Raw genomic sequence first — 144,179 nt, 5'->3', positions numbered from 1 at the left:
CCACTAAACTGGCTGGATAGCTCTCTAACAAACATACAGTGCAGATATATTATTGAAATTCATTATTTTACATAATATCGTTCTTATCACAGCACTGGCAAACCATGGTTGACCAACTCCCCGACCAAAATGTCTGACCTTTATCCCATTTTAAGAAGGTTCATGTTCATTCTAGTACTCTAATTCCTAATTCTATGGGTTGACCAACTCCCTTACCAAAATGGCTGACCTTTTTATACTGTCATAAGAAGGGCTGTCCTTTCAAGTATTCTAATTCCTAATTCTATGGGTTGACTGACTCACTCTTATACTTTTGTCATATGTTTCCTGAGACTATCATTGTCATATCATAGCATGTATTTCTTGAGCCAACTCCTGTGTCTATTAGGCTACATGAGAAACAGTAGCCTACAGATGGGCATCAAGTTGGATGGGTAACTGGGTAACATAAGCAATCCCTCTACAGTCAAACCAAAAGGAAACAAACTCAGTGTGTATTTGCAGCTATTATCCTGAGAGATATATTTGTTAGGCAAGGATAGAGTGATGCTCCTTCTACACCTTGGAATGGGCTGAGGTCAGAGGGGTGGGTGTCTACACCTTGGAATGGGCTGAGGTCAGAGGGGTGGGTGTCTACACCTTGGAATGGGCTGAGGTCAGAGGGGTGGGTGTCTACACCTTGGAATGGGCTGAGGTCAGAGGGGTGGGTGTCTACACCTTGGAATGGGCTGAGGTCAGATAGTTTGGTTCTTGAGTTTCACTGTCGTCAGCTTGTCATGACAGCTAATGTCTTCCGGCGAGTGCTTCAGACTTTAGTTCACACGGTGTGGTCTCCAGTAGTGCAGGTGGCAGACTTGGGGTATGTGAGACACTGGCATGTTTTAATGTTAAAAATAGCCCTCCCCCACTCCCCGATCAGACTGGTGGGAGGAGCTATATGAGGACAGGCTCACTGTAATGGCTGGAATGGAATAAATGGAACGTAGTCAAACAGGTGGTTTGATACCATTCCATTTGTTCCATTCCAGCCATTACAATGAGCCTGTCCTCCTATAGCTCCTCCCACCAACCTCCTCTGATTTCAATGTCTAGTTTTGATTTACATTAGGTTAAGTGTTCAACTAACGTGAATTATGTGTGAAATCAACAAAAAATGTCACCATGTCATTGGAATTACACTAAAAGTTGGGTGAAAAAAAGACGAAATTCCCTTAGGTTGATGAGTTTTTGCAAATCCAATCAGTTTTCCACGTTGATTCAAGGTCATCACATTGATGTTTTGTTGTTTTTGAAATGCCATGGAAACAACGTCGATTCAACCAGTTTTAACCAAGTGGGCCATATTTTCTCTTTTGGGGACTGGGGGGAAAGGGGTCATTCGTGTTGCCATGGCTGCTGGTTTCTGAGTAATCTCCCAGATTGCATTGGAAGTTATTAGTTAGATGTTACCTGTGGTACAGGGTCAAATGTTTTCTTCATAGCCCTAATGGTTCAGATTGTTAGAGTCATCTGATCCTAGATCTAGGACTAAGGGCAACCTCTACAATGGTCGATTGCATCACAACAACATCATCACTTCCTGCAGCCCTAGCCTGGGTTCTGTTTTCAGCATATGACATCAGCTATATTGCATGCAGACAAACACACTGTCTAGTCTATCATCTGGCCTGACTATCAATGCAATAGGGGCTCCCGAGTGGTGCAGCGGTCTAAGGCACTGCTTCTCAGTTCTAGAGGCGTCACTACAGACACCCTGGTTTGAATCCAGGCTGTATCACAACCAGCTGTGATTGGGAGTCCTATAGGGTGGCGCACAATTGGCCTAGCGTTGTCCAGGTTTGGCCGGTGTAGGCCGTCATTGTAAATAACAATTGGTTCTTAACTGACTTGCCTAGTTAAATAAAGGTTAAATAAAAAAAATAGATGGAAGGATTTTTATAATACAAAGACAAGATAGATAGATTGATAGACATTGATCAATCAGTAGAGGAACAAGTATACGGGTTCAACGACACAAAAAAACATAACAAAATGGCAACAACACACTCCTTAACATGCAGAACTCACCTCTCAGGCCATTGGACAAGGGCATACATATGACCCCCTGTTTTCACCTCACCGCAGAACAGCTGGCATGAACATGTGACTATTAATGTGGGAAATTGGTTTGTGCACTTATCTTATGTGTGTGCCCCCACTTATAACTGACGATTAAGATATTATAATTTCTCACAAAGTCCCAAAAGATTCTGAAAAAAAGACACATTGTCTTGAATCCCTTACATGATAGTTAGCCTATCTGATAACTACTTTTTGTTTTTTGTTTATAGAAACAAGCAAGCGATTCTTGTTAAATAAGATATAAGATGAATATCAGCGATAATAGAACAGTAGAATAAACCATTATCAAGGCAGTATTGTTATAATGATGCCAGATAGTTGAGTCTATCCTGAATGGTCATTAAGTACAAGCCCACACACAGGCCACGAGGTGGAGCCTAATTGATTCTGTGCTAAGTTCCCTACGCACATTGAAACCGCAAGACTTCCAACAGTGATAAATGTAGGAGCATTGCCATTATACTGTGTACATTATGTAGTACCAGCTATACAGTACAGAGAGGGATCTGAGCTTGAATCATTAATGCAGTGTTTGTGTTTCCACTCATTTGGTTGAGAAATAAACATATTCAGAGATAATAGGGACATTTTATTGATTTAGGTCTGTGGTGGTGCTTTGATAAAAAGTAAAGTTTTATCATTTTGTGGATTTTGTAGTGCCTCAGTCTTTTAATTTGTGAAGAACAGTCCAGGTTTCGGGGCAGTTAGTACATTTAGACTTATGGAGGGGGGGGTTGCCACCTACTGTTCATACAAGGTTAGAATGACAAAGAGAGGAGGAGAGGGAGCTTTTTTGTATGTTTAGGCTGAGTTCTGCTTGGATACTGCAGCACCTCAGTTACCATGGATACAGTTTAACTCTGGCCCTGCCAGCCGAACGGTCCCTGTCCTTGACACCTCCCCTAGTGTTCTTCCATCCCAAACGGGTGCACATGTTTGTCCCAGCCCAGCACTAACACACCTGATGCAACTAATCATGGCCTTGATAACTAGTCCTATGATGAGCAGACGTTTGCTACAGTCCAGCACTGCACCTCATTCAGGTAATGATAATACATTTAGACACAATTGGGCCTGTACACCTGCCAGTAAAACTATATGTCACATTGTTTGTGTGCCTGTGTGGTTCTGCTTATGTGGATGTGTGTGTGCAGGCCTGCTATGTGGCAGTATGACAGCTGGCAGGAGAGAGGGACCTCATGGTGGGGGGTAGGGGGCTGATGATGAGTTGGCAACAGGCTTTGCTAGTGGGGTGGCATTAACAGATCGGCACCCCTTCTGTACCCCGTCCCAAAAAGCAGCGGCCCCCCAGCTGGGACAGGGACATTTAGCTGGCCCACACAACACACTCCTTTATGAGTGGCCTTCATTAGAAATGCTAAGAGCAGTGCCACAGGAGGAAGCGGCTCGCTCTGGATCAAAGGGTCCTTTTGATTCTCTCCCTCTTTGTGTGTGTGTGTGTGTGTGTGTGTGTGTGTGTGTGTGTGTGTGTGTGTGTGTGTGTGTGTGTGTGTGTGTGTGTGCGTGTGTGTGTCTGTGCGTGTGTGTGTGTTCCACAGAAAAACCTTAAACCTCTCCCCCATTCCTTCCCTCTCTCTGTCTCTCTCTCTTTCTCTGCACTCCCCTCTCTGTTATGACAGCTAGAAACAACTGCTATTTGCTCCTTGGTCAGAGAGGACAAGCTGAAAGGTTGATCTAGTTATCACATATGTAAGGGATAAATAACAAGGGGCTATGCGTTCTGTGGAAAATAATGAACGACGTGCTGAATGTGTGTTCCACAACGCATTAGCGGAGGGGAATAGACCTTCCACTGAGTTGTATTATTTTCCGGGGAACGCATAGAGCCCCGAGTCGATTATCCCTTTTATACCAGGGCTATAATTTAACACATTTGCAACTAGAAATGTGTTCATTTGCCAGTAGGAATGAAGTTTACTAGATAGCCACAGTAGTTGCCGTGGTAACCAAACAGACTTGCTAGTTTAGCTAACCAAACCATCAGTCCTAGCTTGCTATTATGAAAATCGAATTCAACAATACCAATACTGTTTTCAATTTGACTTTTGCTTTCAAAAGCAGCTCAAAAAAATAACCATAGGCATTGAATTCTACTGTGTAAAAGTACTGTGTGTTATAGGGAAATAATGCACGTTTTAGAATACCCTTCAAACCAATCAGAAAGGAGTATTCAACAATGCCATGGTATAATTAAGCAATAAGGCTTGTGGTATATGGCCAATATACCACAGCTAAGGGCTGTTCTTAGGCACGATGCAACGCGCCCTTAGCCGTGGTATATTGGCCATATACCACAAACTCCAGAGGTGCCTTATTGATACTATAAACTGGTTACCAACATAATTAGAGAAGTAAAAATAAATATTTTCTCATACACATGGTCTGATGTACCACGGCTGTCAGCCAATCAGCATTCAGGGCTTGAACCAGCCAGTTTATAACTACATTTAAACCTGCTATCAATTACACTAAAAAAAAATGATCTTAGATCTGTGTCCAGGGGAACTTCATTGTCCCATACTGTAGCGAGGCAGAGGGTGGGTGGCTATGCATTGTTGAGCCATGGGGGGTGTTCTCTAGTCTTTGGTCTCAGCACAATCAGTTGCACCATCAGTAGCAGCACTGCACTCTGCTGGCTGAATAGTGTACCTCTGGATATCAACATCTGTCTGGCATCTTCTCTCCTCTCCTCCTCTGTCTCCTCCATCTGCTCTCTCACCTCTTTCCACCCATCGCCATCACCCTTCGCTCATATATTTCCCCTTTACTACCTACCCTCTCTCTGTCCTCTCCCCTTTCACTCATCTCCTTTCCCGCTCAATTTCTCTCTTTCTTTCTGTTCTTCAGATCACAGGAGCGATCCTCTTGGCAGTGGGAGTATGGGGGAAGTTTATGCTGGGCCCGTATATCTCTCTGATAGCTGAGAACACCACCAATGCTCCATACGTCCTCATCGGCACTGGGACTGTCATCATCGTCTTCGGCCTGTTCGGATGCTTCGCCACTTGCAGGGGGAGCCCATGGATGCTCAAACTGGTGAGGGGAGAGGGAGGAGAGGAGCATGCAGACACACACACACACACACACACACACACACACTGGAGCTGGGAATCTGCAGCTGGGGTTGTGAAGCATTGTTTTGATGCTGATTAACCCAGAGCAGTTGGAGAAGCACAATGATAATTATCCACACTACCGTTCAAAAGTTAAGGGTCACTTAGAAATGTACTTGTTTTTGAAAGAATAGCACATTTTTTGTCCATTAAAATAACATCAATTTGATCAGAAATACAGTGTAGACATTGTTAATGTAAATTACTATTTTAGCTGGAAACGGCAGATTTCATTAAATAGTACCCACAAAACACCAGTCTCAACGTCAACAGTGAAGAGGTGACTCCGGGATGCTGACCTTCTAGACAGAGTTCCTCTGTTCAGTGTCTGTTCTATTGGCCAGTCTGAGATATGGCTTTTTCTTTGCAACTCTGCCTAGAAGGCCAGCATCACGGAGTCGCCTCTTCACTGTTGACTTTGAGACTGGTGTTTTGCGGGTACTATTTAATGAAACTGCCAGTTGAGGACTTGTGAGAAGTCTGTTTCTCAAACTAGACACTCTAATGTACTTGTCCTCTTGCTCAGTTGTGCACCGGGGCCTTCCACTCCTCTTTCTATTCTGGTTAGAGACAGTTTGGGCTGTTCTGTAAAGTGAGTAGTACACAGCGTTGTATGAGATCTTCAGTTTCTTGGCAATTACTCGCATGGAATAGCCTTCATTTCTCAGAACAAGAATAGACTGACGAGTTTTAGAAGAAAGTTCTTTGTTTCTGGCCATTTTGAGCCTGTAATCGAACCCACAAATGCTGATTCTCCAGATACTCTAAAGAAGGCCAGTTTTATTGCTTTTTTAATCAGGACAACAGTTTTCAGCTGTGCTAACATAATTGCAAAAGGGTTTTCTAATGATCAATTAGAATTTAAAATGATAAACTTGGATTAGCTAACACAACGTGCCATTGGAACACAGGAGTGATGGTTGCTGTTTCCAGCTACAATAGTCATTTAGTCATTTACAACATTAACAATGTCTACACTGTACACTGTCTACACTGTCTACTCTGTTTCTGATCAATTTGATGTTATTTTAATGAACAAAGTGTTTTCTTTTCTTTAAAAAACAAGGACATTTCTAAGTGACCCCAAACTTTTGAGCGGTAGTGTACATAACACATCGAGTGCTTCACTCACTAGCCTGTCCCCACCACACCCAACCTGTGTGTGTGTGGATTATTTTTATTAAAAAAAATTCTCCCCACTCTCTACCCATCTTTCTCTATCTCTCTACAGTATGCAATGTTCTTGTCCCTGGTGTTCCTAGCTGAGTTGGTGGCTGGGATCTCTGGCTTTGTTTTTCGTCATGAGGTCAGTTTCTCTATTTGGAATACATTACCCACAATTCATCTGGCCCCATCTCAGCCGCTTACCTGCCAATAGAATACGTCACATCACGCGTGTGCGTGTGTGTCCACAGATAAAGGGAACCTTCCTGAGGACGTATACTGACGCGGTGTTGAACTATGATGCTGAGGATGAGAAGAGCCTGGTTGTGGACAACGTCCAAAGCAGCGTGAGTCACAACAACAACAAAACTACTATTCTAGCAACAATACACAATTCAATCACATCTCTGTCTGTGTGTCTCTCTCCAGCTGCGTTGCTGTGGGGTGTACAACTACACCAGCTGGTTGGGCAGTGTGTATTACCCTGCTAACGGCTTTCCCCTGAGCTGCTGCTCCAACTCCTCTGACTGCAGCCCACAGGACCTCCGCAACACCACCATAAACCACACCAAGGTCTACCAGCAGGTAGGTGTCTGTCTGTCTGTCTGTCTGTCTGTCTGTCTGTCTGTCTGTCTGTCTGTCTGTCTGTCTGTAACCCATCCACTGTGTTACACACTAACCCGTCCCCTGTGTTTCAGGGCTGTTATGAACTGGTCACCTCCTTCCTCGAGATCAACATGGCCATCATTGCAGGAGTGACTTTTGGCATCGCCTTCTCACAGGTGAGATAGAGAGAATGCACTTGTGTGTTGATGTGAGTGCTGTTTTTAAGGTCTACTGTAATCTAAAGCTGTGTTTCCCAACTCCAATCCTCCAGTACCCCAACAGTACACATTTTATTGTAGCCCCGGACAATACAAATGTGTACTGCTGGGGGCATTCAATGACTGGAGATGAAAAACAATGATCTAAAGTTCTCTCTCTCTCTTCTTCTCAGTTGATCGGCATGTTGCTGGCATGTTGTCTGTCCAGGATCATTACAGCTAATCAGTATGAGATGGTGTAGCTGGGAGAGCAGGTTAGTGACTATTCTCTCACTCACACACACTCACTCACACACACACATGCACACGCTATACACACACACTATAAACACATCTAAGAGCCTATGTGGTTGTTTGTTTTTAGGGAGATGAAGAGGAGAGGGCGAACAACATCTTGGTAGACTGGGACAGAAGATCCCCACAACACTAGCACATTGCATCACTAAAACTCTCTCTCTCTCCCCTCTCCCTCTCTTCCCCCTCTCACTCTCTCTCTCATTATTATAACTTATTGTAAATAAGCACCATTCCTTAATGCTACTGTGCCATGAGCTTCTCTCAGTACCTTAAACTCCTCCACTGAATGACTCTGCTGGTAAAAGTTGCAAGTAAGCACTGATCTAGGATCAGCTTACCCTCCCCAACACAAGATTGACCTTGGACCAGCATCTAGGGGCAACGTCCTCCTACCCCATATGAGCTTAGCAGTCTCTGACACTGTGGAGAAGTTTCCCTGAGGCACAGGTCTAGGATCAGCTCACCCCACCCTTGATGCTAACTTTAACCATTCGGATAATGAATGAATATCTGACCCTGCATTAGTGCTAAGGGGCAACTTCATCCTTCTCCTTATCAGTCTTTAACCCCTGTGTCTCCCTGTCCTCTCATAGTTCCCCCTTGTGGTCTGGCATGCTCCATATAGGCCCTAGCATCTCCAAAGCGATGCACATATTTGAATAGACATTACATTATTAACCCACATAAAAATATATACAGGAGCCGACATACACTGTATTTTCATGATGTTCCTGATCACCGTAAATACCTAAACTTCAGACATTTAGAGATGTGTTGATATAACGTTGAGAGAGCATTTAGAGCTAACTTTAGCCTTTCATTTGCATCTTTGCTTTTTCGCTGCTACATGGGTGATATCTGACTATTGTGTCCATATCTATGACATTAGATAACAATGAACTGTGCAATTGATTTGGTCTGTGGATGTGTACATGTGGCTTACTTTGGCTGCTGGGAGGAGCTATAGGAGGACTGGCTCATTGTAATGCCTGGAATGGAGTCAAACGGGGTTTTCATGTGTTTGATACCGTTCCATTTATTCCATTTCTATAGCTCCTCCCACTTGCCTCCTGTCTCACGCGCTCCTTGATTATTTATCATTGATTATATTAACACATCATGATGTGTGTGTGCCGACTTTGGTCTGGAACACTGTGCTGTTTGGATTTATTTGTATGTTCTTGTAATATTTGTGTGTTTAGTTTTGTCTGATTCTGATAAATAGTATTATTTATTGATTTGATTGATGTTATGTGTTTTTGTGCCACATGTTGAGATATATAGGCCTATGTTTACTTTTTGCTTAATTTATGTATTGTTGACATTTCATTTTTTGTATGTCTGCCTTTCTGTGTGCACACTTACGATAGTGCATCTTTGTGCACGTTTGTGTGTGAGTGAGAGAGTTGAGGTGGAATCCCGACATGAGTGTACAACCGGGAATAGGGTATCATTTGAGATACAGTCAATGCTCATATAGATGTAAGGCTCAGGTCAATGATATGATTTCAACGCTCCGACTGGGGCCTCTTATGGTGTTGTGTGTGTATGTCCATGTCTCAGAGTCATGACGGAGGCAGCTGGGACCTCTGCTATAGACGGGTTTGCTGACAACGTCATGAAAACAATACGTGTGCTTCAAAGGGGCAGAAGCTGTGTGTTGTTATGGTTCTGGATGGCCAGATAGCTAGCAAAACTGACATGTGGGGAATTGTAAATGGCTCGTTTGCTCTTGTACTTGTCTTGTTTTGAGGTGTTTTGACTTATGCCACGTCACATCTATGCTATTATGGCAAACATTTGCGAGCTAGCTAGCTAACCAACAACTGTAACAATGTATTTGAGTGCCCATTGTGCATCTTTATGTTTTCGGTAAACATTGGAGACGAAATATAGTTTTCCTGTTATCAACAATCCAAGCCAACCCCGTATGTTTTGCCCCATTAGTTGTACATGGTTCGGTTTTGTTGCTAAACAACCAACCCGTCTATCCAAGGGATCTCAGCCCTGGTTCTGGGTCTCTCCCATGTATACTGTTTTCACTAATGACTCAGATTTACAAATCTGGGTTATTAAAATCTCAACTATTTTGCATGAAATCCTTTTATGGAAGGAATTACTGGAATGTAGATAGAAATTGCCTGGTAAAATGGTAATTACACAATAATAACCTATGGATCATTTATTTGTTTCATTGATAGTAAATTGGAGCACCATTCCATATACCAGGTAAACAACCAGTAGCTGAACCTTTAAATAAAATGCTACCAAGAACTCCCAGTGTATTGAAATTCATTTCCTTCCCTAAAATGGAAGGATTATGTGAAATCCCGTGAACACGGTGGGTCCCCGATTTCCCCACCTCCAGCAGAGTAGAAAGACAGTTTACTGTTATTAAGTAGATCACTAAATCGTACCAAACTAACAAAACAAACGTGTCAAAGTGACCAGTCAATAAATATTGCAATCCAAAGTTGCAGCGTTAACGAAAAGCTAAAACATTGTTTTGTAGCCAACCTTTTTAAATAACTCAGCACCAGTTATTATAGCATGCCAACAGAGGCATCATGCATATATTGTTTAAAAAAGATGTATACATTTTTTGGTAAAACATTTTGTTGTTGTTTGTTGTTGGCTTTACCTAGCCCAGATAAATTCCCAATCTCCCAACCTCATAACTAGCTACCAAGAAGTCGGTTCAGGCTATCAATCAAGTTAGAGTAGCTAGCTTGTCTAACTATCTTAGCTGGCATGCCTGCTGAAAAGTCTGGTAGATTTTAGAAAAGCAAGCAATTACTAAATGTACTGAATAAGACTCACATTCCTTTCAATCTTTTACTCAGATTTTAGCAGAGATGCAGAGAAGAAAATGTAGTTCCTTTTAAAAAAAAGACACAAGTCAGGATTATAAAGACAGCTCAAGAGGTATGCTTAGATATGCAGAAAAATACAAATATTTTTGACATAATGATGATGGCTCTAGATTGCAGGAAAAAGCTGTTTCAGGTGGTTGAAAAACGCAAAATGATCCATCTTCCCATCACTCCAGAACACCCCCCAGCCATCCTTATGTAATTTGTGCCCACTCAGATTTTTGGGGTGCATGACACCCCTGCATGCTAATACAGTGTGTTCAGTTGTTGATATTGTAACCATCAGTGATCACTGTATTAATAAATGATCATCATAACTTTACTGCTGAATCGCTGTGTCTCATTCTTTTTGTGTTTGGAGTGATGGGAGGTGCATTCTCTACACTCTCTTCCTTTCTCTTACTCCTTTTGTCCTTCTCTTATTCTATCCTTCCCCTGTTACTTTTCACCTCCATTATTCCCATGTAGCTCTCCCTCTTCCCACCTTTTCCCTCTCTTCTTCCCTATCTCTAACCTAAATATATACAAGGGATGGCAAAAACTCCTCTTGAATAAACCTATACATGGAATTTCACTTCAATCCAATAAACTGATTTGTCGCTAAGAATGCTTATATATTTTTATTAAATTTTAAATGTGTTGTTTTACATTGTTTTTCAAACTACAAAAATAGCATAAATCACATGAACTACATTACTTGACTCTTCAGACTGACCATTAAAAAATATTCAGTGTCACTTGCTTTGTGTGTGCAGGGCTGTCTCTAGCCTTTTGGGGGCCCTTAGCGAGATTTGGTTGGGGGGCCCCCACCTCACAGCAAAACATTTTAGTGGCCCCCCTCTTGACAATGGAGAGAAAATATTAAGTTTTAAAGTGAATTTCCTGCAATTCTACACATGTTGCCATGGGGCATAGAGAAAATGTTAGCAGTTTTAAAGCAAGTTTTCTGCAATTCACACATTTTGCCATAGGCAGAGAGAAAACCTTGCAAATTCTCCAGTGTTAAATCAACACTGACAGTGTTAAATTTAACACTGGTCCAGTGTCTACATGGGCCACACATTTCATTGTTAAATTAACACACTGCTTAGCGTAAAGCATTATTTGCATATTTCCCTGAGTGCCTTGCCTTTCTAGTGAATTGTAGAGTTACCACCCATGACTGTAATTGTTAGTGACAGGGTAAGGGTTGTTGCATTCATACATTTTCAGTCCTGTGGTCTTCACCAAGTCAGATCATAAGTGAATATGTCATCATTAAAAATAAAAATGTATAAACACATATATCAAGTATTTATAAGGCCTTATTTTGAGGGCCTAGATTTACACTAATACAATGGCCTGAAATTCATGGTTTTCAATTCTATCCATTTTGCAAGGTTGTAGAGATAAATGTGTGCAATTTTAAAGCTAATTTCCTGCAATTCTACACATTTTGTAATGACTTATGCCATGTTAATGTGAAATCGGAGTGAGAATGACTAACAAAATCCATGGGGGTCATGGCCCTGGAGGTCATGGCCCTTGGTTATTCAGCCATGATTACTACAAGTTCAGATAGCTGGCTGCCAATCAAAAAAATGGTAGCTGACATGGCTAACAGCACCTGCTGTATGCTGTATTCTACTATTCCTACTCTCAATAGTAAGTTTAGACCCCAACTGAGATCCCCCCCCGGACATAAGTGGTTGCCCACTTATGTAGCTTATGCCTGGAACCAGTCCTGTGTGTGTGCATTTGTGTGTGGGCTATATTCTGTGTGTGTGTGTGTGTGTGTGTGTGTGTGTGTGTGTGTGTGTGTGTGTGTGTGTGTGTGTGTGTGTGTGTGTGTGTGTGTGTGTGTACATGCATCTGTGTGTGAGCTCTATTCTTTCCCCAAACTCAGCAGGAGTGTGTTTGCTGGTGGGGATCAGACAGAAAATTACTGTCATTACATACTCTCCTGTGGTTACCAAGCCCCCCGCTGCACTACAGTGGAGTGGTTACACCGAGAGAGAGAGAGAGAGAGAGAGAGAGAGATGGGGGGTCAGACAAGATAAACACATTTTCATATTTGTGTCCACATTGAAGCAAATATACTTTATTTGAAGTGAAGTATCTTTGAGCACATAGACCACAGAGGGCTCGGACTTCTTTTGCACTTCTTTTTCAACGTCAAAAATTGAAGTAAAATCTATGAGGTGAGACTGCAAAAAAGTATAGTATTTTTTGACTAACCACAGGATGGCGCTTGGGTATCAGTACAAACCGTAACAACTGATACCAAGGAGCTTTGTTGGTTGACTGAGCTGTGTAGATCTTCTGCTACTTGACATTAGGAAGTCTGGATTCTGATGGCTTTTACTGGAATGACCCGGGCCACTGCTCTCTCTCTCTCTCTCTCTCTCTCTCTCTCTCTCTCTCTCTCTCTCTCTCTCTCTCTCTCTCTCTCTCTCTCTCTCTCTCTCTCTCTCTCTCTCTCTCTCTCTCTCTCTCTCTCTCTCTCAATTCAATTCAAGGGCTTTATTGGCATGGGAAACATAACATTGCAAAAGCACATGAAGTAGATAATAAACAAAAGTGAAATAAACAATACAAATTTACTGTAAACATCACACTCACAGAAGTTCCAAAAGAATAAAGACATTTCAAATGTCATATTATGTCTATATACAGTGCTGTAACGATGTGCAAATAGGTAAAGTACAAAAGGGAAAATACATAAACATAAATATGTGTTGAATTTACAATGGTGTTTGTTCTTCACTGGTTACCCTTGTGGCAACAGCTCACAAATACTGCTGCTGTGACGGCACACTGGTATTTTACCTAGAAGATAGTGTATGGGAGTTTATCAAAATTGGGTTTGTTTTCAAGTTCTTTGTGGATCTGTGTAATCTGAGGGAAATGTGTCTCTAATATGCTCATACATTGGGCAGGAGGTTAGGAAGTGCAGCTCTGTTTCCACCTCATTTTGTGGGCAGTGTGCACATGGCTCCGAAGAGAAGACAGGCTATGTCTGTCTACAGCGGCCTTTCTCAATAGCATGGCTATGCTCATTGAGTCTGTACATAGTCAAAGCTTTCCTTAAAGTTGGGTATTAAGTCAGGTATTCTGCCACTGTGTACACTCTGTTTAGGGCCAAATAGCATTCTAGTTTGCTCTGTTTTTTTGTTAATTATTTCCAATGTGTCAAGTAATCATCTTTTTGTTTTCTCATGATTTGGTTGGGTCTAATTGTGTTGCTGTCCTGGGGCTCTGTGGGGTCTGTTTGTGTTTGTGAACATAGCCCCAGGACCAGCTTGCTTAGGGGACTCTTCTCCAGGTTAATCTCTCTGTATGTGTTTGCTTTGTTATGGAAGGTTTGGGAATCGCTTCCTTTTACAGTTGAAGTCGGAAGTTTACAGACGCCTTAGCCAAATACATTTAAACTCAGTTTGTAACAATTCCTGACATTTAATCCTACTAAAAATGCCCTGTCTTCGGTCAGTTAGGATCACCACTTTATTTTAAGAATGTGAAATGTCTGAATAATATTAGATAAAAGCTGAAATAAATAATTATATTTCTTTCATCACATTCCCAGTGGGTCAGAAGTTTACATACACTCAATTAGTATTTGGTAACATTGCCTTTAAAATGTTTAACTTGGGTCAAACGTTTCGGGTAGCCTTCCACAAGCTTCCCACAATAAGTTGGGTGAATTTTGGCCCATTCCTCCTGACAGAGCTGGTGTAACTGAGTCAGGTTTGTAGGCCTCCTTGCTCGCACGCGCTTTTTCAGTATGGGATTGAGGTCAGGGCTTTGTGACGGCCACTCCAATACCTTGACTTTGTTGTCCTAAAGCCATTTTGCCACGACTTTGGAAGTATGCTTGGGGTCATTGTCCATTTGGAAGACCCATTTGCAACCAAGTTTTAACTTCCTGACTGATGTCTTGAGATGTTGCTTCAATATATCCACCTACTTTTCCTCCCTCATGATGCCATCTATTTTGTGAAGTGCACCAGTCCCTCCTGCAGCAAAGCACCCCCACAACATGATGCTGCCACCCCCGTGCTTCACGGTTGGGATGGTGTTCTTCGACTTGCAAGCCTCCCCCTTTTTCCTCCAAACATAACGATGGTCATTATGGCCAAACAGTTCTATTTTTGTTTCATCAGACCAGAGGACATTTGTCCAAAAAGTACGATCTTTGTCCCCATGTGCAGTTGCAAACCGTAGTCTGGCTTTTTTTTATGACGGTTTTGGAGCAGTGGCTTCTTCCTTGCTGAGTGGCCTTTCAGGTTATGTCGATATAGGACTCGTTTTACTATGGATATAGACACTTTTGTACCTGTTTCCTCCAGCATCTTCACAGGGTCCTTTGCTGTTGTTCTGGGATTGATTTGCACTTTTCGCACCAAAGTATGTTCATCTCTAGGTGACAGAATGCATCTCCTTCCTGAGTGGTATGATGGCTGTGTGGTCCCATGGTGTTTATACTTACGTACTCTTGTTTGTACAGATGAACGTGGTACCTTCAGGCGTTTGGAAATTGTGGAGGTCTACAATTTTTTTTCTGAGGTCTTAGCTGATTTCTTTTGATTCTCCCATGATGTCAAGCAAAGAGGCACTGAGTTTGAAGGTAGGCCTTGAAATACATCCACAGGTACACCTCCAATTGACTCAAATGATGTCAATTAGCCTATCAGAAGCTTCTAAAGCCATGACATAATTTTCTGGAATTTTCCAAGCTGTTTAAAGGCACATTCAACTTAGTGTATGTAAACTTCTGACCCACTGGAATTGTGATACAGTGAATTAAAAGTGAAATAATCTGTCTGTAAACAATTGTTGGAAAAATGACTTGTGTCATGCACAAAGTAGATGTCCTAACCGACTTGGCAAAACTATAGTTTGTTAACAAGACATTTGTGGAGTGGTTGAAAAATTAATTTTATTGACTCCAACCTAAGTGTATGTAAACTTCCCACTTCAACTGTAAGTGGTTGTAGAATTGAATGGCTCTTTTCTGGATTTTGATAATTAGCGGGTATCGGCCTAATTCTGCTCTGCATGCATTATTTGGTGTTGTACACAGAGGATATTTTTGCAGAATTGTGCATGCCGAGTCTCAATTTGGTGTTTGGCCCATTTTGTGAATTCTTGGTTGGTGAGCAGACCCAAGACCTCACAACCATAAATGGCAATGGGTTGTATAACTGATTCAAGTATTTTTAGCCAGATCCAAATTGGTATGTCGAATTTTATGTTCCTTTTGATGGCATAAAAGGAAGGCCCTTCTTGCCTTGTCTCTCAGATCGTTCACAGCTTTGTGGAAGTTAACTGTGTTTAGACCGAGGTATGTATAGTTTATTGTGTGCTCTAGGGCAACGGTGTCTAGATGGAATTTGTATTTGTGGTCCTGGCAACTGGACCTTTTTTGGAACACCATTATTTTTGTCTTACTGAGATTTACTGTCAGGGCCCAGGTCTGACAGAATCTGTGCAGAAGATCTAGGTGCTGCTGTAGGCCCTCCTTGGTTGGTAACAGAAGCACCAGATCAGATCATCAGCAAATAGTAGACATTTGACTTCAAATTCTAGTAGGGTGAGGCCGGGTGAAGCAGACTGTTCTAGTTGCCTCGTCAATTTGTTGATATATATGCTAAAGAGGGTGGGGCTTAAGCTGCATCCCTGTCTCTATCTCTCTTTCTCTCTGTGTGCAACTTTGGGTGCCTGTGCAGACTCAAACTACAACAATTTGGAAATGATGTAGTTTTAATGTAGTTAAAATTCTTAAAGGTCCAGTGCAGTCAAAAATGTGATTTCCCTTTGTTTTATATATACACAGTATTTCCACACTATGAGGTTGTAAAAATACTTTGAAATTGTGAAAATTATGATAATGGTGTTTTAGTGCAAGAGCTTTTTGAAAATCAGCCTATTTTCGTGTGATGGAGTTTTCGCCTGCCTGGTGACATCACCTGGCGGTAAATTAGTTAATAGACCAATAAGAAAGAGAGTTCCAAACCTCTCTGACAATAACAGCTAGTTTTCAGTTTTCCCCTTCCTACTCAGACCACTTCCAGATAGTTCTAGCAAAATTCTTGCTTGAGAAATTGCTCTTTGAGAAGAGATAAAAACAGCTGCATTGGACCTTTAATCACGCCATGTCAGATACAGTATGTAGGCTATATGACAAGATCATGCGACAGGACTGCATAAACAACCTGTCAGATAGTAAGGCATGGCATCAGCAACTCCTTGTCAGATCATAGTAGCCTATGTCTGAGTGTTCAATCGATGGCAGATACTGGATTTCCAAATGGCGCTTTCAGAAGCACGATTGATTCTAATCATAGTGGCCGAATAGGCTACTCTACTAGTCCATTAAGATCATACTGTTTAGTCAAATGTATGCAGTAAGTATGTTCTGGACCAATCATAACCCATTCCATCCTCCTACATCAAACACCTTAATTGAAAACACCAATAAAACCATTGCTTTATAGGCTATATAGGCTTTGGGTCAACCTTGAGCTTCAGCTTTGGGTCAGCCGTATGGACGCAGCTGAACACTGTGAGACTCTCCAGCCATGACATCTGTGTGTCTGTCTGTGGTGTGGAGGGGCGGAGTTGGGGACGGGAAATGATGAGGGCGTGGGTGGCCGTTACCCAGGGAGACAGCTAAACGAGAAATTCTCATCTCGTTACGCAAATTACCGGCATATCAGCATGTCAGTGCGTCCCCTAATAGAGGGCATGTGCAGTCAGCTCCCGGCACCATGCCAACCCCCTTCTCCCTTCTCCTCCCCCGCTCTGCGTGACTTAATGGGATGGGGGGAATTACGTGTTCTGTGATTCGTGAACATGGAATGCACCATTACACATTGCACACACACACAGTTTATTTGAGCATAAACTGTAAATGACCTGTTGATTATGATAGACTCATCGCTCTCTACCCCATTTTCCCTCTTATGACGCTCCCTCCCTCTCTTTCTCTCTCTCTTGCTCTCTTGTTCTCTCCTATCTCTATGCTGTCCCTCTATCTCTCTCCCCATCTCCCTCAGCCGGTAGGATGATGACACCAGCTGTAATCAGTGGGAGTCGAATCCCTCACATGCAACTGAGGAATGTCTCCTGTAATCTACATTCATGACTTAAATTCACACATTGACAACCCTCAGCCAGCTAATACAAAGCTTTCCCAGAACATAAAGGAAGGGGACATTTTAATCTAGTTCCTGGTTGTGACTGTGTTTGAATATTATAGGAGAATGTTTTCCAGACATTAATAGGTTGTTGTTACCAAGCGTAATCCAGAAACATTCAGATGTCGAGGACTTGGGTCATATCAAGCCAAACAGTGTGTGTCTGTGTGTACTTTTTCTTCTTCTTCTTCTTCTTCTTATTATTATTATTCTACACGTGTACATACAGTATGTGTGTATGTAGGCTACCCTTAACAAATGGATGTCACTCAAAGGCTTTTTCACCTTAAGTTTATTGACATCTTTGAAGAAAAATATAAAATCCACCTTTCTGACTTGAAATCAGTCCAACCCTGTGGTCACGGCCGCACTGTCCTGGGTGGTGCTGACCTTTATCTTTCCTTATCTGATCTAGGATCAGCCAAGCTGCACTGTAAAAAATTGTAGTTGTTTCATCTAATTAGTATTATTAAGTAACTGGTTCCACAGCCATTTTGAATTTACTCAACATTTCAATCAAAGTGTTACCTGAACTTAACATTTTTAGTTGCCCCAAACTTAGCTCCAACTTTTGAAATTTAGACAAAAATTCTGTCAACATAAAATAATGTGTTTGCTCAAATCTTCATACATTGTGCATGTTATTTTATACAGTAATTATTATATTGGAATTTGAACACACAACTTCTTGGTTCACAGAATACTGATCTTCTTGCCAAGCCACAATGTCTGTGTGAATGATTTTACCTGTACTGCTATACTTTGCAATTGAAAGTAAATCTGAGCTCTGTTAAAAGAACAATGAAGCAAATCAATTATATTTATCATAGTGATTCAGGAGAAACCTAAGTGTATGTAAACTTCCGACTTCAACTGTACATAGTCAATGATAGGCTTCGAGGGGACTCCTACGGTAGGTACACCTATAGCTCATCTCTTTGCAGCAGTACTGTAGACTACTTTATCACTGACCTCAACCCAGAGTCTCTCAGAGTGTTCACAGTCAGCCCACTGACACCCCTATCAGATCACAGCAAAATCACAGTCTACTTGAACAGAGCAATACTCAGTCATGAGGCATCAAAGCCAAAGGAACTGAAAAATATTAAGAAATGCTATAGATGGAAGGGAAGTAGTGTGGAAACCTACCAAAAAACAATTAGGCAAAAACGTAAACATGATCAAATACAAATCTTAGAGTCAACTATTAAAGACACCAGAACTCACCAGATTCTCCAAATACATTGAATGAACTACAGGACAAAATACAAACCCTCCAACCCAAAAAGGCCTGTGGTGTTAATGGTATCCTAAATGAAATGATAAAATATATAGACCACGAATTCCATTTGGCTATACTTAAACTCTTTAACATCATCCTTGGCTCTGACATCTTCCCCAATATTTGGAACCAAGGACTGATCACCCCAATCCACAAAAGTGGAGACAAATTTGATCCCAATAACTACTGTGGGATATGTGTCAACAGCAGCCTTGGGAAAATCCTCTGCATTATCATTAACAGCATACTCGTAAATTTCATATTTGAAAACAATGTACTGAGCAAATGTCAAAATGGCTTTTTACCAAATTACCATATGACAGACCAAGCATTCACCCTGCACACCCTAATGGACAAACAAACAAAACAAAGGCAATGTCTTCTCATGCTTTGTTGATTTCAAGAAAGCTTTTGACTCAATTTGGCATGAGGGTCTGCTATACTAATTGATGGAAAGTTGTGTTGGGGGAAAAACATACGACATTATCAAATCCATTTACACAAACAAGTGTGCGTTTAAAATTGGCATAATACAAACACATTTCTTTCCACAGGACCTGGGCCCTGACAGTAAATCTCAGTAAGACAAAAATAATGCTGTTCCAAAAAAGGTCTAGATGCCAGGACCACAAATAACATTCCATCTAGACACTGTTGCCCTAGAGCAGGGTTTCCCAAACTCTATCCTGGACTTGACCCCTGGGCCCAGGGTGCACGTTTTGGGTTTGCACCACACAGCTGATTCAAGTAACCAGTTCATTATCAAGCTTAGATTTTTTTGAACAAGCTGTGTAGAACAAGGGCAAAAACAAAACGTGCTCCCAAGGTGGGCCCCAGGACCGATTTTGGGAACCCTGTCCTAGAGCACACAATAAACTATACATACCTCGGTCTAAACATCAGCGCCACAGGTAACTTCCACAAAGCTGTGAATGAGCAGAGAGACAAGGCAAGAAGGTCCTTCTATGCCATCAAAAGGACATGCCAATTAGGATCTGGCTAAAAATACTTGAATCAGTTATATAACACATTGCCCTTTATGGTTGTGAGGTCTGGGGTCCGCTCACCAACCAAAAATTAACAAAATGGGCCAAACACCAAATTGAGACTCTGAATGCAGAATTCTGCAAAAATATCCTCTGTGTACAACGTAAAACACTAAATAATGCAGAGCAGAATTAGGCCGATACCCGCTAATTATCAAAATCCAGAAAAGGGCCGTTAAATTCTACATCCACCTAAAAGGAAGCGATTCTGGGGCTCTGTTCACAAACACAAACAGACTCCACAGAGCCCCAGGACAGCGACACAATTAGACCCAACCAAATGAGAAAACAAAAAGATAATTACTTGACACATTGGAAATAATTAACAAAAAAACAGAGCAAACTAGAATGCTATTTGACCCTAAACAGAGAGTACACAATGGCAGAATACCTGACCACTGTGACTGACCCAAACTTAAGGAAAGCTTTGACTATGTACAGACTCAGTGAGCATGGCCTTGCTATTGAGAAAGGCCGCCGTAGGCAGACCTGGCTCTCAAGAGAAGACAGGCTATGTGCACACTGCCCACAAAATGAGGTGGAAACTGAGCTGCACTTCCTAACCTCCTGCCCAATGTATGAGCATATTAGAGACACATATTTCCCTCAGATTACACAGATCCACAAAGAATTTGAAAACAAACCCAATCACATACTCCCTTAAAAGACCTTCTCTTGAAAAACAAAACCTTGCAAAAATGTTTTATTTAAATGCTAATAAGCAACAGAGACTACAAATTCCTGTAGGAAGCTCCTGCACATCATCTCTGGCCGACACTGTCAGCTACCGTTCACCAGCATGATCAGAGATCTGTGCCCAATCCATGATGAATCCATGTGCTGTATTGAAATGAATTAAATAAAGTGTTCAACTTCTTCCGTCCCCTTTCTCTGTCTTAGCTAGCCACCGACTACATTACAGATTGTCTACTAGCCCAGTCTGAAAAGTACTAGCCTACTGTAGACATGTATAACAGGTCATTTGACTAGTCATGTACAACAGATGCACTCATGGAACTAAACTGTTTGTGTTTTGTATGGGGAAAACATTGATCCCACAAGTCCTTTGTGAGATATACAACTTTAGCTAACTAGCCAACCAGGTGCCTAACTACTGTTGCTGGCCCACCGGGCGATATTTAGCTAGCTAGTTAACATGCACTGGCTATGTAAAGTCTACTTGGACACCGGGTCCCCACAATTTCCCACTCTTTCACACCGAATAGCCTGAAGCCACAGGACTCTTCTTGCTGGTTCTAATTCGTTGGGATCATTGCGAACTGTAGGTCGAGAATTTTGACCAGGTTATATGTACATTGAACGACAGCAGTTTTTCAGCAAGTTTTGTGATTTCTGTATGACAAAAACTTGAGGACTAAGTTGGCTCTTTTAGAATGGGGTTCAATAGGAAAGAATGTTTGTTTTCCTCAAATTGTGGGCGTGGTCGATTGAATCCCTTCTTACACAACTCGTAATATGACAACAAACACTTCATTGAAGAATCTCTACTGATGACCAATCACCGACAAACATTTAATTGAAGAATCCCTACTGTTGACCAATCACCAACGAAGGGGAGTAGTCTTAAGAACAGCCAAAAAAAACCTTGCCGAAGACCAAAAAGAACAAAAACGTCACAAAATGTCGCCATGATATATGCACAAACTGTTACGAACTGTTTCAGATGACGCCTTTAAGAGGAGCAGAGGCAAAATTGAGAAGTATAATTATTGGAATGTAAGGAAGGGAGGGAGGGTGCGACCGAGAGAGATCGACTGACTAAGCAGGTGTTGTCATGTACTGTATGTTGACATTCCTCCCATTCTTGCTGAGCAGTTCAGTGTTTAGAACACTGATTCAATCTGTGTAGTTTCTCTCCAGACATTCCAGAACACTCTCTCTACACCCATTATCTCCTACCTGCATCTTTATGTGTGCATTTGTGTATTTGTGAGTGTATGTGTGTGACACACGAGTGCAAACTCATATTTCTATTTCTACTTCTTTCAGGCCCAATCATTACTGCTAAATGGTACTACCTGGAATGAATCATTGCTTGATGTGACTGCTTGGGCAGTACTGACAGATTGTTCTTCTTGATTGATTTCTTCTTCTAATTCATCTAAGAGTGAGGTGCAAAGTCCTCATAAATATAGATATTTCAAAGATTACCATAGGCTAAATAAATATATTTGGTGAGTGCTGTCCTACATCATGTAGAATGACCAGGCTGTAGTCACAATGATTCAGCACCCTGGTTGCAATAAATAATACTTTTGTGGTGACTGAAAGCATGTTGTTTGCTATTTCTGTCATGTGTTGATTGTGCTGGTGGTTAACTGAAAGTGTTAACTTATGACTAGATTTCAGACTGGCTGGGCTAGATCATTTCCGCCCACTTGTTGTGGTCTTTTGCTCACCATGTCAGTGAGTTCGCTCTATGTGGGGCAACCGGTATCTGTTGATTTCCCCTGTTGATGGAAAACTATTGACCTACAGGGGGTGGGGGTAGTATCAGCTGTTCTCATCAGTCTTTCATGGTAAGGGGAATAGGGGTATTAGTTTGGCTCTAACTAATAATTACTGTCAAAGGCAAAGCAGCTGATACTGTATATGAATGGGATGATAACATTGTTATGAATATAATAGAATAGAATAACTTTATTTTTTCTACTGCACTGCATCTCAGTAGGCGTCATTGTAAATAAGAATTTGTTCTTAACTGACTTGCATAGTTAAATAAAGGTTACATTTAAAATACAGTTCAGCCTAGTTTGGAAAAATCGCTGATCCAGGAGATGGATGAATAACTTTACTCTGACAACCTATTAGTGTTGGCCTATGTCCTAACATTACAGACCTTGCGGACTCGTTCCAACAAGAATAAAGTGGAATGTATAGGGTTAATCCTCTGCTTTCCCCATTGACAGGGTTCCAGCGCTTCGCTTCCCTCCTTCACCCACCGATTGGTCAATAGAGAGCTAGTCCCGGCGCCGAGACAGACAGCCGAACATATGATTGGTTTCAATTTGAGGCACGGTTGTGGGCTGATGGCTTTCTTCATGAATATTCATAACCTGGCGTTCCGCTAGGTCAGACCTCGCCCTGAAGGGTTTATCCGGCGAGGTTGCGGGGTTTGATGTAGCATCAGTCATTTTTGCATTGGAATATATGAGAGCAAAATATAGGCCAATGTGAAGGAAGTTTGAATTCGATTGCAATGTAAACTATAATTCGTTTTTATTGTGCTTGGTGTGTGAATGTTTTGAGAAAGCTCACTATAAACCATTGTGTTGCGTTTGAGTGGCTGATGCGCAACACAGGCTGACAATTGCGCGGACATAGAGCCTCCTATCATTTGGTTTGCAGGGACTGGGCACTGGGCAGGGGCCGGATAGTAGGCCTATCGCTACTGGGAAGCCAATCCCCTTCATGCAAACTATGCCAGCATGTTTTTTCTGTCTGTGTGCTAGCTCATTGGAGTCCGGTTACTGTAGAGGAAGAATATTCCTGACAAACAGGTTCTGGGCACGCCCTTAGACACGAACCCACCTGCTCTATAAAGATCCGACCGGGGACCAGTAAGAGTCAGGACAGAAACGAAAAGAAGAAGGAATAGGTAAAAGAAGAAACGAGAACAACTACCAAACTCTCTTCATAGCTCCGTTTAATAATTGAATACAAAAGGACCAGCCGCTTTCCAAAGCCGATTAGAAAGTAGAAGAAGAAACGAACTATCCAGCTCTGGTTGACAGTTATACATTTCATTTCTAAAACAAGTTCAACAATTAACAACAGTCGCCAAGATGATGCAGATCTCAGAATCCCACCTGCAGAAGAACTCCCTGTTCAACTCCATGAACCGCTTCATCGGTGCCGTCAACAACATGGACCAGACGGTGATGGTGCCCAGCCTGCTGCGGGACGTCCCCCTTGAAGAGGAGAGGGAGGTGGCCGCCCTGAAAAGCTCGGGAAACAGCGACATCGAGGACGGCGACATGTACAGCTACTACCAGTTGCTCAAGTCTATCCGTTGCGACATTGAGTGGGGAGTGATGCGCGCCGAGGAAGCCAAGAAGCGAAAGGAGAGCCGGGCTTCCATCTCTCGGATGGATTCAGCGGAGGAAGATTCTGAGGTGTCGTCAGAGGAAGACGAGGATAACCTGCAGAAGCAGTTCCAGTTCCACATGACGGGGCTCCACGGTGTGCTGTCCAAGCTGACGCAACAGGCCAACACCCTGACCAACCGCTACAAGCAGGAGATCGGCATTGGATGCTACTAAAATGCAGCGCAACGATGGTCCCCGATGATCGATTCTCATTCCCTGATGTTCGATTGTGTATTATTTAGCGGAAATGAGGTGAACTGAATTGAATAGTCTATAACTGATGAAATTCCTTTGAATGGACGGAGAGAGAGAAAAAATAAGAGAGACATGTGGTATTATTTTACCTTTGTGGTATATTGTGTTGATCCAAAGTAATGTTGTGGTTGACCTGCTATGTGGTATATCCTGGTTACACTACACCTGTTTGCACTGATTTTTTACGACCATGTCTATGTTTTATGCACGGTGTTCAATGGCGCCCCATGCCTTCAGCTCAAGTGACACAGATAATGCATATGTATACAGTTATTTAATATTGATGTATTTAACTTGTTACCTCGCACTGTATGTTTGAGAGCTGTATATTTCAAGGTTGAAGAAGTGCATGACCTCAGACATTTGGCTATATTTTTTTACTTCCTAGTAAGTGGAAATGAGCATAGGCTTTAGCATGTCTAATATTGCCAGTGTGTCAAATAGTCTGTACAGGTCTTGTATTTTTCTTTATTGTTATGTTTCTTTATTATGTGCTTAGCTAAATGGAGGAGGCTTGATAAATTCTTCCCTATGATCCCATTGCCCCCCTATATGACCAATGAACTGAAATCAACTGATTGTTCTTCTGCATAGAGAATAATGAAGGATTCCAAGAGGTCATGTTAATATGTTGCTGTTGCCATGGTATTTATGGAGAGGTGAAACTCCATAAGCCATTATTTTTGTATGTACTATATTATGTTTTTGTATTGAAGATTCTGCATTTGTACTGAGAATTAAACTTTTGTATAAATGAAATGAAGTTGTTATGCAAGTTCTTTGCCTGTAGCAACACTTCACCTAGAATGTTGTGGAACAGGCAGGGGTGAAAATCTGATATCAACTTTGGAGGGGACAATTACATGACATTTTCTCAAGAGCAATTCCTGAGGGGGACACCAAAAGTAGTGCTGTAACACATAGCCTACATTGTAATATGGTAAATGTATATTGAGGAACCAAAGAAATAAGGTGTTTGCCGTACTCCTAACTACCGGTACCCAAAACTACACAACTAATCACAACAGCAATACCATTGCCTTTAACAAATCTTAGTTCAGTCACCAGTTTAAGTTGAGAGTGGGGGTATCCATGGCATTTTCCAATTATGTTCCTATTTTACAAGTAAAAAAAATTGAGAACCTTTCATAATGTTGCCAAACAAAGACTCAACAAACTTACCTGAGACTCCCTGTCTCTGCCAGTCTGTCCCTGCATATCTGTCCCCAACTCTGCTGTCTGTGTGCCATCTGTTGCCTGCTCTGCCTAATGACATCATTGTGAAACATTTCCATTAGAATTTCATTTCTTTCTTATGAACATTTTATCAACTAGTCTTTGAGATATTAGGCTACTAGGGTTCTTACTATGCGTTTTGGTGTATTGAAAAATACTCTGATGTCCGTCTTTTATTTTTCTGCCATTTTTCTACCTGGCTGGCTGGCTAGCTACACACACACACACAGTGTGTAGGTTATTTACAGTAGGAGATGGGCTTCTATCATCTTATCTTTTATCATTCTATTTGGGCTTCGATCTAAAAGGTAGCTAGCAAATGTGAAACGGATTAAAATGACAAGAGTTGACAGCTGTATGAGTTCACTATTTACACAACATATGCTGCAACCTTTTGTAATTTTAATAGTTTGTTTCATATTGGCTGGCTTCCAACAATAGCTGAATTTGCAAAGCTAGCGAGCACCAATTCCGTTTCAGTGGTGTTTGCTATAATCTTTGCTACCCGGGTTAAATAAAGGTGAAATAAAATAAATAAATAAAAGTTCCCTTGCAACAATTTAGCTTTTGTAACGAGACCATTAAATGTATTTAAGACAATGGTAGAAGAGAGTGTAGTTCTGTTCAGTTTGGACTTCAGTTTATCGCTAACCTTATCACAGGAATTTTGAAGCACTAATTTACATCATCTGCATGCTGATCTTGGAATAAATTGACGATAGCAAAGATTCCATCTTTGACGAGGCCACATAAATGGAATAGGTACTAGCTAGCTTAATAGTTAATATTTGCGCGCTAGCTCTGCATATTCAGCTAGTGTGTGTGCGCGATTGACTGGATTAACCTCACGTCAGTTACGTTCATTGAGTGCCTTTCAGACAGTAGATACGACCCCTCTGTTACCTTGCCAACTAAGGAACTGGCAGTGGATCAAACCATTGTGAGGCAAAGGGGGGGGTCGCAATCTTTTGAAACTTAAAAATGCGCTATTAAGTGTCTATAATCAGCACAATTGCTTTCATTGCGTATTATTAATATTATTTAAATTACATAGTTATGTTTCAGTGATATATTGGGGGGGACAAATCATATTTTCCCCAGGATGGGGGGGTCGTGATTTCCGCCCCTGGGAACAGGATTATAATTGCAACAGCCATCATCCTCCAACTGGCCCCAATACATTTCAACCAGTGTTTGACATTTCCCTAACATTTAATATTTGTCCAGGGATCACTCCATCTTATGTTCATATGTACATGTTTCTATACAATCCCTATTCACCCTATACAAATACTTAAAGGCATACAAAGGCAGAGTGAATCTGAAACATATATCCACTTGTCTAACATAAACTTAAAGCACACAGAAACTCATAGGTTCCACTAAAGATACAAAACAAACATATTTTGATAAACATGCATTAAAATTGCTCATATTGAAGTACAAGTAATCAAGTAAGAAGGAATCATGAAAGTGTGAATCTGTTCTCAGCTACAGTAGCTGCATATGCTGCATCCATCCATCCAGCTCAGATTCAAGGAATTTGCAGGTCATTGAAATAAACCCCTCTGTTCTGTATGCAAGGTCATGAAACATCCACTGACTATTATGACCATGCAAATACAGCTCCCAAGAGTACATTTTTATATTTCTTTTGACATTTTAGTAATTTAGCAGACACTCTTATCTAGAGCGACGTACAGTTAGTGCATTCTTCTTAAGATAGCTTGGTGAGACAACTACATATCACAGCTGTAGGAAGTACATTTTTCCAGAGTAAAGAACTTATCAGCATCTTAGCTTCAGGGGGAAGCTCGTTCCACCATTGGGGTGCCAGGATAGAGAAGAGCTTTGACTGGGCTGAGCGGGAGCTGACCCCCGCTGACGGCCAAGAGACCAGAGGTGGCAGGACGGTGTGCTCAGGTTGGTGTGTAGGGTTTGAGCATAGCCTGAAGGTAGTTTTTCTTAGCTTTTGAGATAGTGAGATGTTTAGTTCACACATCAAATCAAATTGAATCTGTTACATGCTTCGTAAACAACAAGTGTAGGCTAACAGTGAAATGCTTACCTACGGACCCTTCCCAACAATGCATAGAGAAAGAAAATAGATAAATAATAGAACATTAATAAGATGTAATAATGAATACACAATGAGTAATGATAACTTGGCTATATACACAAGGTACCAGTACAGAGTCTATGTACAGTGGTACAAGGTAATTGAAGTAGATACATAAGCACTAAGGCATGAGTGTGTGTGGTATATGGCCAATATACCACAGCTAAGGGCTGTTCTTGTGTACAACGCAAATCGGAGTGCCTGTATACAGCCTTTAGCCGTGGTATATTGGCCGTATAGCACATACCCCTGAGATGCCTTATTGCTATTATAAACTGGTTACCAAGGTAATTAGAGCAGTAAAAATAAAGGTTTGTCATAAATGTGATTATATATGGTCTGATTGTCACGACTTCCGCCGAAGTTGGTCCCTCTCCTTGTTCGGGCGGCGTTCGGCGGTTGACGTCACCGACCTTCTAGCCATCGCCGATCCACTTTTCATTTTCCATTGGTTTTGTCTTGTCTTCCATCACACCTGGTTCCAATTCCATCAATTACATGTTGTGTATTTAACCCTCTGTTCCCCCCATGTCCTTGTCCGTAATTGTTTGTTGTAGTGCTTGTGCATGGTATGCTGGTATTTACCGGGGTTTGTTTCACCCATTTATTGTATTGTTCTGTTGACGGTGGTTTATGGTTATTAAACACAACCGTTGTAAATCCGTTTCCGCTCTCCTGCACCTGACTTCTCTGCCGCCAGTAGCATCGCATTACACTGATATACCACAGATGTCAGCCAATCAGCATTCAGGGCTCGAAACACCCAGTTTACAAGTACATTTGTAAACTGGGTGGTTTGAGCCCTGAGTGCTGATTGGCCGAAAACCGTTGGATATCACGTATACCACGGGTATGACAAAACATTTATTTGTATTGCTCTAATTACGTTGGTAACGTTGGAGGCTGGGGATTGTTACTAGGCAACAATCCAGTTTCTTATTACTGAAAGAGCACCTTTACTTTATCACGAAAGCACTTGGACTTTGAAAACTTGACAGTTGTAAGTTATTTATCAATGGAAGTATTATGAACTATAACTCGGGTTGTCATGGGTGAGATAGCTGGGGGTGTTGTGGTGGTAAAAGACATATAGAGGTACATTGATTGGAGAGCGCATCATGCAGAGAGCTATGTGTGCAGTATACTGTATATGACTCTGGGCTCATGGCATGGCTTTGCATGTATCCAAAACGCATGTTATTTTCCTTCGACATACATGTCCACTTATCTGAAATGATAGTGTTTCAACGTGTCACGGTTGTCGTAGGATGAAGGAGTGGACCAAAGTGCAGCGTGATTATCGTTCCACATATTTTATTGAACTGTGAAACTATGCAATACATACAAAATAAACTGAATGAACAAAAACAAACCGTGACGAAGCGTTAACATAGACTTACTCAAAATCAATCTCCCACAAACCCAGGTGGGAAAAACACTTAAGTATGATCTCCAATTAGAGATAATGATGACCAGCTGCCTCTAATTGGAGATCATCCCAAACAAAACCCAACATAGAAATACAAAACTAGAACATAACAACATAGAAAATCTAAACTAGAAAAAAACCTGTCACGCCCTGACCTACTCTACCATAGAAAATAACAGCTTTCTATGGTCAGGACGTGACACAACGTGGATATAATTTGCTTGGATATGCTATTCAATTTTCCATAGGAAAATGGGAAATGCACTGGATTAACTGAGAACAGTAATGCTGACAGGGAAACACTTCAGGCTCACAAAAACACAAGACTTTCTAATACGTTTTTCTAATATAAAAACAGTATAAAAGAAATGGTCCAGTGTTTGTCTCTACAGTTGTAACGTGGGTCGTCTAATGGGGCCCAAGACGCGGTGTGTGACGTGCTCATATTTACTTTTATTAAACTTTAAATCAACAAAAACAACAAACGACCGTAAACAGTCCCGTCAGGTGCAACATACACAAAACAGGAAACAACCACCCACAAAACACAGGAAGAAAACACCCCTACTAAATAGGACCTTCAATTAGAGGCAACGAGGAACAGCTGCCTCCAATTGAAGGTCAACCCAAGAAACTAAACATAGAAATAGACATACTAGAATAAACATAGAAATATACTAACATAGAACATAAGCCAAAAACCCCGAAACACATAAAACAAACACCCCCTGCCACGCCCTGACCAAACTATAATAACAAATAATCCCCTTTACTGGTCAGGACGTGAAAACAGTGCAGTATTCAGACCCCTTTACTTTTTCCACATTTTGTAATGTTACAGCCTTATTCTAAAAGGGATTCAATAGTTTTTTCCCTTATCAATCTACACACAATACCCCATAATGACAAAGCAAAAAGTGGTTTTCAGATTTTTGGGGGGGGGGAAACAACGACTGAAATATCACATTTACATTTGTATTCAGACCCTTTGCTCAGTACTTTGTTGAAGCACGTTTGGCAGCGATTAGAGCCTCAAGTCTTCTTGGGTATGACGCTACAAGCTTGGCACAAATGTATTTGGGGAGTTTCTCCCATTCTTCTCTGCAGATCCTCTCAAGCTCTGTCAGGTTGGATGGGGAGCGTCGCTGCACATCTATTCTTAGGTCTCTCCAGAGATGTTCGATCGCGTTCAAGTCCGGGCTCTTTCCCTCAATCCTTAATCCCGACTAGTCTCCCAGTCCCTGCTGCTGAAAAACATCTCCACAGCATGATGCTCACACCACCATGCTTCACCGTAGGGATGGTGCCAGGTTTCTTCCAGACATGACGCTTGGGATTCAGGCCAAAGAGTTAATATTAGTTTCATCAGACCAGAGAATCTTGTTTCTCATGGTCTGAGAGTCTTTAGGTGCTGGCTGTCGTGTGCCTTTTACTGAGGAGTGGCTTCCATCTGGCCACTCTACAGTAAAGGCCTGATTGGTGGAGTGCTGCAGAGATGGTTGTCCTTTTGGAAGTTTCTCCAATCTCCACAGAGGAACTCTAGAGTTCTGTCAGAGTGACCATCGGGTTCTTGGTCACCTCCCTGACCAAGGCCCTTCTCCCCTGATTGCTCAGTTTGGCCGGGTGGCCAGCTCTAGGAAGAGTCTTGGTGGTTCCAAACTTCTTCCATTTAAGAATGATGGCGGCCAATGTGTTCTTGGGGACCTTCAATGCTGCAGACATGTTTTGATACCCTTCCCCAGATCTGTTACTCGTCACAATCCTGTATCGGAGCTCTACAGACAATTCCTTCGACCTCATGGCTTAGGTTTTTGATTTGACATGCACTGTCAACTGTGGGACGTTATATAGACAGGTTTGTGACTTTCTAAATAATGTCCAAACAATTGAATTTACCAAAAAATTCTACAATCCTGTTTTCGCTTACTCATTATGGGGTATTGTGTGTAGATTGATGAGGAATAAATGTAATTTAATCAATTTTAGAATAAGGCTGTAACGTAACAAAATGTGGAAAAAGTCAAGGGGTCTGAATACTTTCCGAGCAAACTGATCAATTTGATCATTATGTTTGTAAATGTAAATGTAAATGTTTATTGTCCCACACCTAACATACTTTTATTGCAAATTGCAAATAAACTTCACATTATAACACAGCATTACAGTCATAGGATATTCAATATTGTGTGCTACAAATGTGTTAGGGAGCAGGTGTCACTGAGTGACAGGCGAGGAGGAATGTAGGTGTGTGTGTGTGGTGTCTGTGTAGTGTGTGTGTTTCTTCTGTTTTGTCCCATTGTAACCTCATCTCTAGGGAACTGAGACAGAGGCATGTCAGTGTTGCCTCATCGTTCCCAGGGTGTGACAGTCTCTGAAGCTCTGAAGCCACCATTGGTGATGGGTGCAGCTGGGGCTTAGTGGCAACAATGGGCCTCTCTACACATATTTCACACACACACACGCACGCACACGCACACACGCACACAGACACACACACAGACACACACAGAGACACACACACACACACACACACACACACACACACACACACACACACACACACACACACACACACACACACACACACACACACACACACACACACACACACACACACACACACACACACACACACACACAAACAAAGGGGCACCTATCACAGACAAACACAGACCTTATTACACAATAAAACTAAACTAAATCAATCGTAAACTGACAATATTACCTTGTACTTACCATATATCCATATATCCACATACATACATATTCACATACAAAAGCACACAGAACTGCTGCATATCGAAAGACTGAATCTTCATTACAGGTTTCTGAAAATGTCTTTGGCATGAGGTCAGCACCAACTCTGTTTTCGAGTCCCACCCCTACAGCAGATTCCATTGTGGTGAAGCACAATAGCATTGAACAGAACAGAACCAGTTTAAGTCTAGATACCGAGAGCAACACCTCTTACCCATTGGCAAATACCTAAAGACATGCTGTGCCTTTACAGCTGTCACACCCCACACAGTATTCTTCCTCCTACTATCTCTCTAATTAGTGTTGCAACATGTGGGTTTTGCTCTCCTCTGGGTTCCTCATCATGATGCCACTTCTCTGTCACCTATCCCTTTTCAGGCCAAAGGTATAGCTAAATTGCTCTGTTTGTGTTTGATAATAAAATGTATGTATTTAGTTTTTAAAACATCCTCAGTGATAATGATAACAACTTGTTATTATCGGCTAGCAGCTATCTCACCTCTTCTGTAAAATGTTGCAGTTGTTATAGCACTGGCAGGTCCTAAAAATGCATGGCTTACACCTTGAAGGGTGTTTTGCATTTCAAGGGACAGGGAAGAAATTAATTTCAAGGAAATCATTTCAAGGTTAATTACATGGTAATAACCAGTTGGGTGAATGTGAGGTTAGCCTGAAGTAGAATAGCATGGTACATTTAAGTATACCGTTTTACTGTATTCTAAAATGAGAACGTGTGGAGGAAGTTTGCATAAGAAAACCAGATAAGTTGGTTCAAGATTTACAACCTCAATATTTATAACAAATGAGGGTGACTCTTGATTTTGCCATATGCCTGGCTGGCCACCAGCCTTTACCTCTTGCACATGCATGAAGATAGACATACATCATACTGACAAGTATAATTTCATGTGAAAGGGTTAGCTACAGTCTGCTTAAGAAGAGAGAACCTCATCTCAAGGGTCAATACCAATAAAGTATTGTATATAAGCCCTAGATTGCTGATGTTATGTATTGGTCATTGAGAGGCTTTGAAGCCACCTGTCAGCCATCTTGGCACTCCTCAGTAGGAGTAGTCATCCATAGGAATGAATGGAATTCTACAGTATTTCAATGAAATGTTTCAAAGATAAAATTAAATGTATTTAAGTTCTTCGCATTCATTGCCATGGTTGCCATTAAGTTTGCTGACGACACAACAGTGGTAGGCCTGATCACCGACAACGATGAGACAGCCTATAGGGAGGAGGTCTTTAGAACTGGCAGTGTGCTGCCAGGTCAACAACCTCTCCCTCAACGTGAGCAAGACAAAGGAGCTGATCGTGGACTACAGGAAAAGGCGGGCCAAACAGGCCCCCATTAACATCGACTGGTCTGTAGTGGAGCGGGTTGAGAGTTTCAAGTTCCTTGGTGTCCACATCACCAACGAACTATCATGGTCCAAACACACCAAGACAGTCGTGAAGAGGGCACGACAAAACCTTTTCCCCCTCAGGAGACTGAAAAGATTTGGCATGGGTTCCCAGATCCTCAAAAAGTTCTACAGCTGCACCATCGAGAGCATCCTGACTGGTTGATTCACTGCCTGGTATAGCAACTGCTCGGGATCTGAGCGTAAGGCATTACAGAGGGTAGTGCGTACGGCCCAGTACATCACTGGGGCCAAGCATCCTGCCATCCAGGACCTATATAATAGGCGGTGTCAGAGGAAATCCCATAAAATTGTCAGAGACTCCAGTCACCCAAGTCATAGACTGGTTCTCTGCTACCGCACAGCAAGCGGTACCGGAGCGCTAAGTCTAGGATCAAAAGGCTCCTTAACAGCTTCTATCCCCAGGCCATAAGACTGCTGAACAATTAATCAAATGACCACCAGACTATTTACATTGATCCCCCTCCATTTGTTTTGTACACTGCTCCTACTCGCTGTTATTATCTATGCATAGTCACTTCACCCCTACCTACATGTACAAATTACCTCAACTAACCTGTACCTCGCACACTGACTCGGTACCCCCTGTATATAGCCATGTTATTGTAATTTTATTGTGTTACTTTTTATAATTGTTTTACTTTCGTTTATTTGGTAAATATTTTCTTAACTCTTCTTGAACTGCACTGTTGGTTAATCAGTTAGGGTCAAAGTAGTGGAATGGGGTGGTGAATTTAAGTTTTTATGAAATAGTGGTATATAGGTGTAGGGTTAGTGGTGCAATTGTTTCCTTTTCCCAATTCCTTTTATTTTTGTATAATAAAAATGTCCAAATGTCACGTGTCGACCACGCACTACCGCACAGTAGGTGGCGGCATGAACAAACAAAATGTTCGAACGACATAATACCAAAGAAGAAGATCTCTTTGCGTTTGCAGCGTCCATTCTGTTTGTCCTTAGCCATGTACTGTAGCTAGCTAGGAAGTTGATGTCATCAAGTTTCACATGATGTGTTGCGACGTCCAAACATCAAAACATTGCTAGCAAATTGTAAAAAGAAATGGATAGTAACAATATAATTCCATTAAATAACGACAGTAGACGCTGTATTTTCTTTAATACAGATTCTGACGACTATCGATGTGTAAGTAGCTTCGTACAGTACCTACCTAACAACAATATGCAATGGGCATGGGGAGATAACCAGTTATCTAGCTAGCATGCTAACTGTTGCATTTTTGTTGACAGATCCATCGTTTATTCTAACCGTCTGTGTTTACCAGTAATACACGTGACTAGTGCTGGCAGCTTTAAGCAATTCATTTGTTACTTATCTGGTCGGCTGGTTAGTGACCGACTGGTATTAAAATGGGTGCCATACTATAGGTAGTTGTTTGGTTAGCTAATATCATGCTGGCTAACAACTTGTGTATGCTGGCCAAGTGTGGCATTGGTGTTGTCATTTCCTTTGACTGACTGAGTTATGACAAGTGAGTAGCAAGCTTTGTTTTTTCTTTTGACAGCTGAAAATGTTGGTTAACCATAATTCCTTATCATAATGTGATAGCTGGTGTTCACTGGCTCCCTATGGTGTGTGTGTTTGGTATCTTACTGAGTACATTTACATGCACACTAATAATTCGATATTAAACTGATTATGACAGTCATGTAAACACCATACTCTGCTTATCTTAATCGGCATAAGGTCATAATCGAAGTAAGTATACACCGATTAAAACACCTGGTTTTCTGAACAATCTTATTTGGACATCTTAATTGGCGTTCCAGTGATGCATTTGATCTGCGCATGTGCCAGCCTCGGGTAACGTTAGCGCAAACTTCCCTCTTAAAGCTAATTTATGCTTGATCCGAAAATGTCGGAGATGCCATATGGATGGTGTGACGCAATTGCAGAGCCTCCGTAGTCATGCAGGGGCCAAAATGACCTCCGTATCCGCTCAAATATTGTAACAATAAGGAGGGCTCCGTAAAGCTCCACATTGACATGATTGGTTGGCATAAGTTTCTGTATAAACACAAACTCACTTCCTTGACAACTTCATTCACAACAGTTCTGCGCTGCTCCACGAAGCGCAAGAAGGATGAATACCCTGACTTCTTTAGAGGCCACATCACCGTAAATGTTGCACGGCCAATGCAGACGACAGATTGACCATGCAGCGCCTTTTACCCGCGAGTGAAGTATGCATCTTATAATTCGTTTTCACGTTTGTCAAAAGTCCCATCAGTAGGTTTATTTAATGAAAACAGGATTATTAGGGAAATCTTTCTTGCAAACCATGTATACTTTTTAAACTACCTATTATATTAACCTGACTATCCACAATAATGTCATTGTTGTGTGCGCATGTAACCGTGCTCACTCTCTCTCTCTTATAATTGTGTTCTAATGGTACAGAATATCATCAGCAGTGGTCATTTCCTCAGTATCAGCGCACTGATGCTACACACACTGGGCACACTATGGGCAGTGCTGGAAAGCATTGCAATCAGATCCAAAATTGTATGTGTGTCTTAATGTCTGTCTTTGTATGTAGGCTATTGAAACAGCATCTCACACAAAACACCTGGCTCAAAGTTGTCATCGGGTGTATATAGACAGAAAAAGCAATCACCTAATTTACACATGAACAATAGAGTAATGGCTTTGCAATCTGATCCAATGTTTTATGATTTGTGCGTATGTTTCTATGGTCTGTCTGTGTGTCCATCTTCTTATTGTCTGTATCTAAAGGTATCTCATATGAACCACCCGGCTCGGCTCCAAGTTGTCATCAGGTGTAGACAGACAGACAGTGCAGTGGCCTACTTTACACAGGAATGCTGCAGTAATGTTGTCCAGCCAAGAGCCCACATAAACCACTGTTTGGCAGACATGCAATCGCTCCCAACCGACACCGGAAGCTGTCTTCCTTATCAGCCAACCTTGTTAAAGATGCCCAGTTACTAAATAGGCCTAGATCAAAATCTGTCACAGAATTAACAGATCTTTTGTCAGATGAAAAGTAGGCCTAATAGGCTAACCCATATATAGGGCATTTGATTTTTCAATCATTAAATTTAAATTTCTAATCACTTCCTGAATTTACTGGATCAAAATAGAATCAACCCCAACCCGGATACACATTTTGCACAGATGCAAACATACAGTGGCTTGTGAAAGTATTCACCCCCTTGGCATTTTTCCTATTTTGTTGCCTTACAACCTGGAATTAAAATGGATTTTTGGGGGGTTTGTATCATTTGATTTACACAGCATGCCTACCACTTTGAAGATGCAAAATCTTTTTTCTTGTGAAACAAACAAGAAATAAGACAAAAAAACAGAACTTGAGCGTGTATAACTATTCATCCCCATACTTTGTAGAGCCACCTTTTGCAACAATTACAGCTGCAAGTCTCTTGGGGTATGTCTAGACTCTGGGATTTTTGCCCATTCTTCAAGGCAAAACTGCTCCAGCTCCTTCAAGTTGGATGGGTTCCACTGGTGTACAGCAATCTTTAAGTCATACCACAGATTCTCAATTGGATTGAGTTCTGGTCTTTGACTAGGCCATTTCAAGACATTTAAATGTTTCCCCTTGAACCACTCGAGTGTTGCTTTAGCAGGATGCTTAGGGTCATTGTCCTGCTGGAAGATGAACCTCCATCCCTTTCTCAAATCTCTGGAAGACTGAAACAGGTTTCCCTCAAGAATTTCCCTGTATTTAGCGCCATCCATCATTCCTTCAATTCAGACCAGTTTCTCAGTCCCTACCAATGAAAGACATGCCCACAGCATGATCCTGCCACCACCATGCTTCACTGTGGGGATGGTGTTCTCGGGGTGATGCGAGGTGTTGGGTTTGCGCCAGACATAACGTTTTCCTTGATGGCCAAAAAGCTCAATTTTATTATCATCTGACCAGAGGACCTTCTTCCATATGTTTGGGGCGTCTCCCACATGCCTTTTGGCAAACACAAAATATGTTTACTTATTTTTTTCATTAAGCAATGGCTTTTTTTCTGGCCACTCTTCCGTAAAGCCCAGCTCTGTGGAGTGTATGGCTTAAAGTGGTCCTATGGACAGATACTCCAATCTCTGCTGTAGAGCTTTGCAGCTCCTTCAGGGTTATCTTTGGTCTCTTTGTTGCCTCTGATTAATGCCCTCCTTGTCTGGTCTGTGAGTTTTAGTGGGTGGCCCTCTCTTGGCAGGTTTGTTGTGGTCCCATATTCTTTCCATTTTTGAATAATGGATTTAGTGGTGCTCCGTGGGATGTTCAAAGTTTCGGATATTTTTGATAACCCAACCCTGATCTGTACTTCTCCACAAATTTGTCCCTGAACTGTTTAGCGAGCTCTTTGGTCTTCATGGTGCCGCTTGCTTGGTGGTGCCCCTTGCTTTGTGGTGTTGCAGACTCTGGGGCCCTTCAGAACAGGTGTGTGTATATATACCGTTGAAGTCGGAAGTTTACATACACTTAGGTTGGAGTCATTAAAACTAATTTTTCAACCACTCCACACATTTCTTGTTAACAAACTATAGTTTTGGCAAGTCGGTTAGGACATCTACTTTGTGCATGACACAAGTCATTTTTCCAAAAATTGTTTACAGACAGATTATTTCACTTATAATTCACTGTATCACAATTCCAGTGGGTAAGAAGTTTACATGCACTAAGTTGACTGTGCCTTTAAAAACCTTGGAAAATTCCAGAAAATGATGTCATGGCTTTAGAAGCTTCTGATAGGCTAATTGACATCATTTGAGTCAATTGGAGGTGTACCTGTGGATGTATTTCAAGGCCTACCTTCAAACTCAGTGCCTCTTTGCTTGACATCATGGGAGAATCAAAAGAAATCAGCCAAGACCTCAGAAAAAAAATTGTAGACCTCCACAAGTCTGGTTCATCCTTTGGAGCAATTTCCAAACGCCTGAAGGTACCACGTTCATCTGTACAAACAAGAGTACGCAAGTATAAACACCATGGGACCACACAGCCATCATACCGCTTAGGAAGGAGACGCGTTCTGTCTCCTAGAGATGAATGTACTTTGGTGCGAAAAGTGCAAATCAATCCCAGAACAACAAAGGACCTTGTGAAGATGCTGGAGGAAACAAGTACAAAAGTATCTATATCCACAGTGAAACGAGTCCTATATCGACATAACCTGAAAGGCCGCTCAGCAAGGAAAAAGCCACTGCTCCAAAACCGCCATAAAAAAGCCAGACAATGGTTTGCAACTGCACATGGGGACAAAGATTGTACTTTTTGGAGAATTGTCCGCTGGCCTGATGAAACAAAAATAGAACTGTTTGCCCATAATGACCATTGTTATGTTTGGAGGAAAAAGGGGGACACTTGCAAGCCGAAGAACACCATCCCAACCGTGAAGGATGGGGGTGGCGGCATCATGTTGTGGGGGTGCTTTGCTGCAGCAGGGACTGGTGCACTTCACAAAATAGATGGCATCATGAGGGAGGAAAAGTAGGTGGATATATTGAAGCAACATCTCAAGACATCAGTCAGGAAGTTAAAGCTTGGTCGCAAATCGGTCTTCCAAATAGACAATGACCCCAAGCATACTTCCAAAGTTGTGGCAAAATGGCTTAAGGACAACAAAGTCAAGGTATTGGAGTGGCCATCACAAAATCCTGACCTCAATCCCATAGAAAATTTGTGGGCAATACTGAAAAAGCGTGTGCGAGCAGGGAGGCCTAGAAAACTGACTCAGTTACAGCAGCTCTGTCAGGTGGAATAGGCCAAAATTCACCCAACTTATTGTGGGAAGCTTGTGGAAGGCTACTTGAAACGTTCAACCCAAGTTAAACAATTTAAATTCAATGCTACCAAATACTAATGTATGAGTGTATATAAACTTCTGACCCACTGGGAATGAGATCAAAGAAATAAAAGCTGAAATCAGTCTCTCTACTATTTTTCTGACATTTCACATTCTTAAAATAAAGTGGCGATCCTAACTGACGTAAGACAGGGAATTTTTACTAGGAAAACTGAGTTTAAATGTATTTGGCTAAGGTGTATGTAGACTTTAACTGTATACTGAGATCATGTGACAGATCGTGACGCTTAGATTGCACACAGGTGGACTTTATTTAAGTAATTATCTGACTTCTGGAGGTAATTGGTTGTTTAGGGGCTTATTTAGGGGCTTCATAGCAAAGGAGGTGAATACATATGCACGCACCACTTTTCCCAGTTTTTCTTTTCTGAAACAAGTTTTATTTTTATTTCATTTCACCAATTTGGACTATTTTGTGTATGTCCATTACTTGAAATCCAAATAAAAATCTATTTAAATTACGGGTTGTAATGTAACAAAATGGGAAAAACGCCAAGGGGTTGAATACTTTTGCAAGGCACTGTATTATGTAAATATGGCAATTAGGTGCGCAAATTAATTCATCCCGTGTTAGTTTTTACAGTAGGCCTTTATCCCATGGTCAAACAAAATAATGTGAAACTGAAAAAACTATAGTATTGGTAGGATAAGAAGTGTGTGTGTGTGGTTACTAGTTTGTAAACAAAGCCACAGTGTAAACATTGCAGTGGTGGGTGTGATTGAAATCTAGCGTCCCAGTTTCCCGATAGCGATGGAATTTAGGCTTACGAGTGTTTTAATGATGCATCGTTCCTACAACGGCCGAAGATGTAACACGCCTTTCACAAAACACCAAGCTGGGAGAACGTTTGCTAAGTGCGTCACGACGTGTCGATACTGATAGGATCGAAAGAAAAGCAACGCTGCTCTCAGATCAGCTTTCTCCAATAAAATCTTACCTTAACCTTCAAATTATTCCACAATACTGACGACGGATCAGCTTCTAGAGAGATATCTCCTATGGCTGCAAATATCGAGGCAGCTTTTTCTAATAGTTATAAGCATTGCCCTATAATTGACCTATAAAAATGCACTCAATCAAGATTAGGCACATCATTGCGCACTTCTTGTTACACATCATGAAAGATATTGAGGCAACATTTTCAGACCGTAGCCTACAATTACAAAAATATAACTACATTTAATTATCATAAAATGTATTTCAATGTGATTGAAATGCTATATATACAAAAGTATGTGGATACCCCTATAAATTTGTGGATCTGGCTATTTCAGCCACACCGTTGCTGACAGGTGTATAAAATCGAGCACCAAGCCATGCAATCTCCATAGACAAACATTGGCAGTAGAATGGCCTTACTGAAGAGCTTAGTAACTCAGCCACCTTTCCAACAAATCAGTTTGTCAAATTTCTGCCCTGCTAGAGTTGCCCCGGTCAACTGTAAGTGCTGTTATTGTGAAGTGGAAACGTCTAGGAGGAACAACGGCTCAGCCGCAAAGTGGTAGGCCACACAAGCTCACCGAACGGGACCACTGAGGGCTTGAAGAGCGTATTGTGTAAAAATCATCTGTCCTCGGTTGCAACACCCCCCACTAAGTTCCGAACTGCCTCTGGAAGCAACGTTAGTACAATAACTGTTAGTCGGGAGTTTTATGAAATGGGTTTCCGGGGCTGAGCAGTCGCACACAAGCCTAAGATCCCCATGCACCATGCCAAGCGTCGGCTGGAGTGGTGTAAAGCTCGCTGCCATTGGACTCTGGAGCAGTGGAAGTGATGAATCACGCTTCGCCATCTGTCAGTCCGACTGATGAATCTGGGTTTGGCGGATGCCAGGAGAACGCTACCTTCCCCAATGTATAGTGCCAACTGTAAAGTTTGGTGGAGGAGAAAGAATGGTCTGGGGCTGTTTTTCATGGTTCGGGCTAGGCTCCTTAGTTCCAATGAAGGGAAATGCTAATGCTACAGCATACAATGACATTCTAGACTATTCTGTGCTTCCAACTTTGTGGCAACAGTTTGTGGAAGGCCCTATCCTGTTTCAGCATGACAATGACTGTGCACAAAACGAGGTCCATACAGACATTTTGTCAAGATTGGTGTGGAAGAACTTGACTGGCCTGCACAGAACCCTGACCTCAACCCCATCGAACACCTTTGGGATGAATTGGAACGCCAACTGCGAGCCAGGTCTAATCGCCCAACATCAGTGCCCGACATCCCAAATGCTCTTGTGGCTGAATGGAAGCAAATCCCAGCAGCAATGTTCCAACATCTAGTGGAAAGCTTTCCTAGAAGAGTGGAGGCTGTTTAAGCAGCAAAGGGGGGACCAACTCCATATTAATGGCAATAATTTTGGAATGAGATGTTTGACGAGCAGTTGTACTTTTGGTCATGTAGTATACATGACCAAAAGTACAACTGCTCGTCAAACATCTCATTCCAAAATTATTGCCATTAATATGGAGTTGGTCCCCCCTTTGCTGCTAGATGCATGTATAAAAGGATGTAGCCTATACTGTATTTTTCTTTTAATGCAGTCATCTCAATTTTCATTTGAAGCATATTTTTATCCAGGGTTTGTAACAATTGCAAAGACATTGGTTACTTTGTATTTGAAGTGAACTTGGTTCTGGTGTTCTCGGCAGTCACAGGAAGACAAAACAACTTCTTGATTCTGTGTATAAAGTAATGCACAAAGCATCTAACTTAGCTGTTCTACGATTGGTCTGAGGTAGATAACAAGGGTCTTTACGTGCAACTTTAGTAACGATTGTTTTTGGAGACGGCTCTGATATAACGGTGAACTTAGGCTTAAAATGCTTTTGGGAAAACAGGCTCTGGTCTTCATTATTAATCAGGTTGAAAGCTCCCTGTGCATATCTCTCCCATGGGCAACACTGTCACTGTGGAAGGTCACTCACATCAGCCCTGTTCTGCCGACTGCAGTGCAGACGTGTGTGTGTGTGTGTGTGTGTGTGTGTGTGTGTGTGTGTGTCTTTGTCGTGTTTGTTCTATGATTCTCTCAGCCCCGAATGGAGGGCCCCTCAAGACGCTCGAGGGTGCTATTTCGCTGTTATGCATGCTTCACATTCTCAACTCTCTCTTTGTATCTGTCTCTCTCTCTTTCCCGCTCTCTCTGTCTCGGTTTGTCCCCTTCTCTGTTTTTGTGCATGTCTGTCTCTCTCTTTCTCTCTCTTCTTTCTCTTTCTCTCTCATGTTTATAGTTTGGATGCAAGCCAAAGAACATAGTCCTACAAAGGCCCTAGGTTATAAAAAAAAATGGATGCCATTGAAAAAAGGGCTCCCACAGTGACAGGTACATGCATCCTAATGTAAAACAGGTTTCCTCTAGGTTGATCCTTATCTCTCTGTTGTTTGTGTGCGTATGTCTACACTTTAGCAATGATTCTAATACTAACCTTCTGGTAGAGATGGAAAGGTTTCCCTAAAAACCTTCTCAGTTAAATGTTAACTACAAAGTAGCCTATGCCTTATGATTATTTGCGTCAATTCAGTAGCCATTTGTTTTGCAAACTCTGCAATCACATGAGCGCTACAGAAATATTGCTAACCAAACAACGGTCTCTGGCTGGTGCACACTTGAATTACTGTAAAGAATAACTACACCCAAAAATAGACATTCCTTAGATTATTCCCAGACCTCAAAAGTGGTCTGATGTGGTTTAAGCATTGTTGTGGACTAAGAACATCCAGGTTTTTTTGGGGGGGGGGGTTTAAGTGTGATTTTAGGAGCTCAAATTGGATCTCCAGCTGTCCCATAGTAATGAATGTGTCGTATCGGGACGAGACAGACAGGCAGGCAGCTGTTCTCAGCCAGTCGAAATCATGAATCAGCTGGCATCATTTTTATGGATATACAGTGCATTCGGAAAGTATTCAGACCCCTTTTCCACATTTTGTTTCGTTGCAGACTTTTTCTAAAATTGATGAAATGGTATATTTAATCCATCTACACACAATACCCCATACTCACAAAGCAAAAACAGGTTTTTAGAATTTTTTGCAAATGTGTTAAAAATAAAAAACAGATACCTTATTTACATAATTATTCAGACCCTTTGCTATGAGTCTCGAAATTGAGCTCAGGTGCATCCTGTTTCCATTGATCATACTTGAGATGTTTCTACAACTTGATTGGAGTCCACCTGTGGTAAATTCAATTGATTGGAAATGATTTGGAAAGGCACACACCTGTCTATATAAGGTCCCACAGTTGACAGTGCATGTCAGAGAAAAAACCAAGCCATGAGGTCTACGTAATTATCCGTAGAGCTCCAAGACAGGATTGTGTTGAGGCACAGATCTGGAGAAGGGTACCAAAACATTTCTGCAGCATTGAAGGTCCCCAAGAACACAGTGGCATCCATCATTCTTAGATTGAAGAAGTTTGGAACCACCAAGACTCTTCCTAGAGATGGCCACCCGGCCAAACTGAGTAATCAGGCGAGAAGGGTCTTGGTCAGGGAGGGTGACCAAGAACTCGATGGTCACTCTGACAGAGCTCCAGAGTTCCTCTGTGGAGATGGTTGACCTTCTGGAAGGTTCTCCCATCTCTGCAGCACTCCATCACTCAGGATTCTATGGTAGAGTGGCCAGATGAAAGCCACTCCTCAGTAAAAGGCACCTGACAGCCCGCTTGGAGTTTGCCAAAAGGCACCTAAAGGATGCCGCTGAAAAACATCCCCAAGCATGATGCTGCCACCACCATGCTTCACCGTAGGGATGGTGCCAGGTTTCCGCCAGACATGGCGTTTGGCATTCTGGCCAAAGAGCTCAATCTTTGGTTTCATCAGACCAGAGAATCTTGTGAATCCTGGGACCGGGAGACTAGTCAGGATCGAGGGAAAGATAAATGGAGCAACAGTACAGAGAAATCCTTGAGGGAAACCTGCTCCAGAGCGATCAGAACCTCAGACTGGGGCGAAGGTTGACCTTCCAACAGGGGAACGACCCTAAGCACACAGCCAAGGCAACGCAGGAGTGGCTTCGGGGCAAGTCTCTGAATGTCCTTGAGTGGCCCAGCCAGAGCCCAGAATTGAACGCGATCAAACATCTCTGGAGAGACCTGAAAATAGCTGTGCAGCGACACTCCCCATCCAACCTGACAGAGCTTGAGAGGATCTGCAGAGAAGAATGGGAGAAACTCCACAAATACACATGTGCCAAGCTTGTAGCATTATACCCAAGAAGACTCAAGGCTGTAATCGTTGTCAAAGGTGCTTCAACAAAGTACTGAGTAAAGGGTCTGAATACTTATGTAAATGCGATATTTCAGTTATTATTAAAAAGAAAGGGATTCGCATGAGCACCACAATGGCTATTCCACCAACACTCTACCAAGAATTTCCAGCACACAGCTTTGACCTACTACAGTAGCTATGTTGGTATTGTACTTCAAACTATGTGTAGGCAGGTTGCTTAGCAATCAAAACCTTTTCAAACAGCTTCATTCATACTCTTAGAGGAGGTGTTTCCAAAATAATGTGATTTGTACTGTATACAAGGTAAATTATTGGATTCTTCACACACCACAGTAAGACATTATCCCATTACGCAACCTTCTCATGCTTTTTTTAATTAAATGAAAGCAAGCTTTGCTTTTATACTTACAAGTCCATCAGGCTTGGTTGAGTTGTTTTGTCTTGTGGTAATGTGGTGCATGCATGTATTTCCTTAAACCTTTATTTTAGCAATACATGTCATTGAAAAATAATAATCATAATATCATTGTTTTTTGGTCAGTAGGTACCCAGCAAAACAACAGAACACAGTAGCTGTTGGACACAGTAGCTTAGATAGATAGAGCCTGTCTTCATTCCTGATTTCTGTAACTGTTAGCTCACCTGTTTAATATTGACATAAGCTCAGAACCACTTGTGTTTCGAACATGGTTCTGTTTTATCAATTGCTGTGCTGATCAGTGGACAGTTAATTACCAAAATGTATCTTAAAGTTGCAATATGTCACTTTTTGGGCGACCCGACCAAATTCACATGTGTGTTATAGATCGGTCAATCTCATTGAAAGCAAGTCTTAAGAAGCAGTAGATCTGTTCTATGTCCGCTATTTCTATGCTTCCCTTAAGTTACATTTTTTGTGTCTTTTACTTTCAGTTTTGTACACCAGCTTCAAACAGCTGAAAATACAATATTTTTGGTTATGGAAAATATATTTGTCACAGCTGTCGTTGAAGAGAGAATGGGACCAAGGCGCAGCGGGTTGCGTGCTCAACATATTTATTATACATAAATGTGAACACCACGGAAAAACAATAAACAAACTACCGACAGGAACAGAGAAGCAGGCTCAACAGAAGCAGTGCTCTCAAACAAATACCCACAAGTCAACAAACAAAACACACACCTATTTATAGGACTCCCAATCAGAGGCAACTAGAAACACCTGCCTCCAATTGAGAGTCCAGCACTCAACCTACACATAGAAAAACTAACCTAGAACATACCCATAGAAAACACACATAAACCAGTGACCAAAAAACCCCCGAAATACATAAATACACTACCCTCTGCCTCGTCCTGACCAAACTACAATAACAAAATATCCTCTATACTGGTCAGGACGTGACAATATTTCACAGGGATTTAGATTATTCTCTACACCAGGTATTCCCAAACTGGGGTATGCATATGGCAATGCCGTCGAGGGTACGCTAAATAAAAATATGATTCACATTGAAAAACTATATATTTATTTGTATTTTTTTTCTTCACATTTTCAAACAGTCATTCACATTTATATTTTCCAACGGGGCTATACATTTGGGTGAGGTTTCTTTCTCACCTGAGTAGCCTCGTTTCACAGCCAAAAATGTAATTAAACCATCTAGTGTTAAGAGAAATAATAACACAATGTCAAATACAGGTAGCCTAGTCAAATAATTAACATCCAATCACATTAACCGTTAATCTCTCGCGGGAATTCCATTAACGGTCCGTATGTAGCCAAACGTAGCTGCTGCTCGTTCCGTTTGCTCGAAAATGGATAAATGGATAAATGGTTAAAAAAAGTAAGGCCTGCGTCCATCAAGACACATACCAGTTCTACTGATAGTACTGCTACTACCAGCAGTACTACACCTGCACTTGTTGACGACACGAGTTGTTCTGCTTCCACGAGCACATCCTGTGCTAGCATCAGTAATTCTACATTTGTTAGCCCAGCTAGCACAGACTCGAACAGTTGTGAATCTGATGCAGCCAAAGAGCTACTGCCCCCTTACCCGGGAAAGCACCGAACAACAGACAGGAACTACAAGCCACGGGAGTTTTTTGAGCGAGAATTAAGACGACTTTCGAGTAGTAAGACATGTATAAAAGCAACAGGGTCTAGAAGCGTCTTATATGTTGAGCTACCGAGTGGCTAGGACAGGCAAGCTCCATACTATTGTGGAGGATTTAATTCTTCCTGCTGCCGTGGATATGACTGGGACAATGCTGGGGGAAAAGGGCCCAATAAACTATACAGACAATGTCTTCATCGAACAACACTGTTTCACAACGCATCAGTGACATGGCAGGAGATGTTTTGAAACAATTACTGCTTCGCATACAAGCCAGTGAATTATATGCGTTACAGCTGGATGAGTCAACAGACGTGGTGGGCATGGCACAGCTCCTGGTATATGTCCGTTACGTTTATGGGGGGTCAATTAAGGAAGACATCCTCTTCTGCAAACCACTGGAAACCAGGACAACTGGAGAGAATATTTTTTAAAGTACTGGACAGCTTTGTGACATCAAATGGACTTTGGTGGTCAAGATGTGTTGGTATCTGTACTGATGGTGCAAAAGCCATGACAGGAAGACATAGTGGAGTGGTAACGCACGTGTAAGCAGTTGTTCCCGACGCCACTTGGGTACACTGCAGCATCCACCGAGAGGCTCTTGCTGCCAAGGGAATGCCTGACAGCTTGAAAGACGTTTTGGACATTAGAGTGAAAATGGTTAACTTTGTTTAAGCAAGGCCCCTGAACTCTCGTGTATTTTCTGCACTATGCAATGATATGGGCAGCAACCATGTAACGCTTTTACAACAATCAGAAGTGCACTGGTTATCAAGGGGCAAAGTATCGACATGCTTTTTTAATTGAGAGAACTTTAAGCTTAAAGTTTTCTTTACTGACCATCATTTTCACTTGTCTGACCTCTTGCATGATGACGAGTTTCTCACACGACTGGCCTATCTGGGTGATGTTTTTTCTCGCCTGAATGATCTGAATCTAGGATTACAGGGACTATCCGCAACTATACTCAATGTGTGGGACAAAATTGAGGCTATGATTAAGAAGTTGGAGCTCTTCTCTGTCTGTATTAACAAGGACAACACACAGGTCTTTCCCTCATTATGATTGTTTTGTGTGCAAATGAACTCAAGCTTACAGACAATGTCAAATGTGATATAGCAAAGCTCCTGAGTGAGTTGGGTGCGCAATTACGCAGGTACTCTCCCTAAACTGATGACACAAACAACTGGATTCGTTATCCCTTTCATTCCCTGCCTCCAATCCACTTACCAATATCTGAACAAGAGAGCCTCATTGAAATTGCAACAAGCGGTTCTGTGAAAATGGAATTTAATCAGAAGCCACTGCCAGATTTCTGGATAGGGCTACGCTCAGAGTATTCTGTCTTGGCAAATTGTGCTGTTAGGACACTGATGCCTTTTGCAACCACGTACCTATGTGAGTGTTGATTCTCAGCCCTCACTAGCATGTAAACTAAATACAGACACAGACTGTGTATGGAAAAAGGTTTAAGACTGAGACTCTCTCCAATAACCCCCAACATTGCAGAGTTGTATGTTTCCTTTCAAGCACATCTTTCTCATTAACCTATGGTGAGTTATTCACCATTTTTTTATGAACAAATAAAGTTTACATGTAAGATGGCTAAATAAAGAGCAAAATTGTTGATTTATTATTTGTGCCCTTGTCCTATAAGAGCTCTTTGTCACTTCCAACGAGCCGGGTTGTGACAAAATCTGACACTCATTCTTATGTTTAATAAATGTATTGTATAGTGTGTGTTTGGCAGGCTTACAATGATGTCAAAAAACAATTTAGAGTGCGCTGAACCTGGTGCTAGAGGGGGTACGCAGTTGGAGGTTGAATGTTTGAAGGGGTACAGGACTATAAAAAGTTTGGGAACCACTGCTTTACACTACTTAATTGTTTGTCACATAAACTGAAATTTGGCAAACTTTGAATTTTAGCAACCAGGAAAAGGCGGAGCGATGTATGCATAGTGTATCTTTTAAAGTTATGTTTGTACTTGTACTTCTTTTTGCAATAAAGATGGTGACGCGACAATAATAGGCCTATATCTAAAAAATAATACAGCCAAATGATATACATATTTTTAATCGAAGTCCATTATCCCACCGAAGAGTATGAATTAGGCTGTTTGAAAAGGTTTTGATTGCTAAGCAACCTGCCTACACATAGTTTGAAGTACAATACCAACATAGCTATTATATTAGGTCAAAGCTGTGTGCTGGAAATTCTTGGTAGAGCATTGGTGGAATAGGCATTGTGGTGCTCATGTGAATTTGCTTTATTTTTCGATTTCAGACCAATGCCTACTTCTCACTTAAAACATTGTTTTTAGTTTTTAATTTCCATGGTTTTTACACTAGAATTTAAAGTTCTGTTAGAGGAACTGCACCCACTGATTTGTCTTAGTTTATTTACTTCCTATTAACACATAGGCTAGTTGTAGTAAATTCCAGTTAAAAAAAATACCACCTGAAACAGGATCGTAAAATAAAGCCATACCAAATGTTGTGTTCCCCTCCACAGGTGGTGATTCTCACAGTGAAGCGAGCCACAGGCACCTTCTCACTGATAGGATGGTGAGTATTACTTCAACCACCTTTTACATTATTACCCAATTAATCAAATAGCTATTCTTTATAAAGAGATTTAATTAAGATAATAAACCGATTGACATCTCTTGGCTTTGTTTCAAAGTAGCGTTCTTCAATCCTGGGGGACCTGCATTGTTTGTAGGCCTCAGTTCATCCCAGTACTCACTAGGCTTGGGCGATATACAGTTTATACCATATACCAGGGTATTTCAAAATACCAATGGTGTGTTTTCAGTAGAGGTCGACCGATTTTATGATTTTTCAACGCCGATACCGGTTATTGGAAGACCAAAAAAGCCGATGCCGATTTTAAAATATAAAAAAATTAATACAATTGATTTATTTGTAATAATGACAATTGCAACAATACTGAATGAACAGTTATTTTAACTTAATATAATACATCAATAAAATCAATTTAGCCTCAAATAAACAATGAAACATGTTCAATTTGGTTTAAATAATGCAAAAACAAAGTGTTGGAGAAGAAAGTAAAAGTGCAATATGTGCCATGTAAAAAGCTAACATTTAAGTTCCTTGCTCAGAACATGAGAACATATGAAAGCTGGTGGTTCCTTTTAACATGAGTCTTCAATATTCCCAGGTAAGAAGTTTTAGGTTGTAGTTATTATAGGACTATTTCTCTATACAATTTGTATTTCATATACCTTTGACTATGGGATGTTCTTATAGGCACTTTAGTATTGCCAGTGTAACAGTATAGCTTCCGTCCCTCTCCTCGCTCCTACCTTGGCTCGAACCAGGAACACATCGACAACAACCACCCTCGAAGCAGCATTACCCATGCAGAGCAAGGGGAACAACTACTCCAAGTCTCAGAGCGAGTGACATTTGAAACGCTATTAGCGCGCACCCTGCTAACTAGCTAGCCATTTCACATCGGTTACACCAGCCTAATCTCGGGAGTTGATAGGCTTGAAGTCATAAACAGCACAATGCTTGAAGCATTGCGAAGAGCTGCTGGCAAATGCACAAAAGTGCTGTTTGAATGAATGCTTACGAGCCTGCTGGTGCCTACCATTGCTCAGTCAGACTGCTCTATCAAATCATAGCATAATAGCACACAGAAATACGAGCCTTTGGTCATTAAAATGGTTGAATCCGGAAACTATCATTTCGAAAACGAAACGTTTATTCTTTCAGTGAAATACGGAACCGTTCTGTATTTTATCTAATGGATGGCATCCCTAAGTCTAAATATTGCTGTTACATTGCACAACCTTCAATGTTATGTTATAATTATGTACAATTCTGGCAAATTAATGGACTTCACACAGTTCGCAATGAGCCATGTGACCCAAACTGCTGCATATACCCTGACTCCTTGCACGGAACGCAAGAGAAGTGACACAGTTTCCCTAGTTATAAGAAATTCATGTTAGCAGGCAATATTAACTAAATATGCAGGTTTAAAAATATATACTTGTGTATTGATTTTAAAGAAAGGTGTTTATGGTTAGGTACATTGGTGCAACGACTTTTTTCGCAAATGCGCTTTTAACCTCTTGGGGCTAGGTGGGACGCTAGCGTGCCACCCGTGGTGCACTCCATCAACAGCAGGTGCATTTCAAGAGCGGCAAATTTGAATCCAAATAAATGTCAAAATTCAAATTTTTCAAAAATACAACTATGTTACACCATTTGAAAGATAAACATCTCCTTAATCTAACCACGTTTTACGATTTCAAAAAGGTTTTACGGCGAAAGCATAAATTTAGAGTATGTTAGGACAGTACATTTACAAGAGTTGTGTGTAATGTTTTGTCAAGTCAAAGACAGGGTCACCAAAACCATAAAACCAGCTAAAATGATGCACTAACCTTTTACAATCTCCATCAGATGACACTCCTAGGACATTATGTTAGACAATGCATGCATTTTTAGTTCTATCAAGTTCATATTTATATACAAAAACAGCGTTTTACTATGGCATTGATGTTGAGGAAATCGTTTCCCTCCAATAACCGGCAGTCAAGTCAGCGTCAGAAATTAAATAATTAAAATTAGAAAACATTGGTAAAATATTATATTGTCATTTAAAGAATTATAGATTTACATCTCTTGAACGCAATCAACTTGCCAGATTTAAAAATAACCTTACTGGGAAATCACACTTTGCAATAATCTGAGCACTGCGCCCAGAAAAATACGCGTTGCGATACAGACTAGACGTCATGTTGGGGAGATCTAAAATCGAAAATACTATGTAAATAATCCATTACCTTTGATTCTCTTCATCAGATGTCACTTCCAGGTATCACAGGTCCATAACGAATGTAGTTTTGTTCAAAAAAGCTCATCATTTATGTCCAAAAATCTCCGTCTCGTTAGCACATGATGTAAGCCAGCCGGACTTCTCGTCATGAACGAGGGGAAAAAAATATTTCCGTTCGTTCAAACATGTCAAACGTTGTATAGCATAAATCATTAGGGCCTTTTTTAACCAGAACATGAATAATATTCAAGGTGGACGAATGCATACTCTTTTATAACGTATTGGAACGAGGGTACCCAACATGAACTAGCGCGCCAGGTGTCTAATGGGACATCACCGTTCCATGGCTCTTGTTCGGTCAGATCTCCCTCCAGAAGACTCAAAACACTTTGTAAAGGCTGGTGACATCTAGTGGAAGCAATAGGAAGTGCCAAAATATTCCTAAACCCCTGTGTTTTTCAATGGGATAGGTTTAAAGTCAATACAACACATCAGGTATCCACTTCCTGTCAGAAAATGTCTCAGGGTTTTGCCTGCCAAATGAGTTCTGTTATACTCACAGACACCATTCAAACAGTTTTGGAAACTTTAGAGTGTTTTCTATCCATATATAATAAGTATATGCATATTCTAGTTACTGGGTAGGATTAGTAACCAGATTAAATCGGGTACATTTTTTTTATCCAGACGTGCAAATGCTGCCCCCTAGACCCAACAGGTTAAATCATCACCCGTTTGTCGAAGTAGGCTGTGATTCGATGATAAATTAACAGGCACCGCATCGATTATATGTAACGCAGGACACGCTTGATAAACTAGTAATATCATCAACCATGTGTAGTTAACTAGTGATTATGTTAAGATTGATTGAAAAGTTTAATGCTAGCTAGCAACTTACCTTGGCTTCTTGCTGCCCTCGCGTAACAGGTAGTCAGCCTGCCACGCAGGCTCCTCGTGGAGTGCAATGTAAGGCAGGTGGATAGAGCTTTGGACTCCTAACCGGAAGGTTGCAAAAATGAATCCCCGAGCTGACAAGGTAAAAATCTGTCGTTCTGCCCCTGAACAAGGCAGTTAACCCACCGTTCCTAGGCCGTCATTGAAAATAAGAATGTGTTCTTAACTGACTTGCCTAGTTAAATAAATAAAAATCGGTGTCCAAAAATACCGATTACCGATTGTTATGAAAACTTGAAATCGGCCCTAATTAAACGGCCATTCCGATTAATCGGTCGACCTCTAGTTTTCAGTACCGGTGGGGTTGTGGGCACTCCCGCTACGCCACTGCTTATAACTAACATACTAAGTTAAGTATAACTATAACACATCTAAGAGGTGTCAAATATATTATATCCAGATCAGGGCTCCAGCTATGCATTTGGTTCGATATCTTGCTAGCTAAGTGGCTAGATGTTAAGATCAAGCTTCTTGCTTACAACAGAGACATTCAATCCCCTCCTGGAACAAGATTCCTATTGTGTGTTTTTAAAAAAATTATAATTTGAAATAGTGCCCCTTGTGTGCACTTCCAGTAATACCGTATGGTACAGAAACGGTATTTAGATCTGGATACCGCCCAACCCTTGTACTCACACACCTGATTCAATTAAATCATTGTCATATCTTCAAGCCTTTGATTAGCGGAATTAGGTGTGTTAGTGCTGGGTTAAAGCAAAAGCCTGGACACCCTGTGGTTTTTCAGGACCAGGATTAAAGAACCCTTTGTTAAAGGATTTGTCTTGCCTTAATTCTGCTATTCACTGATGACGTGATGATGCAGGGAAGAGTGGAATCTTTAGTTGGTGGCTGGGTTAGGGTCAAGGGTAGCGAAATATTGCACTGGAAAATAATCCATGTAGATCAAGAATGTGTATAAACCTTGGATTACGGATGCTATGTATTGGCCATTGAGAGGCTTTGAAGATACCTGTCAGCCATATTGGCTGGAGCAGTCCTCCATAGGAATGAATGGAATTCTACAGTATTTCAATTAAATGTTTCAAGGACAAAATGACATGTATTTAATAATTTTTTTGTAGTGAGGACAGTAACATTAGTACTGTCTTAAAGTACTTCAATAAGGAAAATGTTTTATTTTATTTTAAAGTTTAGCTCAGATAATATACTTTAAAAGTACGCATCAAGATGTCTGGAATATAATAAATGTGGCAAAAACAAATGTAGCCATTAATAAATGCGTTTCTATAGCTTCCAAAATCTTTTACAATGGACAAGGAGTACCAAAATGGCTTCGCAATGGCTTTAATACAGTGGCCCCTGTCAGTCATCTAGGGTTTATATACTGAACAAAAATATAAACGCAACATGCAACAATTTCAAAGATTTTACTGAGTTACAGTTCATATAAGGATATCAGTCAATTGAAATAAAGTCATTAGGCCTTAATCTATGGATTTCATATGACTGGGAATACAGATATGCATCTGTTGGTCACAGATAAAAGGTAGGGGCGTGGATCAGAAAACCAGTCTGTATCTGGTGGGACCACCATTTGCTTCATGCAGCACGACACATTTCCTTCGCATAGAGTTGATCAGGCTGTTGATTGTGGCCTGTGGAATGTTGTCCCACTGGAACACGCTGTGGTACGCGTAGATCAAGAGCATCCAGAACATGCTCAGTGGGTGACATGTCTGAGTGAGTATTCAGGCCATGGAAGAACTGGGACATTTTCAGCTTCCAGGAATTATGTACAGATGCTTGCGACATGGGGCCGTGCATTATCATGCTGAAATATGAGGTGATGGCGGCGGATAAATGGCACTACAATGGGGCTCAGGATCTCGTCACTGTATCAATAAAATGCAATTGTGTTCTTTGTCCGTACCTTATCCATGCCCATAGCATAACCGCAAACCGCTCACCCACACGACACCATACACACTGTCTGCCATCTGCCCGGTACAGTTGAAACCGTTGATTCATCCGCGAAGAGCACACTTTTCCAGCGTACCAGTGGCCATCAAAGGTGAGCATTTGCCCACTGAAGTCGGTTACGACGCAGAACTGCAGTCAGGTCAAGCCCCTGGTGAGGACGACACACAGATGAGCTTCCCTGAGACGGTTTCTGACAGTTTATGCAGAAATTCTTCAGTTGTGCAAACCCACAGTTTCATCAGCTGTCCAGGTGGCTGGTCTAAGGCGATCCCACAGATGAAGAAGCCGGATGTGGAGGTCCTGGGCTGGCGTGGTTAGACGTGGTCTGCGGTTGTAAGGCCGTTTGAGCGTACTGCCAAATTCTCAAAAAAAATGTTGGAGGCGGCTTATGGAAGAGAAATTCTCTGGCAACAGCTTTGGTGGACACTCCTGCAGTCAGCATGCTAATTGCATGCTGCCTCAAAACTTGAGACATCTGTGGCGTTGTTACAAAACTGCACATTTTAGAGTGGCCTTTTACTGTCCCCAGCACAAGGTGCACTTGTGTAATGATCATGCTGTTTAATGTGCTTCTTGATATGCCACACCTGTCAGGTGGATTGATTATTTTAACAAAAGGAGAAATGCACACTAACAGGGATGTAAACAAATTTGTGCACAAAATTTGAGAGCTATAAGCTTTTTGTGCGTATGGAAACGTTCTGGGATCTTTTATGTCAGCTCATGAAACATGAGACCAACACTTTATACTTTTGTTCCGTAGACATCATTGATGTAAATCAGCAGGAAGTGCACTGCTCTTTCATTTCAATATATATCATAGGTAAAGCTATACCCAGCCTTACTGAGTTATATAGGAAGGTAAGCCAAAACTATGCAGGAATATTGAAAGAGTGCAGAGCTATGCAGGAATGTGTCATATGAACAATTGTCTCGTTACTCTCTCCTCAGCTTTTTCATGCTGTTTGTAATCTGGCTTCTGCGCCGGTATCACTCCTTGGCCCAGGTAATTTGTCTGTGTGTGTTTCTGTCTGTGTGTGCTTTGAAGTGCATCAGAATGCTTACTTCTGTGCCATAGCAAGTCTGTTTGATTAGGCTACTCATGACAAATTACAGCGTAATTGAAATGTACAAATTTACAGTTATGGCTCATGATCTGTATCTGATAATGATTGAATGCTTGTGTTTTCCCCTGTCCAATTAAAGTAGTCTTTCTACACTGGTGAATCTGCAGCTAATAGTTTTAAGACTTCTACTGTACTCATCAATCCAACTACAGCCAACACAACTGTGGATGGAAGGTTGTTCTAAGAATCTTCCTGGTGTGTAGTCTCAGTTGTTGCCGCTGGACATATTTACGCATAGTTGGTCCCAATTCAACATGAAGAATGGGCCACTGACAGTTAGTCTGAGTTTTGAAAAATCAACTCAACTCATCGATATTTATGTGGCTGTAGTTGAGTAGATGTGTAGATGCCTTAAGGCCACATTTAGGCAATGTTTAAACTAACATTACCTTGCTCTCTTTAAATTTCAAGAGATAATGTCGTTTGTATGCATATCTGTTTTGTGAGTGTGGGGGTCTTGGTGTGTATTTGTGCACGTGCGGGCATACAGTGCATTCGGAAAGTATTCAGACCTCTTGACTTTAACACATTTTTGTTACGTATTCTAAAATTACTCTATTCTAATACTGATGAGGAAATGGTCTATTTAATCCATCTACACACAATACCCCATAATCACAAAGCGAAAACAGGTTTTTAGACATTTTTGCAAATGTATTAAAAATTCAAAACAGTTGCCTTTATTTAAATAAATATTCAATCCTTTGCTATGAGACTCAAATTGAGCTTGGGTGCATCCTGTTTCTGTTGATCATACTTGATGTTTCTGCAACTTGATTTGGAGTCCACCTGTTGTAAATGCAATTGATTGGACAGGATCTGGATAGGCACACACCTGTCTATATAAGGTCCCACAGTTGACAGTGCATGCAACGGTCGAGAGCCATGCGTCCTCAGAAACACGACTCCGCCAAGTTGCGCTGCTTCTTCACACTGCTCACTTAACCTGGAAGCCAGCCGCACCAATGTGTCGGAGGAAACACTGTACAATTGGTGACCGAAGTCAGTGTGCATTCGCCTGGACACCACAAGGAGTCGCTTGAGCGCGATGGGACAAGGACATCCCTCAAACTGAGCAATCGGGGGAGAAGGGCCTTTGTCTGGGAGGTGACTAAGAACCCAATGGTCACTCTGACAGAGCTCTGGAGTTTCTCTGTGGAAATGAGAGAACCTTCCAGAAGGACAACCACTTCTGCAGCACTCCCCCAATCAGGCCTTCATTGTAGAGTGGCCAGACGGAAGCCACTCCTCAGTAAAAGGCACATGACACCCCGCTTGGTGTTTGCCAAAAGGCACCTAAAGGACTCTGACCATGAGAAACAAGATTCTCTTGTTTGATGAAACCAAGATTGAACTCTTGGACCTGAATGCCAAGTGTCACGTCTGGATCCTGCTCCAGAGCACTCAGGACCTCAGACTGGGGCGAAGGTTCACCTTCCAACAGGACAACGACCCTAAGCACACAGCCAATACAACGCAGGAGTGGCTTCAGGACAAGTCTCTGTAGCCCAGCCAGAGCTCGGACTTGAACCAGATCGAACATCTCTGGAGAGACCAAAATAGCTGCAAAGAAAAATTAGAAAAACTCCCCAAATACAGGTCTGCCAAGCTTGTAGCGTCATTCCCAAGAAGACTCGAGTCTGTAAACGCTGCCAAAGGTGCTTCAACAAAGTACTGAGTAAAGGGTCTGAATACTTATGTAAATGTGATATTTCCGGGGGGCTTTTTTTGTACATTTGCAAAAAAAATAAACGGTTTTGCTTTGTCATTATGGGATATTATGTGTGTGTGTGTGTGTGTGTGTGTGTGTGTGTGTGTGTGTGTGTGTGTGTGTGTGTGTGTGTGTGTGTGTGTGTGTGTGTGTGTGTGTGTGTGTGTGTGTGTGTGTGTGTGTGTGTGTGTGTGTGTGTGTGTGTGTGTGTGTGTATTCATGTTTGTGATGACTGTGGAGCAGGTTTAGCTGCATTCTGTTCTGTTATCCTCCTAATCTGGTGTAAATGACAGCTTTGTCTATGTCTACCCTTGGACCTGTACCTCCCCCCTCTACCCCACTTCCTCTCTCTCTCGCACATCAGAACAGAAAGTTGTTTTTACACTTTGTCATTTTGTCAAGTCTCTCAGAGTTTATTAAAGGAACCAGTCAGACTGTGAGAGGCTATGAGCAGTGGGTGTATGTGTAGGGCTGTGGCGGTCACAACATTTTTGTCAGCCGGTGATTGTCAAGCAAATAACTGTCGGTCTCACGGTAATTGACCGTTAATTAACATAAACACATTTGGCATCTCCTGGCTTCCACACACAGCCTACAAGCCAAGTCTAATAGGTCCATGTCATATAGGCTACACCTTTCACAATAAATCCATGATTTATTTTAGACAGGTCTAAAGAAGCATGATATGAAGAAAATGTAGTCTAATTCAGAACAGACTAACATACTGAGTTGTCCTTATGTTAGGTCCTGATCTGGCTATGCCAAATGGCTGTGGGCTACACTAGGTCATTTAGCAGACAAGATTTGCTTATAATTCCGTGGCATTATTTTATATTATTTTATAGTATGAAGAATACAATTAAACAAAGCTGAATAAAATATAATATTTTCTCCAAATTATTTGATGGAGTGGTTAAAGAAACTGGTGCTCCTATATGCCTAATTTAAAGTTATTAATGTAACTTTAGTTGTTCTACAATCGTTGGCCTATATGTTTTGATTTTTAATACATTGTAAGGCTGCAAAAAAGTCACTCGGAAGGCATGAGCTCTGCTTTGTTTTTTTGCGCAGGCTGTACACGCTCCAATAGTCTCTCATTCACAATTTGACAAGCACTTGATAATGCCTTGAATTTCACGGCAGCATTCCCTTTGTGGCCGTAATGCACCCTAAAAAAAGTCCATGCATTTTGTGGCCCGAAGTGCTGCATTGTGCCCTTCTGCCTGAGTGTGCTGCGCAATCCGAAGCGTCTCTCACGTGATCAGGTTTTTCTCACAGGCTACAAGTTAAGATAGACGCGTCGGGGACGCAACTGCGTGCGTCCTTATCCAATTCCGACGTGCATATTGATGATATTGGATGAACTGTCCACATTTACTTTTCGTCAGCCAACAAGATGAGTAGGCCTAACAAACAGCAAAAGCACTAGCCTATGTCAATACATTATCCCCCATAGTACAAAAGTTGATCTATTCTGTGCGAGAAATAAATATTCCAAACATAGTTTGGGACAGTGGTGGGATGCAATAGATCCCAAATTAATACAACCACTAGCATCAAAAAAACTTTTTTACACAATGAAGCTGACGCAACAGATCAGAACATTTAGCTTAAAATGTTGATAAACTATTCAGTTATTTCTATACATTATAAGCGCAGCAATGCGCACATGGTAGTAGGCAATAAGCGCAAATGTTCCATTAGCGGAAAACACCTTTATCAAAAGTGACCGCAAATGCAATTATGCATGTAATGCTTTTATTATAAAGGTGCATTTTTATGGTGAAAATGATCTTACCCAAACTTGAAACTCACCCGCTGATTATGTATGCCAGTTAGGCTCTACAGTATTTTAAGAAGCTATTTGGCCACTTTAGTTGTGATACAAACCTTACGAAAACATATTGGCTTATGGGCTAGGCTACATGAGGTGTGCGACTATGATTCGAACAAGTTGCAAAAAAGGCATTGTTTCTTATGCTGGGCTTCATTCATAGGTGATAATATAGAATTCACAAGTAATAGGCTAATATTGTCACCCATCAGACTATTCTTGAATAAATCTTGTCTTTACATATACTAAATAATATATGTGTGACATTTATGATTTAGAATGGACCATTATCATGCACCTGTATTGAAGCAGAGGCAGCGGGAAAAAATACTATGCACTTAAATAGCGAATACCGGACGTTTTTCCCCGTGGTTTATTTTCATGACTGCCAGGTAGGCTATACTCCTGTTGTGAATATAAGCAATGTGCTTAATATTAGGAAAGTTGAGAAATAAATATAGTAGGCCTAGCCTATAGAAAGCTGATGGGATCCTCCACTTTTTATTAGCGGCCATCAATCTGTTTTCTCACGCAATTACATAGCATATAGAAATGTTATGCAACATGAGCTCATGGGCTCTCATGAAGTGTTTGGTTAGATTTTCGATTACATTTGCATTGATGTTAGAGTGACAATAGAGTGCTGAGTACCAGGCAGGCAAGTTTGGTAGGCCACTAATTGTCACGTGTGCTCCCTCTCCGGCCTCTAGGTCACCAGGCTGCTCATTATGGCGCACACCTGTCACCATTACAAGCACCTGTGCGTCATCAGTCTCACCTGGACTCCATCACTTCCCCGATTACCTTCCCTATACAGTTGAAGTCGGAAGTTTACATACACTTAGGTTGGAGTCATTAAAAATCGTTGTTCAACCACTCCACCCATTTCTTGTTAACAAACTATAGTTTTGGCAAGTCTGTTGTGTCATGCACAAAGTAGATGTCCTAAGTAATTTTCCCAACAATTGTTTACAGACAGATTATTTCACTAATAATTCACTGTATCACAATTCCAGTGGGTCAGAAGTTTACATACACTAAGTTGACTGTGCCTTTAAACAGATTGGAAAATTCCAGAAAATTATGTCATGGCTTTAGAAGCTTCTGATAGGCTAATTGACATCATTTGAGTCAATTGGAGGTGTAACTGTGGATGTATTTCAAGGCCTACCTTCAAACTCAGTGCCTCTTTGCTTGACATCATGGGAAAATCAAAAAAAATCAGCCAAGACCTCAGAAAAAATTGTAGACCTCCACAGGTCTGGTTCATCCTTGGGAGCAATTTCCAAATGCCTGATCGTACCACGTTCATCTGTACAAACAATAGTACGCAAGTATAAACACCATGAGACCACGCAGCCGTCATACCGCTCAGGAAGGAGATGCGTTTTGTCTCCTAGAGATGAACGTACTTTGGTGTGAAAAGTGCAAATCAATCCCAGAACAACAGCAAAGGACCTTCTGAAGATGCTGGAGGAAACAGGTACAAAAGTATCTATATCCACAGTAAAACGAGTCCTATATCGACATAACCTGAAAGCCCGCTCAGCAAGGAAGAAGCCACTGCTCCAAAACCGCCATTAAAAAGCCAGACTACCAACAAAAGCCAACTTATTGTGGGAAGCTTGTGGAAGGCTACCTGAAACGTTTGACCCAAGTTAAACAATTTAAAGGCAATGCTACCAAATACTAATTGAGTGTATGTAAACTTCTGACCCACTGGGAATGTGATGAAAGAAATAAAAGCTGAAATAAATCATTCTCTCTGCTGTTATTCTGACATTTCACATTCTTAAAATAAAGTGGTGATCCTAACTGACCTAAGACAGGTAATTTTTACTAGGATTAAATGTCAGGAATTGTGAAAAACTGAGTTTAAATGTATTTAGCTAAGGTGTATGTAAACTTCTGACTTCAAATGTAAATGTCACTCCCTTTGGTTCCTCCCCCAGTTGTTATTGTTTCAGTTTTATGTCTGTGCGTTGTTCGTGTTTCTTGTTTTGTATTATGTTGCGTTTATTTATTAAAACAACTACTTCCTGATCTTGCTTCCCAACTCTCAGCGCACATCGTTACACTAATGACCAGCAGCAGCATCAGAGCTTGGAGAAGCATAATTACCGTGACTAAGCGGTCATGTGGAACTTGACTGCCTTCATGACTCGTGACGGCCGGTGTGGCGGTAATACGGTCACCGCAACAGCCCTATGTATGTGTCAGGGTTTCTGTTAACCAGTAATAGCCAGCTTTTGGCCTATAAAAAAAATTTGAAAAGCTGATAAATAAAATTTACACCGGCCACTTGTTTGGGAGAAGTAGAAAAGAATCCCATTGCGAATAATGTTTTTTAGCCTATTCATTGATGGAAATACCTGTAGATGTAAATACATTTGACTGGTCATAATTATCGCTCTACAGATTCATTTGCATAATTTAGTGGAATTAAATTGGCGTGTGTAGGCTACAGTATATTTGCTGTGTATCTTATTTATCACACGAATACAGCGTACAGATACAGAGCCTTTGAGCGGAAAATCTGTCAGACAGCATGAGAGCTGCTGTGTCAGCATCTCAAATGGCAACGGAAGGCAAGCTTCATCAGCGCTTCACACACCACCTTGCAGTGAGCTATGCATTTTGGAAACATATACTTCATTGTTTGAAACCTGAACATTTTAATAGATATTATTAAGCATGTCTTACCTTGCTTCAAAGTAGCCTGTTAGATCTCCTCTCTTTCTACATTTCTAACGGATATTTTCATCTCTGTCACATGAAACAACTCTCATGTACGGTGCTCTTTAGACAACAGTGTTTTCCAGCTAATTGCATTATGGAATGAACATTCGCACGTAGCCTACTGCCTTGTGCACATCGCTTATAATGTGAAGAAATAATAGTTTATCAACATTTTAAGCTAAACATTCTGATCTGTTGCATTAGGCTCAATGCTTTTGAAAGTTTGTTTAATGTAGCCTAGGCCTAATGGTTGTATGAATTTGGGATCGATCTTCCCACAACTGTCCCAGAGTCAGTTTGACAAGCTGACCAATAGAATATGTAAACCTTTCTACTCTGGGGATAGTAGATTGACCGGCTGGCGATGTTGCTGTTGGTTACTGGTCTTGTTGTTTGAGGAAAAGTAAATGTGGACAGTTATTCTAACATCCTCAAAGTGCACATCAGAATTCAGTAAGAAGGACCGCGTATCGTTGTATCCTCAACTTGCATGTTCTGTTAATATGAATAACTATAATCTAAATGGGATTTCTGTCATCCTGAGCGCTGTGGGTGGACACCCTAATCAGGTTATGCACCTCATGCATATGGGTTAGATGTCTCAAATGTCCAACACCACATTGACCTAACAGAAACCCTGGTGTGTGTGTGTATAAATGTTTGTGTAGATGTATGTGGTTGTGTCTGTGCAGCGTGCGTGCGGTGAGGAGGGGCTCTCAGCCCTATTGTGAGTAATGAGATTAGCGTGGGTCGGCCTGGACCTGGGGATCGATCCCCAAGTCAACCCCAGACCACAGGATAAGTGGGCCATCTGGCCTCTCTCAACCTGTTATCTCTCTCTCTCCCTCTCTCCATGTATCTCTCTTTGTACTATCTCCATATCTCTCTGTCTCTCTACAGAAGATGATTTGCAGTCTGACAGTAGCGGCCTTCTTTGACAGTGTAGCGTATGTCATGGTGAGTCACTGTCACCACACACACACACACACACACACACACACACACACACACACACACACACACACACACACGTTCCCACAAGCACATTCACACCGAGAGCTACAGAGTGACCTCTCCGCTATTTTCTTGTCTCCCCTGTCTCCTCTCTCCTTCCTCAGGGTGATACCCATCCAGAGGGGAGTCTGTGTAACTTCCAGGCCTGGTGGCTCACTTATTTTGGTAAGATTCCCCGTGACCCCTCACATACACTACCCCTCACATGTCCATACATATCCCTTACAAATGCCTTCCCTACAGCTCACATCACCTTCTGACTCACGTTGACTGACCTCCTAATATACTGCTTCTTACCCAAGCTTTCTTTACCATCAATTTCTGACTCTCTCAACCTAGTCCTAAATTACTAATCATGTCTAACTTACTGATGACCTTCTAAGATACTGGAGCTGGTTTCACCATGTGGTTGAAAAAAAGTTGGCCTTAAATGCTAGGTCGGGCATAGCTACGTCTGACTTCCGGATCAGAATTTACACCTGGTCCACCAACCTAAAATAAGACTAGTCGTAGCTACGTCTGACTTCTGGATCAGAATTTACACCTGGTCCACCAACCTAAAATAAGACTAGTCGTAGCTAAGTCCGGCGTAAGCAATGCGCGTTCATGAGATTTGATGCTTCATAATGATGGTTGCTAGGCAGCGCCCGTTAGTAGGCTGTTACCATACTCGTGGCAGTTCTAAACTTTGCGAGGCATGTCACTTCGCAAAGACCACCACTAAGCATGCACAGTTTCTTAACCACAGCTGAATGGATCAATAAATAATTACTGTGGAAAATTCACTGAATGACAAAAATATTGAAATAAAGAGTAGGCTAATGCCATTAAAGGCATGTATCAAATTGTTGCTTTCTGAAACTCCCAAAGTCATCCAACCGTTTGAAATCATTTCAAGCAGTAGAGGTGTCTGGTCAGCTATAATTTCAGCACCTCGCTGCTTCGAGACAAGCGTGGTGTATCGTCTTGATAAATCAATGGCAGATTTTGTTTTTCTTCACTGAAACTCTGTTTGGATATTTGGTTACAGTTAGGCTGGGAAATGTTAACTATATTGAGTGTTCATGATGATAATCTTTAGTCTAGGTAGTTTTCTCATCTATTAGCACTGATCAGAACATGTTATGTAGCCTAGAATAACAAGTGGATTATGTGGTGTCCATCTTGCTCTTCACTCGCATAGTAGCCTATATCCCAACCAAAAGCCTCAGGCTTGTCTGATAATCACTCAATGTGATTTTGTTTCACTGAATCTCCGTCTGTATATTTGGTTATTTGATCTCTTCGTTTTGCGAATCTATCACTAATCGGACACATTTAGTTAAGTGATAATGCCCTCAAAACCGGTGTTTGCCCGGCAATATTACTTTTATACAAACGGTATAAAAATGATTGACAAATGTTCATTGAAAACGTTGCTACCCAAGCCGGCCGGCCGGCCGTTCGTTCTATCGGTTCGGTTGCCAGAGACGCAACCCAGTCGTTCTGTATCTATGGACGTGACCCAGTCGTTCTGTATCTATGGACGTGACCCAGTCGTTCATTCTAAATGTTCCATTGCCATACTGGCTGGCAACGTTCTTATCCCTTGCTTGCTAGCCAACTACAGCTAACTTATAGTCATGTCAAAAAGTGCAGCCAGAATAACAACAAAGTAGCTGCATTTGCATTTGTTTAAGCTGTTTTCTAGTGACATTTATTTGGTACATCCATAACAATGAGCTAATGATGTGTGATTTCACCTGGCATAGAAGATGTGCTCTCTCGTCAGGACACTGTTGTTCAGAGGAGCTAGCTAACAACACAGCTAACACAATCACTTCAAACTGAAGCTGGAAAGACTGCAAACTAGCTGCACTTTGTCACGTTTGACGTGTTTTCTATTGATAGTGCTTTGTATATATCAATGAAGTAGATGCTGATTCATGATTCCGACTGGCTGAGAAAAGCTGCCTGCCTGTCTGTCTCGTCCCGACACGTTGTTTACTATCGGACAACTGGAGATCAAATTTGAATATTGAAAGAATGTTGCAAATGTCAGAGAGACAGACAGCAAGGTTTATACAAATCTCTGCTGTTGAAAACTAAATGTTAGTCTAAAAGAAATGTGAGCTAATGTCCAGATGCTTTTTATAGTGAAGATCAAGTTTATAAATTGGTTGGCTGGGCTGATGAGACACGGGATTGCGCAGTCAGATGGAACAGAGTAAATAGGCATTTTAACGTCATAGATTTACCCGGTGGTAACTTGTGGAATAGACACCGTCTGGAATGCGGTTTTAACCAATTAGCATTCAGGACTAGACCCACCCGTTGTATAACATGATATAATGTAGCCTAAATCAAGTGTTATTTTGCTATTGACTCGCGCGTAGGCAACTCAAAAAGCCTGCGAAGGTTGTGAAATATGAACACGAGACTCACATCCTTTTGAAAATATAGATTGCTATTATTTTCTGCGCGTATCATGATGAAGATAGTCCCAATTTAAAGTACACACCGGTTCTCTACAATTTAAAACCCTACGCTTGCTCTCAACCCTACGCCTGCCCTTTGCTACATAGCTATAGAAGAGCTTTCGCCCAGGTGGTGCAACAGGTATTTTTAGATCCAGTGTAGATCACATTTTACGTCGGACATAGTTACGACCCACTTACGTCCAACTGGTGTCACTGGCCAACGATGAACATCTAAAGTATTCCTGACCTGCTAAGGTCCTTTTTAAACTAACAAAATATGTGAAGTAAGATCTATCTGCCTTTCCGATGACCTTCTAAGTCACTGAAAACCTTCTCCTGATTTAGGCTAAACCTGCCCCTACTCTGGACCTCAAGACTTATGTCACTCAGGTGTCACCCCTGAAACACAGCAGACTGTTCAGTGCACTAACCACTGGTCCTCTCTGGCCTATCAGCTACAGAGCCTGCAGGGCTGGGACACACACACACACATTCGTGTAAACCCATGCACACACGTACAAGTGTAAACACATGCACACACACGTGTAAACACACACGCAGCCTACAGGGCTGGGACACACACACACACACACGTGTAAACACATGCACACACACACACACACACACGTGTAAACACATGCACACACACATGCGTGTAAACGCATGCAGCCTACAGGGCTGACTAGGAGAAGGGCAGTGAACTACAGCGGCGGGGTCAGTGGCTCTATGTCAGTTCTGTTCATCATGAAGGGAGAGAGAGGAAGGAAGGGAGAGGAGGGATGGAGGCCAGTGATAGAGAGGGATTGAAGTGGAGGATATGGGGAGCGTGCAAAACGGCAGAAGAGAGTGAAGTAAACATGAAGTGAGCTATGCCAACAGTCAGTGGGAGGGAGAGAGAGAGAGAGAGAGAGAGAGAGAGAGAGAGAGAGAGAGAGAGAGAGAGAGAGAGAGAGAGAGAGAGAGAGAGAGAGAGAGAGAGAGAGAGAGAGAGAGAGAGAGAGAGAGAGAGAGAGAGAGAGAGAGAGAGAGAGAGAGAGAGAGAGAGAGAGAGAGAGAGAGAGAGAGAGAGAGAGAGAGAGAGAGAGATCCCCCCTCTCTCTCAGCAGCAGGTATTAATGCCCTCTATTCCTATAGAGAGAGTGTTCCCCCTCTCTCTCAGCAGCAGGTATTAATGCCCTCTATTCCTATAGAGAGAGTGTTCCCCCTCTCTCTCAGCAGCAGGTATTAATGCCCTCTATTCCTATAGAGTGTGTGTTCCCCCTTTCTCTCAGCAGCAGGTATTAATGCCCTCTATTCCTATAGAGAGTGTGTTCCCCCTCTCTCTCAGCAGCAGGTATTAATGCCCTCTATTCCTATAGAGAGTGTGTGTTCCCCCTCTCTCTCAGCAGCAGGTATTAATGCCCTCTATTCCTATAGAGAGAGTGTGTTCCCCCTCTCTCTCAGCAGCAGGTATTAATGCCCTCTATTCCTATAGAGAGTGTGTTCCCCCTCTCTCTCAGCAGCAGGTATTAATGCCCTCTATTCCTATAGAGAGTGTGTTCCCCCTCTCTCTCAGCAGCAGGTATTAATGCCCTCTATTCCTATAGAGAGTGTGTGTTCCCCCTCTCTCTCAGCAGCAGGTATTAATACCCTCTATTCCTATAGAGAGAGTGTTCCCCCTCTCTCTCAGCAGCAGCAGGTATTAATGCCCTCTATTCCTATAGAGAGAGTGTGTTCCCCCTCTCTCTCAGCAGCAGCAGGTATTAATGCCCTCTATTCCTATAGAGAGAGTGTGTTCCCCCTCTCTCTCAGCAGCAGGTATTAATGCCCTCTATTCCTATAGAGAGAGAGTGTTCCCCCTCTCTCTCAGCAGCAGGTATTAATGCCCTCTATTCCTATAGAGAGTGTGTTCCCCCTCTCTCTCAGCAGCAGGTATTAATGCCCTCTATTCCTATAGAGAGTGTGTTCCCCCTCTCTCTCAGCAGCAGGTATTAATGCCCTCTATTCCTATAGAGAGTGTGTGTTCCCCCTCTCTCTCAGCAGCAGGTATTAATACCCTCTATTCCTATAGAGAGTGTGTTCCCCCTCTCTCTCAGCAGCAGGTATTAATGCCCTCTATTCCTATAGAGAGTGTGTTCCCCCTCTCTCTCAGCAGCAGGTATTAATGCCCTCTATTCCTATAGAGAGAGTGTGTTCCCCCTCTCTCTCTCTCTCTCTCTCTCTCAGCAGCAGGTATTAATGCCCTCTATTCCTATAGAGAGAGTGTGTTCCCCCTCTCTCTCAGCAGCAGGTATTAATGCCCTCTATTCCTATAGAGAGAGTGTGTTCCCCCTCTCTCTCAGCAGCAGCAGGTATTAATGCCCTCTATTCCTATAGAGAGTGTGTTCCCCCTCTCTCTCAGCAGCAGGTATTAATGCCCTCTATTCCTATAGAGAGAGTGTTCCCCCTCTCTCTCAGCAGCAGGTATTAATGCCCTCTATTCCTATAGAGAGTGTGTTCCCCCTCTCTCTCAGCAGCAGGTATTAATGCCCTCTATTCCTATAGAGAGAGTGTTCCCCCTCTCTCTCAGCAGCAGGTATTAATGCCCTCTATTCCTATAGAGAGAGTGTGTTCCCCCTCTCTCTCAGCAGCAGGTATTAATGCCCTCTATTCAATTATAGAGAGTGTGTGTTCCCCCTCTCTCTCAGCAGCAGGTATTAATACCCTCTATTCCTATAGAGAGTGTGTGTTCCCCCTCTCTCTCAGCAGCAGGTATTAATACCCTCTATTCCTATAGAGAGAGTGTGTTCCCCCTCTCTCTCAGCAGCAGGTATTAATGCCCTCTATTCCTATAGAGAGAGTGTGTTCCCCCTCTCTCTCTCTCTCTCTCTCAGCAGCAGGTATTAATGCCCTCTATTCCTATAGAGAGAGTGTGTTCCCCCTCTCTCTCAGCAGCAGGTATTAATGCCCTCTATTCCTATAGAGAGAGTGTGTTCTCTCTCTCTCTCAGCAGCAGGTATTAATACCCTCTATTCCTATAGAGAGAGTGTGTTCCCCCTCTCTCTCAGCAGCAGGTATTAATGCCCTCTATTCCTATAGAGAGAGTGTGTTCCCCCTCTCTCTCAGCAGCAGGTATTAATGCCCTCTATTCCTATAGAGAGTGTGTCCCCCCTCTCTCTCAGCAGCAGGTATTAATGCCCTCTATTCTTATAGAGAGAGTGTGTTCCCCCTCTCTCTCAGCAGCAGTTATTAATGCCCTCTATTCCTATAGAGAGAGTGTGTTCCCCCTCTCTCTCAGCAGCAGGTATTAATGCCCTCTATTCCTATAGAGAGAGTGTGTTCCCCCTCTCTCTCAGCAGCAGCAGGTATTAATGCCCTCTATTCCTATAGAGAGTGTGTGTTCCCCCTCTCTCTCAGCAGCAGGTATTAATGCCCTCTATTCCTATAGAGAGAGTGTGTTCCCCCTCTCTCTCAGCAGCAGGTATTAATGCCCTCTATTCCTATAGAGAGTGTGTGTTCTCCCTCTCTCTCAGCAGCAGGTATTAATGCCCTCTATTCCTATAGAGAGAGTGTGTTCCCCCTCTCTCTCAGCAGCAGGTATTAATGCCCTCTATTCCTATAGAGTGTGTGTTCCCCCTCTCTCTCAGCAGCAGGTATTAATGCCCTCTATTCCTATAGAGAGTGTGTATTCCCCCTCTCTCAGCAGCAGCAGGTATTAATGCCCTCTATTCCTATAGAGAGTGTGTGTTCCCCCTCTCAGCAGCAGCAGGTATTAATGCCCTCTATTCCTATAGAGAGTGTGTTCCCCCTCTCTCTCAGCAGCAGGTATTAATGCCCTCTATTCCTATAGAGAGAGTGTTCTCCCTCTCTCTCTCTCTCTCTCAGCAGCAGGTATTAATGCCCTCTATTCCTATAGAGAGAGTGTGTTCCCCCTCTCTCTCTCTCTCTCTCAGCAGCAGGTATTAATGCCCTCTATTCCTATAGAGAGAGTGTGTTCCCCCTCTCTCTCAGCAGCAGGTATTAATGCCCTGTATTCCTATAGAGAGTGTGTGTTCCCCCTCTCTCTCAGCAGCAGGTATTAATGCCCTCTATTCCTATAGAGAGAGTGTTCCCCCTCTCTCTCAGCAGCAGGTATTAATGCCCTCTATTCCTATAGAGAGAGTGTGTTCTCCCTCTCTCTCAGCAGCAGGTATTAATGCCCTCTATTCCTATAGAGAGAGTGTGTTCCCCCTCTCTCTCAGCAGCAGGTATTAATGCCCTCTATTCCTATAGAGAGAGTGTGTTCCCCCTCTCTCTCAGCAGCAGGTATTAATGCCCTCTATTCCTATAGAGAGAGTGTTCCCCCTCTCTCTCAGCAGCAGGTATTAATACTCTCTATTCCTATAGAGAGAGTGTGTTCCCCCTCTCTCTCAGCAGCAGGTATTAATGCCCTCTATTCCTATAGAGAGTGTGTTCCCCCTCTCTCTCAGCAGCAGGTATTAATGCCCTCTATTCCTATAGAGAGAGTGTGTTCCCCCTCTCTCTCAGCAGCAGGTATTAATGCCCTCTATTCCTATAGAGAGAGTGTGTTCCCCCTCTCTCTCAGCAGCAGGTATTAATGCCCTCTATTCCTATAGAGAGAGTGTGTTCCCCCTCTCTCTCAGCAGCAGGTATTAATGCCCTCTATTCCTATAGAGAGAGTGTGTTCCCCCTCTCTCTCAGCAGCAGGTATTAATGCCCTCTATTCCTATAGAGAGAGTGTGTTCCCCCTCTCTCTCAGCAGCAGGTATTAATGCCCTCTATTCCTATAGAGAGGGTGTCGCAGTGGGAAGATTAATGATAGAAGGATGTTCCTCAATGACACACCAACACGGTATTGTTGATGTACAGGGCCAAGGTGTGTGTGATTATGTAAGGTGTACTGTATATGCTGCCAGAGCTGGAGTGTCTGTCTGTCTGTCTGTCTGTCTGTCTGTCTGTCTGTCTGTCTGTCTGTCTGTCTGTCTGTCTGTCATCATAAATGGGAGAGATTATAAAACAGAATCTTCTGCACACCATCACTCATCACTGAACACATGCACACATACACTCAACATGCATTTAGACAAAATTACAACAATCCAAGTGTGTGTGGGGGGGACTGAAACTGGGAATCCATCAACCTGACAGTTGGCCCAGCCTGTTCTGTCAAACTCTGTACGCACGCACGCACGCACACACACACACACACACACACACACACACACACACACACACACACACACACACAGCCCCTCTCCATGTTATAGATTATGCAATAGGACCTTGTTTCTTCTTCCCTCTCTCCATTCCTTCGTCCAGACTGGAGTGCCCTGGCCTGGGTGTGCCTGATCACAGTGAACCTCTACCTTAACCTGGTCAAAGAGATGAGCACCAGCCACTACCAGCTGTGAGTGGACCACCAACATCCACCAGCTAAAGAGAGTTTGTGTGTGTGTGTGTGTGTGTGTGTGTGTGTGTGTGTGTGTGTGTGTGTGTGTGTGTGTGTGTGTGTGTGTGCAGGAGAGATGGACAACCAACATCCATGTGAAAAGGTTTGTTGACGTGTTGGGGGGTTGTGGCTCCCTCTGGAGGACAGACATTCCTCTTCCCTCTCTCCTCCAGGCACTAATTGAAAAAGGAGCTGTAAATCAATGCTGTGTGTGTTGGTGTGTGTGCATATTAATGTGTTTTCTCTTGTTTCTGTTACTCATACTCCCTTGAGGTTGAGTGCATCCGAAATGCATATGTGGGTGCTTGTCTGTGTGTATGCTTGTGTGTGTGTGTGTGTGGGGGGGGGGGGCAGTAAAGCACGGAGGTGTTTCTCATATTGATCAACTGTAACCCTGGCCATATAATGATGACTTAACTCAAGAGGGGACAGTTTAATCTGTGTGTGTGTGTGTGTGTGTGTGTGTGTGTGTGTGTGATGAGACAGCTTTATGACTGCTGGGTTTAGGAGCAGTGAATTCACTCACCCCTGACTTTAACATCCGGACAACCACCATACCCCTAATTGGTGTGTGTGTGACCTTGAGACAGAGAAAGGAAAACATGAAATAGAGAATAGATAGATGAAAGTCTATGCTCGTAGTAGTAGTGGGAGAGATGGCTTAAACAAGGGGGCACTAAAAATACAGGACAGAGAGAGAGACACCAAATGAGACAAAAGAGAGGCAGGGAAATGGAGAGAGTTGAAAAGAGATTGATCCTCCAGAGAATATGTGAGAGAGAGAGAGAGAGATAAGTAAGTGTGTGATAAGTAAGCGTGTGTGCGTTTGTGTGTGCATTTTAGCCGGAGTGTACCAGTCCTGCTGTGCCTCATTAAGTCCATGTTTGCTGCGGACCTAGTCACCTCCCTCTTCGAGCGCTGCTAGTGTGTGTGTGTGTGTGTGTGTGTGTGTGTGTGTGTGTGTGTGTGTGTCGATTTCCTTTGACAAGCCCCCCTCCACATCCAGATACTGTGTTGAGTGGCAGAACTGATTTCACTATTTGTGTCCTCTCCCACCATCTCACTCCCTTCATCTCTCTTTCTCTCTCTCTAGATCTACTCTAAATATCCATTCTCTCCCTTTCACTATTTCTCCTTCTTTCCCTTTACCCATCTCTCGATTTCTTTCTTTCTTTCTTTCTTTCTTTCTTTCTTTCTTTCTTTCTTTCTTTCTTTCTTTCTTTCTTTCTTTCTTTCTTTCTTTCTTTCTTTCTTTCTTTCTTTCTTTCTTTCCCTTTACAGCCAGTGACCACCCACCAATCTGTCTCTGTTAAGCTTCCTCTACAACCTGTCATTCTCTCCCTCCCTCCCTTTCCTCGATCGCTCTTTATCTTCCTTCCTGTCTTTCTCTCACTCATACACTCTCTCTCTCTTTCACTTTTCATCCAAAGAGAGGGGAGGAGGTGATAGAGGGCTGTAAAATCAAATATGAGAGAGAGGGAGAGGGAGAGGGGGAGGGAGAGAGAGAGAGAGAGAGGGAGGGAAGAGAGAGGGAGGGAGAGAGAGAGAGAGAGAGAGAGAGAGAGAGAGATATATATATATAGAAACGTAGCGAGTGAGATCACCTATTTCCTGGGATTTCAGACGTCCATGTAACCTGAATGAGAGCTGTCACATTCAGTGGACCAGAGCCGTATTGACCGTGTATCGAGTGTTGCAGTAGGACTGACCACTTATTGACCGTGTCATAGTAGTCCTGACGACATATCGACCGTGTAACTGTACGGTCCATAAAGTATCGACAACACTCACTCCTTCAGCCACTGTGTCTGGACCGCAATCTGCCAGGGAGGCTCACTGAGTCGTGACCACCTGAGGACCACCAGCAGACCGTGTGAGCATGCCTAGGAGACGGGCGGAGAGAGATGCTTACCTCCCCTGTCCCGAGACACGCTGGTCTGTCTTCATCAGTGTTCAGTGAAGCACATGGTAAAGAATGAGGGAGAATAAGAAGAAAGGTGGTTGTGGGTGTATGGGGTTGTGGGTGTATGGGGTTGTGGGTGTGCGTGTGTGATCAGCAACTCTTGTATCCTCTCTCTCCACAGAGCGTTCTATCCCTTCATTTGTGGCACGGCATGGAGACCATCTGGGCTGTGGGTTTGTGGTCTTTCCCGTTGGTATGTAACCACTGCTCTTTCTTGTCTCCCAGACTGTACCACCTGATGGCCTGGGGGGTGCCCCTGGTGATGTCCTCCCTGCCCCTGTTCAGTGGATACTACGGCCCAGCAGGAGCCTGGTGGTGAGTTTTGTCTATTTGTTGTCATGCTAACAATGCATTTTGAATGTAGATTTCTGTTCATATGTTTAATGCCCTTTCCATTGCCTTGCGTTTTGTTCTACATCCTCTATATTCATCTATAGTTTATCGTCATCTCTTCCTTTTTGACCTGAGGTTCAGCATGAAACCGGATGGGTTTAAGCAAAAATGTCCCAACTAGCCTTTGATTTCTCTTATCCATTATTGTTAGATTGATTGTCTTGAAGGAACAGAGGTAAGAAGGTACGGGGACAGAACCAGTCTCCGAGCTCCTGTCTAGTCTGAGATTATTAATAGCAACAGCTATGCTCCTTTCCCACCAAAGTCACAGAATTCTCTGTCTTTTTCTCTCGTCCTCTCTCTCTCCCTTTGTAATCACCCTCACTCTCTTCCTGCCCCTCCCTCTTGCTCTCCTCCCTCTCTCTCTCTCTCCAGCTGGATCACAGACGACCACGTAGCTTGGAGATTTGGGATGTAAGTGAAAACCTCTCAGCCATCAAAGCCAGTGCATAGAGGGAAGACTGGAGGGAAAGAGGAGGGGGGTGGTCCCTACAGAGAGAGGGGAAGGGGTTTATATGTTGGGAGGCCAGAGGTTTTTCGGTGTGTGTGTGTGTGTGTGTGTGTGTGTGTGTGTTCCTTCCTGTACATGTCTGTGTTTCTTCAGAATGTTATGAAGGATTACATCTCTCCAAGCCTGGATATGACCTGCCAATCACTTAGCGTAGCCAGACATTCACTTATCAAGCCAGGCAATCATGCTAGCGCTCGCAGCATCAGTGAGGAATCAATCTCTCTAACCACACGCACGCACACATACACAACACACACATACACAACACACACACACACACACACACCATATACACACACACTCTTCTCTATCAATGCAGACAGCAGTGCTAGCACTCCGTCTCTCTGTCTTTTATCAGCCCCCCTCCTCCCCCTCCTAGTTTCCATAGCGCCGTGGGTCGCCTGGGGGACGGGCTGCTTAGAGGATCTGGGAATCTTCATTAAGTCTAATTACATCAAACGAGACGAGAGATTAGAGGCCCGGACGAAGCACGTCAGACAAACACACAACACTGGCACACACACACACACACACACACACCCATACATACGCACGTACGTCTGATGCTTCGCGCGAGAGAGATGGGGAGAGAGTGTGGGTGAAGGGGGGTGGCGGTGAGAGAGGGATTAAGGGGTCAGGTAAAAATGAGAGACTAGAAGGGAGGTTGAGAGGAAAAAGAGAGAGGTTTCATCTATTGTTCCAAGACTCAGACATCAGTGTTCAGTCAAGAGAATATGAAAGATTAAAGAAAGACGGAGAGAGAGAACGAGAGAGGTGATGGGGTGCACTGCAGGTCTTGTATCCTCACTCTCCCTCTCTACCCCTGAAAATAGAGGCAGACAGAAAGGAATATCAGAACTGTTGATTGAACTCAAACATCAGCGCTTAAGAATTGCTTCATGTGCCTTTTACTCCAGTGTTTCAGACTGACAAACAATCCGCTGGACCCCTCTCCTGAGTTTGTGAAAGGGTGTGTGTGTGTGTGTGTGTGTGTGTGTGTGTGTGCCTGCATGCGTGTGTGAGAGAGATACTCTACCTATTTTATCCTTCCCCGCTGCCCTCCCTCTCTCTCTGCTCTCTGGCCCATCCCTCCCTTCATGTCTTTCTCCTCTGGCCTGAGATGGTATCTTCCAGGTCAGACGTGAAACTAGCATGTCTGTAGCTGAGGTGTTGCCGGTGTGTCTTTTTCTCTCAAGTGTCTAATTAATGGCGCGTTCATCAGTTGTCCTCTGTCACTTCAGAGCAGGGCTAGAGAGCTTCTAGAGCTGCAGGGTGGTGTGTGGGTGTACATGTTTGTGAGTGGCTTCAACTAGTGTTCTTTTTAGTTTCTCCCTCCTTCCTTTCTTTTTGTACCTTGATTTTTCTTCTGTCCATGTTGCTTGCCTTTCTGTGTTCTCCGTCCTTACCTCTCCCCCCTTTCTCACCCCTCTCCCTCCCCTTTTCTCTCTCCATCCCACCCTCCCTCCATCCTTCCTCTCTCTCCATCTCTCCATCTCTCTCGGGTGGGTGATGTTCAGCTGTAGAGCTCCAGCAGACTCTAATGGCAGATCATTATCATGCTGATTAGAGCACTTTGTAGCTGCCGCTCATTACTCCTCCTCCCTCGTCTCCCCCCTCTCCCCCACCTCTCTCGTCTTCTCCCCCCTCCCTCGTTAAAAGGCCACTCTTCCTCCTCCCCCATCGTTAACGGGAGGCTGTGTGTAATTGGACGCCATTTATTCCGGAGAGCGGGTTATTAAATCACACAGGGGTGAGGTGAGCACGTTTTCACTCCATCCTCTCGCTCTGTCTTTCTCTCTGGATGAAACGCCTCTCCTCTTATCTTGTGCACGCACGCACGCACACACATACACTCACACACATATATATACACACACACACACACACCCTCAGACTACATGTCCAGACAGCGCCACACTCCCACTTCCCCAGTGTTCAGGCAGTATTTACTGAGGATAGTTATGCACTTAGTCGAAACTGCTCTGGATAAGAGTGTCTAGTAAGTGATTGTAATGTGAATGTAGTTGTTGCTAAATGAACAGAAGTGTAATGTTAATGTTACGTAAAGCTACTGTGAATGTCATTTTGGATTTAGGGCAGATATCAAAGGACACTGAAAGAGCCCTGAGATGTTCCAGATCCTATGACTATGACACAGAGTATTTCCTGGTCAGGTCACGTGGTCAGGATGAACTCCGGGCGGATCATGTGTCTGGCCTGGGGGAATGAGGAATTAGAGTGGATCTGAAAAACAGTGCGGACTGTCTCGCTCTGATGAAACTCAGTCTATTGAAAGATTGCTAAATGTTGCATTGCTGAACACACGTCCCGCTGTCTATCTGTGCATGTACAGTAGCAGGGACAGCCTTAGAATGGTCTGTCTGTTATGATGGGTTCCATTCTGATGAGCAGAAGTGCTTTGATGAGTTAAGGTACTGTTGAGGCCCTGAGAGTAGGGTAGTGGTTAGAGTCCTGGCATTCTGAGGCCCTTTCACAAACAGGCCTGTTGTCTGTGGTCATTTTCTGAGAGGGTGACACTCCTCTCAAGCTGTAAACCCTGTTCTTTCTCTCTCTCGTTCTCTGTCACACATCTTAACAGAAATACCATGCATTTCTCTGAAGTTGTGTCTCTTTGTCATCCTTTCTTGACCTCCATCGCTCAAGAATGCCATACATTACCCGCTATTCTCTCACTTTCTCCACCTCTCTCTTTCTCCTGTTTTGATAACTTCCTCTCACAGTGCCCTTGACAGAAACCCTAGTACTTACCTATTGTGCTATGGTTTTACTTCTCTACACAAGTGCTGAATCAGAGGTGGCAGAAGGATATCTAACTAAACAAATATCTATGCAAAATAAATTGAGTTAAATGTTTTAGATGATTGTCCTTTACTGGCTTTGCGGAGTTCACTGCCCCTTGGTGTATTATGATTATACTAGGGCCAGGAGTTTATCTTGACTACATGATTTGACCAGGGAAAACTCCTGGCCCTAGGCTCCTCAGGCCTGAGAGCTCATGACTATCCCACCTGTCAGTCTTCCTCTTTAGTTAGTGTATGTTCTTGAAGTAACTCTTGTGTTCAAGTCAATGGGAGAATCACATTTAAATGTGTGTTGATTTCATGTAAAGACATGGCCCTCTTGTGTGTAATGCATTTTCCTCTGTCCCCCCACCCTGCAGATGGTACGTCCCACTCTTCACCCTCATCTTCCTCATGATCTGCTGCTACGCCAGAATAATCTACGTAGCCAATGAGAGGGTGAGCCCACCTTCCCATGTGTCATGTTCGGCCAGTCGGCATGAGTTCACACGGTCATAATCCTGTGTGGCCAATGGTGGTGCACTCAGTTCATCTTGACGTGGATGTCTCTGTGATATTCACCTCAGTGTGCAGTGTTTCCCGCTGTGTTTCCCACTGCTGCTTAAAACAATCCCAGGGGAAAAATTGGTGTGTGTGTGTGTGTGTGTGTGTGTGTGTGTGTGTGTGTGTGTGGGGTGGGTGTGTGTGTGTGTGTGTGTGTGTGTGTGTGTGTGTGTGTGTGTGCGTGCGCATGCGCGCGAGAAAGTGTGGGTGTGTTTGCCTGTCAGAGAACCAGTGACTACAAGCCACCAGTGGGGTTGAAACTCAGTTTATCCCTCCCTCCCTCCCTCCCTCCCTCCCTCTCCTGTTGGGAGTGTTTTTGTGTTGATGGGCAGCCTGGAGGCAACATACCAGCATGCTCCACATAGCTGCCATCCCCCTGATTCTGGCCTGAGTGACGACACAACACACGGACACAGCCTGGGGCAGCAGTAGTCTGACCTGCCAGAGTAGGCAGGGTAAACCATAACATGTACTAGCTACATGTACATGTGCAGCAATAGTATTTTTCTTTAAACAAGCAACTTAGAAACTACACACATCTACACACAAGGCAAAGGGTGGCTACTTTGAAGAATCTAAAATCTAAAATATATTTTGATTTGTTTAACACTTTTGATTACTACACGATGTGTTATTTCATAGTTTTGATGTCTTCACTATTATTCTACAATGTAGAAAATAGTACAAATAAAGAAAACCCTTGAATGAGTAGGTGTGTCCAAACTTTTGACTGGCACTGTACATAAATTCGACTTCCCTGGTCAGTGTGTGTGTGTGTTAGTGTTAGAGGCAGGAAGACTGAATGACTGACTGACTTCTCTTCCCTTTATCACAATAAATGAATTGGTGTGCACCCTGCATCTCATCACATTCTGCTTTCTCTCTCATTGTCTCTCTATTTCTCTCTCTCACTGTCTCTCTCTCTCTCACTGCCTCTCAATTTCTCTCACTCTATTTCTCTCTCTCACTGTCTCTCTCTCTCACTGCCTCTCAATTTCTCTCACTCTTTCTCTCTCTCACTGTCTCTCTCTTTCTCTCTCTCCTTCTATTTCTCTCTCTTTCGATCATATTTATGAAGAGCTCAAGTCTTATCTCCTCACAGCTGCAGACGGTCTCACTTGAAATGATTTCTAAAACTTTGAGGCGGCGAAGGAATATAGAGAGGGGATAAGAAAGTCAGGCGGCCCAGAGAAGGAAAAGAAAGCGAGGGAGGAAGAGAGATAAAAAGAGAGAGATGGAGAGATTAGGAAAATCAACTAGGAGTTGCTCAAACTATTAATAATCCAGATGTTTATGAAAGCAGGATAGAACATATCCAGAATCATTTGATCAGAAACCATATTTCCATCCAACCTTATTATGCAAGTAAAGGATAAAAATGTCACGACAGGCTTGATGGAAAAAGCAAATTTGTCTGTAAACTTTCCAAATGTCCACAAAACAAAATACGCTAGACAAGGTGGGATCTTTTTGTGTCTGTAAAATGAATGATGTGAGATATGGTGGTGGAAACACTTTTGTACGCCTACCCATCCACCCCGACCAACCACCTTACATTAATTTTTGCCTTAACTAACCTGTCTTATGTAACCATACCAAACGTAATATATTATACTCATTTTAATATCCTGGATTTACATTGACTATGTTACGTCTAGTCTATGAGACCAAGCTGGTTTATTAGGCTACAGATGAAATAAGTTATGATGAACTTCACAGGGTGGTGAAAGTGCAAGGTGATGAGCTTGACGCTCCTTTCCAATAAATATCGAGGGTCTTATTCTGGTGACATGATGATCGGTGCTTGGCTGCTGTTTGACAAATTACACTGAACAAAAATTTAAACAATGCAACAATTTCAAAGATTTTACTTAGTTATAGTAAGATTTTACTGAGTTACAGTTCATACAAGTAAATCAGTCAAATGAAGTAAATTCATTAGGCTCTAATCTATGGATTTCACATGACTGGGAATACAGATATATTGGTCACAAATGCATTAAAGAAAAAAGTAGGGGCGTGGATCAGAAAACCAGTCAGTATCTGCTGTGATCACCATTTACCTCATGCAGTGTGACACATTTCCTTCACATAGAGTTGATCAGGCTGTTGATTGTGGCCTGTGGAATGTTGTCCCACTCCTCTTCGTCTTCTGTGCGAAGTTGCTGGATATTGGTGTGGACTGGAACATGCTGTCATACATGTCGATCCAGAGCATCCCAAACATGCTCAATGGGTGACATGTCTGGTGAGTATGCAGGCCATGGAAGAACTGGGACATTTTCAGCTTCCAGGAATTGTGTACAGATCCTTGTGACATGGGGGCGTGCGTTATCATGCTGAAACATGAGGTTATGGTGGTGGATGAATGGCTTGACAATGGGCCTCAGGATCTCGTCACGGTATCTCTGTGCATTGATTGCCATCGATAAAATGCAATTGTGTTCATTGTCCATAGCTTATGCCTGCCCATACTATAACCCGACCACCACCATGGGGCACTCTGTTCACAATGTTGATCAGCAAACCGCTCGCCCACACGACACCATACACGCTGTCTGCCATCTGCCCGGTACAGTTGAAACCGTGATTCGTCCGCAAAGAGCACACTTCTCCAGAGTGCCAGTGGCCATCGAAGGTGAGCATTTGCCGACTGAAGTCGGTTACGACGCCAAACTGCAGTCAGGTCAAGACCCTGTTGAGGACGACGAGCACACAGATGAGCTTCCCTGAGACGGTTTCTGACAGTTTATGCAGAAATTCTTTGGTTGTGCAAACCCACAGTTTCATCAGCTGTCCGGGTGGCTGGTCTCAGACGATCCCGGATGTGGAGGTCCTGGGCTGGCATTGTTACACACAGTCTGCGGTTCTGAGGCCAGTTGGAACTACTGCCAAATTCTCTGAAATGACGTTGGAGGTGGCTTATGGAAGAGAAATGAACATTCAATTCTCTGGCAACAGCTCTGGTGGACATTCTTGCAGTCAGCATATCAATTGCACTGTCCCTCAAAACTTGAGACATCTGTGGCATTGTGTTGTCTCCAGCACAAGGTGCACCTCTGTAATCATCATGCTGTTTAATCAGCTTCTTGATATACCAAATCTTTCATGTGGATGGATTATCTTGGCAAAGGAGAAATACTCACTAACAGGGATGTGAACAAGTTTGTGCACAAGATTTGAGAGAAATAAGCTTTGTGTGTATATGGAACATTTCTGGGATCTTTTATTTCAGCTCGTAAAACATGAAACCAACACTTTACATGTTGCGTTTTATATTTTTGTTCAATTTAAATAATCTTGGTCTTTTGTCCATAATAATCTCATCATGTAGGCTATATCTGCGAGCTGTTAGCTAGAGCGTACGTGCCAATACCAGAGTGGGCACATTCGAAAATTTGCCTATTTTATTTGTGACTTTTTGAATATTCACATAAAAATCTGTCGTCAATTGGATGGAAACCTAGCTCTTTTAAGGAATTCTTTGTGTGCAGGAGGGGATCCTCTAGCTCTCATGAGGAGGATTCGTCAACAAAATTTGAGATTCTCACACATGCTTCTGTACAAGGGTAGATGACAGACAACATCATTGTCGTACACACACAAGCAACCTTTGTCTAAGGTGGTTAGATAGGCGGCCATTGTCTATCATTCTTTCATGCTATCTGATTCTCTCTCTCTCGCGTAAATAAACACTCATCCTCTCTCTAACCTCCTAGCATGCGAACACACACACACACACACACACACACACACACACACACACACACACACACAGGTAGAAATTACACAAACACACGACTACACACATACACAAACATCCAATGACGAGAGCTATAGTGCAGACAGAGAAACCATGGCAACACTGAGTTGCTAAATAGTTGAACAGAATGAATGTGTGCCGAGCTCTCTCTCTCTCTGTCGCTTTCTTTCTCTCTCGGTCGCTCTCTCTCTCTGTCTCTCTCTGTCGCTTTCTTTCTCTCTCTGTCGCTCTCTCTGTCTCTGTCTGTCTGTGTGTGTGTGTGTGTGTGTGTCCATGGCTGACAGAGGCTCTTCACAGACTCTCCTCTGTTTAGATTGCTCTTGATTGTGTAAACCACACACTGTGTGTGTGTCTTGAGGAGCATCTGATTCCCGATTGAGCTTTTTATTGTTGCTGGAATTCCCCCGAGATGAAAGAGAGAAATGGAGGGAGAGAAAGAGAGAATGAACAATCTAGTCTCCTCTCTTGAGATGTCTGGGCTGGTCACCCGTGTCTGTCTCTTCTTTTTTATCCATATCTATCCAACGCTCTCTCTTTTTGATTCTGTATCTCTTTCTCTCATTTCCCTCTCTCTATCCCCCCCTCCCTTCAGTGGTAGACTCAGCTGTGATCAGTAATGCTCTTTGGAGAGGTGGGAGCTGTACATGTTTTGTTTTGTTTTGGTTGTTAAAGCATTCCGTGTCTACCTCAGCTTTGAGTGTGTGTGTGTGTGTGTGTGTGTGTGTGTGTGTGTGTGTGTGTGTGTGTGCGTGTGCGTGCGTGCGTTCGTTCCCTCCCTGGATGCGTTTCAGCCTTGACTGACAGTGGATTAAATGAGGCTTATTTACCTCTCCTCCAGTCTCAGGTGAAGTACTTGTGTGTGTCTACCAATGGGACTCAGACAGTGTGTTCTTTGTGCTCCTTCCTCAGATGCAGTCGTGGTTTGGCACCTTCAACCCAGAGAGGGAGAGGAGAAAGGTAAATACCCATCATTTTCATTACTCAAGTCAATCATTGATTGGTTTTTAAAATGAGGGGGAGTTCCCTCATCTACTGAAATGTTCCTAGAATCTTTGACATGCGCACACACAGACACACACACACACACACACGCGCACGCGCGCACACACACACACGGGCGTTTTGGGGATTAGAGTGTATGTTTTATTAGCTGAGGTCCTGTTGGGTAGATTCCTACTTGCCAGGGAGCAGTTTGACCCTGTCACACCCCCTCTCGGTCGGGGTGCTTTGAGTGTATGTTATATTTTTTTATAGCCTGGTTTGCTAACTACCTCTCTCAAAGAGTACAGTGTACAAAGTAAGAACATCTGCTCTCTCAGCCACTGCCTGTCACCAAGGGTGTACCCCAAGGCTCGATCCTAGGCCCCACGCTCTTTTCAATTTACATCAACAACATTGCTCAGGCTGTAGGAAGCTCTCTCATCCATTTATATGCAGATGATAGTCTTCTACTCAGCTGGCCCCTCCCTGTATTTTGTATTAAATGCTGTAAAACAAAGCTTTCTTAGTGTCCAACAAGCTTTCTCTGCCCTTAACTTCTATGGGCTGTCCCACCTACTCAACAGCCAGTGTAATCCCGTGGTGCGATATTCAATTACCTCAAAAATGCAAAAACTTCAATTTTTCAAACATATGACTATTTTACACCATTTTAAAGACAAGACTCTCGTTAATCTAACCACACTGTCCGATTTCAAAAAGGCTTTACAACGAAAGCAAAACATTAGATTATGTCAGCAGAGTACCCAGCCAGAAATAATCAGACACCCATTTTTCAAGCTAGCATATAATGTCACATAAACCCAAACCACAGCTAAATGCAGCACTAACCTTTGATGATCTTCATCAGATGACAACCCTAGGACATTGTTATACAATACATGCATGTTTTGTTCAATCAAGTTCATATTTATATCAAAAACCAGCTTTTTACATTAGCATGTGACTAGCATGTGACTAGCATTCCCACCGAACACTGCCGGTGAATTTACTAAATTACTCACGATAAACGTTCACAAAAACATAATTATTTTAAGAATTATAGATACAGAACTCCTCTATGCACTCGATATGTCCGATTTTAAAATAGCTTTTCGGTGAAAGAACATTTTGCAATATTCTCAGTAGATAGCCCGGCATCACAGGCTGGCTATTTAGACACCCAGCAAGTTTAGCACTCACCAAAGTCAGATTTACTATAAGAAAAATGTTATTACCTTTGGTGTTCTTCGTCAGAATGCACTCCCAGGACTTCTACTTCAATAACAAATGTTGGTTTGGTCCCAAATAATCCATTGTTATATCCAAATAGCGGCGTTTTGTTCGTGCGTTCAAGACACTATCCGAAAGGGTAAATAAGGGTGACGAGCGTGGCGCATTTCGTGACCAAAAATGTGTAAATATTCCATTACCGTACTTCGAAGCATGTCAACCGCTGTTTAAAATCTATTTTTATGCCTTTTTTCTCGTAAAAAAAGCGATAATATTCCGAAAGAGGACAGCCTGTATACGTAAAAAGAGAGAGAAAATAAATACATCTCGTGCCCTCGTGCACGAGCGTGAGTCTCAGAGTACTCTGACCAGCCACTATCCAAACGCGATAATGTGTTTCAGCCAGAGGCTGCCTCGATATCATTCAGCTTTTTCCCGGGTTCTGAGAGCCTATGGGAGCCGTAGGAAGTGTCACGTTACGGCAAAGATCCTCAGTCTTCAATAAAAAGAGCCAAGATGAACAACAACTTCTCAGAGAGGGCGCTTCCTGTTTGGAATCTTCTCAGGTTTTTGCCTGCCATATGAGTTCTGTTATACTCACAGACACCATTCAAACAGTTTTAGAAACTTTAGGGTGTTTTCTATCCAAAGCCAATAATTATATGCATATTCTAGTTACTGGGCAGGAGTAGTAACCAGATTAAATCGGGTACGTTTTTTATCCGGCTGTGTCAATACTGCCCCCTAGCCCTAACAGGTTAACCCACCTCCAAATCAAAGGTCATGTGGTTTGGTAAGAAGAATGCCCCTCTCCCCACAGGTGTGATTATTACCTCTGAGTGTTTAGAGCTTGAAGTAGTAACCTAATACAAGTACTTGGGAGTATGGCTAGACGGTACACTGTCCTTCTCTCAGCACATATCAAAGCTGCAGGCTAAAGTTACATCTAGACTTGGTTTCCTATATCGTATATCGTAGTCGCAGCTAGCGACTGGAACGAGCTGCAACAAACACTCAAACTGGACAGTTTTATCTCAATCTCTTAATTCACAGACTCAATCATGGACACTCTTACTGACAGTTGTGGCTGCTTTATGTGATGTATTGTTGTCTCTACCTTCTTGCCCTTTGTGCTGTTGTCTGTGCCCAATAATATTTGTACCATGTTTTGTGCTCCTACCATGTTGTGCTGCTGCCATATTGTGCTTCTGCCATGTTGTGTTGCTACCATGTTGTTGTCGTCTTAGGTCTCTCTTTATGTAGTGTTGTCTCTCTTGTCGTGATGTGTGTTTTGTCCTATATTTTTATTTAATAAATTTTTTAATCCCAACCCCCGTCCCCGCAGGAGGCCTTTTGCCTTTTGGTAGACCGTCATTGTAAATAAGAATTTGTTCTTAACTGACTTACCTAGTTAAATAGAGATACATAAATAAAGGTTCAATAAGTTAAAAAAAATATAGGATTATATTAGGTTTATCAAAACACTAATAGGGTTATTTTAAGGGAAGGAATCGTAATTGTAAAGTGTTTATTTAACAAAACAAGTGCACCTGCATTACCAGCCCTGTCCTGTGCACTCTGAAGTAGGTTTTCATCAAGGATCTCTGTGTACTTTTCTCCGTTCATCTTTCCCTCAATCCTGACTAGTTTCCCAGTCCCTGCCGCTGAAAAGCATCCTCACAGCACGATGCTGCCACCACCATGCTTCACCGTAGGGATGGCGCCAGGTTTCCTCCAGATGTGACGCTTGGCATTCAGGCTAAAGAGTTCAATCTTGGTTTCATCAGACCAGAAAATATTGTTTCTCATGGTCTGAGAGTCCTTTAGGTGTCTTTTGGCAAACTCCAGGCGGGCTGTCATGTGCATTTTACTGAGGAGTTGCTTCCTTCTGGCCACTACCGTAAAGGCCTGATTGGTGGAGTGCTGCAGAGATGGTTGTCCTTTTGGAATGTTCTTCCATTTCCACAGAGGAACTCTGGTACTCTATCAGAGTGACCATTGGGTTCTTAGACACCAAAGCCCTTCTCCCCTGATTGCTCAGTTTGGCCGGGCGGCCAGCTCTAGGAAGAGTCTTGGTGGTTCCAAACTTCTTACATTTCAGAATGATGGAGGCCACTGTGTTCTTGGGGACCTTCAATGCTCCAGAAATGTTTTGGTACATTTTCCCAGATCTGTGCCTCGAGACAATTCTGTCTCGGAGCTCTTCGGACAATTCCTTCACCCTCTTGGCTTGGTTTTTGCTCTGACATGCACTGTCAACTATGGGACCTTATATAGACAGGTGTGTGCCTTCCCAAATCATGTCCAATCAATTTAATTTACCACAGGTGGAGTCCAATCAATTTTTAGAAACATCTCAAAGATGATCAATGGAAACAGGATGCACCTGGGCTCAATTTCGAGTCCCGTAGCAGAAAGTCTGAATACTTAGTTATTTCAGTTTTGGGGATTTTTTTCTCCAAAATTTCTAAAAACCTGTTTTCTCTTTGTCATTATGGGGTATTTGTGTGTAGATTTATGAGGGGGAAAAAACCTTTTATTCATTTTAGAATAAGGCTGTAACGTAACAAAAATGTGGAAGAAGTCAAGGGGTCTAAATACTTTCCAAATGCACTGTATATAGTTTAACAAGTGGATTATTTTGCACTTAAGCCTAGGCGTACTCTTGACCAAAAGCCTGTGATTTGTCTTAATCAATGTGATTTTATTTGACTGAATTCATCGTTGGTTATCTGGCTGGGAAAATAAGTGCAGGTGGTGTAGCTCATCTATCAGTGATGAGAAATATTTATCATGCAATAATGGAGCCTAAATCAAGTGTCGGCCTATTATTTTCTGGATCCCGTAGGCCTTTAGGCAACTCCAAAAGCCAGCGGAGGTTGTGAAATATAACACCAGACTATTATTTTCTGTCGATATCATGATGAAGATGCTTTCAATGTAAGACCCTACGCCTGCTCCCTAACAAAGTGGAGTGAGGGTAGGATAGAGATGAAATGTGGATCGAAAAAGCATGGGGTTGCCTTGGGCTCTTTCAAAATATCACCTCTTTTTTAATATGTCAGGTTGCCATGATGCAAGTTGTGTGGGAAAAATATTATTTGTATTTCATTTTTTTATATTTCTTTATATTCTTAGCCCACTGTAAAATAAATGTGTGTTGACTGTGATCAGGGTCGCCTAAGAGTTGTCTTGTCTGTTTAATTAACATAATAACTATTGATTTCATGTGCATGGATCAGCCATGTAGCATATAGGCTGCACAGACCAGTTACATCATTAAACTGAAAATATGCCATTCTATTCATTTGAAAATACATTTTTATTAGTCTTATGTTTCTTAGGACCTGCCTAAAACAAATTAATTATGGATTGTGATTGTGTATATTCAATGGATTTATTAAAATAGATGTCCACCCACAACGGCTCACTCCTAAATTTGCCGGCGTGTGTACGGGAGATATAAGAAGCTTATCCCGGCAAGAATATGGTCAAATGGGGCTGTATGAATTGTGCTCCAAAAAAAGATCGCCTGTGTTTTTTGTTTTTTCTTACCCTTTACAATGGTATGGTGCCTTGTATCTGGGTAACTCAACGCATGAATTAATCATCAGCTCTCACTCTCCCTCTATCTCTGTCTCACAACACACACACACACACACACACACACACACACACACACACACACACACACACACTCACTCAGATTGAGCGTATGAATAAAGCAGCAGGCCAGGTTCATGGACATTAATATTTATGAGTGTTTATGCACGCGCTGTGTGATGTTCTAAAACAACACTCCCACCCCTCTCTTGCTTCTACCTAGCCACTGCTTTCTACTGTGTGTGCATGTCTGTGTGTGTACGTGTGTGTGTCAGCAGGTGTAAACCAGAGTCCCTGCTGTGTGTCTCAAACTGCTGCCTGTGGCCATTTCCCTCACTCTACTCTAGCCACCCTCAACTCTCTCTCTTTTCCTCTCTCTCTCTCTCTCTCTCTCTCTGTCTCTGTCTCTTTCTCTGTCTCTGTCTCTCTTTCTGTCTCTGTCTCTCTTTCTGTCTCTGTCTCTCTTTCTGTCTCTGTCTCTGTCTCTCTTTCTCTCTCTGTCTCTCCCTCTCTCTTTTCCGCTCTCTTGCTCTATTTTCTTTCTTTTTTGCTCGGTCTCCCTCCTCACTCTCTCGTTTCTCGTCTCTCACACACTTGTGTGTGTTATTTCTCTCTTGCTCTATTTTTTCTCTTACTCACTCCATATGTCTCTCCTCCTCCCCCTCTCCCTTGTGTCTTTCTCTCTGGCTCTGTTTTGCTCTCTCTTTCACTCTCTCTCCCTCTCACTCTCCCTCTCGTGGCAACATTCATACTTGGCTAATACAGTGGTTATCAGAGACTTGAATCGCAGTGCTGTGTCTGGGGGACACACACACTTAGACGCAAGGTCTACAACAAACGTGGGCTACACCCCACACACAGACAAGTGAGACGGAGGGCATTTGAAAGAGCGGACAAACGCACATGCATACACACACACACACACACACACAGTGCTCTCAGAAAGAAAACATTGGGAGCTTGTTCTTTATCTTTAATGGGTGTTTCTTTACTGTTCAGCAGTAGCTCTGCCTACAGTCACGAACACAGCTGCTGTGTGTGTTTATGCGTATATTTGTTTGTGATGGAGCCGTAGAAGAAGGCAGACGTTTTACGTGTCCCTGAACGATTGTGTTTTTTTTGTTTGTTTATTTGCAACTTATTTTTTACTTATTTTGTACATAATGTTGGTGCTACTGTCTTTTATGACCGAAAATAACTTCTGGACATCAGGACTGCGATTACTCACCACGGACTGGCAGAATCCTTTTTTTCCTTTAACGAGTCTGACAAGCCCGACGCGAACGATATACTGCTTTCTCGGGTACAGGCCCAGATCCCGTGATTTGCGTGAAGAGGAGGTGGAGAAAAAGGGGACAGAGGACGGGCTGCCTTCTGAATTCATAGGCGATCGAATAAACCTCCACTTCCTTCCATTCTGCTAGTAAACATGCAATCTTTGGAGAATAAAATAGATGGCCTACGCAGAAGATTAAACTACCAACGGGACATTCAAAACTAGAATATCTTATACTTCACGGAGTCGTGGCTGAACGACGACACTATCAACATACAGCTCGCTGGTTATACACTGTACCGGCAGGACAGAACAGCGGCGTCTGGTAAGACAAGGGGCGGCAGACTATGTATTTTTGTAAATAACAGCTGGTGCACGATATCTAAGGAAGTCTAGAGCTATTGCTCGCCTGAGGTAGAGTACCTCATGATAAGCTGTAGACCACACTATCAACCTAGAAAGTTTTCATCTGTATTTTTTGTAGCTGTTTAAATACCACCACAGTCAGAGGCTGGCACTAAGACAGCATTGAATGAGCTGTATTCGCTATAAGCAAACCAGAAAACGTTCACCCAGATGCGGTGCTCCTAGTAGCCAGGGACTTTAATGCAGGGAAACTTAAATCCGTTTTACCAAATTTCTATCAGCATGTTAAATATGCAACCAGAGGGAAAAAAAACTCTGGACCACCTTTACTCCACACACAGACGCATAAAAATGCTCTCCCTCGCTCTCCATTTGGCAAATCTGACCATAATTCTATCCTCCTGATTCCTGCTTACAAGCAAAAATTAAAGCAGGAAGCACCAGTGACTAGATCAATAAAAAAGTGGTCAGATGAAGCAGGTGCTAAACTACAGGACTGTTTTGCAAGCACAGACTGGAATATGTCCCTGGGATTCCTCCGATGGCATTGAGGAGTACACCATATCCGTCATTGGCTTCATCAATAAGTGCATTGATGATGTCATCCCCACAGTAACCATACGTACATACCCCAACCAGAAGCCATGGATTACAGGCAGCATCCTCACTGTGCTAAAGGCTAGAGCTGCCGCTTTCAAGGAGCGGGACTCTAACCCGGAAGCTTATAATGAATCCCGCTATGCCCTCGGACGAACCATCAAACAGGCAAAGTGTCAATACAGGACTAAGATCGAATCATACTACAAACTATTACAGACTACAAAGGGAAGCACAGCCGAGAGCTGCCCAGTGACACAAGCCTACCAGACGAGCTAAACTACTTCTAAGATCGCTTCGAGGCAAATAACACTGAAACATGCATGAGAGCATCAGCTGTTCCGGAAGACTGTGTGATCACGCTCTCCGCAGCCGATGTGATTAAGACCTTTTAAACAGGTCAACATTCACAAGGCCATAGTGCCAGACGGATTACCAGGACGTGTACTGCGAGCAAACCCTAGACCCACTCCAATTTGCATAACGCACCAACCACCAACAGATCCACAGATGATCTCTATTGCACTCCACACTGCCCTTTCCCTATTGGACAAAAGGAACACCTATGTGAGAATGCTATTCGTTGACTACAGTTTAGCGTTCAACACCATAGTTCCCTCAAAGCTCATCAATAAGCTAAGGACCCTGGGACCAAACACCTCCCTCTGCAACTGGATTCTGGACTTCCTGACGGGCCGCCCCCAGGTGGTAAGGGTAGGTAACGCCACGGTGATCCTCAACACGGGGGCCCCTCTGGGGTGCGTGCTCAGTCCCCTCCTGTGCTCCCTGTTCAATCATGACTGCACGGCCAGGCAAGACTCCAACACCTTCATTAAGTTTGCCGATGACACAACATTGGTAGGCCTGATCACCGACAATGACAAGACAGCCTATAGGGAGGAGTTCAGAGACCTGGCCGTGTGGTGCCAGGACAACAACCTTTCCTTCAACGTGATCAAGACAAAGATGATTGTGGACTACAGGAAAAAGATGACCGAGCACGCCCCCATTCTCATCGACGGGGCTGCAGTGAAGCAGGTAGAGAGCTTCAAGTTCCTTGCTGTCTACATCACCAACAAACTAACATGGTCCAAGCACACCAAGACAGTCGTGAAGAGGGCACGACAAAACCTATTCCCCCTCAGGGGACTGAAAAGATTTGGCATGGGTCCTCAGATCCTCAAAAGGTTCTACAGCTGCCCCATCGAGATTATCCTGACTGGTTGCATCACTGCCTGGTATGGCAACTGCTCGGCCTCCGACCGCAAGGCACTACAGAGGGTAGTGCAAACTGCCCAGTTCTTCTTCTGTGCGTCTTTACATTGGCTCTCTGTGCTCCATGTGTGGTAGAGCGAGATAATCTCTTATTAGGGTCAATCTATTTGAATTCAATCACTTTTTGACAGCATCCCTTTTTGATTTAAACAAAACTTTACATACATGTTTGCCTATGGAAGAAGTGGTCAGAAAGTGACTTTTTGGACCTGAATGACAAAACCTTCAGGAGATAGAGGTGGTCAAAGTTGATCCATTTTGCATTCCCCATCCTACCATGAGACAGCCATGTCTTCATCACTGGAAAAGATAAATGGTTGAATTTGATATCATTTTGAAGCTGACACACAGGTGGTCAAAATATTGTATAATTTCTCTACAAAGAATGTTAATACAAGTTATGACATTGTTTTACCTTTAATGTCAATTATTTAACAACGCGTATTTGCATATGTTGTAGCTTAGACCATCATTTACATAATCGTTTGTGTTGTGGCCACCATCGGTTGAGACACAATATGCTCTTGAGTCTTGGTGGGTGTCATGTTTTGGCTTATAAATGTACTAAAAAGGGAATACAATTCAAATTTGACTTTCAAATGGTATTATATCAATCTCTACCGTTTATATTTTCCTGTGATGAATACATGGAGGTTTTATGGTATGGTGGGGTATGCAAAATGGGTCAACTTTGAGCACTTTTATCTCTAATGTTTTGTCATTCAGGTCCAAAAAGCCACTTTCTGATCACTTCTGCAATGGGCAAATATGTATGGAAGGTTTCGTTCAAATCAAAAGGGGTGCTATCAAAAAGTGATTGAATTCAAATGGATTTACCCATTACTGTGGCTAATGTGCGTCATTAACGGAGGGCCATCAGACTCTCAGCCATGCGCATAATTACTGTTTCATTATCCTCCGCTCCCGAGGAGCACCAGGCTTCTGACACGCGAGAGCTGTGATTAAAAACACCACACACACGGAAGATCTTTTAACACAAACATTGTGCAGTGTTCTACTTAGTCATGGTGTTTGATTTAAAAACCTAGGTGGTGTTGTGGTTGATGGAGTATCACGTCCTTCGTCTTTCTCATGGTAATGTGTGTGTGCTCCAGCACAACAAGACCTCAGGGTTTAGGATTAGTTGGCCATGCCTGAGACAGTGTCAGGTAGAGTGGAGAGTAGAGACATAGAGATGCCTAGCCCCATATGTTAAGGTCGGTCACCAAGCTCAGCGCACATTTTTCACATAGAAGTTGCCTGTTTTCAATCAGATCAAGCGTTACCCGGTGATAACAGACACCCGCATAGCGGATGTTTTGGCGTGTCGGAGGTGGAACTGCGTTGGAGCAGTCAAATCGGTGTGTAGCTGCGCTTGCAATTATTTTCACGAAGCCACACCCGCCCACTCCTGCTCGAAGTGCGGAAGGAGAAAGTGTAGGCTGTATAGATATAATTATGCCCAATGTAAAAATTATTCAACTAAATAATAAGGGGTTTTATCATCCTAACGGAGGTGTAGATGACATCTGTCACCCTGACGGAGGTGTAGATGACATCTGTCACCCTGACGGAGGTGTAGATTACATCTGTCACCCTGACGGAGGTGTAGATGACATCTGTCACCCTGACGGAGGTGTAGATGACATCTGTCACCCTGACGTAGGTGTAGATGACATCTGTCATCCTGACGGAGGTGTAGATCTGTCATCCTGACGGAGGTGTAGATCTGTCACCCTGACGGAGGTGTAGATTACATCCGTCACCCTGACGGAGGTGTAGATTACATCCGTCACCCTGACGGAGGTGTAGATTACATCCGTCACCCTGACGGAGGTGTAGATTACATCCGTCACCCTGACGGAGGTGTAGATGACATCCGTCACCCTGACGGAGGTGTAGATGACATCCGTCACCCTGACGGAGGTGTAGATGACATCCGTCACCCTGACGGAGGTGTAGATTACATCTGTCACCCTGACGGAGGTGTAGATGACATCCGTCACCCTGACGGAGGTGTAGATGACATCCGTCACCCTGACGGAGGTGTAGATTACATCCGTCACCCTGACGGAGGTGTAGATTACATCTGTCATTTTAACGGAGGTGTAGATTACATCTGTCACCCTGACGGAGGTGTAGATTACATCTGTCATTTTAACGGAGGTGTAGATTACATCTGTCATTTTAACGGAGGTGTAGATTACATCTGTCACCCTAACGGAGGTGTAGATTACATCTGTCACCCTGACGGAGGTGTAGATTACATCTGTCATTCTAACGGAGGTGTAGATTACATCTGTCATTCTAACGGAGGTGTAGATTACATCTGTCACCCTGACGGAGGTGTAGATTACATCTGTCACCCTGACGGAGGTGTAGATTACATCTGTCACCCTGACGGAGGTGTAGATTACATCTGTCACCCTAACGGAGGTGTAGATTACATCTGTCATTCCAGTGTTCCAACTTGTTAACAAGGCTGCATGGGATTTCTGTTAATGCGACTCCATGCAGCCATTGGCAATGTCCGCTTTATGTATAATGCCAGGAGCCACTTGTGGATTTGACGGCTCTAACGCAGTTCCGACACCGTCTAAACAACCGCTATGCGGATGTTGGCTAAAGCGGATCTGATTGAGTAGATCCCTAAACAGCTAAACCCCCATTCCATTTATTTATGCAGAAAATGTACCGCAATGCTGTGGCAGCTTAGAAGCTTTTTCTCCAAAATCCCCCACCAACGAGATCTCACACACAGGCGAGATCAAATACCACCGGGGGGCTCTCGTGATTTTCATTTGAATTGTTTAAAAGGCGTGCGTTAGCGCGAGCACGCCTCGGGGTCTATCTAGTGAGTAATTCATTTTTTGCCTGGTTGGAGGAGTCTGGAGGCTCGTGGGTCTGCCTCGTGTGTGTGTGTGTGTGTGTGTGTGTGTGTGTGTGTGTGTGTGTGTGTGTGTGTGTGTGTGTGTGTGTGTGTGTGTGTGTGTGTGTGTGTGTGTGTGTGTGAGAGAGTCAATCTGTGTGTGTGTTCTTGTAGATGGAGAGAGAGAAATAGAGAGAGGAGGGGTGCTGGCCAGACTCCCCGCGTACTTAGGAGGAAAAAAAGCAATTCAGCAGCAAATCGATTCTGGGCCCTGTCTACTTCCGGCAGCTACAGTCCTCACTACAGTCTACCGGGAATTGAATAACGGACTGTCAAAGCTTTCCACCAGGGAACTTCCAAACCGTTACCATTTATAGCAAAGTTTAGAATTCATTAAATCATTTTTTTTTTAATATATATTCTTATTAATTGCCTTTATTTGATTTTATAGGCTGTGTAATTAAAAATTCCTTGTCCGATCTGGTCAGAAGTGGCTCTACTTCTTTGTATTTAGTTCATCTGGAAACACTGATTTTTCATTAAAGGAACAATTTGCACACATATACAACTATACACACATTTTCTCCCGTGTGTGTGTGTGTGTGTGTGTGTGTGTGCGTGTGTATGTGAAACACCAGGTGGTGCTGACACGAGACAGAACCTCTTGTGTTGGCACTTTTGATGTTGGGCAGGGAGATGGTGCTCTCTCTATTTTTATATCTTTCTCTCTCCTTTCTCTCCTCTCTCACTTTCCCATAAGAAATGGCCAACTGTCAGTCTCCTGTGTATCCAAAATCTAGACTTTCGCTGCTCTGAAATAGTGTGTCAAAGCTTTCCACCACAGGACTTCCATTTATATCAAAGTTTACAATTCATGAAATCATTATTTTGTTTGTTTTAATCATGTTAATTTCATTTATCTGATTTTATTGGCAGTGTCATTTAAAATTCCTTGTCCGATGTGGCTCTACTTCTCTACATTTAGTTCACGTGGAAACATAGATTTTTCATTAAATGAATTAATTGGCACACATATACAGCTAAACTAAGTATAAACAAACATAGATTCTGTTTGTTTTTGTCTTCCCTACACATTTTCACACACCTTTTCTCCCTGTCTGATCTCTCACAGAGGAACGCAACAGTGCGTGTGTAGTGTTTTTGTTTGTTTAACTATCCTTGTGGGTACCAGAAGTCCTCACAAATAAAATTGGGACAAGTAGGGACATTTTGCCTGTTCCCCATGAGGGAAAATGCTATTTTAGGCTTAGGGTTTAGGGTCAGGGTTGCAATTAGGGTTATAATTAAGTTTAGGGTTAGGTATGGGTTAGGTTAGGTTATGGTTAGGTTAGGGTTAGATTTAGGGTTAGGAGTTACAGAAAATAGGTTTTTGGATGGGAATCAATTATTTGGTCCCCACAAGTATAGCGATACAATACTGTGTGTGTGTGTGTGTGTGTGTGTGTGTGTGTGTGTGTGTGTGTGTGTGTGTGTGTGTGTGTGTGTGTGTGTGTGTGTGTGTATGTGAAACACCAGGTGGTGCTGACACGAGACAGAACCTCTTGTGTTGGCACTTTTGATGTTGCCAGGGAGATGGCTCTCTCTTTCTCTTTCCCATAGGAAATGGCCAACTGTCAGTCTCCTCTTGATATAAAATCTAGACTTTATCTATCACTCCTCTGAAATAGTGTGTGTGAAGTATTTATTTAAACTCTCTGTCTCTCCAGGTGTCTTTGGCTGAGGAGATAAAGCCGTTGAAGTGGTATCCATCCGTTTATCTCCTGGTGTCTCTGTTCCCCCTCATCAACAGGTAAGACACACACAGACCAACCAGAGGTTGTCATTGTCGAGACAGTGTGTGTCTTCTTCAGCATTTTAAGCCTGTCTGGTTCCATCCCTATTTTATGTCCAGTCACATTTTTGGGCTTCCACTCCTATCCTCCTTTTTTTTTTTTACATTGATAAGAGTTTAAGGAGATTCTCCAGAGGTATTGAAAAAATCGTGAGTGCAGGATGCAGTTTTAATGTAATGTAAACATGCACACTTTTCACATCTCGACCGTTACCTCCGGAGGTCGCCCACAACACTTGCCTGACAGTTGCCCCCTCCAAGCAGGGCAGTGTAAACGGGAATTGTCTCATTGAGCCCATCACTCCTACAGAATAAATAACAGAGCAATGTTTTTGAAACAGCTGAAATGTATAGGCATTTCTTAATATTAGTGACTTGTTTTATTGAGTTTTGGTCAGAAATTGCAGTAAAAGACCATGTCTCAGAAATTGATGCTGTAACTTTAAGGGAATCTCAGAACACCGTAATTTATTTCAATGCAAAAGCAAGCATTAACTGCCTGGTGAATTAACCTTTTCAGTCGCAATTTGCTTATTTTCATGTATTTGATTAAATGAGGCATGGTTTGTTCTATGGTAGGCCGAAAAGCAATCTAGCTATGATTCAGCTAACTAGCTGTCTAACTTAGCGAGTAAGTTTGTTTGTGAGGAGGATGCAAACATTTTGTTTAGCTTGCTACCTACAGTACCAGTCAACAGTTTGGACACACCTACTCATTCCAGGGTTTTTCTTTATTTTTTACTATTTTCTACATTGTAGAATAATAGGTAAGACATCACCACTATGAAATAACACATATGGAATCAAGTAGTAAACAAAAAAGTGTTAAACAAGTAAATATGAAAATATATATAGCCACCCTTTGTCTTTATGACAGCTTTGCACACTCTTGGCATTTTCTCAACCAGCTTCATGAGGTAGCCATCTGGAATGCATTTCAATTAACAGGTGTGCCTTGTTAATTTGTGGAATTTCTTTCATTCTTAATGTGTTTGAGCCAATCAGTTGTGTTGTGACATGGTAGGGGTGATATACAGAAGATAGCTCTATTTGGTAAAAGACCATGTCCATATTATGGCAAGACATCTCAAGTAAGCAAAGAGAAATGACAGTCCATCATTACTTTAAGACAAGTTCATTTAATCTGGAAAATCTCAAGAACTTTGAAAGTTAAGTGCAGTCGCAAAAACCATCAAGTGCTATGGTGAAACTGGCTGTCATGAGGACCGCCACAGGAAAGGCAGACCCAGAGTTACCTCTGCTGCAGAGGACAAGTTCATTAGAGTTACCAGCCTCAGAAATTGCAGCCCAAATAAATGCTTCACAGAGATCAAGTAACAGACACACCTCAACATCAACTGTTCAGAGGAGGCTGCATCAATCAGGCCATGATGGTAAAATTGCTGCAAAGACACCTCTACTAAAGGACACCAATAAGAAGAAGAGACTTGCTTGGGCCAAGAAACCCAAGTAATGGACATTAGACCGGTGGAAATCTGTCCTTTGGTCTGATGAGTCCAAATTTTAGATTTTTGGTTCCAACCACCGTGTCTTTGTGAGACGTGGAGTAGGTGAACGGATGATCTCCGCATGTGTAGTTCCCACAGTGAAGCATGGAGGAGGAGGTGTGATGGTGTGGGGGTGCTTTGCTGGTGACACTGTCTGTGATTTATTTCGAATTCAAGGCACACTTAACCAGCATGGCTACCACAACATTCTGCAGTGATACGCCATCCCATCTGGTTTGCGCTTAGTGGGACTATCTATTGTTTTTCAACAGGACAATGACCCAACACACCTCGAGGCTGTGTAAGGGCTCTTTGACCAAGAAGGAGAGTGATGGAGTGCTGCATCAGATGACCTGGCCTCCACAATCACCCGACCTCAACCTAATTGAGATGGTTTGGGATGAGTTGGACCGCAGAGTGAAGGAAAAGCAGCCAACAAGTCCTCAGCATATGAGGGAACTCCTTCAAGACTGTTGGAAAAGCATTCCAGGTGAAGCTGGTTGAGAGAATGCCAAGAGTGTGCAAATCTGTCATCAAGGCAAATGGTGACTGTTTTGAAGAATCTGAAATATAAAATATATTTTGATTTGTTTAACACTTTTTTGGTTACTACATGATTTCATAGTTTGATGTCTTCACTATTATTCTACAATGTAGTAAAAGTAAAGCAAAATCCTTGAATGAGTAGGTGTGTCCAAACTTTTGACTGGTTCTGTAGCTCTGTATCATATGTATGTATGATAATGTTACTGTTCTTGATATTCATATGAGAGGGTTACAATTTTCATTTTTGCTATGCTGGAAGTTACTTGATGAAGCAAGTCTTGTTAGCTAACGTTAGCTAGCTACCAGCTGTGCCACTTTGGCTGTGTTATTGTCTTGTAGTTAAATTAGTGCATGGATGAGAAAATAAACCTTTTAAATGTCTGCACATGCTTGTGAATTGTTGCAATTTTCAAGATTGTTTTATGGTTTTGTTGCATTAATCAAGACTGTAATATAGGAGATGCATGAAAAGTTGCTTGCATAGCTAGCTATTTGAATAGTTTGCGTACCTCCACTTCAGTTACACTACACGTGTCGCGTTGCCATTAGTCATTTTCTACCTGCTACACAGAGCATGCTGTTTGAGAGCAGAGGGGAAGAGCGTCTTTAATATATTTCATCGACTGCATAAGTACAGTAGCTTTAGTCCAGTTTTCACAAAGCTACTCATTGAATTGTTGCTAGTGGTTGTGCTAAATTATCCTTTAAGTTGTTTTTGTTTACATTGTGAACATAGTCAATGTAGCTAGCTAGCTAGAGTTTCTGCTAGCTAGTAGCTTCTTGACTTCATAAATGTTAGTAAAATAACCAGTGGTGTGTAGTCGAGGCCATATGCATATTCACTAGATAGAATGCTAGAGTAAACGCACGTGTCAGCCATCAAGAATTGAACAAAAGCGATCCTTGTGCTTGGACGCTGCAATTGGACGCGATGCAACACGAGCGTAACATGGGCACTATAGCAGCTTTTATTCATTTCAAAGGAAGCATATCCTCAATGGCTGAAGGCAATGCCGGACGCCTGATGGCTGTAGTGTAGCAGGGCCATTAGCCTACTGGCGAGTGTCTACCTGTGACATTTACGGTACATTTGAGCTTCGAAGCAAGAACATCACTCAAACCCTCTCTCAGCTCCTGACATTCCCGTTGCTAATGTAAATTGAAAAGTGGATGTACATATTATATAAATTGAATCTCATCCCGATACCTCTACTTCAACTTTATCTCTCTGTCCCTCTATCTTTTCTTCTTTCCATTGCCCTCAAACACCCCTCTCCCTTTCTCTGCCTTTATAAATAGGCTGCTGAAAGATTCAGATTCTAAAGAGCACAGAGCTTTGTGCCTTAGGCAAACTGTGTGTGTTTGTGTTTGAACACTTAAATGAGTAAATTAGTTTTACTCTCCCAACTGATTTTTAGTTCCTGGAGGAGTGTATTTGTTTGTGTGTTTGTGATTGCAAATACTACTAACGCCCATCAGTGCCATTCATTTACAGAGCGCAGTTGCCGTGACTCAATGGTCACGTGGAATTTGAATGCGGTCATGACTAATGACCGCTGGTGTGGCGGCAATACGGTCACTGTAACAGCCCTGCTGGTAAAAGTTCCACCTCTCCCTCCCTTTCTCCCTCCTCCTCTCCCTCCCTTTCTCCCTCCTCCTCTCCCTCCCTTTCTCCCTCCTCCTCTCCCTCCCTTTCTCCCTCCTTCTCTACCTCCATTCTTTCTCCCTCCTTCTCCACCTCCATTCTTTCTCCCTCCTTCTCCACCTCCATTCTTTCTTCCCTACTTCTCTCCCTCCCTCTGTCCCTCCGTCTTTTTTGTTTAACTTTGTGACTGGTTAGATAATGACTTTTTAAAATTAAAAGTCTCTCCCCCCTTCCCCCCTCCCCTCCTCCCAGGGGGATGGTGTGATTGACAGGTCAGGGTTACTAAGTGATTATCTGCGGCGGCTCCGCGTGTTGTCGCGGCGATGTAGGCAGAGACGCGGGTCAATTACAGGGGCAACATTTCTCAAAGGCTCTGAGCCGCCCCTCCCCCTTCTCCTCCCCCCATTCATCCCTCCATCCCCCATTCCTTCCCTCCCTCTGCGCCCGCTGTCAGCTGAGGAAGATGACAAACTGCATCCTGCGCTAACCCCCAGACCGCTATCCGTTCAGCCTCCGCTCTCCTCTCTTCTTTCACTCTCTCCCTCCTTTCCTCCTTCTTCCTCTCTGTCCTTCTCCCACTACTTTCGCCCTCACATCTCTTTGTTCTTCTTTCTCTCATCCTCTCCTGCATTTCCCTTCCCTCTCTATTTATCTCTCGTTCCTCCACTCCTTCACTCTCCCTCTCTTTGCCTTCCTAGAGAACAGAGAGAATGAGATAAATAAATCCCTCTCGTCTTCTAACTCCCTCCTTACCTGCTCCTATTCCTTCATTAGCTCCTTCTCTCTCTCTGCTCCACTGCACCCCCACCCTTCACCCCACTTCTTCCCTTTGGCTCATATTCTTTCTCTCCTCCCTCCCTCCCTCCCTCCTCTGTGAAGCGATAGAGTGTGCAAAGTGTTTGTCACGGTGCTGTGGTGATGTCGCTATGCTCTACTGTAGGGGAGCTACACCGATCAGACAGCCAAAGTGTGGGTGTGTGTTTGTCACGGTGCTGTGGTGATGTCGCTATGCTCTACTGTAGGGGAGCTACACCGATCAGACAGCCAAAGTGTGGGTGTGTGTTTGTCACGGTGCTGTGGTGATGTCGCTATGCTCTACTGTAGGGGAGCTACACCGATCAGACAGCCAAAGTGTGGGTGTGTGTTTGTCACGGTGCTGTGGTGATGTCGCTATGCTCTACTGTAGGGGAGCTACACCGATCAGACAGCCAAAGTGTGGGTGTGTGTTTGTCACGGTGCTGTGGTGATGTCGCTATGCTCTACTGTAGGGGAGCTACACCGATCAGACAGCCAAAGTGTGGGTGTGTGTTTGTCACGGTGCTGTGGTGATGTCGCTATGCTCTACTGTAGGGGAGCTACACCGATCAGACAGCCAAAGTGTGGGTGTGTGTTTGTGTATGTTTCGTGGCTGTGTTTCTAGTCTCTCTCTCTCTCACACACTTTGTGTATATAGGGTCTGTTTGTGTGTTTAGACTCTGCGTGTGTGCACATCTTGGCTTTCCGTGGTTTATCTAGGCTTGTGTGTGTGTGTGTCTGAGCTCTGTTTGTGTGTGACTCGGACTCGGCTGTGTGTGTTTGAGTGGGGGATTATTTCTCTCTGAGCTCCAAAGCCTCCTAAACAGGGCTTAGAGAGAGGGCCCAGGGCAGCAGCCAAAGCATCTCTCTCTCTCTCTCTCTCTCTCTCTCTCTCTCTCTCTCTGTCTCTCTCTCCTTTTCTCAATATCTTGCTGTCCCTTTCTCTTGTACATGCTTTCACACTCTGTTTTTCTTTTTTTCTCTGTCATCTATATCACTTTCTTCCCGACTGCCTATCTCTCTTTCTTTTTCCGTTCCCGCTCATTCTCCCCCCCCCATTCTCTTTGCCATGATCCATTGCTATTATGCACATGGACTCCCACACAAAACATACTGTTCACTTGATTTGTGCCTTCACCCTCTTTCTCCATTTCACACACACACACACACACACACATTTTTCATCTGTTCCAAACACAGGCTGTTAAATGTGTTAATTCGGCACCAGCTGTGGTAAATGGAAGTAGGGATTGGGAAGCACTTCTAGTTATTCATAGTGTTATACCTCTAGCCTCCCCTGCTTTCTTGTGGCTCACTATCATAACACACAGACATCCACCATCTCCCTAAGTGGGGGAATGACACTGAAATCATATCACAGTATCAACCTGCAACCTCTGTCTCCTTCTTTCTCTCTGTCTTTCTCCTGCCCCCTTTGTGTTTGGGGGGGAGGAGTGTGTGTGTGTGTGTGTCTTAGTCCCAAATGACTCCCGCAGCTCAATATTTCACTTTCTGCTTCTCACTTGTCCTCAGAGTGTTCATGTTGGAAACATGTCTGTCTGTGCATGCTTCAGATGTGGGTCTTTAACAACCCTCTCCATAGAGATCTGATTTATATGCTTCAGGCTAGCAGACTGTGTGTGTGTCTGTGTGTGTCTATGTGTGTGTGTGTGTCAGTGCACACCCTGGCCAGGCAGAAATTCCCACCTCCTTTCTTTGCTTTGAAAAACGAGGGAGGAGATCTTTGAGCTGCAGTTATAATTCCTCCCTCGGAGAGAGAGGAGGAAAGAGGGGGGTATTCATTCTTATCTCTGTACTGTTTCTACCCCTGTACCCTCGCTCTCTCATACTTTCTTTCTCTCTTCCTCTATCTCTCCCTTCTTCCCCTTGTCACCTCTTGTGTATATAGTGTGTGACTGTACAGTATATAGTGTGTGACTGTACAGTATATAGTGTGTGACTGTACAGTATATAGTGTGTGACTGTAGTATAGTGTGTGACTGTACAGTGTATAGTGTGTGACTGTACAGTGTATAGTGTGTGACTGTACAGTGTATAGTGTGTGACTGTACAGTGTATAGTGTGTGACTGTACAGTGTATAGTGTGTGACTGTACAGTGTATAGTGTGTGACTGTGCAGTGTATAGTGTGTGACTGTACAGTGTATAGTGTGTGACTGTATAGTGTGTGACTGTACAGTGTATAGTGTGTGACTGTACAGTGTATAGTGTGTGACTGTATAGTGTGTGACTGTGCAGTGTATAGTGTGTGACTGTACAGTGTATAGTGTGTGACTGTACAGTGTATAGTGTGTGACTGTGGTTTGTTAGTTCTTTAAGACAATCTCATTTCCTGGTGTGTACTTACCTCGCTGAACTCCTTCCCTGTGGCTCAGTTGGTAGAGCATGGTGTTTGCAACGCCAGGGTTGTGGGTTTCGATTCCCACGGGGGGACAGTACGAAAAAAAAAAAAAAGTATGAAATGTATGAATTCACTACTGTAAGTCGCTCTGGATAAGAGCGTCTGCTAAATGACTAAAATGTAAATGTAACTCTCGTTGGCCCCCCTTAACAGCGGACTCTGCCAGGTGTGTGTGTGTGTGTGTGTGTGTGTGTGTGTGTGTGTGTGTGTGTGTGTGTGTGTGTGTGTGTGTGTGTGTGTGTGTGTGTGTGTGTGTGTGTAATAGGACAGTGACCATCAGCCTGACAGTGTGTCTCTCCTCTATTAATCTCCTATATACACCACACACACACATACCACAAAGGATGGACCTACACTCTCCCACACAAACCGACATAGGAAAACACTCTCTCTCTCACAGACACACAGATAGGTATCGATTCTCTCCTTACACACACACACTGTTCCCCCCTCACTCCCTGACGCTTCTTTAAATATTCATCACTCTGGCTGTGCTGAGAGAGCCTTAAACGCTGCCTCACACTCCAGAGAATCACTAGAGCTTACTGTATCATCCACACACACACACACACACACACACACACACTGTGCAGATGACACACAGCGCAGAGGACACATAAGCACACACAAAAACACACACACACCAGCAGTGCAGAAACATGCACATAGAGAGGCAGCATAGCACTTACACACACACACAAAATAGGCACACACGGGGCAAACATGAACAGATAATCACCACAAACTCATTCAGTGTGGGTCTGAGAGTGTGTGTTTGTGTGTGTTGTGCTGTTGGCTCAGATGGCTTAATAGTGTTGTGTTCCAGGAAACAGGATGTCTCTTTGTTTGTGTTTTATTCCATTGCTGAACGCTCGCTACACTAATCCTGTGTGTGTGTGCCTGTGCGTCTGCTGTGTGTGTTTGTCTGCGCGTGCATGCCTGTGTGTTTGTGTTACAGAGAATCAGCTATACTCATGTCAGATTGAATACAATAATTCACATTTCCCCTCTTCCTAGCTATATAAGAGGTTAAGGGGTGTGCGTGCGTGCCCCACTCAATAATAAAATATAATAAAAAAAACTATATGATATATTGGAATCAACCAGGATTCCGTGCGTGCGTGTGTGTTTTTTGACCCAATCATGAACCTTGATCAAAGAAGATTATGTGTGAGAGTGCAACATGAGGGAGAGGTCAGCATGACTTTCTGTTGCTGTGAATGTCCTTGCCTCCCTTTTAGTGGATGAGTGGAGATGTGATTCTTCCTGAATAATCAGTCATGCTGGCAAGATGGCGCCAAAAGACGTGGTCGCCCTGTTTTTAGCTCCTAGCCAACTTTACAGTATTACATTTTTTCAAATGTTATTTCTTACATTATTTGCTCGGAACGTTTCTTGCGTTATTAACTATAGCCGGATATAACTTTGGGATATTAGATCGATGGTCAGACTTTGTTTGAACTTGGAATTGCCTCGGGAAACACATGATGGCATGCGCCTTGGCAGCAGCTATTGGGCGTCCATAATAAATACAAGTACATTCATCCCAGGGGCTGCTCCAAGACCCCGTCGCCGGAGAAGAGGAATAAGAAGCAGGCTTTTAGTCAGACTCAGGAGGCGCGCACACCATCCGCCGCTTCCAAGTATATTACTCGCTAACGTTCAGTCCCTAGACTTTAAAGTTGACGAGCTCAGGGTGAGGATCTCCTTCCAGAGAGGCATCAGAGACTGTAACATACTCTTTTTCACAGAATCATGGCTCTCTCCGGATACACTGTCCCTGTCCACCGCGCACAGGTGATTGTGGTAACGTACAGGAATTCAAGTCCTTTTGTTCTCCCGATCTGGAATACCTCAACTTCAAATGCCGACCGCATTACCTCCTGAGAGAATTCTCTTCGGTCATCGTAGGGCTGGGCGGTATACCATATTTTACTATATACCGGTATGTATGCATGGAAGGGTTTGGGTTTTTACTTTACCTTCTATTATGGTATTTGAATGTTTGTCTGTTAAATGTGATATGCCGTGTGTAACGTCCATTTTTATAGTTTCCTACGCTACCTGAGTCATCTCTCTCTCCGCTCTCTCTCTCTGTCTCTCTCCATGCCGCTTTCCACACAGACGTAGCCCCGTCCCGTCACTCAAGGACCGCATGTTGTTGTTGCTTGAACACGAGACACTTGCGTTCAGTCTACATGGTCAATGCAGCACAAGCAACAATGTTGATGACTACGTTGCTGTTTCCACTTCGCTTCTTAATATAAATCCACAAGCGTTCTATAATTACACTATTAGTTAGTGTTTCTCACATCTGCAAACAGCTAGTTTAGCAAATTGTGGCTAAGCTAGCTAGCTAATAAATGTACTGAGTCAGAGCAAACATAGCTAGCTATACAGACTGATACTAGTGAAGGTGTAGGCCTAAATCAGCATGTTGTTTGTGCAACAGTATCTTCTAAATCAAAGAGGAATAGGCTATGCTTGAATATGTCAGCTACATAAAGTAGCTAAGAGAAAACATTTAATGTAGCCAAAGATTATAGAGTCCCCTAGGAAACACTGACCAACACTTTGGTTCCTACCCTGTCACAATAACTTCTCCCTGGCATTTTCATTCGTTGTCATGTCAAACAACATTGTATTCAAAGTGCCCACTATTATCTTCTAACTATAGAATTAGAATAATCATTATTTTTCTATGATTCCAACACTTCACCTAAGTGTTTAAATCAAAATCAGAAGAAAATCGCAATTGCAATATTTGGTTAAAAATAAGGCCTAGATATTTTTCCCATATCATGCAGCCCTACGTGGCAGTGTGGAAATGAAGTTGAATTGAACAGTGTAAAACAATCAGAATGGAAAGAGACCCATTGAAATCACTTAGAATGTAACGGGAACTAACTCACTTTTGTACATCGCGCTGGTCCGTACAATTGACCTTATTTTAGTGCCTAAAAAAGTAATACTTCCAGATCAACTGTAATATCAATACCATTGTAAAGCACAATTTCTCCCCTTTCCAACAAAATCAATGACGAGACATTCATAATGCCCATCTCTGCTTGATTCATGAAGGCAATGAGCTCCGTCGGGTCTTTTTAAAAATGGCGGGTGGGGAAGCTAAACATATTGCATGATAGTGAGAAGGAGAGATGTTGTGTGGGGAAGGCTTTTTTCACTCGATTTGTCCAACTTATCACCTTATCGCCTCTAAAATGTAAATAAAATACTATAAATAATTTATATAATGTGTCATTACATACCTATTTGAAGGTTTGTGTCGAATTTGAATCGGGTTTTTAGGGCGGTGCTAAAGTGATCTTCAGAAGTAAACAGTGGCTTTTGAGAGTCATGATGGCTTGCAGTGTTGACGCAAAAAATGAGTAGGTATCCGCGAGTCACTGCCGCCCCTCATGATGAATTCAGAATATTTTATGGCCCCCACCCCCATCAAAGTTACCCATCCCTGGTGTAGAGTGAGTGACAGGCATACCCAGCCAGGGATAGTGCTGCTCATTCCCCCCCCCCCACCCACCCTTTCTTGTTTTTAAACGGTGAGAGAAGTGCTACACCTGGTGGAGAAAGGCTGTAATACAGAATTTGTTGCTTTATGCGTGCTGTACGTTACGCCATGACACTTCACGATGTAACGTACAGCGTCGCAAATACTATAGAGCCATTACCATGTCAATCAACGCTTGAATAGAAACGTAGTTCACACCCCAGATTCTGATGTCAACACAGTCGCTACAGTCCCATTAGTCTCCTTTGCAGCCTCGTTTGAATGTCGCGGTTGTGCACATTGGTACGGAATGGGGTTAGCGTACATTGTGTTTGCCACCCTAGGGTCACACACTACTCATAAAGCAAATTTAGAACTTGTATTATTCGAAAACATAAAATACTGTTATACCGTCAAAAATGTAAAAAATCCTGTGATATGATTTTTGGGCCATATCACCCAGTCCAAGGTCATCGTCACGGCCATGTATATTCCACCCCAAGCCGGCACTCAAGGAACTACACTGGCCTTTGAGCAAACTGGAAAGCGCATATCCTGTGGCCGCATTTATTATAGTTGGGGACTTCTGAGGAAAACTACCAAAGTTTTATCAACCCATCTCCTATGCTACTTGCTCATCGATCACAGAGGATGGCTACAAGGCCGTCCTGTGCCCTCTCTTCTGCAAATCAGATCACGCCTCCAATTTGCTCCTCCCCTCCTATAGTTGTTCCTGTACCCAAGAAAGCGAAAGACTGCATGGCCACTCACGTCTCCAACTCAATCATCAAGTTTGCAGACAACACAACAGTGGTATGCCTGATTACCAAAAATGACGAGACAGCCTACAGGGAGGAGGTGAGAGCCCTGGCAGAGTGGTGCCAGGAAGATAACCACTCCCGCAATAAAACTAAAGAGCTGATCGTGGACTTCAGGAGACGGCAGAGTGAGCACGACCCCATCCACATCGACGGGGCCGCAGTGAAGAGGGTGAAAAGTTTCAAGTTCCTCAGCATGCACATCACTGACAACCTGAAATGTTCCATCCACATGCAACAACGCCTCTTCAACCTCAGAAAGCTGAAGAAATTATGCTTGGCCACTAAGACCCTCACAAACTTCTACAGGTGCATCCTGTTGGGCTGCCTCAGTTGGCGGCGGAATGGAGTCTACAAGGTGTGGAAAGAGTTCCACAGGGATGCTGGCCCATGATTCCAATGCTTCCCACAGTTGTTCAAGTTGGCTGGATGTCCTTTGGGTGGTGGACCATTCTTGATACACATAGGAAACTGTTGATCTGGAAAAAAACAGTAGCGTTGCGGTTCTTAACACAAATCAGTGCGCTGGGCACGTACTACCGTACCCCGTTCAAAGGCTCTTAAATGTTTTGTCTTGCCCATTCACCCCTGAATGGCACACATACACAATCCATGCCTCAAGGCTTAAAAATCCTTCTTTAACCTGTCTCCTCCTCTTCATCTACACTGATTGAAGTGAATTTAACAAGTGACATCAACAAGGGATAATTTACCTGATCAGTCTATGTCATGGAAAGAGCAGATGTCCTTAATGTTTTGTACACTCAGTATAATTAGAATCTTGACTACATTTTTTATTTTAACAGTGCCAGATTTAGATCAACAGCACATTTTTGTGAGGAAGGGAAAAATGGAGATAAAGAAATGGTGAGAGAGAGATGGAAAGAGTGTGTGATTGAGAGGGAAAGGAGAAAATTGGTAAAGAGTGCAAAGAGGAAGATGGAAGGTGTGAGTGACGGGTAGGAGAGAGCGAGAGAGAGAACGATGGAGGGAAGGACATAGAAAGAGAGAGGGATGGATAGCGTTGTGTGTGCTGATGATCGACGACCGGCTCACAGATGGTGAGAGAGACAGGTGGTGACCTACTGCTGCAAACACACACACAAACACATTTTGTGTTGATTTGTATGCGTTTGTATGTGTAAAATATCCAATATCACTCCTGCTGTCCAACATCAGCAGGCCAAGTGGCTTCACACACCAGTCATCCTTTGCCCGCAGCTAGTATCTCATGCCTAGCTGCTAGGCTCTCTCCTGCTCTCATTTATTTTTCATTAGCCGCCCTAACATAGGAGAAACATGTTCTGCCTTCCCTCTCACTTTCTCTCTCTCAATGTGTGCACCTCTCTCTCTCTCACTTCACGCCTCAACCTCTTGATCTCTATCCCTCTCTCACTGACACCTATTTCCTCTCCATCTCTTTACTCTTCATAATCATCCCTGCCTCCCTTTCTGTGAAAACCCTCTGTGCTCATCCCCTGTAGCCTCTCTCACACACATTCTCACCTCTCTTTTTCCCTCTCTTTCCTCCTCACTCGCTTTCTCTCTTTTTCTGACCCAAATTTCTATGGTGCAATATCAGTGCCAACAGAGATTGTATTTTAATTCCATAATTTTGACTTTCTGTTAAGATATTGCATTTGAATTTAATATTTTTGAAGGTGTAATGCACAAATTGAATCATTTTATGAATTCATAAATTGAACTTGTATTTCATGATTTGAAACTGAATTTAGTGAATATTGCACTCAGTTTTAAAATTCTGTTTCAGTTTAATGTAATATTCAAATTCGATAATGATATATTCAGTTTCAATTTGGTAGATATTGCATTCATTGTCTGTGTATCAAGTTTATAAACTATGATTTCAAGTTTATCAAAGTTGAATGTATTAAACATTTCAGATTCAGTTCTCTAAATTCTGATTCAAAACCAGAGACAACATCCTGGCACATTGCCAGCCAGGAAAAGTAGAGGAGAACACAAAGAATGAAGCTCTCACTTAACTTTCTGATGGTTTTTGAAGCCAATGTGGCGTGTTTTTAATTTCTTTTCTTCCTATGAATTTGCCTCTAGCTTTTGAACTGTTTCGGATATTAACTATTATGACCACATTCCTGAAAGCTAAGACTCTCTGGAATATGGATAATCACAGGCCGTGTTAGAAGGGAGTGAAACAAAACCACAATTTGTCCCACATAACAGTACAGTTGAATAGCCCTGTCATTGCCCTTCTAAGGATAGCCTTTCCCCTCCTTATTTAATCTTGCTCTTGTGACTGACTGGGTACGAACTTGTTCTCCTGCATGTCACAAGACTGTGTTAGCCCACTTAGCTAAATCCCATATGGATGAGATCAGGAAGCTATCACAAGTCTTCAAGTCTCCTGTAAGGTTACTCATCAAAAAAGAGAGGTTCATCGAACCACCTCAGTTACATTTCTCCCCCCTTTGACCTCATACTCAGAGGTCACGGTGCCAATGAAACTGTCTGACGGCCTCCCGAGTGGCGCAGTGGTCTAAGGCTGCATGTGGTCTAAGGCTGTGCCACTAGAGATTCTGGGTTCGAGTCCAGGCTATGTCGCAGCCGCCCGCGACCAGGAGACCCATGGGGCGGCGCACAATTGGCCCAGCGTCGTCCGGGTTAGGGGAGGGTTTGGCCGGCAGGAATGGCCTTGTCCTACCGCGCACTAGCAACTCCTGTGGTGGCCGGGCGCAGTGCACGCTGACACGGTCGCCAGGTGTACGGTGTTTCCCCCGACACATTGGTGTGGCTGGCTTCCGGTAAGTGGCCATTGTGTCAAGAAGCAGTGTGGCTTGGTTGGGTTGTGCTTCGGAGGACGCACGGCTCTCGACCTTCGCCTCTCCCGGGTCCGTACAGGAGTTGCAGCGATGAGACAAGACTGTAACTACCAATTGGATACCACAAAATTGGGTAGAAAAAGGGGTAAAAAAAGAAATGTATGTATGTATATATATATATATATATATATATAACTGCCTGGGTTCAGAATCAGATCTACTGTACAAACACAACGCTTTCTGTGGCAAACAGAAGCAGAAGGATCTGTGCACCCCATTTAATGAGTGCAACAGAGGTGGTTTGGTGATCCATGCATGTGATGAGCAACCTTGCCTGACCTGAAGACGTATTCGTTTGACTGATGGGGTTCTAACCCAGGTCTCCTGTGTGCCAGACAATGCAACTGTTCAGGTCTTAGACAAGTTATTCATCACACAGTTATGGTCACCGAACCACCTGTGTTACACTTCACCACCCTTTGACCTCCTCCTTGAAGAGACCTATCCAAGTCACAGGACCAATGCCTAGGCTTTAGCTCAACAGGCTAACACAGTATTAACCCAGTCACATGTTAACCTTATAATGACTACCATTGCCAGAGACTTGAAAGTAATATGTCTAACACAAACTAAGACATGTCAAACTAACATGTCTTCAGGTCTCAGGCAAGGTTCTCATCACATAACCATGGATCACCAAACCACACTCTTTTAACGAGTAACCATGCTGGATCTTGAAGAATTGCATTAGTGGAGCACAGGGTTTCCCAAACTCAGTCCTCGGGACCCCAAGGGGTGCACGTTTTAGTTTTTGTCCTAGCACTACAACACTAATTCAAATAATCAGCGAATCATCTTGCTTTGATAACTTTAGTCAGCTGTGTAGTGTTAGGGCAAAAACCGAAATGTGTACCCCTTGGGGTCCCGAGGACCGAGTTTGTGAAACGCTGGTGGAGCAGATGGGGATCTATGAAACTCACTCCTCAGCCTGAAGTATTGCCCCTTGCACAATCAAATAAGGCCTTTTTCATAGCTTGATGGGTTGGAATGCTTCAGGAGGGCGGTCATGTGTGTTTTCAAGGCAGAAGTCCTGATTTCGAGTCTCCATATGAGCTGAATCAGGGGGAAGCAGTACTCGTTAAGTAGGCAGCGTGATGTCCTTTATAATGGTGCCACTGGACTCAGATCTACAGTTGTGCAGGGTCAACCACTGGGGTCGCTGTGGAGTGAGTTTAGGGGGTGAATGAAGCAGATGAGGATCTGTGAAACTCACTTATCAACCTGAAATGTCACCTCTTATGCAATTGAAGGCCTTTTTCAATAGCACATGGGTTGGAACACTTCCAGACGGCGGTTACGTGTGTTTACGAGGCAGAGATCTTTAGTTCGAGTCTTGGTGTGAGCTGAGTTGGGAGGAAGTGGTACTCGTTTAGCAAGAAACGTGTCATCCTTTACATGAACTTTAGCTTTAGCTAGGTGGGCTCACACAGTCCTGTGACATGCAGAAGACCTGGTTCTAACCTAGTCAGTCACAAGAGCAAGATTAAATATCAGAGATTCTCCAAAATGATAATAGTCCAGGTATTTATATATACTGAACAAAAATATTAAGGCAACATGCAACAATTTCAATGATTTCACTGAGGTACTGTTCATATAAAGAAATCAGTGAATTGAAATAAATAAATGAATCTATGGATTTCACATGACTGGGCAGGTGCAGCCATGGTTTGGCCTTGGAGGGCGTAGGCCCACCCACTGGGGAGCCAGGCCCAGCCAATCTGATTGAGTTTTTCCCCACAAAAGGGCTTTATTACAGACAGAAATACTCCTTATAGTATCCAGGGATTTTTTTTTTCAGCTCATGACACATGGGACCAACACTTGTTAGGCTTAGATTTTTGTTCAGTGTATAAATTCCAGTCGTACTTTATCGAAGGCCTTTTCAAAGTCAGCCTTGAATACCACGCCTGGTGTCTTATATTATATTATCTCCAATGTATCGTCGATATTAAAAGCCTGGCTGATTACGATGAATAATATCCGACAATAACTTTTTAATTCTATGCGCTATGCATTTTGAAGTTTAATTAAAAGGGGTCTCCAGTTTTTTAGGTGGACTGGATCTTTATATTTACCACATGGGTTCTGTTTCAGTAATAATAAAATCAGACCTTCTTGCTAAGAATCCAATAGTCTACTATTTTTGAAGGATTGGTTAAAACATGTTAATAACGGATCTTTGAGTACATAGAAACATATTTGATATACACTACCGGTCCAAAGTTTGAGAACACCTACTCATTCAAGGGTTTTTCTTTATTTTTACTATTTTCTACATTGTAGAATAATAGTGAAGACATCAAAACTATGAAATAACACATATGGAAACATGTAGTAACCAGAAAAGTGTTAAACAAATCAAATTATATTTTATATTTGAGATTCTTCAAATAGCCACCCTTTGCCTTGATGACAGCTTTGCACTCTCTTGGCATTCTCTCAACCAGCTTCACCTGGAATGCTTTTCCAACAGTCTTAAAGGAGTACCCACATATGCTGAGCACTTGTTGGCTGCTTTTCTTTCACTTTGCAGTCCGACTCATCCCAAACCATCTAAATTTGGTTGAGGTCTGGGGATAGTGGAGGCCAGATAATCTGATGCAGCACTCTATCACTCTCCTTGGTAAACTAGCCCTTACACAGCCTGGAGTTGTGTTGGGTCATTATCCTGTTGAAAAACGAATGATAGTCCCGCTAAACCCAAACCAGATGGGATGGCGTATCGCTGCAGAATGCTGTGGTAGCCATGCTGGTTAAGTGTGCATTGAATTCTAAATAAATCACAGACAGTGTCACCAGCAAAGCTTCCCACACCATAACACCTTTTCCTCCATGCTTTACAGTGGGAAATGCACATGCAGAGATCATCCGTTCACCCACACCGCGTCTCACAAAGACACGGCAGTTGGAACCAAAAATCTCCAATTTGGACTCATCAGATCAAAGGACAGATTTCCACCGGTCTAATGTCCATTGCTCGTGTTTCTTGGCCCAAACAAGTCTCTTCTTCTTACTGCTGTCCTTTAGTAGTGGTTTCTTTGCAGCAATTTGACCATGAAGGCCTGATTCCCAGTCTCCTCTGAACAGTTGATGCTGAGATGTGTCTGTTACTTGAACTCTGTGAAGCATTTACTTGGGCTGCAATTTCTGAGGCTGGTAACTCTAATGAACTTATCCCCTACAGCAGAGGTAACTCTGGGTCTTCCTTTCCTGTGGCGGTCCTCATGACAGCCAGTTTCATCATAGCGCTTGATGGTTTTTGACTGCACTGAAACTTTCAAAGTTCTTGAAATTGTCCTCATCGACTAACCTTCATGTCTAAAAGTAATGATGGACTGTTGTTTCTCTTTGCTTTTTGAACTGTTCTTGCCATAATATGGACTTTTACCATATGGGAATATCTTCTGTATACCCACCCCCAGCTTGTCACAACACAACTGATTGGGCCAAACGCATTAAGAAGGAAAGAAATTCCACCTCTTAATTGAAATGCATTCCAGGTGACTACCTCATTAAGCTGGTTGAAAGAATGCCAAGAGTGTGCAAAGCTGTCATCAAGGCAAATTAAGGTCACAGTTATGAAAACTTAGGACCCTAAAGAGGCCTTTCTACTGACTCTGAAAAACCCCAAAAGAAAGATGCCCAGGGTCCCTGCTCATCTGCGTGAACGTGCTTTAGGCATGCTGCAAGGAGGCATGAGAACTGCAGATGTGGCCAGGGCAATAAATTGCAATGTCCGTACTGTGAGATGCCTAAGATGGCACTACAGGGAGACAGGACAGACAGCTGATTGTCCTTGCAGTGGCAGACCACGTGTAACAACACCTGCACAGGATCGGTACATCCGAACATAACACCTGCGGGACAGGTACAGGATGGCAACAACAACTGCCCGAGTTACACCAGGAATGCACAATCCCTACATCAGTGCTCAGACTGTCCGCAGTAGGCTGAGAGAGGCTGGACTGAGGGCTTGTAGGTCTGTTGTAAGGCAGGTCTTCACCAGACATCACCGGCAACAACGTTGCCTATGGGCACAAACCCACCGTCGCTGGACCAGACAGGACTGACAAAAAGTGCTGTTCTCTGACGAGTCACGGTTTTGTCTCACCAGGGGTGATGTTCAGGTTCGCGTTTATCGTCGAAGGAATGAGCGTTACACCGAGGCCTGTACTCTGGAGCGGGATCGATTTGGAGGTGGAGGGTACGTCATGGTCTGGGGCGGTATGTCACAGCATCATCGGACTGAGCTTGTTGTCATTGCGGGCAATCTCAATGCTGTGCGTTACAGGGAAGACATCCTCCTCCCTAATGTGGTACCCTTCCTGCAGGCTCATCCTGACATGACCCTCCAGCATGACAATGCCACCAGACATACTGCTCATTCTGTGCATGATTTCCTGCAACACAGGAATGTCAGTGTTCTGCCGTGGCCAGCGAAGAACCCGGATCTCAATCCTGTTGAGCACGTCTGGGACCTGTTGGATCGGAGGGTGAGGGCTAGGGCCATTCCTTCCAGAAATGTCCGGGAACATGCAGGTGCCTTGGTGGAAGAGTGGGGTAACATCTCACAGCAAGAACTTGCAAATCTGGTGCAGTCCATGAGGAGGAGATGCACTGCAGTACTTAATGCAGCTGGTGGCCACACTAGATACTGACTGTTACTTTTGATTTTGACCCCCCCTTTGTTCAGGGACACATTCCATTTCTATTAGTCACATGTCTGTGGAACTTGTTCAGTTTATGTCCCAATTGTTGAATCTTGTTATGTTCATACAAATATTTACACATGTTAAGTTTGCTGAAAATGAACGCAGTTGACAGTTAGAGGACGTTTCTTTTAATTGTTTATATTAATTGTTGTATTTATTACAATCCCTACCAAAAATAGAGTTGGATGTGACATTTTATTTAGAATAGCCATTGAGTGGTCTTGGTGTCTCGGAACAGTTGGTTATCAATGTATAGCTTGTCGACAACGAGAGCTACACGTCTCCCTTTTAGTCTTTTGTCTTTGAAGAGGGGATACCATTCTTTGCGTCGTTCTGCTATTTCCTTTGGGATCTGATTGATCATGCCTATTTTAAAGGTGGCAAGTCTTTTTCCCAGGGTTTTAACCATTAGTTGATCTTTATTGGATGCAAATTTGGCAACGGTTGGGTGCTCGTATCGCTGTCCTCTGTCTGAAACGATGTACGCGTTCGAGTTTAATTTGGTCAACAGTGTTGCCTGCGATCTGCAGCACTTTTAGCATGAATTTTTTCACTTTTCATTGCACTCTCTGGATCTTCACCTTCATCCTCTTTAATTCTGGTAAGCACCAGATTTAAGTGCATCTAGTCTGTATTTCAAGCAGGGGTTCTCTGAAAAACTTGTTCTCTCTTTTAAGTTCATTAACATCAGCTTTGTTAACATTGACTGCACCCTTCAGTTTTTTCCAGTGTTGCGGCTTTCTCATCACTCATTTCAAGGCTCGAACTCAAGCACGCCTAATTTATCTTTTATAGATTTTAGCAGTTCGGTTTCCACTCTTACCGTACAGGGTGGAGAAAATAAGTCATCCGTGTCAGTCGAAGAGTCTTAGTTTTCTTTTAGAGTTTGGTTCTCCATTCTTTCCATGTTTACTCTCCATCAAGTTTTTGTTTTGACAGCGTTGGTAGTGTTTGTCTATAAAATTATCTAGCCTTACAAGTTGTTTTAAGCTATTATACAGTTTGGATGTTGTTGCCCACGAGTGAGCAGATCAGCGTAAATGTCCTATTTGGGCAGTTTTAGGGACATTAATTTCTAATGTTTTTCACGAGGCATTTTGCACCACCATCTTCAGCCCACCATCTTTTTCGTATGTCTGTTCGACTAATGATAACATCCTTAATAGATTGCTTTTTATAAATAGCTGGAGAAGTTCCAACCAACTCAATGCACCAAGTACACATGTTGATCAGGAGCTCCACCCGGGGCAGTCCCGTTAGATCCTCATATACAGGTTACAGACACAGTTACATAGGCATAGTTCATAGGGTTGGTTCTGGCATGTGTCTGGCACCGTCTCCTATCTTAACTTATAGAACATGTTCTGGACGTTCTGACAGATGGTCCTAAGGAGGGAGTCATGTCACCCCCCCATATCTTTTCCAAGCACAGGCAGGAACCAAGGATTATTTATGACACTAAGACAAGATGAACATTTTCAAGGCTGTCTCTTCACATGATAAAAATTTCCATCACAAATGTTTTGTTACATTTAACTGCCGAAAATGATGTTATTGAGGTAATTTCCTCAGTAGTTGATGTCAAGAGGACAGCATGTGGGAAAAGTCGGAGCTCAGGGATGATGGACGTGTTTCCCACTGGTAATTACCGATTGGAGGGCCGTTCAAGTGGATTTTTTCCAGTCATATGTGGTAAATTCCCACTTTGTTATGAACTCGGCATTAGGTACAATCATTACTGCACTTTGAAATATAGGTGGGGTCAATGTGCTGGCGGGGATCATTAGCATATTTGGGGGTATGGTCTAAAATATGTTGTATTTGTGCCAACTGTCAGTGAAAATGTTGGACCAGTTTAATTGGTTTTATTATGTTGATGGCTGAGCATCTTTTGACAGTGTCAGTTCTGCAATCTTGTGACAATCTTGAAACAATCAAAAGCTCCACTGTTACTGTGCATTTTCCAGTAGCTTATTGGCAGCTGGTTCACAGGAAGTTTGTTTAATTTTCAACAGCTTACTGTCAAATACTTACAAGTGGGTTATTGTACAATTCACAGTAAATTACTCTAGCTAGTCCATCACACTCACATACCTGATTGTCCGGTAGGAAAGTGAGGATTACAAATACATGGTAACTAGCTTATATATATATATAGATATATAGATATAGATATATAGATATATAGATATATAGATATATATGTATATATATATAGATGTGTGTGTGTGTATATATATATATATATATATAGATATAGATATATATGTATATATATATGTATATATGTATATATATATATGTGTATATGTATATATATATATATATATATATATATACACACACACATCTATATATATATACATATATATCTATATATCTATATATGTGTATGTATATATATGTATGTGTATATATATGTATGTATATATATATATATATATATGTATATATGTATGTATATATATATATATATATGTATGTATGTATGTATATATATATATATATGTGTGTGTATATATATATATATGTGTGTGTGTATATATATATATATGTGTGTGTATATATATATATATATGTTTATATATATATATATATATATATATATATATATATATATATATATATATATATATATATATATATATATATATATATATATATATATATATATGTATATGTGTATGTCATATGGTTCTTTGGTATCACATGCACTTATGTCAGCCTTTAACAAGGCTGCAGAACTGACAGTGTACAAGCTTAATGTTTATGAACAGAGAACATTAACTGGGATGATATTCACTCTTATGGGAGACCAAAAAGAGCTAGCTGAAAGCCATGCCTTGAATAAGCCATACCTGCAATCTTCTGATAGGCTACCACAGTTACAGTAGGCTGCCAATCAGCAAGTGATGTGCATGTTGTCAACAGAAGAGTCAGTGAAGGAACTGTAGGTTACTGGAAAGATTGCTAGTGGCATTAAGTGTCCTGTAGGTTGCTGGCAACATTTTGCCAGTAAGTTATTGTGAGTTTTACAATTACTTACTGACAAGTAGCTTCCAGTTAAGAAATTACAAATTCACCGCACCTTCTGGCAACAAGTTGCCATTCATTTACTGGAAAATGCACAATTAACACTTAACAGTACAGTTCATTACTGAGACATTCTCTTACAACATTTGCAGAACAGACAGTGTCAAAGGAGGAGCTCTATGTACACTGGCATAACCATCAAACACTTCAACTGCTACAACAATTACACATATATTTGACCACGTCCCCAAATATGTTAATGATCACACCAGTACATTGCCCCCACCTATCAAAGCGCAGTGATGATCGAACTTTATATTCAAAATATTGGGTAGAAAAATGTCCCATTATACCTACAAGGTACCAAACTGTACCATGTGAGTTCATATGTGTACCTGTGAAGTGTACCTTTTACCTTTTTGTACCCCACGTAACAACACTATAGTGTTTCCTACCCATACCCTTATTTTTTGAGTGTTCAAAGCAATTAGTATGAACCTGGTGTCACTGCAGAAACATCGATACAGTCCCAACCAAGCGGTTGCAAGTTCAGATACCCAAAGGAATAATGTATAATCTACGTCAAGTGTCCTTAAGCACTGCTAGTTTTATGTTGACATTACGTTGGTGGTGATAATAGGACAATTATTTACTTAATTCTGGGCAGCTTTTAGCAAAGTGCCAATTGTGGTCAGAGTACAAGATTTTACTGTAATTGAAATCAGAATACAACAGCATACTGTAATTTTATAGAAATAATACCTTCAAGTTGGTGTATGTATTTACTTTATTTTTACTGCAACTTTTGGCGAAGTGCAGAAATGGATTCTTGCCAATCTCCATTACATCCACGGACCTGGTGGCGTGGCAGGAAGTGCGTAAAGCCCTGAAAGAAATTGATGGGGAAAAAATCCCCTGGCCCTGATGAGCTAGACGCCCGCTTCCTATACCTAGCTGCAGACATCATTGCTCCCCTTAACATGTATTTTTAACCTCATGCTTGATGTTAAGGAAATCCCCGAGTTATGGAAATCTGCTTCTATACTGAAAGGTGGAGATCCTTCCCTGCTTGACAACTATCGACCCATATCAAAATTGTCTGTACTGTCAAAGGTACTGGAGTCCTTAGTTAGTCGGCAGCTAAAGGCCTACTTCCAAGAAAACAACATCTTAAATGGAATGCAATCAGGTTTTAGGTCTGGCCACAGCTCTGTTTCAGCAACATTGCATTTTTTTAATGACATCCACTGTGCTCTTGACAAGAAGTTACATTGTGTGTCTGTCTTTATTGATTTGTCGAAGGCATTTGACACCGTGGACCATGCTGTGTTAGCGCAAAGGTTAAAATGTTGTGGAATTACTGGTCATGCTCTAGATTGGTTTATAAATTACCTATCAAATCATACACAATGTGTAATGGCGGATGGTTATAAATCTAAGTCCATAGAGGTATGCTCAGGTGTTCCGCAAGGTTCTATTTTGGGCCCACTGTTGTTCATTTTGTATATCAACAACATTGGGGATCTTATTGCAACAGCGGATGTTCATTTTTATGCAGATGATGCTGTTCTTTATTCAAGTGGTAGTAGTTTATCTTTAGCTTTTGAAAATGCCCAACGAGCATTTAACATCATACAGCTGAATCTGTATGATTTAAAGCTGGTTCTAAATTTGGGTAAAACAAAATGCATGGTATTTTCAAATGTTACTAATCATGCTACATTGGCTGGACATACTATAGAGCAAGTCAAAGTGTACAAATATTTGGGTGTGTGAGTTGATGATAAGCTGAGCTTCACTGTGCATGTAGAGAACTTGATAAGGAAGCTCAAGCTGAGAATAGGTTTTAATTACCGGCATAAAGCTTGTTTTTCTTTGGAGGCCAGGAAGGAGCTGGTACGATGTACATTACTGGCGCTTTTAGATTTGAGTGATGTTATATACAGCTGAAGTCAAAGTTTACATACACTTATGTTGGAGTCATTAAAACTCATTTTTCAACCACTCCACAAATGTCTTGTTAACAAACTATAGTTTTCGCAAGTCGGTTAGGACATCTACTTTGTGCATGACACAAGTCATTTTTCCAACAATTGTTTATAGGCAGATTATTTAACTTATAATTAACTGTATCACAGTTCCAGTGGGTCAGAAGTTAACATACACTAAGTTGACTGTGCCTTTAAACATCTTGGAAAATTCTAGAAAATGATGTCATGGCTTTAGAAGCTTCTGATAGGCAAATTGACATCATTTGAGTCAATTGGAGGTGTACCTGTGGATGTATTTCAAGGCGTACCTTCAAGCTCAGTGCCACTTTGCTTGACATCATGGGAAAATCCAAAGAAATCAGCCAAGACCTCAGAAAAATAATTGTAGACCTCCACAAGTTTGGTTCATCCTTGGGAGCAATTTCCAAAGGCCTGAAGGTACCACGTTCATCTGTACAACAATAGTACGCAAGTATGAACACCATGGGACCACGCAGCCATCATACCGCTCAGGAAGGAGATGTGTTCTGTCTCTTAGAAATTAACGTACTTTGGTGCGAAAAGTGCAAATCAATCCTAGAACAACAGCAAAGGACCTTGTGAAGATGCTGGAGGAAACAGGTACAAAAGTATCTATCTCCACAGTTTAACAAGTCCTACATTGACATAACCTGAAAGGCCACACAGCAAGGAAGAAGCCACTGCTCCATAACCGCCATAAAAAAGCCAGACTACGGTTTGCAACTCAGGAAGTTAAAGCTTGGTCGCAAATGGGTCTTCAAAATGGACCCCAAGCATACTTCCAAAGTTGTGGCAAAATGGCTTAAGGACAACAAAGTCAGGGTATTGGAGTGGCCATCACAAAGCCCTGACCTCCATCCTTTTGAAAATCTGTGGGCAGAGCTGAAAAAGCGTGTTCGAGCAAGGAGGCCTACAAACCTGCCTCAGTTACACCAGCTCTGTCAGGAGGAATGGGCCAAAATTCACCCAACTTATTGTGGGAAGCTTGTGGAAGTCTACCCGAAACGTTTGACCCAAGTTAAACAATTTAAAGGCAATGCTACCAAATACTAATTGAGTGTATGTAAACTTCTGACCTACTGGGAATATGATGAAAGAAATAAAAGCTGAAATAAATCATTCTCTCTACTATTATTCTGACATTTCACATTCTTAAAATAAAGTGGTGATCCTAACTGACCTAAGACAGGGCATTTTTACTAGGATTAAATGTCAGGAATTGTGAAAAACTGAGTTTAAATGTCTTTGGCTAAGGTGTATGTAAACTTCTGACTTCAACTGTATATGCAGGCCTCAACCGCTACCCTGAGAGCACTTGATTCAGTGTATCATGCAGCCCTCAACTTCATTACACATCAAAAACATTTAACACATCATTGTGATCTCTACAGTGCTGTTGGCTGGTCATTCGTGACCTTGCGTAGGCTTACACACTGATTTATAAGGCCGTATTGGGTAAAATGTTATCTCTGTTCTTTTTTAGTCAGGTCGGTAAATAAATATCAATTACGGTCCCATTCTCATTTGCTTCTAACAGTACCAAAATTTACAACAGGTCATGGTAGAAATAGTTTTAGTCATTTAGCTCCATGGTCCTGGAATTCTCTCCTGAACATTTTACAATGTGATGATCTAGTTTTGTTGGTGGAGTTTAAACACTTGATCGATGTATATGTTATAGAAGATTGTCTTTAGGACAGCTGTTTTTAGTCAAGACTTTCGTGTTTTTAACGTAATATGTAATTGTTGTGCTGTATGTGTTTTTATAGTTTTGTTTAATTTTGTGTTAGTGTATGTAAGTTGTTTTGTCTGAAACATTGTTCCACCTGCTGCTATTGGACCAGGTCTCTCTTGGAAAAGAGATGTTATCTCAATGAGAAAAACCTGTATAAATAAAGGTTAAATTAAAAAATACAAATACAACACAAAACCAAGAGGTTATGACTTACAATCCCAAGTGAGGTTGAGTCCCAAGTAATCAGCATACTGTCCCTTAATATTAACACCTGAATTTAGCTGTAAAAATACAGTAACTAGTGGTAGATTGACCATATTTTCTCCAGGGGACCGTGACTGTTTAAATGGAATTAACAGACAGTGTCAAAGGAGGGGCTCTATTTGCGTTGGCATAGCCGTCAAACACTTAAAATATTCAAAATGACATTTGTCACCTGTGTTTTCACGTACTCAAATGTTGTCACATGTATAGTCCCATGTTATCACATGTATTTCACATTCATTTCACATGAAATCACATGCCCCCCCTCTCTCTCTCATGCTGAAGGGAATGGCTCTTTTCCTCTAATTGCGGATGCTCTGTTGCCATGGCGCATGTTGCTCAGTATTGCAAGGTTCAGTGTGTGTATGTGTGGCAGGCAGATGATTGCAGGCTGCCAGCTCTCGTTTCCTGGGTGCCGATCGCGTTTCTGGGTGGTGGCGGGGGAAAATGAGACTCCAGAAATAGCCCCCCACTACACACACATTTACACACATACACACGCACCATGTCACCGTATCTTCTCTTTCTGTGTCTCGTTCGACCACTGAGGCCACCCTTCTCTGATTTACAGATGACCTGAACGAGGCCCCCTCTGCTACACACACACACACACACACACACACACACACACACCGAGAGACACACATTGCTCCTTTTGCCCTCTTTACCCCTAAGTAAGTGTGTGTGTGTGTGTGTGTGTGTGTGTGTGTGTGTGTGTGTGTGTGTGTGTGTGTGTGTGTGTGTGTGTGTGTGTGTGTGTGTGTGTGTGTGTGTGTGTGTGTGTGTGTGCGCACGCCAAACCGTGTCTCGGGGGTTGTAGAATAATTCATATTAATTGTGTGTGGACTCCTGATTAATTTCACCTCTAATGGGAAGTGAAGCTAAATGTGAGCAGCAGCTGGTCCTCAGAGATACAGAGCTAACCTCTAATACAGAATTTACGGCTAATCTGGACAACAGAGAGCAAAACGGCTAATACAGAGAATCCGAGATGATAACCTAATCTGAAAACATCTAGCCAATGCTAACACTGAGCTAACAGAGTAAACATATTTGAACTCTGAAGTAGATCAATGAAACATATTGGCGGTCCGCTAACCCCCGTCAACACAGGGTTAAAGGGGAATGGAAACATTAGGATTTAGAACGCCAGCTAACTGTAATTGTAAATCGGCATATTGGCATTGTCGCATCACTGGCAGGAGAGAACATGTTGGAACTCCCAAAAATAGCTGAATTTACAGATTAGCTCCGAGTCTGAGCATTTGTTTATTACAGAGAATGAAATAATGTTAGTTACTGAGGCAATAAACCTACTGAAGCCGATCATGTTTGAGCCGATCGTTGCCCCAGATCGAAGAGTTCGTTCTCGTAGCAGTAACAACACAGACATGCCGCCTGAAACGCCTCAGCTACAGGGTCGGTGTAGCCAAACAAACTGGTGTGAGTGGGGATGCTGCCAGATAATGGCTAGAGGATGAGTGTGTGTGTTGTAGAGAGATGGTGGCTGTATTACATCCAGTCAGAAGTTCCTGTCAGTCTGGATGGCGATATAGTTATTGGACGTCACTAATCCTTACAAAGGAATTCCTGGCAGAAGAGGTTACTCGACCAGTCAGCAGCCCATATGCCAGTTAAATAATTGGTTAAATTTTGCTTGATTATAAATTGTTTAAGGTTAATATCAGTAGTGGGTAGGTGCTGAATATATATAATCAGTATCCTATAACGATGTTTATCACCAGCGCTGCTTGGCGCGTTGGTAACACATTAACCTTTAGATTAGACAACCGGAGTTGGAATCGCAGACAGTGTCATGATTCATGAAATCTCATTCTAACCAATAATGGGGCGTGCTCATTATAAATACATTGTGATTTAGTTTCGGTATCAGACAAACTTTTCTTATGATTTTGTTTGCAGCGCATACAGGCTGGCAGTTTATCGGCAGTTCACCCTATGGGCACAAGGTGAGGTGTATGGTGTCTCATCCCTGCGTGTGTCGTTTCTTCCATAAAGCGCGCATACCCAGAAGCAAATACATTTACATAGGGTTTGAGTTTGAATAAAACCAGTTAATTTAGTAAATCTACCCTCTTGCCATTTTTTTCAAGACATAGACCTAATGCCATTGGGCAGCCAATGGTAGCTTACTGAGGGATTTCTTTGGAGCCAATTCCTACAGCCTTGCTCTATACAGTTCATGTTTGAATTACAACTTGTTGGTGCTGTCTTTGTTGTCCGCACCTAACCTCACTCTCTGCGCGAAAACTCAATACCACAGACAATTTGATGATTCCTGCCAGTGATGCACTGGCGTCAGTCGTTACTATGGCAATTTAAAATGGCGCTGACCATAGCTCAAATACACCGACGATCAAAATACTTAATATAGAGATGATTATATGTTAAATACACGTGTTTAGTATTAGTGGATTGAATACATCTCTTTGTTTAAATGTACTTCCTAAAGTGTTTCCGTTCCCCTTTAACCGTTAAGGAGCATGCAGCTGGCTAAACATGTGCCCAGAGAAAATACTGACTGAGAAGAGGACTTGTCGAGCTCCTAGCCTGGCTGCAGGCCCTGTGCTACATGCTACATGCTATATGGTACAGGGGGTAAAAAGACAGGGAGAGATGGCAAGATACGAAGCAAAAATTAGGGAAGGACAGGTCTAGGGCTGACCCCATTTACTCGACTTGTCGATTGTTTGGTCGATAGGCTGTTGGTCGACCAGAATTTTTTTAGTCGAGCAGCGGCAAATATAGAAGACATTTTTATGACACACAGGACACCTGTTTGATTCACGTTTGTCTTAGTGGATTAATCCATTGCGGAGGCCGCAGAGTTTGCACACCAGTATCACCAGTAGTACATTTACCGTTAATGACCATAATTAATGTTTGGTTACGGTAATTTATGTTAATGCATTCAATATATTATTACAGTCTCACCGTTATCATTGTAGGAGTGGACACGTTGTTTGCAGAGCGCACAACCAGGGCAACACTTGTGAGGAAAAGGTTTTGGTACATTTCATTCCATTTTTCATTCCAAGTTGTCAATTTATTCATTGTCTTTTGTTTAGAGCGCTCCTATCAATCTTGAGTAAGGACACACACCTGATTATGTAAACTAGACCTAGGCCTCTTTTTCGTGATGGCGCCGACAGAGATGGTCGCCTTGCTTCGCGTTCTTAGGAAACTATGTGGTATTTCGTTTTTTATGTATTATTTCTTACACTGTTACCCCAGGAAATCTTAAGTCTTATTACATATAGCCGGGAAGAACTATTGGATATAAAAGCAACATCAACATTACGACCAGGTTTACGACTTTCCTGAAGCGGATCCTCTGTTTGGACCACCACCCAGGACAATGGATCGGATCCCAGTAGGCGACCCAAAACATCGGTGCCGCAGAAGGGGCAGACGGAGCGGTCTTCTGGTCAGGCTCCGTAGACGGGCACATCGCTCACCGCTCCTGAGTATACTACTCGCCAATGTCCAGTCTCTTGACAACAAGGTAGACGAAATTCAAGCAAGGTTTGCCTTCCAGAGAGACATCGGAGATTGTAATATTCTCTGTTTCACGGAAATATGGCTTATTCGGGATATGTTATTGGAGTCTACAGCCACCTGGTTTCTTCACGCATCGCGCGACAGAAACAAACATCTCTCTGGTAAGAAGGGCGGGGGTGTATGCCTTATGATTAACGAGTCGTGGTGTGATCATAACAACATACAGGAACTCAAGTCCTTTTGTTCACCTGACCTAGAATTCCTTACAATCAAATGCCGACTGCATTATCTACCAAGAGAATTCTCTTCGATTGTAATGACAGCCATGTATAGCCCCCCCCCCCCCAAGCAGACACCTCGACGGCCCTGAAAGAACTTCATTGGACTCTATGTAAACTGGAAACCACATCCTGAGGCTGCATTTATTGTAGCTGGGGATTTTAACAAGGCTAATCTGAAAACAAGGCTCCCTAAATTTTATCAGCATATCGAATGCGCAACCCGGGCTGGCAAAATTCTGGATCATTGCTACTCTAACTTCCTCGATGCACACAAAGCCCTCCCTCGCCCTCCTTTCGGCAAATCTGACCACGACTCCATTTTGTTGCTCCCAGCCTGTAGATAGAAACTAAAACAGGAAACACCCGTGCTCAGGTCTATTCAACGCTGGTCCGACCAATTTGATTCCACGCTTCAAGATTGCTTCGATCACATGGACTGGGATATGTTCTGGATAGCCTCAGACAACAACATTGATGTATACGCTGATTCGGTGAGCGAGTTTATTAGCAAGTGCATCGGTGATGTTGTACCCACGGTGACTATTAAAACCTTGCCAAACCAGAAACAGTGGATTGATGGCAGCATTCGCGCAAAACTGAAAGTGAGAACCACTGCTTTTAATCATGGCAAGGCAACCAGAAACATGACCGAATACAAACAGTGTAGCTATTCCCTCCGCAAGGCAATCAAACAAGCTAAGCATCAGTATAGGGACAAAGTAGAGTCACAATTCAACGGCTCAGACACGAGACTTATGTGGCAGTCTACAGTCAATCACAGATTGCAAAAAGAAAACCAGCCCTGTTGCAGACACCGATGTCTTGCTCCCAGACAAACTAAACAACTTCTTTGCTCGCTTTGAGGACAATACAGTGCCACTGACACGGCCCGCTACCAAAACCTGCGGGCTCTCCTTCACCGTAGCCAACGTGAGTAAAACATTTAAACGTGTTAACCCTCGCAAGGCTGCCGGCCCAGACGGCATCCCTAGCCGCATCCTCAGAGCATGCGCAGACCAGCTGGCTGGTGTGTTTACGGACATATTCAATCAATCCCTGTCCCAGTCTGCTGTTCCCACATGCTTCAAGGGCCTGAGCTAAACAACTGTCGCTCCGTAGCACTCACTTCCGTCATCATGAAGTGCTTTGAGAGACTAATCAAGGACCATGTCACCTCCACCTTACCTGACACCCTTGACCCACTCCAATTTGCTTACCGCCCCAATAGGTCCACAGACGACGCAATCGCACCGCACACTGCCCTAACCCATCTGGACAAGAGGAATACCTATGTAAGAATGCTGTTCATCGATTACAGCTCAGCATTTAACACCATAGTACCCTCCAAACACGTCATTAAGCTCGAGACCCTGGGTCTCGACCCCGCCCTGTGCAACTGGGTCCTGGACATTCTGACGGGCCGCCCCCAGGTGGTGAGGGTAGGAAACAACATCTCCACCCCACTGATCCTCAACACTGGGGCCCCACAAGGGTGCATTCTCAGCCCTCTCCTGTACTCCCTGTTCACCCATAACTGCGTGGCCATGCACGCCTCCAACTCAATCATCAAGTTTGCAGACGACACTACAGTGGTAGGCTTGATTACCAACAACGACAAGACGGCCTACAGGGAGGAGGTGAGGGTCCTCGGAGTGGGGTGTCAGGAAAATAACCTTTCACTCAACGTCAACAAAACAAAGGAGATGATCGTGGGCTTCAGGAAACAGCAGAGGGAGCACCCCTCCATCCACATCGACGTGACAGTAGTGGAGAAGGTGGAAAGTTTTAAGTTCCTTGGCGTACACATCACAGACAAACTGAAATGATCCACCCACACAGACAGTGTGGTGAAGAAGGCTGAAGAAATTTGGCTTGTCACCAAAAACACTCACAAACTTTTACAGATGCACAATCGAGAGCATCCTGTCGGGCTGTATCACCGCCTGGTACGGCAATTGCTCTACCCACAACCGTAAGGCTCTCCAGAGGTTAGTGAGGTCTGCACAACGCATCACCGGGGGCAAGCTACCTGCCCTCCAGGACACCTACACCACCCGATGTCACAGGAAGGCCAAAAAGATAATCAAGGACAACAACCACCCGAGCCACTGCCTGTTCACACCGCTATCATCCAGAAGGCGAGGTCAGTACAGGTGCATCAAAGCGGGGACCGAGAGAATGAAAAACAGATTCTATCTCAAGGCCATCAGACTGTTAAACAGCCATCACTAACATTGAGTGGCTGCTGCCAACATACTGACTCAAATCTCTAACCACTTTAATAATTAAAAAATGGATGTAATAAATGTATCACTAGTCACTTTAAACAATGCCACTTGATATAATGTTTACATACCCTACATTATTCATCTCATATGTATATACTGTACTCTATACCATCTACTCTATATCATCTACTTGCCTATGCCGTTCGGCCATCGCTCATCCATATATTTATATGTACATATTCTTATGCATTCCTTTGCACTTGTGTGTATAAGGTAGTTGTTGTGAAATTGTTACATTTCTTGTTAGATATTACTGCACTGTCGGAACTAGAAGCACAAGCATTTCGCTACACTCACATTAGCATCTGCTAACCATGTGTATGTGACCAACAAAATTTGATTTGATTTGAGAAATGTGCCCATTTGTGGATCTGATAGTATTTCTGATTGTCTTAACTCACCATCACCGTGGAGCTTCTCAAAGTATTTTTGTCTTCGCCTTAAAAAGCAAGTAAAAGACTGTTTTTACATCCATTGAGAATGACATTAGTTCCTCAATGTAGCCTATTTGAACAATCTTTCCAGCTCTCTCCCTTTCGATAACCACTCAGCATGAAAGAGGAAAAAATGTCTTGCTCTGATCCGGTGGAATAAAAAAGGCCTACCTGATTACTTCCTATCCCTTGCACAAAATAGCTTACAGCTTTGTCTGTCTGTCCAGAGCTCACTGGCATGGGAAACTGAGGCCCAGAATATTTTATACAATGTTGCAAGTTTGTTAGCTTGAGCTTCAGGCTGGACACATTAATAGTTGATACAATGTTTCAAGTTCCTTGCAGACAGGCCATGCTTAGCCAATGTGATTTATAGGATATTTATTTTTATCCAGATATTTTCCACCTGCGGCCTACAATGCTTTTATTTGTTGGCTTTATGTAGGCTATTTTTACATATTGGCATTAGAAGTTACTTTTAGATTTGTATCATTTTCATTTAGATAGAATTTTAATTAACCACATGACATTGATTTTGAGATATGAAGACTTTATAAATTAAATGAAACTGTTCCACGAGCACATGAACATCATAACTGGCACACAGATCATTAGAAAGAAATGGTAGAATAACTTGGCACTCCAAATGGAAAAGGTTTCCACCCGCTGGTGTAGCCTATTACCAGCAACTTCAGGAGCATAACAGCAGAATCTGTGAAGGCCAGCAGCAGTGGGAGGAGGAGAGTATGTTTGGAAACAGGTTTTATTCTTCTGGTTAGGCTATATTGATCTCTGGCTCCCTCTTTAGTAATTTGTGTGTCTTAGTTATTAATTCAGTGCTTAAAGCATCAGGCGAAGTACCCTACATAGAGTTGATTTTATTCAAACATAGGGTTTGTCTATATATGGAAAAAGAACAATCGATTGATCGAAACAACAGACAACATTTTTAGTCGGGGACAGCCCTAGACAGGTCCTATACTGCAGGATTACATTAGATTAGAGAAGGGCTGATATAGGGAGATGGAGGTGAAGAGGACGAACTGTGAGGGAGAGATGGAGCGTATTTGAAAACAGACAGAGAGAGATAGTGGGGCAAAAATAGAAAGACTTATAAGAGAGGGAAAGAGGAAATAAGGGAAGCAGGATGAATGGAAATACAGTTACAGAGAGAGGTGGAGATGGATGGGAAGAGTGTGGAGGGAGAGAGGGATAGATAAATATGAAAGGAGGGAAGCAGACCCTCTACACCCTCTCTTCTTACTGAGTGGGAGTAAAAGGAAATAGGATGGAAAGAGAGGGAGAGGAAGATGAAGAGATAGGGAGGAAAGCTGAAGAGGGCTGGCATGGACAGAGAATGAGGATGGAAACAAACAAATTGAGATCGATACAGAAAGAAGGTAGAGCCGAGAGGAAGAGCATATGGACGAGTGTGTCAGGAAAAAAGAAGCCGAAAGAGCGAGAGGGTGGAGAGAGATGTGGAGAGAGATGTGAAGAAACTTAAGGATGCAGAGAGAGATGTGTGTAGAAAGGGATGGAAAGAGAGGAAGTTGAGCACTGTTCTTGTAAAGTGCTGCGTGCTGTCAGGGCTGCGGCCAAGAATGTGTAAGCCTGCCATCTCCCACTGCCTAATGGGCTCTTAAACGCTGATATAAAGCACCCTCTCTCTCTGTTTCGTCTCTCTCGCTCCCTATGTGTCGTCCCTCTCTCTCTGTCTGTTGTCCCCCTTGCTGTCTATCAATTCAAAGGGCTTTATTGGCATTGGAAATGTATGTTTACATTGCCAAAGCAAGTGAAATAGATAATGAACAAAAGTGAACAGTAAACATTAAACTCACAACATTTTCAAAGGAATAGAGACATTTCATATGTCATATTATGGCTATGTACAGTGTTGTTTACAACGATGTGTTAATTAAAGGACAAAAGGGAAAATACATCAACATAAATATGGGTTGTATTTACAACGGTGTTTGTTCTTAACTGGTTGCCCTTTTCTTGTGGCAACAGGTCACACATCTTGCTGCTTTGATGACGCACTGTGGTATTTCACCTAATTGATATGGACGTTTATCAAAATTGGATTTGTGGGTCTGTAATCTGAGGGAAATACATTGCATTCTAAAATGGATTTCATAAATGTTTTTCCTCATCAATTTACACACAAAACCCCATAATGACAAAGCGAAAACAGATTTTCTGAAATATTTTATCAGAAATACCTTATTTACATAATTATTCAGACCCTTTGCTATGAGACTCGAATTGAGCTCAGGTGCATCCTGTTTCCATTGATCAGGCTTGAGATGTTTCTACAATTGATTGAAGTCCACCTGTGGTAAATTCAATTGATTGGACGTGATTTGGAAAGGTACACACCTGTCTATATAAGGTCCCACAGTTTACAGTGTATGTCAGACTGGGAGGCTAGTCAGTATCGAAGGAAAGATGAACGGGGCAAAGTACAGAGGTCCTTGAGTGAAAAATCTATTCCCCCTCAGGAGACTGAAAAGATTTGGCATGGGTCCTCAGATCCTCAAAAGGTTCTACAGCTGCACCATCGAGAGCATCCTGACGGGTTGCATCACTGCCTGCTATGGCAACTGCTCGGCCTCCGACCGCAAGGCACTACAGAGGGTAGTGTGTACGGCCCAGTACATCACTGGGGCCAAGCTTCCTGCCATCCAGGACCTCTATACCAGGCCGTGTCAGAGGAAGGCCCTAAAAATTGTCAAAGACTCCAGCAACCCTAGTCATAGACTGTTCTCTCTGCTAGCAGTACCGGATCGCCAAGTCAAGGTCCAAGAGGCTTCTAAACAGCTTCTACCCCCAAGCCATAAGACTACTGAACATCTAATCAAATGGCTACCCAGACTATTTGCATTGTCCCCCCACCCATTTTACACTGCTGCTACTATCGGTTTATTATCTAATGCATAGTCACTTTAATAACTCTTTAGTAACTCTATGTACATATTACCTCGACTAACCAACTAACCGGTGCCCCCACACATTGACCCCACCCTCTGTACCGGTACCTCGCTATTGTTATTTTACTGTTGCTCTTTAATTATTTGTTACTTTGTTACTTTTATTGATTTTTCGTGGGTATTCTTTCTTAAAACTGCATTGTTGGTTAAGGGCTTGTAAGTAGGCATTTCACTGTTGTATTCGGCGCATGTGACAAATACAATTTGATTTGATGAAAACCTGCTCCAGAGTGCTCAGGACCTCAAACTGGGTCGGAGGTTCAACTTCCAACAGGACAACGACCCTAAGCACACAGCCAAGACAACGCAGGTGTGGATTTGTGGACAAGTCTCTGAATGTCCTTGAGTGGCCCAGCCAGAGCCCGGAATTGAACACGATCGAACATCTCTGGAGAGACCTGAAAATAGCTTTGCAACGATGCTCCCCATCCAACCTGACAGAGTGTGAGAGGATCTGCAGAGAAGAATGGGAGAAATCTCCAAATACAGGCTTGTAGCATCATACCCAAGAAGACTCAATGGTGTAATGGCTGCCAAAGGTGCATCAACAAAGTACTGAGTAAAGGGTCTGAATACTTATGTAAATGTGATATTTCAGTTGATATATATATATTTTTTAATTGTACCTATTCTTGCTTTGTCATTACGGGGTATTGTGTGTAGATTGATGAGGGGGAAAAATGATCTCAACCATTTTAGAATAAGGCTGTAACGTAACAAAATGTGGAAAAGGTCTAGGGGTCTGAATATTTTCCAAATGCACTGAATGTGACTCTAATATGCTCATACATTTGGCAGAACTGCAGCTCAGTTTCCACCTCATTTTGTGGGCAGTGTGCACATAGCCTGTCTTCTCTTGAGAGCCAGGTCTGCCTACGGCGGCCTCTCTCAATAGCAAGGCTATGCTCACTGAGTCTGTACATAGTCAAAGCTTTCCTTCATTTTGGATCAGTCACAGTGGTCAGGTATTCTGCCACTGTATACCCTCTGTTTCGGGCCAAATACCATTCCAGTTTACTACATTTTTTTGTTAATTATTTCCAATGTGTCAAGTAATTATCTTTTTGTTTTCTCATGATTTGGTTGGGTCTAATTGTGCTATCTTTCTGTGTTGTATCTCTCGCTCTCTTTTCCTCTCCTGTCTCTGCCTCTCTGAACTCTCTCCCCTGTGTCTCTGCCTCTCTCCCCTGTGTCTCTGCCTCTCTCCCCTGTGTCTCTGCCTCCCTCCCCTGTGTCTCTGCCTCTCTCCCCTGTGTCTCTGCCTCTCTCCCCTGTGTCTCTGCCTCCCTCCCCTGTGTCTCTGCCTCTCTCCCCTGTGTCTCTGCCTCCTTCCCCTGTGTCTCTGCCTCTCTCCCCTTTGTCTCTGCCTCCCTCCCCTGTGTCGCTGCCTCCCTCCCCTGTGTCTCTGCCTCTCTCCCCTGTGTCTCTGCCTCTCTCCCCTGTGTCTCTGCCTCCCTCCCCTGTGTCTCTGCCTCCCTCCCCTGTGTCTCTGCCTCTCTCCCCTGTGTCTCTGCCTCCCTCCCCTGTGTCTCTGCCTCTCTCCCCTGTGTCTCTGCCTCTCTCCCCTGTGTCTCTGCCTCCCTCCCCTGTGTCTCTGCCTCTCTCCCCTGTGTCTCTGCCTCTCTCCCCTGTGTCTCTGCCTCTCTCCCCTGTGTCTCTGCCTCTCTCCCCTGTGTCTCTGCCTCCCTCCCCTGTGTCTCTGCCTCTCTCCCCTGTGTCTCTGCCTCTCTCCCCTTTGTCTCTGCCTCTCTCCCCTGTGTCTCTGCCTCTCTCCCCTGTGTCTCTGCCTCTCTCCCCTGTGTCTCTGCCTCTCTCCCCTGTGTCTCTGCCTCCCTCCCCTGTGTCTCTGCCTCTCTCCCCTGTGTCTCTGCCTCCAATCTCCTTTACTGTGAAGTATTGAGCTGTGGACGTTTTTGTTGTTGGTGTTCTGTGTTTGGGTGTGCGCGCGCATGTGTGTAGCTGGTTTGTTTGTTTCCATACATCTTCCCTCGCTCTCCTCCATGCGCATCGTCTCTATAATGTAAATTAACGTTTTTTTCCTTTCTCTCTCTCTCTCCCTCCCTCCCTCATTCTCCCCTCTCCAGGCTCCATAATGCGTTCTACCCCCAGGATCCAGTGTTCTCTCTTACTTTGCTCCATGTCCTTTCAGCCCCTCTCCATGGCTTGGCCAACGCATTCGTCTTTGGCCTGGACAGAGACACCTGGAGCCAGCTCAGTCCTACAGGCATACAGGTACAACCCTCACCTAAACACTTCTGTAATCTCCCTCCCATCTCGTGGTCTAATCATATGCTTTCCTGGCCCCCTAAACACCTCTATTCTCTTGTTCAGAGAAATGGTCTGAGTAAATACTTCCTTCCAAATGTCTTTGAAAGTAATGAAATAGTATTTTAACCCAGGTCTGGTGCTGTGCGACTCCACACACTGCTGAGTGGCTGTATTTCAAATCAAACTTTATTTGTCACATGCGCCGAATACAACAGGTGCAGGTAGACCTTACAGTGAAATGCTGAATACAACAGGTGCAGGTAGACCTTACAGTGAAATGCTGAATACAACAGGTGTAGGTAGACCTTACAGTGAAATGCTGAATACAACAGGTGCAGGTAGACCTTACAGTGAAATGCTGAATACAACAGGTGCAGGTAGACCTTACAGTGAAATGCTGAATACAACAGGTGTAGGTAGACCTTACAGTGAAATGCTGAATACAACAGGTGTAGGTGGACCTTACAGTGAAATGCTGAATACAACAGCTGTTGACCTTACAGTGAAATGCTGAATAGAACAGGTGTAGGTAGACCTTACAGTGAAATGCTGAATACAACAGGTGTAGGTAGACCTTACAGTGAAATGCTTACTTACAGGCCCTAACCAACAGTGCAATTTTTAAGTAAAGAATAGGTATTAGGTGAACAATAGATAAGTAAAGAAATGAAAAACAGTAAGAAGACAGTGAAAAATAACAGTAGCGAGGCTACAATTTACTCAGCCCATTTCGCTGAACAAGAGAGTAGAGGTGTTTAAGGGGCCAGGAAAGCATATGATTAGACCACGAGATGGGAGGGAGATTACAGACACATACACACACCCTGCTGTTGTTCTTAATGGAGAGTGAGCACACTCAGAGAGAGAGGAGTCAGATGTGACCTTCAACCTAAATGTCAGCGAAGATGTGTGTATCCGCGGAGTGTGTTTGTGAGAGAGTGAGACACAGACAGAGAGAGGGGAACAGCGATATAGACCTGATTGTGTCTATGTTTGAGCAACGGGGAGTGTGTGTGTGTGTGTGTGTGTGTGTGTGTGTGTGTGTGTGTGTGTGTGTGTGTGTGTGTGTGTGTGAGAGAGAGAGAAACAGAGAAATAGACATATGAGTGTGTCTGTGTTTGAGCAACTGGGAGTTATGTGTTTGTGTGTGTGTGTGTGTGTGTGCTCTTTCATGACTAACAGGCAGTTGGTATTCATCATGGCATGCGACTCCCACACACATCAGGTGTGAGATTGGTGGGGGGGGGCGTAGCCGTAACAGCATCAAAACATTATTCCCCTCCGCAGCAAGTCCACACTTTCACGCCCTCTCGCTCTCAGCCTCCCACTATTTGTCCTGTCGTCTTTCTCCCTCTGTCTCTCTCCCTCTTTCTGTCTCTCGCCCTCTCCCTGTTGCTGTCTCTCTCCCTCTGTTTCTATTATGCTATCTCATCCTCTGTCGTTCACATCTCTCCCTCTGTTTCTATTATGCTATCTCATCCTCTGTCGTTCACATCTCTCCCTCTGTTTCTATTATGCTATCTCATCCTCTGTCGTTCACATCTCTCCCTCTGTTTCTATTATGCTATCTCATCCTCTGTCGTTCACATCTCTCCCTCTGTTTCTATTATGCTATCTCATCCTCTGTCGTTCACATCTCTCCCTCTGTTTCTATTATGCTATCTCATCCTCTGTCGTTCACATCTCTCCCTCTGTTTCTATTATGCTATCTCATCCTCTGTCGTTCACATCTCTCCCTCTGTTTCTATTATGCTATCTCATCCTCTGTCGTTCACATCTCTCCCTCTGTTTCTATTATGCTATCTCATCCTCTGTCGTTCACATCTCTCCCTCTGTTTCTATTATGCTATCTCATCCTCTGTCGTTCACATCTCTCCCTCTGTTTCTATTATGCTATCTCATCCTCTGTCGTTCACATCTCTCCCTCTGTTTCTATTATGCTATCTCATCCTCTGTCGTTCACATCTCTCCCTCTGTTTCTATTATGCTATCTCATCCTCTGTCGTTCACATCTCTCCCTCTGTTTCTATTATGCTATCTCATCCTCTGTCGTTCACATCTCTCCCTCTGTTTCTATTATGCTATCTCATCCTCTGTCGTTCACATCTCTCCCTCTGTTTCTATTATGCTATCTCATCCTCTGTCGTTCACATCTCTCCCTCTGTTTCTATTATGCTATCTCATCCTCTGTCGTTCACATCTCTCCCTCTGTTTCTATTATGCTATCTCATCCTCTGTCGTTCACATCTCTCCCTCTGTTTCTATTATGCTATCTCATCCTCTGTCGTTCACATCTCTCCCTCTGTTTCTATTATGCTATCTCATCCTCTGTCGTTCACATCTCTCCCTCTGTTTCTATTATGCTATCTCATCCTCTGTCGTTCACATCTCTCCCTCTGTTTCTATTATGCTATCTCATCCTCTGTCGTTCACATCTCTCCCTCTGTTTCTATTATGCTATCTCATCCTCTGTCGTTCACATCTCTCCCTCTGTTTCTTGTTCTTTTTCTCTCTCTGTCTGTCTAATTCTCTATCTGTCGTTCACATCTCTCCCTCTGTTTCTTGTTCTTTTTCTCTCTCTGTCTGTCTAATTCTCTATCTGTCGTTCACATCTCTCTCCTTTGTTACGCTTTCTCTCTCATCCTCCCCCTCTGTGGCTTGCACTCTCTCTCTGTCCCCCCCCCCCCCCTTCCCCCTCTCCCTCTCTGTGATATTGATCAGTTTTCTAACCATGCGGCTCAACTGCCTGTGGCACTACAATCAGCACACATCTCGGCTCTGCCAAATGTGTGCGTGTCTGTCTCTTTGTGTGTGTGTGTGTGTGTGTGTGTGTGTGTGTGTGTGTGTGGTGTGTGTGTGTGTGTGACTCTGTTAACTCTGTGAATATGTGTTTCTGTGTGTGATCCTAGTTGGCGCTGCAGTCTCGGCTGTGTGACAGGACGCGTATCAGGGAGTACCATGCTGGGGCGGTGCACTACACGCAGGCTGAGCTGGGAGACTTCAGTGACGAGGATGATGATGACACCAACGTCCTTTTCTACTCCCCTGACATGACCCTGAAAGACAGAGGACCCTAAGAGAGAGGCAGACAGACAGAGCAAGCGAGAGATTCATTCTGAGGGGGGATACGTAGGGAGGAAGAGAGAAAGGGAGCGAAGGAGGGATAGTGAGGGGTTTCTGTGTTAGGTCTGTCAGGATCCATTATTAATCCACATCCTTTACTATTTAATAACCTCCAACTACACACACACACACACACACACACACTATCCTGCTTTGCTATCTGACTTACACAGCATCGTAACAAAACCAGCAAAGCAGCTATAGTGCTTTAAACAGCCTTCAACCCTAATGCTACACACTAGCCTGGGTGCCAGTCTGACTCTGCTTCAGTCCTAGTCAACTGCAGAGCTGGCTAAGGAAAGAACAGACTGTCCTGGTACCCAGGCTAGCATATCACTAGTCCCAAGGGGCTTCCTCTCCTCACCTCCTTTCCTTCATCTGCACTGATCTGAAAAGACAGGATAGGTGAAAGCAAAATGTGTGTTTAATGTTCAAAGGAGAGGAAAACCGTTAAGACTATTGTCATGTACCCAGGAACTGCACAGTCACTTGCTCACTGAGCTCTCCATGTTATTTTTACATTTACATTTTTTTGTCATTTGGCAGACGCTCTTATCCAGAACGATTTACAGGAGACATTAGGGTTAAGTGCCTTGCTCAAGGACACATCGACAGATTTTTCACCAAGTCGGCTCGTGGATTTGCACCAGCGACCTTTCGGTTACTGGCCCAACACTCTTAACCTCTAGACTACCTGCTGCTTATGCTGTTAGCTTGTGTTTATTATGTTATTTATGGCTTCTTTTTTTTACTGTATGACTTCTGTTAGCAAATCCTTCCCAAGAACATGTTGCGATCACGGTAATGCCCAGCATTATATGTGACTTTCGGAGCTCTGAGGGGTATAATACAACACAAGTTAAACAAGTTAGCTAGCTAACTTACCTGAATATTCTGACATAACTTTTTCTTTTTTAGGAAGATAAGCTTGAAATGGGCATGGTCTAATTGACTCAACAACCAAAACCCAAATCTAAGTTTAGCCTTCTTAATTAACCAGAAAATCTGTAGTTATTTCTGCTTGTTTATAAGTTAGCAGGCTAACTCATTGATCCTGCTTTGTAGTTTACCCATCTGGTGCTAATGCTACAGTAGCTGACCATACAGGTTCTCTAACTCAACTCAACATGCTAAAAAGGCCTCAATTCAAAACAGACAGATAAATGGAGGGAGGAAAAAATGTAAAGAAAGGGAGGGGGTGATGGAATTGTGAAACCAAGATAGGGAATGGGGAGAGGTAGCAAGAGATATCTTAGAACAATTCATGTCCCAACGATAGCTGGGGATTTAAACGAACAAAATCCAGTATTTGAACAGTTTAACTTCTATCACACCTGTTGTTGTCTTTACATATGGCATTACTAATGTTGCTACTCTTGTAAAACGTCCGTTGTTTTTCGTACTTTTATGCAGCTATGTTCTTTTTTCCATGAAATGCTGTGGTCTGCCCACAGGTTTGAGTTTGTTTGATAAACTGTTATACTGTATTTATAAGAGACAATGTACTGTATATATATTAGTGTATACTCTATATTTTTGTATGGATGCTTTTGACTGGAATGTGAAAAGGTTAACTTGACCCCTAAATGGTCTCCATGTCCTGCTGTTTAGGCCTCAATGGGGGTGGGAGCAGTAAAATTGAACACACACACACTTTCTTAAAATGTGTCTCTCACACTTACACTCTTTCTTTGATGCCTGTCTCACAGAAATGCATGTGCACACACACACACACACACACACTTTGACACACAGTCACCTGTCTCTTTGATGTAGCGGCTGCCACAAGGACAGTAGGAGCCTCTGACGGTCTGTCATTGACCTTCGACACTATGTCATTGGCTGACTTCTAGAGAACCGCAATGTGATTAGCAGGCTGTTAGAGGTGCTGTGTGGTTGACGGGCTGATGAAAAGAGAGATGTGATTTTGCTGAACATCCTGACAAGGGTGTTCCTTTCCCAAATCAACCCCGTAGTCCCAGTGCACTTATGGAGAACTGGATAGCTATTAGTGAAACAGTAATCTACACAAGTGCACAAGAGGTATGGGGCAAGGGGTACATTTGGGGATGCGCATATAGACCTAACACAGAATCCTATCTACACATAATTATACAGTCCCCTCTCAAACCACATACAATCGCTGCACCAATCCCAGTTTAGGCATACTTCTATTGTTCTGCTGTACACTCCATCTAATAAACAAGCAGGATACACATTTCACCACTGGCTGTGTTTATTCTCCTGTCACATTGTCAACCTTGTCAATCATGGATCATATATAGGGAAGTAGAGTAATACAACACTGTGTGTGTGTGTGTGTGTGTGTGTGTGTGTGTGTGTGTGTGTGTGTGTGTGTGTGTGTGTGTGTGTGTGTGTGTGTGTGTGTGTGTGTGTGTGTGTGTGTGTGTGTGTGTGTGCGCCAAATCACGTCTCCAGGGTTGTAGAATAATGGATATTAATTATTCTGCTAACCATTGGCCCCCGCCATGTCTCCAAATCTGGTTAACTGGATTTTGATTTATGAAAAAGTGTCCATGGTCCTCCAGAAATCTACCCCCACCACTCCGTTTGAACGTCTCTGTAAAAAAAAAAAAAAAAAAAGACCCGCGAAGTGCCTGGAAATAACAATCTTATTGTCACACGGGAATAATTATTCCTCCAGTATCGCTGCATGTGATGTAATTGGATACTACTGAACATTCGCAGGACACAGGCATGGCTGCACGCACTGCGTACTATAGCCTCGCCTCTCTGCCTCTACTAGGTCTCGTCAGAGAGTAGGCCTAGCGTATAGAGAGTTTAACAGTCTGGTAGAATGCGTGTCATAGAAATAGACAGTAGCCTATGTGGGAGAGAAAGAGACCGATAGATTGTGTGTTTGTCTGTGTGTCACAATGGGAGAGAGAGCGCGCAGTGTTTGGCGACACGCAGGATTCGGAGAGAAACCGGAGCCGTTGTTTGGACCGTGGCCTTGACCCAGGGGTGACGCACGGCGCCTTGCAGTCAGTAGGCTGGCTAGTACACAGAGGGAGAATAACTACACCCATGGCTGAAGTCAACCTCATATGAAATGGGGGGGTCGTCGTGAGCTGGAGGAAGGAAGCATTAATAGCCTACATTTTGGGGCTCGCACAAACTCAACTTCCCGATAGAGGCCAACTGGGAATGGTGCCTCGCTTTTTCAATTCAATTAAAATGTGCTTTATTGGCATGGAAAACAAAGGCTATGTTTACATTGCCAAAGCAAGCGAAAAAACAATAAACAAATGTGAAATCAGGAATTAACGGTAGCCTAAACCTTAGGGTAGTAGTAGTAGGGGGCAACCACCCCCCCCCCCCGTAATTCACATAAAGACCACAAAATATCACCAAATTATTTTCCCAAAACTTTTCCCTGCTGTCACTGTTCTTGCTGAACAAAACTTTTCCTCTGTGTCATCATGACTTTTGGAGATATTTCTTCAAAACGATTGGTGGTAAGTTGATCTCTTTTTTTTTAAGTTATAGATATATTCCAATGAAGTTAAATCTATGTATTTTTTTTTATATATAAACGTAGGAAAGTCTTAAGATAAATAATCCACTTGCTTTTGAGTAAAGTAGTAATATGTTGGATGAGGGTCACTTTCCTGACCAAGGTCCTTCTTCCCCTGATTGCTCAGTTTCTCACACAAATCATTAAGGAACCTACCAGGTACAACCCGAAATCCGTAACCATGGGCACCCTTTTAGATATCACTCTGACCAACCTGCCCTCTAAATACACCTCTGCTGTCTTCATACAGGATCTCAGCGATCACTGCCTCATTGCCTGTGTGAGTACTGGGTCCGCGGTCAAACGACCAACCCTCATCACTATCAAATGCTCCCTAAAACACTTCAGCGAGCAGGCCTTTCTAATCGACCTGGCCCGGGTATCCTGGAAGGATATTGACCTCATCCCGTCAGTAGAGGATGCCTGGTTGCTCTTCAAAAGTGCTTTCCTCTCCATCTTAAATAAACATGCCCCATTCAGAAATTGTAAAACTAAGAACAGATATAGCCCTTGGTTCACCCCAGACTTGACTGCCCTTGACCAGCACAAAAACATCCTGTGGCGTTCTCCCCCTTGATATGCAACTTTTCAGGGAAGTCAGGAACCAATATACTCAGTCAGTTAGGAAAGCTAAGGCTAGCTTTTTCAAACAGAAATTTGCTTCCTGTAGCACTAATTCCAAAAAGTTTTTGGACACTGTAAAGTCCATGGAGAATGAGAGCACCTCTTCCCAGCTGCCCACTGCACTGAGGATAGGAAACACTGTCACCACTGTTAAATCTACAATAATCGATCATTTCAAGAAGCATTTTTCCACGGCTGGCCATGCTTTCCACCTGGCAACCCCTACCCTGGCCAACATCTCAGCACCCCCTGCAGCAACTTTATAAGTCTTTGCTAGGTAAAGCCCCGCCTTATCTCAGCTCACTGGTCACCATAGCAACACCCACCCGTAGCACGCACTCCAGCAGGTACATTGCACTGGTCACCCCCAAAGCCAACACTTCCTTTGGCCACCTTTCCTTCCAGTTCTCTGCTGCCAATGACTGGAACGAATTGCACATATCTCTGAAGCTGGAGTCTTATATCTCCCTCTCTAACTTTAAGCATCAGCTGTCTGAGCAGCTTACCGATCACTGTACCTGTACACAGCCAATCTGTAAATAGCACACCCAACTACCTCATCCCCATATTGTTACTTGCCCGCTTGCTCTATTGCACCCCAGTATCTCTACTTGCACATCATCATCTGCACATCCTTCACTCTAGTATGAATGCTAATTTGTAATTATTTTTGCCTCTCGGGCCTATTTATTGCCTACCTCCCTACTCTTCTACATTTGCACACACTGTACATAGATTTTTCTATTTTTATTTTATTTTGTTTCATTGACTGTATGTTTGTTTGTGTAACTCTGTGTTGTTGTTTTTGTTGCACTGCTTTGCTTTATCTTGGCCAGGTCGCAGTTGTAAATGAGAACTTGTTCTCAACTGGCTTCCCTGGTTAAATAAAGGTGAAAAAAATATATATAATTGGCCAGGTGGCCCCTGGCCAAACTGAGCAATCAGGGGAAGAAGGGCCTTGGTCAGGAAAGTGATTCCAAACTTCTTCCATGGTTCCAAACTGCTTCCATTTAAGAATGGTAGAGGCAACTCTGTTCTTGGGGATCTTGGGGATTCCCCAGATTTGTGTGTGCCTTTCTAAATTATGTACAATCAATTGAATTTACCTCAGGTGGACTCCAAAGATGATCAATAGAAACAATTTCGAGTCTCATAGGAAAAGGTCTGAATACTTATGTAAAAAAGGTATTTCTGTTTTTATATTTAATACTGTAACGACCCTGGGTTTATAAGCGCGGAAATCGACTCTGCCTCTTGAGCGTGCTTTTGCGGCACAGTCAATAACGCGCTGGACTTCGGGCTAGAAGGTAGAGGGTTCGAGACCTGCTCGCTGCCTGTTTCATTACATTGGTGTCAGAAGTGATCGGACCTTGCATCCACGACAGTGCGTGTGCTTGGCCGGTGAGCCAAGGAGGGAGTAGTGTAACGACCCTGGGTTTATAAGTGCGGAAATCGACTCTGCCACTTCAGCATGCTTTTGTGGCAGAGTCGATAGCGCGCTGGACTTCGGGCTAGAAGGTCGAGGGTTTGAGACCTGCTCCCTGTTGTTTCATTACAATAGATTTGCAAACATTTCTAAAAACCTGTTTTCGCTTTGTCATTATGGTGTATTGTGTGTAGATTGATGAGGAAATGTTTTTATTTTATCCATTTTAGAATAAGGCTGTAACGTAACAGAATGTGAAAAAGTCAAGGGGTCTAAATACTTTCCAAATGCACTGTAGGCTAACTCACTGATTTCCCTCTAGCATAAATACTTTTAGGCCTACTCTCTTGCACGAGTTGCTTCTGCCCCACTCTGGGAACTGCTCGGCAAACGGCCCTATAATGGGGCCTATGTGGTTCTAAATAGGGGGTTTTCTCATCGGGGAGTTCCCAGCCTTCTTTCCACTCTTGGTTCAACTGCCTGTCAGTGTCAGAGTTGGTTGATTTGATAATACAATGACGAACAATGTGCAGATCTAGATTATTAGATTTCTATAAATCAATCCCCCTTCGCCCGCTCGCCCGGCTGTCTGTCTGTGTGTGCTTGTGAGGGCTGCACAAGCTGGGTGAGGAACTGCATGAAATGTATTTTTTGTCTAATTACACCCCCCTCCTCTCTCTCTCACACACGCACTCAAACAAACACTCAAACACACACAGCACGGGCTAGTTTGTTTGCTTGTGGTGTGTGTGAGTAGTGAGTGGGTGGGTGTTTGTGTGTGTAGCCTATCTCTGTGTTGCGTGTACACAGCACTAACTAATTCCTATAACATGCATATGATTATGGCTGTATTATGTTGTCTTGGAGTAGAACACCCACCAGGGTTAAACACATCAGAAATCACTTTGTCACACATTTTTTATTAACACTTGCTCAACTAAAAATCTAATCTCTCATCTCAATTTAAGTCGATCCAACAAAATGATGTTGAGCTAAATTGATCTAATATTTTGTCATTTAGAAAAAGTGAATATATATATATATATATATATATATATATATATATATATATACTGCTCAAAAAAATAAAGGGAACACTAAAATAACACATCCTAGATCTGAATGAATGAAATAATGTTATTAAATACTTTTTCCTTTACATAATTGAATGTGCTGACAACAAAATCACACAAAAATAATCAATGGAAATCCAATTTTTCAACCCATGGAGGTCTGGATTTGGAGTCACACTCAAAATTAAAGTGGAAAACCACACTACAGGCTGATCCAACTTTGATGTAATGTCCTTAAAACAAGTCAAAATGAGGCTCAGTAGTGTGTGTGGCCTCCACGTGCCTGTATGACCTCCCTACAACGCCTGGGCATGCTCCTGATGAGGTGGCGGATGGTCTCCTGAGGGATCTCCTCCCAGACCTGGACTAAAGCATCTGCCAACTCCTGGACAGTCTGTGGTGCAACTTGGCGTTGGTGGATGGAGCGAGACATGATGTCCCAGATGTGCTCAATTGGATTCAGGTCTGGGGAACGGGCGGGTCAGTCCATAGCATCAATGCCTTCCTCTTGCAGGAACTGCTGACACACTCCAGCCACATGAGGTCTAGCATTGTCTTGCATTAGGAGGAACCCAGGGCCAACCGCACCAGCATATGGTCTCACAAGGGGTCTGAGGATCTCATCTCGGTACCTAATGGCAGTCAGGCTACCTCTGGCGAGCACATGGAGGGCTGTGCGGCCCCCCAAAGAAATGCCACCCCACACCATGACTGACCCACCGCCAAACCGGTCATGCTGGAGGATGTTGCAGGCAGCAGAACGTTCTCCACGGCGTCTCCAGACTCTGTCACGTCTGTCACATGTGCTCAGTGTGAACCTGCTTTCATCTTTGAAGAGCACAGGGCGCCAGTGGCGAATTTGCCAATCTTGGTGTTCTCTGGCAAATGCCAAACGTCCTGCACGGTGTTGGGCTGTAAGCACAACCCCCACCTGTGGACGTCGGGCCCTCATACCACCCTCATGGAGTCTGTTTCTGACCGTTTGAGCAGACACATGCACATTTGTGGCCTGCTGGAGGTCATTTTGCAGGGCTCTGGCAGTGCTCTTCCTGCTCCTCCTTGCACAAAGGTGGAGGTAGCGGTCCTGCTGCTGGGTTGTTGCCCTCCTACGGCCTCCTCCACGTCTCCTGATGTACTGACCTGTCTCCTGGTAGCGCCTCCATGCTCTGGACACTACGCTGACAGACACAGCAAACCTTCTTGCCACAGCTCGCATTGATGTGCCATACTGGATGAGCTGCACTACCTGAGCCATTTGTGTCGGTTGTAGAGTCCGTCTCATGCTACCACTAGTGAAAGCACCGCCAGCATTCAAAAGTGACCAAAACATCAGCCAGGAAGCATAGGAACTGAGAAGTGGTATGTGGTCACCACCCGCAGAACCACTCCTTTATTGGGGGTGTCTTGCTAATTGCCTATAATTTCCACCTGTTGTCTATTCCATTTGCACAACAGCATGTGACATTTATTGTCAATCAGTGTTGCTTCCTAAGTGGACAGTTTGATTTCACAGAAGTGTGAGTGACTTGGAGTTACATTGTGTTGTTTAAGTGTTCCCTTTATTTTTTTGAGCAGTATATATATATATATATATATATATAATCTAATGAAATTAGATTTATAATTTTTTTTTAATATACCAGTAGGGGAGCGTAAAGATAAATAATCAAAAATGCCCCCAGGCAATCCAATGCAAGTCAATGTTACTCTATACAGTGCCTTCAGAAAGTATTCACACCCCTGTTGTGATACAGCCTGAATTTAAAATTGATTACATTTAGATTGTGTGTCACTGATCTACACACAATATCCCGTAATGTCAAAGTGGAATTATATATATATATTTTTACAAATGAATAAAAAATGAAAAGCTGAAATGTCTTGAGTCAAGTATTCAACCCCTTTGTTATGGCAAGCCCAAATAAGTAAAGATTTGCTTAACAAGTCAGATAAGTTGCATGGATGAACTCTGTGTGCAATAATGGTGTTTAACATGATTTTTTAATGACTCTCATTTCTGTACCCCACACATCCTATTATCTGTAAGGTCCCTCAGTGAATTTCAAGCACAGATTCAGCAACAAAGACCAGGGAGGTTTTCCAATGCATCGCAAAGAAGGGCACCTATTGGTATATGGGTAAACATGTGAAAAAGCAGACATTAAATATCCCTTTGAGCATGGTTAAGTTATTATTTACACTTTGGATTGTGTATCAAAACACCCAGTCACAACAAAGATACAGGACTCCTTCCTAACTC

The 144,179-nt window shown here is 42.9% G+C and overlaps 3 protein-coding genes across 5 annotated transcripts in view; all 3 read left to right on the top strand.

Moving 5' to 3' along the window:
* Positions 1–10,735, top strand: part of LOC106582149 (tetraspanin-7) — a 12,360-nt gene extending 1,625 nt beyond the window's left edge. The window contains exons 2-8 of one of the 2 annotated variants that reach the window (XM_014164937.2): positions 4,990–5,178; positions 6,487–6,561; positions 6,671–6,766; positions 6,849–7,004; positions 7,118–7,201; positions 7,417–7,497; positions 9,104–10,735. In XM_014164937.2, the coding sequence (XP_014020412.1) occupies positions 4,990–5,178; positions 6,487–6,561; positions 6,671–6,766; positions 6,849–7,004; positions 7,118–7,201; positions 7,417–7,485 (669 nt within the window). In that variant the 3' untranslated portion in view covers positions 7,486–7,497; positions 9,104–10,735. Of the gene's footprint in view, positions 1–4,989; positions 5,179–6,486; positions 6,562–6,670; positions 6,767–6,848; positions 7,005–7,117; positions 7,202–7,416; positions 7,498–7,607 lie in introns of both variants that reach the window. The other variant, XM_014164936.2, reaches the window with a different exon arrangement.
* A 12,774-nt stretch (positions 10,736–23,509) lies between these two features.
* On the top strand, positions 23,510–25,039 carry g12 (Gastrulation-specific protein G12). The gene is given in 1 exon segment (NM_001141828.1): positions 23,510–25,039. A coding segment is annotated over 1 exon segment (477 nt). The 5' UTR covers positions 23,510–23,725; the 3' UTR covers positions 24,203–25,039.
* A 9,164-nt stretch (positions 25,040–34,203) lies between these two features.
* si:dkey-100n23.5 (cyclic AMP receptor-like protein A) lies at positions 34,204–137,481 on the top strand. 2 transcript variants are annotated; one of them, XM_014164938.2, is made up of 13 exons: positions 34,204–34,397; positions 48,958–49,010; positions 55,108–55,162; positions 62,468–62,524; positions 62,686–62,746; positions 70,318–70,405; positions 72,636–72,725; positions 73,179–73,217; positions 76,496–76,574; positions 81,352–81,399; positions 94,367–94,449; positions 131,952–132,099; positions 135,045–137,481. In XM_014164938.2, exons 1-13 carry the CDS (start codon positions 34,314–34,316, stop codon positions 135,210–135,212), a joined length of 1,053 nt encoding a protein of 350 aa, XP_014020413.1. In that variant the 5' UTR covers positions 34,204–34,313; the 3' UTR covers positions 135,213–137,481. The 2 variants fall into 2 exon arrangements, with proteins under 2 accessions (XP_014020413.1, XP_014020414.1); XM_014164939.2 differs by lacking the exon at positions 55,108–55,162 and having other exon boundaries at positions 34,206–34,397.
* The last annotated feature ends 6,698 nt before the right edge of the window (positions 137,482–144,179 follow it).

This window comes from Salmo salar, chromosome ssa21 (genome assembly GCF_905237065.1).
Source record: "Salmo salar chromosome ssa21, Ssal_v3.1, whole genome shotgun sequence".
Lineage (NCBI taxonomy): Eukaryota > Metazoa > Chordata > Actinopteri > Salmoniformes > Salmonidae > Salmo > Salmo salar.
Note: the sequence above shows the minus strand (reverse complement) of the source record. Positions and strands in the feature narration are given on the sequence as shown.

Bases quoted from the DNA above. Each gene is read 5' to 3' on its own strand.
- si:dkey-100n23.5 (XM_014164938.2), top strand. From the start codon at position 34,314: ATGGATAGTAACAATATAATTCCATTAAATAACGACAGTAGACGCTGT. The intron at 49,011-55,107 runs GTGAGTATTACT...CTCTCTCCTCAG, and splicing joins ACCTTCTCACTGATAGGATG to CTTTTTCATGCTGTTTGTAA. The intron at 55,163-62,467 runs GTAATTTGTCTG...GTCTCTCTACAG, and splicing joins GGTATCACTCCTTGGCCCAG to AAGATGATTTGCAGTCTGAC.